Source organism: Setaria viridis, chromosome 4 (assembly GCF_005286985.2).
Source record: "Setaria viridis chromosome 4, Setaria_viridis_v4.0, whole genome shotgun sequence".
Lineage (NCBI taxonomy): Eukaryota > Viridiplantae > Streptophyta > Magnoliopsida > Poales > Poaceae > Setaria > Setaria viridis.
In genome coordinates, this window is record NC_048266.2 from 38,716,251 (window position 1) to 38,843,791 (window position 127,541).

The 127,541-nt window shown below is 44.7% G+C and overlaps 17 protein-coding genes, 1 non-coding gene and 1 pseudogene across 25 annotated transcripts; 11 read left to right on the forward strand and 8 right to left on the reverse strand.

The window, feature by feature from the left end:
* Nucleotides 1-6,280: 6,280 nt before the first annotated feature.
* On the forward strand, nt 6,281-7,693 carry LOC140222678 (uncharacterized). Its single transcript, XM_072293497.1, has one exon. The coding sequence runs from the start codon at nt 6,281-6,283 to the stop codon at nt 7,520-7,522; it is 1,242 nt and encodes a 413-aa protein (XP_072149598.1). The 3' UTR covers nt 7,523-7,693.
* A 14,166-nt stretch (nt 7,694-21,859) lies between these two features.
* On the forward strand, nt 21,860-27,158 carry LOC117853064 (mitogen-activated protein kinase 12). The gene is made up of 11 exons (XM_034735427.2): nt 21,860-22,427; nt 23,282-23,690; nt 23,842-23,969; nt 24,057-24,116; nt 24,714-24,863; nt 25,132-25,287; nt 25,410-25,547; nt 25,631-25,704; nt 26,023-26,124; nt 26,216-26,435; nt 26,662-27,158. The coding sequence occupies exons 1-11, from the start codon at nt 22,215-22,217 to the stop codon at nt 26,734-26,736; spliced, it is 1,725 nt and encodes a 574-aa protein (XP_034591318.1). The 5' UTR covers nt 21,860-22,214; the 3' UTR covers nt 26,737-27,158.
* Nucleotides 27,159-27,780: 622 nt separating this feature from the next.
* Nucleotides 27,781-31,550, reverse strand: LOC117853065 (probable isoprenylcysteine alpha-carbonyl methylesterase ICMEL1). Its single transcript, XM_034735428.2, has 11 exons — nt 31,024-31,550; nt 30,539-30,615; nt 30,327-30,396; nt 30,173-30,253; nt 29,987-30,061; nt 29,801-29,902; nt 29,348-29,488; nt 28,920-28,985; nt 28,690-28,833; nt 28,504-28,594; nt 27,781-28,323 (listed from the first exon to the last, which is right to left on the reverse strand). Exons 1-11 carry the CDS (start codon nt 31,275-31,277, stop codon nt 28,162-28,164), a joined length of 1,263 nt encoding a protein of 420 aa, XP_034591319.1. The 5' UTR covers nt 31,278-31,550; the 3' UTR covers nt 27,781-28,161.
* A 287-nt stretch (nt 31,551-31,837) lies between these two features.
* LOC117853067 (type 2 DNA topoisomerase 6 subunit B-like) lies at nt 31,838-38,326 on the forward strand. 4 transcript variants are annotated; one of them, XR_004640013.2, is made up of 13 exons: nt 31,838-32,108; nt 32,190-32,301; nt 32,412-32,495; nt 32,813-32,839; nt 33,498-33,606; nt 33,686-33,767; nt 34,588-34,608; nt 35,432-35,625; nt 36,614-36,755; nt 37,059-37,252; nt 37,391-37,514; nt 37,584-37,735; nt 37,831-37,936. XR_004640013.2 is itself a non-coding variant. In XM_034735430.2 (13 exons), exons 1-12 carry the CDS (start codon nt 31,872-31,874, stop codon nt 37,688-37,690), a joined length of 1,398 nt encoding a protein of 465 aa, XP_034591321.1. In that variant the 5' UTR covers nt 31,838-31,871; the 3' UTR covers nt 37,691-37,735; nt 37,831-37,936. The 4 variants fall into 4 exon arrangements, 2 of the variants coding, with proteins under 2 accessions (XP_034591321.1, XP_034591320.1); XM_034735430.2 differs by having other exon boundaries at nt 37,619-37,735; XR_011898097.1 differs by having other exon boundaries at nt 37,391-37,735.
* A 653-nt stretch (nt 38,327-38,979) lies between these two features.
* LOC117853756 (protein RER1A) lies at nt 38,980-42,058 on the forward strand. Its single transcript, XM_034736043.2, has 3 exons — nt 38,980-39,416; nt 40,861-41,041; nt 41,566-42,058. The coding sequence occupies exons 1-3, from the start codon at nt 39,073-39,075 to the stop codon at nt 41,611-41,613; spliced, it is 573 nt and encodes a 190-aa protein (XP_034591934.1). The 5' UTR covers nt 38,980-39,072; the 3' UTR covers nt 41,614-42,058.
* Nucleotides 42,059-42,209: 151 nt separating this feature from the next.
* LOC117853755 (peptidyl-prolyl cis-trans isomerase CYP20-1) lies at nt 42,210-44,119 on the forward strand. The gene is made up of 7 exons (XM_034736042.2): nt 42,210-42,468; nt 42,564-42,645; nt 42,948-42,995; nt 43,098-43,121; nt 43,242-43,427; nt 43,535-43,610; nt 43,765-44,119. The coding sequence occupies exons 1-7, from the start codon at nt 42,367-42,369 to the stop codon at nt 43,925-43,927; spliced, it is 681 nt and encodes a 226-aa protein (XP_034591933.1). The 5' UTR covers nt 42,210-42,366; the 3' UTR covers nt 43,928-44,119.
* Nucleotides 44,120-50,530: 6,411 nt separating this feature from the next.
* Nucleotides 50,531-51,952, forward strand: LOC117851746 (uncharacterized). 2 transcript variants are annotated; one of them, XM_034733636.2, is made up of 6 exons: nt 50,531-50,712; nt 50,865-50,912; nt 51,011-51,034; nt 51,239-51,421; nt 51,533-51,608; nt 51,758-51,952. In XM_034733636.2, the coding sequence occupies exons 1-6, from the start codon at nt 50,562-50,564 to the stop codon at nt 51,915-51,917; spliced, it is 642 nt and encodes a 213-aa protein (XP_034589527.1). In that variant the 5' UTR covers nt 50,531-50,561; the 3' UTR covers nt 51,918-51,952. The 2 variants fall into 2 exon arrangements, with proteins under 2 accessions (XP_034589527.1, XP_072149462.1); XM_072293361.1 differs by having other exon boundaries at nt 51,239-51,413; nt 51,555-51,608.
* Nucleotides 51,953-52,659: 707 nt separating this feature from the next.
* Nucleotides 52,660-55,050, forward strand: LOC117851745 (peptidyl-prolyl cis-trans isomerase CYP19-4). Of its 2 annotated transcripts, none has more exons than XM_034733634.2 (7): nt 52,660-52,882; nt 53,149-53,218; nt 53,582-53,629; nt 53,715-53,738; nt 54,166-54,348; nt 54,526-54,601; nt 54,726-55,050. In XM_034733634.2, the coding sequence occupies exons 1-7, from the start codon at nt 52,760-52,762 to the stop codon at nt 54,862-54,864; spliced, it is 663 nt and encodes a 220-aa protein (XP_034589525.1). In that variant the 5' UTR covers nt 52,660-52,759; the 3' UTR covers nt 54,865-55,050. The 2 variants fall into 2 exon arrangements, with proteins under 2 accessions (XP_034589525.1, XP_034589526.1); XM_034733635.2 differs by having other exon boundaries at nt 52,661-52,867.
* A 7,014-nt stretch (nt 55,051-62,064) lies between these two features.
* Nucleotides 62,065-62,884, forward strand: LOC117851747 (protein METHYLENE BLUE SENSITIVITY 1). Its single transcript, XM_034733637.2, has one exon. It carries the CDS (start codon nt 62,172-62,174, stop codon nt 62,502-62,504), a length of 333 nt encoding a protein of 110 aa, XP_034589528.1. The 5' UTR covers nt 62,065-62,171; the 3' UTR covers nt 62,505-62,884.
* Nucleotides 62,885-67,815: 4,931 nt separating this feature from the next.
* LOC117851744 (WAT1-related protein At3g45870) lies at nt 67,816-70,888 on the reverse strand. 2 transcript variants are annotated; one of them, XM_034733631.2, is made up of 8 exons: nt 70,493-70,888; nt 70,221-70,283; nt 70,005-70,121; nt 69,634-69,925; nt 69,309-69,464; nt 69,040-69,191; nt 68,222-68,746; nt 67,816-68,001 (listed from the first exon to the last, which is right to left on the reverse strand). In XM_034733631.2, exons 1-7 carry the CDS (start codon nt 70,783-70,785, stop codon nt 68,578-68,580), a joined length of 1,242 nt encoding a protein of 413 aa, XP_034589522.1. In that variant the 5' UTR covers nt 70,786-70,888; the 3' UTR covers nt 67,816-68,001; nt 68,222-68,577. The 2 variants fall into 2 exon arrangements, with proteins under 2 accessions (XP_034589522.1, XP_034589523.1); XM_034733632.2 differs by having other exon boundaries at nt 67,816-68,004.
* Nucleotides 70,889-78,356: 7,468 nt separating this feature from the next.
* LOC117851285 (arogenate dehydrogenase 2, chloroplastic) lies at nt 78,357-79,875 on the reverse strand. Its single transcript, XM_034733079.2, has one exon. It carries the CDS (start codon nt 79,773-79,775, stop codon nt 78,699-78,701), a length of 1,077 nt encoding a protein of 358 aa, XP_034588970.1. The 5' UTR covers nt 79,776-79,875; the 3' UTR covers nt 78,357-78,698.
* A 1,489-nt stretch (nt 79,876-81,364) lies between these two features.
* On the reverse strand, nt 81,365-85,526 carry LOC117852216 (uncharacterized zinc finger CCHC domain-containing protein At4g19190). Its single transcript, XM_034734214.2, has 6 exons — nt 85,174-85,526; nt 84,088-84,239; nt 83,548-83,667; nt 83,118-83,319; nt 82,685-82,799; nt 81,365-82,559 (listed from the first exon to the last, which is right to left on the reverse strand). The coding sequence occupies exons 1-6, from the start codon at nt 85,450-85,452 to the stop codon at nt 81,700-81,702; spliced, it is 1,728 nt and encodes a 575-aa protein (XP_034590105.1). The 5' UTR covers nt 85,453-85,526; the 3' UTR covers nt 81,365-81,699.
* LOC117852217 (arogenate dehydrogenase 2, chloroplastic) lies at nt 85,523-87,095 on the forward strand. Its single transcript, XM_034734215.2, has one exon. The coding sequence runs from the start codon at nt 85,629-85,631 to the stop codon at nt 86,928-86,930; it is 1,302 nt and encodes a 433-aa protein (XP_034590106.2). The 5' UTR covers nt 85,523-85,628; the 3' UTR covers nt 86,931-87,095.
* A 586-nt stretch (nt 87,096-87,681) lies between these two features.
* Nucleotides 87,682-90,974, forward strand: LOC117852218 (F-box protein SKIP31). Of its 2 annotated transcripts, none has more exons than XM_034734217.2 (8): nt 87,682-87,985; nt 88,088-88,416; nt 88,521-88,593; nt 88,894-89,004; nt 89,092-89,266; nt 89,345-89,469; nt 89,658-89,718; nt 90,600-90,974. In XM_034734217.2, exons 1-8 carry the CDS (start codon nt 87,791-87,793, stop codon nt 90,668-90,670), a joined length of 1,140 nt encoding a protein of 379 aa, XP_034590108.1. In that variant the 5' UTR covers nt 87,682-87,790; the 3' UTR covers nt 90,671-90,974. The 2 variants fall into 2 exon arrangements, with proteins under 2 accessions (XP_034590108.1, XP_034590107.1); XM_034734216.2 differs by having other exon boundaries at nt 87,684-87,985; nt 88,082-88,416.
* A 503-nt stretch (nt 90,975-91,477) lies between these two features.
* On the reverse strand, nt 91,478-98,411 carry LOC140222679 (protein FAR1-RELATED SEQUENCE 3-like; annotated as a pseudogene).
* A 12,873-nt stretch (nt 98,412-111,284) lies between these two features.
* On the reverse strand, nt 111,285-112,757 carry LOC117851250 (uncharacterized). The gene is made up of 4 exons (XM_034733032.2): nt 112,290-112,757; nt 112,111-112,195; nt 111,834-111,949; nt 111,285-111,740 (listed from the first exon to the last, which is right to left on the reverse strand). The coding sequence occupies exons 1-4, from the start codon at nt 112,605-112,607 to the stop codon at nt 111,516-111,518; spliced, it is 744 nt and encodes a 247-aa protein (XP_034588923.1). The 5' UTR covers nt 112,608-112,757; the 3' UTR covers nt 111,285-111,515.
* A 1,975-nt stretch (nt 112,758-114,732) lies between these two features.
* LOC117851981 (uncharacterized) lies at nt 114,733-116,026 on the reverse strand. The gene has a single exon (XM_034733899.2). The coding sequence runs from the start codon at nt 115,769-115,771 to the stop codon at nt 115,049-115,051; it is 723 nt and encodes a 240-aa protein (XP_034589790.1). The 5' UTR covers nt 115,772-116,026; the 3' UTR covers nt 114,733-115,048.
* A 1,415-nt stretch (nt 116,027-117,441) lies between these two features.
* On the forward strand, nt 117,442-119,232 carry LOC117854030 (benzyl alcohol O-benzoyltransferase). The gene is made up of 2 exons (XM_034736310.2): nt 117,442-118,037; nt 118,141-119,232. Exons 1-2 carry the CDS (start codon nt 117,582-117,584, stop codon nt 119,035-119,037), a joined length of 1,353 nt encoding a protein of 450 aa, XP_034592201.1. The 5' UTR covers nt 117,442-117,581; the 3' UTR covers nt 119,038-119,232.
* A 3,077-nt stretch (nt 119,233-122,309) lies between these two features.
* On the reverse strand, nt 122,310-122,392 carry LOC117854307 (small nucleolar RNA snoR77Y). The gene has a single exon (XR_004640237.1). It is a non-coding gene; the product is annotated as a small nucleolar RNA snoR77Y (small nucleolar RNA).
* Between the last annotated feature and the right edge of the window lie 5,149 nt (nt 122,393-127,541).

Genomic DNA, 127,541 nt, shown 5'->3' on the forward strand with positions numbered 1-127,541 from the left:
CATCCCGGTGCCGTCCCGTTCCGGCCTCCGCGCCGCTCCGTCGCTTCGAGCAATTACTGAGAGGGACAAAGGAATCACAGGGCGAAGGATTTTTCAGAGTCATGCCTCTTGATTGAGATCGATTTTCAGGGGGGGAGGGGGCAGATGGAGGTCCTGCGCCTGCTCCCGCGTGTCCTGCACCTGTGCGCCACTGCTCGACGTCCTACCCACGCGCCGTGCCTGCGAGTCCCCCGCTCGCCGCGCGCTGCCGCAGCTCACTCGCCGTGCTCCGTCGCCCCATCGCCGTCACTGCCCTACACCTCACCCTGCTACTGCTCCTCACTGCCAGTGTGAGGCGAGCAGAAGGGGAAGGGGAGGGGCAGCAGGGGAGGGGGCGGCCACCCACACCGGAGGGAAAGGAGAATGGAGGAAGGAGAGGAGGAGGAGGAAGAAGAAAGGGAGAGTAGCAGAAGAAAGACTTGCGCGTCAAAGACTTGTACGCGTGGATAAGGAGAGGGGGGCAGGAAGCTCCTTTTGTCCCGGTTGGAAATTCCAACTGGGACAAAAGATCTACCCTTTTTATCCCGATTGGTAATTCCAACTGGGATAAAAGATTAATTCCTGGTTGGAATTTCCAACCGGGATAAAAGGGGCGGACATCATTGTCAGATCTTTTCAACCGGGACTAAAGTCCCTCCCGTCGGTGTCCTTGCGGTACTTATTTTTGAACCTGGACTAAAGCCACTTTAGTCACGGGTCAAATATTAACCGGAACAAAAGGGGGTGGATGGAAGGTCAGTTCTCTAGTAGTAATCCCTATTCCTGTGTGAGGAATCAGGATGCAGCGTGCATGCATATCGTTTTGCTTATTCCGGCACTCTCTCTATATATAAATGATGGACCGTGAGATGGAAAAGTTAATAATAAGTTTTGAATTGAAATTGGGAAAGTTAAGAAAAAGTTTTTCAATTCAAGTTATTATGATGCATAACATTTGGATTGATTTATCAGTCTACACCCAACTATATCTGGCATCAATACTGAAATCAAGCCAGTTTTCTAGCAGCACTAATAAAGTGGCAGCAGCAGGTGGTGTCCATGTTAGTGCAGGACATAACATTCCCAAGACGTCTCTCCAGGCAGTTTCTAAGGCAGGCTTTGTCGCACCTTGGTAGATGAAAGCACATCGCTACATAATTGTAAATTTAAAAGTAATGGTCAAAGATCGATTGTGTCAAATCTAAAATGTTTGTAAAAAAGAAGACGGTAAGACCATGTGCACATGTGTAAATACAATACGTACATTTTTGTCCTCCATGCACAAGAGATGGTGACAAGACCGCCATGGCTACGACCATGACCGTCAAAACAGAACCTTGCTGACAGGTGCCATGATAGATGGTGTTTCTAGCTGTTGCTCTTGCGTTTGGTTGTGAGGTTGCCGGGTTATTGAAATGCAATGCTCTGTGTCCATGTTAATATAGAGGCAGGAGGCTGGAGCAAACATAGCAGTGAATTAACTCTAGCCATATTCTTTGCTACATTGTATAGATGATAGATTGGATAACTCATGTCATACTAGTAGAAATTATCTTTCAGACCATATATCATAAACTTCATTTTTAGCATTCATTTATCAAATTTATGAAATATTTACCGTTCATGTTCATATATTTTGACACTTATGTTTAGCTATCATTTATTTAGTACCTTGTAACATGACTTATGTTCATGTGCAGCGTGTGGACACAAAGGGAGATCATTCATTCGGCGAGCAGGGAAATGGAGACGGTTGTTTTAGATATTTTTGTCAAGAATGGACGGAGAAACAATAATAGACTCGCTTTTAATTATTTTGGTCTTTTATGTGCTCAATTCCCTTAGTTATATAATCAGCAGTATGGCTGAAAAATTGTAAGCATAAGCTGTGTGCACTTGCCGAGGCAAGATTTAGTTCCTTTTTCAAAAAAACATGACTTCGAATAGTGGTTGTTATTTAGCTACCAAGTTAAACTTTGAATCTAGACTAAAAAAGACCATCAGCCCAACATGCATTCTTTCTGTCCACACGAGTCCTGACCACACATATGCGATGCCATAGGTCATGGATCCCATCCACTGAAACTGAAATGCTCGGACTCTACTTTCTCTGCGCATGACCTGAAACAGCCCACTTCTCCGCACCGTGTGGGGCGGCTTACTATTTTTTGCTCGTGGAAACTAGCAGCTTCCCGTGCCTCCGTGAGAACTGTATCTGCTGATCTCCATGCCCACCTCGTGAGCACATATACGGCAGGTGCTATTATTTTTTATTTTTTAATATGTGTCCGTAATTTGTTATTTAATTTATCTAAAGATTTCTGACCTCAAAATATTAAATTAATATAGTCAACATTTTAAAATACTAAATTCAATATTTCTTCAAACTTAATTCAACAATTCCTATAAACTAATTCAACATTTAATATGAAATGAGTATATCAAAGATGTTGAAAGTGCATATCAAAATGTTGAATAAGTACATTTCAAATGTTGATTTTTTTAAAAAAAACAAAAATCAAAATATGTCCATATCAGATTTTATTTTATTGCATAAATTCCAAGTAACATTATGGTTCAAAAAATACAAAATACATTTATGTTTTGAGTGAAAAATGAAATCAAAATTTCAGATAAAAAATCCCTCATGAAGTGGATCCTCCATGACTAAGGGGGTGTTTGGATAGCAGGTGCTAAATTTTAGCACCTGTCACATCGGATGTTTGGACACTAATTAGGAGTATTAAATATAGTCTAATTACAAAACTAATTGCACAACCCCTAGGCTAAATCGCGAGACGAATCTATTAAGCCTAATTAATCCATCATTAGCGAATGGTTACTGTAGCACCACATTGTCAAATCATGGACTAATTAGGCTTAATAGATTCGTCTCGCGATTTAGCCTAGGGGTTGTGCAATTAGTTTTGTAATTAGGCTATGTTTAATACTCCTAATTAGTGTCTAAACATCCGATGTGACATGTGCTAAAATTTAGCACATGCCTCCCAAACACCCCCTAAAGCAACACCCACTGCGCCACCATCCTCAAGAACTACTGCGATGCTCTGCCAGCGAAGGATAAGATGATTGTCCAATACGCCAAAAATAATTTGTGCTAGCGGGCATGATTAGCACCCGCCGGCACAAAATTTCCTTGCGCCGGTTAGGGAGCACTGTGCTGACAGGATAAGGCGATTTGTGCCGACGGTACTTACAGGACCCGCCAACACAGTAGCCGCAGCACTGACCACAGCAGCATGCACATGCACAACACCCTATAACACATGCACTGTGTGCATGCACTGACCAGCAGCGTGCACATGCACTGTGCGCATGCACATGCACACACATGCCCTGCGGGCACATGCACTGTGTTGGCGGGCGAGCAAACACCCGGTCTTCAAGAAAATTTAAAATTATTTAAATACTTAACAAATGATTTTGAAATTGTTTCAAACTTTTATACATTCATATAAATATTATTTAGTAAATTTAAAAAATATTATTTCTTAGTTAATACAAATAATAATGAATAGTTAGTGCACTTATCACTATAGGTTGAAACATCCTATAACTCATAAGGTGTTTCAACTTATACTAGCTATTCATTCTTGGATGAATATTGATATAAAGTTGTAGATAGATTAGATATAAAATTTTCTAGTTGATAACTTTTCCATTTAAAGTTGTTTAATAGCTCAAAATATCATTATAATCTTTTTAATTTCTAAATCTTGAATTTTAAAATTTTCAAATAACTTTGGACACAAAGAAGCTATCGAGCTCTCCCGTCAGCCCAAACTCCCTTCTTATCCCTTCCCTCTCCCTCTCTCTCTCGTTATCCATCCCTATCACTTCATCTTCCACGGCCAAGCGGAGGGGGCACCGGGGCAGCACGGAGCGGCATGGCCCTCGGCTGCGCGGCCCCTCGGGAGCAAGCAGCTGGCGCAGCAGCGGCCGGGGGCAGCGGCGCATGAGCAGCAAGCGCTCGAGCGGCTGTGCAGGCGGGCTGTGCAGGCCGGGTGTGCAGGCGGCAACAGAGATGGTTCGAGGCGCACAAGGTTGTAATCGTGCTGCGTGTGGTGCTAAGTACTGAAGTTGATTTTTATCGTGTGTTTTACCTATCTCTATGTTCTTTCGCCATTTGTGAACCTGAGGCAGTGTGGCGTCTTGTACAACGAGATTATGGCGTCTTGTGAACCTGAGGCAGGGGTCATCGCAAGCTGCGCCCCATCGTCGGCCCTCTCCTGCGCCAAATCCGGGAGCGACGGGCGGGACGAGTGGCGGCGTACAGGCGACGCAGGTGGCCGGACTTTTTTTTATTATTAAAAAATTATTGTGCTACCGGGCTACATAAGCACCCACCAGCACAGTGAGCGAGCGAGCATCTGTCAGCACAGAGAGCCATAGTTGCTGGTGGGTGCTTCGCCCGCCAGTACAGAACCCATTTATCCAAGCAAAAATCATTTATGGTCTAGTAGTCATCGAGTACATCCTGCCAGTGAACCACCGAACCCGAAGGCAACACTCGAGGCTCAGGGCGTGTTCCACGTTGACATGTGGATCGTGCTCGTGCACAACGCAAGAGGTAAGAGGGAGTTTAGGGAACTCGCCAAGGGTGCAAGCTTCACCGGGTTGAAGGCCACATACATCTTAACATCTACGCCAATGCATGGGCAATAAATTACCGATAAACTAGAAAAAATCTACTTTTGCAGTTGCAGTGTGAATGGAGAAGTACAATGGGCATAGAGGTGATGGACAAGACCATGGGTCCCTCCCAGAATAATCATCTGATTCTTGACACCGTGAGATGCTCATATGATCTTCATTATCATTTGGAGGCACCTAACAAGTGTGGCCGCATATATGTGATCATGAACCTTTTAGTATAGAAATCTTCGCTCGTGTGAGCTACCAGCTATGGACAGTCAATTCAATTTGTTACCAGCAATAGATATATATGATATGATCCTTATATTCCCGCTAGATTAACATTTTACCAGTGTTGGTTATACTTGGATATTTGTTGTACCAACATGACGCGGCCAACACGGCGGTCTCCGGGACGGGGCGCGGCGGATCGGGTGGGCCTCCCGCCCGCGGCGCGCTTCTCCTTCTTGCCCTCGTCCTTCGGGAGCGTGACGAGGTGATGGTGATAGACTTTGACCGACTATTGACGCTACACATTTGAAAGTATTTTCCTGTGATTTGCAGTCTTGTTGCTACTAAACATTATATTAGTATATACATAAAAATCAAAGCAAAAGTCATATTAAAACATGATTAGAGTCGTATTAAAATATGATTAGCTACATATAGACCATATTATATAGTATGGTAATATATCGATGTAGTTTTCATGTACCCGTAGCAACGCATGGGTATATTTGCTGGTCCGAGTAAAAACTAAATGCAAAATCGAGCAGTCACAAGGAAAAAAAGCTTACAAACAAGAAAAACAAGAAAAATAAAACTGGGTCAAAAGAAAACCGGAGCGTAGAGAAAGTAGCCCACGACGTTAGGTGGAGGCTGTAGCAGCCCAGTTCCGGCAGAGACTTTTATTCTGGTTTCCATTCTCATCATCATATTGAAGGAAACTCCTCGTGCTCTTCTCCTTGGCAAGGAGATGTTTTACCACTGAACTACGCTCGCTACATTGAACTACGCCCGCTACGGCCTATATTTTATAGGGTTGCCCAATTCCATTACCAGAATGCCAGGAGCGAGCCGCGAGCTCGCCGTTTATGCATGCAACATGCTCTCATGGACATGGAGGTACTTGTTGGATTTAACCTTGTTTTAGTCGTAGGTTTAGGAAGTCAAGTTTGTGTCGGTCGATGAATTAGGAAGTTGAGTCCGTGTGCATGCTGGTTAGTATTACGTGCATGGAGTTGCACACGTAGGAAGCTAGCAAGGTTAGTTTAGCAAACGGAATTGCATTGGTCGGCGAGCTGTCGTATACGATCTCGTATAGAAGGGAAGCTACGAGTTCGCGGAGTCCGGCAGGCAATCAAGGAAATCGGAGTTTCCTAGTTGGAGTCGGACATCAGATACTTTTATGGTCGGAGTACTCGTGAGTCCAGATCGGATACAAGTCAGAGTTGTAACTTATATGTCTGGCCGGTTAGGTGCTTCGAAGTCTTTGTGTTCTTTGTTTCTTCTCGTGTTCGCGTGTGCTAGATTCCGTGAAATCCCAACAGTACTAACAAGCTTTTTATTCAAACTAGTTCGTGATACGTGCCACGACGCACGATCGATGAGCGGCGACGACGACATCGGCATGCCCGCCGGCGCTCCCATCCCGCCGTGGGCCGACCTCGAGCCCAGCCTCGTCTCCACCATCGCCGACTGCTGCGCGCTCAAGGACTACGCCTCCTGCCGCGCTGTCTGCGCCGCGTGGCGCTCCGCGCTCCCGCCACCGCTATCGCGCCCGCTCGCCGTGCTCCCGGCCGACGACGCCGCGAGCCGTCCCGTCTCGCTCGCCGCCTGCCCCCTCTACGAGCGGCGCTGGTCCAGGCTCCTGCTGCACCGGCCGGGCGGCACGGTCGGCGCCACGGCGCGCTGCCGCTGCGTCGGCGCCTCGCGCGACGGGTGGGTGGCACTCGTCGCGGGCGACGCTGCGGCGCCCGCGGGGCCCATGCTGTTCAACCCCTTCACCGGTGAGGAGATCCCGCTGGACGAGTCGCTGTACCAGCCCGCGCACGGCCAGCTGGCACCCAAGATCGTCTTCTCGCCCAACCCCACGCGCCGCGACTTCACCGCGGCGAGCCTCATCCGGTCGGACATGGTCGCCGTGCAGAGGGCGGCCGACGGCTGCTCGTACAGCGAGGACACGGGCCCGCTCCTCGACGGGGTCATCCTGGTCGACATCGCCTACGGCGACAACGGCAAGGTCTACTGCCTGGCGTGGGACGGCGAGGTGCACGTGCTCCACCTCAGCCGCCGCCACCGTGTCTGCCGCCAGATGCCACCGATGGAGGTGGGGCCGCTGCTGAAACTGCCCATCGGCGCCGACGCCTTCCCTCCGCCGTACGACGTCATCTCGGAGTACACGGACGGCAAGAACCTAGTGCTCTGCGAAGGTGGGCTGTACCAGGTATGGAGGCGGTCGAGCGGCTCCGGCTCCGTCACCGTCGACGCGCCGCCCGGGGGAGCCGCGCGGTGGATTCACATATTCGAGGGCGATGTCTTCGTCCTCAGGTACGACCCGGGGAACTGGCCGGGCAGCTGCTGGGTGGTGGCCGACGCGAAGGATCTGAGAGGGAACGCGGTGTTCATCAACATGAACGACGCGGCGGTGGTGCGCGGCGAGGGCGTGAGCGCCAACAGCATCTACTACTGGGACAGCCCGCGCGGGGGAGACGGAGACTACGAGGCGGTGGTTTACAACGTGGCAACCCGAGCCTCTGTCAGGTGGCCGGCGGTGTCGACCGGAGGCGTGTCGTGCCCCGTGTGGTACTTCTTGCCGGCGGCCGGCGTCAGCCAGCGCGTGGGTTAACAAATAATCTTTTATACTTCCAGAGTGATAAGACGCAGCTGAAACTACCACGGCCTTTTGTCCAGAACTCGCTCAAGCTGTGTTGCTAATCGTTAGCCTTGACGGGCGCAGCTTTCTTCTAACTTCTAAGTTGTCGGCGACTTCCTTCACCGCGCCGATGCCGACGTACATACGAGGAGGCAGAGCATCCACCAGAGTACGTCCAGACCATCACCGTGATGTGCATGCTAATTAACTGGAAATTAGAGGGATAGGGGCATGTTAGATTTAACTTAATCTAGCATAAGCGTGTCATTAACTTAAGGACGGAATCTTTGATTAGTCTAATTATGATCCCTAATAATAATTTAATGCAGAAATTAGGCTTGAGGTACAAATGTGCTGCCTCCGTCCTGCACAAGAGATTTCGTAAACCAAATAGGAACAGAAAAGAACACACCGAATAGATGGGAGGATCATTTTTTGGTGTGAGCCTACGTGAATGCTAGATGCATGAATACCCAACCAAAAGCGGATGAGCTAACTGGTGCTCAGATGCAGGGGCCATCTTTCAGCATATATACATGGTTAGGCTAACTAGAGATAATGTGCTAACCCTCTCAAGCTGTTTCTCTTCAAATATGATAGTTTGTTATGTATGCATACATGCTTACTGTAGAAGTTGGAGGGAAACAAGTTAGCTTGGTGTTTCTATATCATTAGTGAGGAGGAAGCAGCGTCGGTTTTGGTGGAGGAGACACTGTCGGATTTTTGGTTTCGTATTGGTCCCGAGGTTGGAGGGCGTGAGCGCCAACAGCGTCTACTACTGGGACGGCCCGCGCGGGGGAGACGGAGACTACGAGGCGGTGGTTTACAACGTGGCAACCCGAGCCTCTGTCAGGTGGCCGGCGGTGTCGACCGGAGGCGTGTCGTGGCCCGTGTGGTACTTCTTGCCGGCGGCCGGCGTCAGCCAGCGCGTGGGAGCAGAAACAGCTAGCGTGGATGCCATGTCTGGGGAGGAAGCGATTTCTCTCGAACATAATGTCCGCATCCGATCCGTTCCGAATCCGAATTTTATGGATACGGGGAAGAGTTTTTGATATAAATGAGGATATGGATAATCCGAATCCGATTGTTTGGGGATGCGGAGTAGGATATGGTTTTAGTGAAATCCGATGGATATGGATTATCCGATAATTGAACGCGGATTGTCCGAGGCTTATAATAGGATATCCGATTCTTAAGATTAAGAAGAATAAATGGTGTTTTATTATGAATCCATATTCTTTAAACTCTTAAGTACGAACTGAGAACTTGTAATAATCAACTATTTTAATCCGTGTATGCTCCGACATCGATCTGATTCCGCACCAGTTCCGGCATCCGAGAAATGCCTCCATAACAGCATCCGTGTAATTAATATCCGCTCCGCTCCGCATCCGATAAAAAATAATGGATGAGGACGTGGAAAAGACATTATCCGATCCCATCCGATCCGCTTTTGTCCCTAACGAAGACTAACCGAAGATTTTCGCCCGTGGAAGAGACAAGGCTGTGGCTCTCTGGCGCACTGGGAACTCAACTTGCTGCCTTCCCTTGCATTCCTCTTGCCTATAAATACGGCCTCCAAAGATCACAATGCTACATCAAGATTCAAGCGGCAGCGTAACTCCAACTCACAGGGACTGAGCTAGGGACAAGCATCTAGCCAGCGGCCGGCCAGCAGCCAAACCGCGATGGCGCCCTCCACCAAGACCGCCCGTCTCCTCGCGCTCCCGCAGATCACGCTGCTCGTAGTGGCCATGGCCAGCTCCGTTTGCCACGGAGCCCGCGACACTAGTTGGCCCATCGTCCATTCTGCTATTTTCTTCATACGAGTGTATGTTTAATTTGCTAATAAGTACAGTAATAACCATGGGTGCTCCCAACACCGTGTATTTCAGGGATAGATCGCCCCGGCTACCTATCCCTGCATGCACCGTCCCGGCACTATGTGGCCCCGTTATGGGCCTGGTATCCCCTGCGGCCATCGTGTTCCACCGTATCCTCATCATATACGGAGCTTGGTCAACGTTCAACGTGATTACCACATGAGTATACCCTGGTTCCAGTTGGATGATCGATCAAGCAGTCAGATACCGACGTGAACACCGGGTTATTAGACTTGCGCCACCATAACAGTGTTTCATGATTGCACGTTGAGACCACACCTGCTCATATTTCTTTCCATTGGCCTCTACTGTCTCTGTTTTCTTAGTAAAATACTTCCACAGAATAGATGTGCACCTCTTCTACCTCTTTGTTGTCCCTATCTCAACAACTTCTGCTTCCTCCTCACCATCAAGAACAACTGCATCTGTAGTGGCTATAGTCCCAGGTCCTTGAGTTTGTGTCTCACTAGATCCCTCTCCCTCAACTTGAATTTGTCCCTGTGTAGCCGGTGCCAGTGTGTCACTGACAGTGCCAACTACTTGATTTTCATCTTCACTTAGTTCAGTTGGCGCTGAAGATGATCCATGAGGTGTACTCTGACTACCACCATCACATGCCTTTCTCTTGGCTCCTGGAAAAGAATCAACAAAGAGAGCAAGCGAGTCTATGTGCTACTAATCTACTATTGCCTAGTTCACTAATCACTACCTGTACTATTTCATATTCTATTTCAGCCACATATGCACCACATCCATGAAATCTACAGGCTGTACAGAGCTACTACTAGTGCTAGTTCTAGTTTAATGCATACCTGAAATGGATCCGCTTACGCTGCCTTTGACAGAAGAGTGAGATGACGAGATTTGTGGCTTCGACGGTACTGCTGGCAGCAACCAGCCCAAGCCTAAGTGTTTTTCCGGCACTGGCGTTGTGGAGGCAGAAGGTCGGGAACGGTCGCTTCGTCCTCTTTCTCCACCGCACAGCATCCCTGATGGACGATGGCGGCACGGCGGGCGTCAGGTGGTGGCAGCTGGCGCTTGGTAGAGCGGCGACAGAGGGCCAGGGGCCGGCAGCGGTAGGGGGCAGGCCGACACGCGGCAGGGGACCAGCTGGCAGAGGCGCAGCCGTGCAGAGGTAGAGCGCAAGCGACGGTAGGGGGCAGGCCGCAGGCCGGCACGCGACGGCAGGGGGCTAGGGGCCGGCGGCGGCGTGCGATGGCAGGGGCAGGCTGGTGGCATGCGGCGGCAGGGGGCCAGGGGCCGGCGGCGGCGTGCGATGGCAGGGGCAGGCTGGCACGCGACAAGGGCCAGGGGCCAGGGGCAGGGGCAGGGGCAGGCGGTAGCGGGATGGATTGGCCAATTGGGAACGGGCGAACGGCCGAACGGGGAGTTGCCGATGCCAGATGCCAGGGAATAAGGGTTGTTTGTTGGGCCTGTTGGGCTGGATTGACCGATTGGGGTTTGGGGGATTGAGGTAGTAGGCTTACCCCTTTAAATTAGAAACGGGATGAATACGGGACCATCCCAAATTAAAATGGGATCCCGCAAATATGGGTGGGATACCCCCTCAACCATATCCCGTCCCGTTCTTGGGTACCCCTGTCCCGTTTCCTGTCCCATTACCGAACCTTACCGTACCATTTTCGCCTCCAAATATGGGAAACTGGATGGGCGGTAATGGGATTTTGTCCTTCCATTTTCATCGCTAGACGTGATCTTCGACATCGCCGGCAAGCTGGCCTCGAGCTTGGGGCTGGAGGAGCACTTGTTCGGGGACTGGTCGTGCCAGTTCTGGATCAACCGGTACAACTACACGAAGGACACGATGGGCTCCTCCGGCGTGCAGATCCACACACGGACTCAAGCTTCCTCACCATGCTCCGGGAGGATGAGCACGTGGGCAGCCTCAAGTGCTGGACCCCGCTACCGGCGAGTTCATGCCCATGGGCCCCATCGCCGGCTCCTTCCTCGTCAACATGCGTGTGCTCGGCTCCTTTCCCGACTGCCGTTTCTCGAACGCGGCAGCGCAGGGGCTTGCGCTGCCCGCCTGTGCCTCTACTCGCACGTGCTCCCTCGGTCACGGACTCACGAATTTTCTTATGATTTTGCAGAAATAAATAGTGGAATAAAAAATTTGCAAAAATAGACGTATGCCACTGGACTAATCGGCGCTAGGAACTTTGCGCTGGTTGAAACGGCGGTAAGGGGCCTTACCGTCGGGTGAAATGGCGGTAAGGCCCTTACCGCCCCCTAATTCGGCGAGCTGCCCACGGGTTCGATTGGCGCCGGTTTCAAGGAACCTTCGTCGTTTCATCCAACGGTAAGGGTGCCCCGCCAGTTCAAACGGCGGAAGCCGTTCCTTACCGCCGGATGAACCGGTGGGGCTTCCTATTATAAAATCAGCGCACCGCGCGCCCCCCAGACTCCAGACCGAGCGCGTCACCCCAGTAGAAACCGAGCAAGCGAGCCAAAGAGAGCGAGCTAGAAAGGGAGGGAGGGAGGGAGGGGAGGGGAAGGAGGTCGTCCCTTAATTTTAGGTAGTTTTTTAAATCTCGTAGTTTAATTAATATAGATAGTTTAGTGGATAGATGTAGTAGTACATAAATCTAGTAGTTAGTTTAGTGGACTGAGACTTAGAAAAATCTAGTGGATTTTAGACATAGGAAAATGTAGCTTAGTTAGTATAGTGAATTTAGCTTAGTTATTTAGTTCGCCATAAATTTAATTTTATTGATTTATGTGGATTAAATTTATACGAATATTATTTGGATTGCTAGGGTTCTATTTTGTTTAGGTATTGACAATGTAGTTGTTACAGGGGTAGTTGGAATTATTAGATTTAGTTAGAACCTTTGTTGTTGCCCCGTATATTATCTTGGTAGATGCCTATGATAAATTTAGTTCGTAAGGTTGGTTTACTCTTAAATAGTTGTTAGTGTGCATGATAGAATTAAATGATTCCACTATTTATTGAATTGAAGGTGTCATTCTAGTTAACTGATTTAAGTTATTGAGAGTAATTTGGACTGCTCGTTTCGTGTATGTTGGTAGGCATGTCGGTTAGTTTATATTTTCAAGTGTTCTATGGTTTGGGGGAGGTTAGATATGGTCCAGAAGGGGTAGATTTGAGTGAATTTCCATATTTCTACAAGTATTTACCAAGAACAAGAGAAAGGACTTGGGGGACATATGCAGGTAGCTTTGTAAGGATTTCGGTGTTGATAGAGATCAAGTGGATGTGTCTGTGAGGATTGTAGTAAAGAGAACGGCCGGACATAAACTCTTGTGAGCTGCTCCCGCTTGAAGGAACTCCGAGCTACCGGGCTTATGTAAAGGATTGCACGAGGCAGGGTTTACTGATTATATGGTATGTTCAACTGTTCACGAAGGCTGGGTCTAGTAGTCAGGTGGAAGAAGAAGTGAGAGGTGCTGAAGTTGAAGTGGAGGAAGATGTGGAGAGTAGTGAGGGGGCAAACGAAGAACTTGATAATGATGGGGAAGAAGGGGGAGATGCAAAGGATGATGTTGCAGCCCGTGAGCCAAATGGGGAGGCTGATGAGGGGGAAGAAATTGCTGAGTTAATTGAGCAGGTGGAGAGGGAAGTAGAGGTGGAGAGGGAAGTAGAGGAGGCCAATGATGCCATGGATGATGACTCGTCCGATGAGAAAGATGCTTACCCTATCCCGCGGAACTGGTCAAATTAGGACCATTCCGCCCTACAGGTCAATGTAGGGGAAAATGTCTCTTAGGAGTACAACGAGAATGAGGTATGCGTGGGTGCTTTATATCCAAGTGGGGATGAGGTGAAGGCAGCTGTGAAGAGATGGTCCACCTTATTTTTGCAGCGTTAGTTCAAGGTGGAGAAGAGCAACCTGGCGGTGTATGATGCCCGCTGTGTGAGAAATGATTGTCCGTTCAGGGTGCACGCATACAAGGGGAAGTGGAAGGATTACTAGAAGGTGACTAGAGTGGTTGAGCACCAATGCTTGCTGGCTGAACTGGAGGAACACATCGCAATCTCACTACTGATTTTTTTCTCAGTACATGTATCTTCAAATAGTGCAAAATCCTAGCTTCGAGCCCAAGTCCATTATTTGTGCCATAGAGGAGAAGTTCAAGTACAAGATTAGCTACAACAAAGCTTACCGAGCGAAGCAGAAGGTGCTGGAGATGAAGTGGGTACGTTCGAAGCATCCTATGACAACCTCCCTGTCCTGTTGCACACCATATGCCAGAGGAACCTAGGAAGCTTTTACGACGTGAAAACTTATCCGTGTGCTTAGTTTCCAGGCAATCAGGTCCTGCAGCGGTCATTCCTGGCCTTAGGTCCTTGTATTGAGGCTTTCCGACGATGTTGATTAGTCATTTGCATTGATGGCACATTTCTGACAAGAAGGTATAAAGGAATAATATTGACAGCTATTGGGTCCGACGGCAACAATCAGGTCTTGCCGCTTGCGATTGCATTTGTGGAGAAGGAGTCTAGAGATAGCTGGTATAGTTCCTAGAGAGGGTAAAGAACATGATTGTGAAGGACATGGAGGGGGTTTGTCTCGTTCATGATCGGCATAAAGGCATTCTACAACCAATCGAAGACCTACATAATGGAAGTGTGGAGCGTTTTCGGGTGGCGATATGGCCGGACTTGAAGAGTAGGTGGTGCATGAGACATATGGGTGCAAACTTTCATAGGCAATTCAAGAACAAAACCCTTATGACATTGTTCAAGCGTCTATGAAGCTAGAATCAGAAGAGGAAATTCAACATGCTGTGGAAGAAACTTGACGACCTTAAAAAAACAATGTGAAGATCTAGCCAAAAGGCCGGTCAACAGCGAGGCTGACCACCCCGTGTCTCTGGAGGATGTCAGGCTCGATGCTCCAAATGTCATGCGAAGACGGGGAAGATCCATCAACAACTTCTCAAAGTGAATTGAGCATGAGCCGAAGGAAAAGTGGACATTACTCTTTGATGAGGGAGGTGCTCGGTGGGGTATAAAGACTACAAACCTGGCTGAGGTTTACAACTGGGTCTTGCGCGGTGTTCAGGGTCTGCCCCTTGTTGATGTCCTAGAATTCTTCCTGTACCGCACCATGAAGTACTTCAAGGAAAGGTACCAATTGGTTGATAATTCAATGTGTGATAATAACAAAATATATGGTTTCAAGATAACAGAGTACATGGAGGAGGCGATTAAGAAGGCTCATTTGCATCGTGTGAATGAAGTGGGAGCCGTGGAACGCCGGTTCGAGGTTGTTTGCAGGGATAAAGCTTGAATGGGTAGGAGGCACGAGAAGCACACACAGGAGTGCATCATCAGCAATGAAGGGTGTGTTTGCTCTTGCCACAAGCCAAGTTTGCTACACAGCCCTTGCACCCATGTCATTGCTGCATGCATTGAGGTGGGGGGTCTTCAGCCTCATCGGTTTGTGTCACACTATTTCCTAAAGGAAACCATATGGCACACTTGGAGAAACAAGATTTATGGATATCGTTTACTAGGAAACTTCCTAAACAATCCTAGTAATGTCGCGTGCTACATTTCTGACCCTAATCCAGAAATGTTCCAAGAGGTCGGGCGACGTAAGAAAAGACATATCTGGAATGACATGGATCAATTTGAAGCTGATCCTGATGTCCGCCTTTGCTCCAGGTGCCATGAAGCTGGTCACACCTACAAGAACTACCCTGCAACGACATATGGAAGTGCGAGTAGCCAAGCTGATCCATCAAACGGTGACAGAATTGCTACAGTGCGTGGTCGGGGGCATTGTGCACGTAGCAACAATTACGGGCTTCTGTGATTCATGTGTTGTATGTTTGTGAAGTCGTTTTAAGTTGTGATTCATGTGCTATATGTTTCTAAACTCATTATGTCTTCACTTTGTCAAGTGGTTGTGATACATGTTTGTGTACTCGTAATTTAGGCAAACCTTCCGGAATGTGATGTAATATGTAACATAAGTTGTAGTACTATGACCATGTAAAATTTGCACATCGTGGACTACTTCATTTCCAATATCTCATTTGCAGTTTGTTTTATTTTATTTACGTTTTGAAGTCATTATTATTTCGGGCACTACTTAGTTGTTTCGTGTTGCAGGTATGGCGCAGCCAGTTCCAGAGGGGTACTAGACCTCTGAGTTGCTCGACCCTACCTTGGACAGCCTTCACAGGTCGTTCATGTCAGTCGTTCAGGGTTCGAGGCTAGGCATGTTTCGGGCACGTACCCAGCTTTTGATGATGCTGATCGACGCCTGTTGGATTTTGAGGTACGTCGTACTGAGTTAAATTTATAGGGTAAGTTGTAACATTATGTTGTTTGAACTAATTAATTTTATGCATGGTACAGGTTACGCGCTGCGGGCCTTCTCCCTCTAGACAGGTTGGTTGAGGGGGACATGGTCGATGCCGCTGCGTGGCCCGGGGAGAAGTCTACACAGTTCCACTTTGACATGTCACTGCTAGAAACTCTGCTGGACCGGTGGCGGCCGGAGATGCACACGTTCTACCTCCCAGTGGGTGAGATGGCCCCCACACCTGAGGACATCTCATTGCTACTTGGCCTCCGTTGTGCGGGGCGGGCCGTTGCCGCGGTCGACCTCCCACCTAACTAGCGTAAGGAGCTGTTGGGACAGTTTGTCGACATTCAGCGCAAAGATGGTGCCCCGTCGTACGTGACCTTCAGCTCGACACACGGGCCCACAAAGGCATGGCTCTTGCAGTGTAGTGTGAGTACTTAGTAAACTGAGTGTCCAAATCATTTTGTCTACCTATTGTTAATTTCTCAAGTAATTGTTTTTTTTGGTGCAGGCCAACTACATGAGAGACGACGCTAACGACGCCACAGTAGCGCAACACTTGGAGGTGTACCTGCTCTGGTTGTTTGGGTGGATCATGTTGTGCACGTCGCAGGGGAACTCGGTGCCTAATCTTCTATTTCCTTACGCGAGGGCCATTGCGGAGGCCCCGCTCGACGATGTTCCGCAGTACAGCTGGGGTTCAGCTGTATTGGCGGCCACCTACAGGGGTCTTTGCACGGCTGCTGCAAGGTAGCCTCGGCGAAGCCAATCTTCCTTGGCTACCCGTTGCTGCTTCAGCTGTGGTCGTACAAGCGGTTCCTGATCGAGTGGCCACGGATTGACATGTCCCCCTACCAGGAGCTGCCTTTGGACCACGACGATGTCAACAGACCCACGATAGGGTCGTTGTGGTGCTTGACGAAGGTACGGTGCTTCAACTACAATTATTCGATTCATATGATGCTCTGCAATTTTCATATGAGATTGAAATAAATACAGAATAATCAAGAAATATGTTATACTCATAGCTGCCAAATTTCAGTTGCATGTTGGATACTACATCCTACCAATAAATCTTAATGTTTAATTTTACCAACTCAATCAACATGTTATTTATGTGCAATCACCTTTATTGTGATTTTATTTGTTGTAGGGATCGTGTGTTGGGGTGCAGACGAAGAAGTCGTACTCGGACTTCGTCGGTCAGTTCGACGCTCTTGTCGACACCGACGTGAGGTGGAGACCCTACACCATTGACGAGGTGCAAGAGCGTGCCCCGCATGGCCTCTTTTCGCTGTGCCATCAGGACATGCATTGCTAAAGGACGACGAGGCCATTGGTCTATGACATCCACGTCGAGGACTACGCGGTTCACCGTGTCATGAGGCAGTTCGACCTATACCAACAGTCCCCACTTCCTGTTACGTCCGCAGTCCCGGCCGCCGTTCACAGGTACACCCCACCCTTTCATTCTCCTTCCAACAAGGATTTTTCGTTTATCTAACTCGCTGCACGATGGTTATGTTAGGGCTAGCCGTTAGGGGGGTGGTGGTGGTGGGTCTGGGTTCTAGTGGGCTCCGAGGATGGTTTAGTGGGTCGATATGTGCACGGCTGTTTTAGATGAGGTGGTGCAGGAGGACAACGCTTTCACAGTGTACCTTTGGTGGTTCTTGTCGAGGACCAGGACACAGGTCATGTACGTTTCGAGTTAGCCACCAACAGAGACCGCGCCTGTCACGCAGACGTACCCGCGCTCGAGGGACGTCAACTTCGATATCGCGGTAAGCTTCTGCATCATCTTTGTTACTCAACTTGCATCATGTGCTGTGGCTAACTTGAACCCTTTCCTCTTCCCAAAAGTATGATGTTATTGCAAAGGTAGCCACTGAGCTGACGTACGACATCGAGCACTTCTAGCACTTGACTAATCATCAGCACGAGATGCTGTACAGGAGGGCCTTGGGAGCCTGCAATAGGTTCCTGAGGGTCGTCAGCTACCGTGGCGGTCGCGGGGACATCGTGCTTCTACCACGGGCTGCCTACCCCTGTTCGTCCTCTCCACCTCCAACCCACCAGGCCGGTACGTCCTCTCAGCCACCCGTTTGTCCGCCATACCCGGGCCTCTGTACTACACCACAGGCACATGCACCAGCGGCCGGGACGTCCTTGTGCACACCGACACCACCACCGTTTTGGCATGCCCCCGCCGGTCCGTCCATTCTTCCGTAGTACATGACCTTGGTAGGTACGTGAACATTATTTTGTCATACACCATTGACGAAATGTTGTCCAATACACCTTACTAACCATTAATTTCTTAACACAGCCCCGCAGATGTACGGAGCTTACAGTGGAGCAGGGCCCTCTTCAGCTACACCAGGCATAGAGCTACGACACTACGGTGCGTGATGAATATATTTTTTCTGCTCCATTTTAAATACGCAACGAAACTAACAATACCATTTCCTTGGTTGCATAACAGGGTTCGCAGACCGGAGAGGGGCTTCGGAGGACTTCATCGAGGAGGGACAAAGGTCCAGCGTCCATGCATGGGTGGACGATATTTTCAGACCCGAGCCTGACGTGATCAGTGCCTAACAGTTGCGTGACACCCCGGAGAGTCCTACACAGGACGCGACCTAGGACCTTGCGCACTACTTGCGGCTGCAGCAGGACGTCTGCCTCGCGACGTTGCCCCACGGGAGCCCTTGACGTACGACCAGCAGCAGACCATAACAGCGCAGCGGGCAGTGAGGCATGGTCGTGGTCGCGGTGAGCCTCATTTCAAGCGAGGACGCATTTAGCGCGTAGGACCTCTTTGATCTTTTGTACGGCAGTGCATGCTATCATGTGTACGATTATATAGCGTACAATGTATAGTCATCCGCAGACTGCCGTCGTGAGTCCGGAAGTTTAATCATTTTCAATTTTTTCGTGCAATCACTATACCTCTCTCAAAAATGTCATAAAAAATTAAAGGAACAATATTCAAATTAGAGGTATAGCCTCAAATTACAAAGTTATGTATTGCAATGGAACTACATAATTGAAATAATTGATAAAAATGAAGGAAAAATAATTGATAAAAGTCAACAAAAATGAAGGAAAAATAATTGAAACAGTGCTTATAGCCGATTGAAATGGCTATAGGGTCGTCAACCCGGGGAGGAGCCTTACCGCCGTCTGAAACGGCGGAAGAGCCCCTACCGGTAAGACCCATTCCACCATTTCAGCAGGCGAGGCAGGCCCGCACGTGGCAACCGGCACCCTTCCGCCATTTCAACCGGCAAAAGGAGCTATACCACCGTTTGGTCCGACAGCCTACGTCCATTTTTTTTTCAAATTTTTGATTCTACTATTTATTTGTGCAAAATCGTAAAAAAAAATATAAAAATTAAAAAAAGCCCGGACTCACGGTCAGCGGCTCGGTCGCTTGCTCGCCATCTGTCGAGAGCTCGAAATGGGCCGAAACCCCAGCCCGCAGCAGCAGGAGAAGAAGTGTTTGGGCCCTATTCCTTCTTGGGGCGTAGATATCCCCGACTAACAGGGCCCCGGACCGGGGCCTGGTTTTAGGTGGGTCCGGACGGGTTTGCCAGATGTCGGCATGGGCCGGCGCCGCCATGGGGATACGGGACGGTGGACGGACGTGGGCCCACCACACAGGAAGCGTGGTGGGTGGCCGCGCCTGCGCCGCCAGGGGACGGGACGGTGGACGGTGACGCGGCGGGTGGGGCCCGGAGGGGGACACACCTCCGGCTTTTCTGACGACGAGGCGAGATCATTGCATGGGGCTGCTGCGGCTTGGTTTCTTTTTTCCTTCTGGCTACGGAGTACGTGACGCAAAGTTCGCAAAAGCACCCATCATTTGGTCCGCGCTGCACAGGCACAGCACGTTCCACAGTGCTCGTGCCACCGCCGCGGCAAGAACATACCCACGCAGTCAGTTGATCAGTGATTATCTTTTACAAATTATATTTTTATTAGAATAACAAATGGTCTTTTTTTCTCCCGGAGAGCGGGGTGTTTGATACGAGGTACTAAATTATAAGGGGTCACGTTCCGACGCTAATTAGGAGGAATAAACATGAGCTAATTATAAAACTAACTGCAGAACTCCTATACTAATTTGCGAGACGAATCTATTAAGCCTAATTAATCCATCAATAGCAAATGGTTACTGTAGCACTATATTGTCAAATCATGGACTAATTAGGCTTAATAAATTTGTCTCGCGAATTAGACTCCATCTGTGCAATTAGTTTTATAATTAAACTATATTTAATACTTCTAATTAGTATCAACCATCCCATATGACAAGTAATAGAGTGTATCAAATACCCCTAATTAAAGATGAAAGAGTATCATCATTAGGAAGAGGTTCCATCAGCATTCTGTAAAACAAGAAAAAATGACTTGACTCTGACTGAACTGACTGTTGCTAACTGGCGCAACATCTGTTCGGCTGAAGCCCAAGCGGCTGCAGCCTGCAGCCCCCGTTGAGTTCACATCATCATGTATTCCTGCAGCACCCCTAACTACAGACTGAGCCAATGGCTAAAATCCTGTCGCTTTAGATATTAGATAGTAATTAGAAGTATTAAATATAGTCTAATTACAAAACTAATTACTGGAGTCTAATTCGTGAGATGAATCTATTAAGTCTAATTAGTCCATGATTTGACAATGTGGTGCTACAATGACCATTTGCTAATGATGGATAATTAGGCTTAATAGATTCGTCTCGCGAATTAGCCTAGGGATTCTGCAATTAGTTTTATAATTAACTCATGTTTAGTCCTCCTAATTACCATCCGAACATCCAATGTGACAGGGCTAAATTTTAACCCCTGGTATCCAAACACCCCTAACATGAGCTATTGTGCTGGCAACAGTAGCTGTAGAGGGTGTTGGTTGGCTGCTGCAGCCACAGCCGCAGCTCAGCGGCAGCCAACACAACCGAACATTTATTTCTTGAGCTCTCCCAACCTTGATGTTTTGTAGCTGTTGGCTTTCCAGAATGGACCGCTGAATCAGCAGCCACAAGATCTGGCTTCTTATTTTTAGGCCTATTTGTTTCAGCTTCTCGGACCAGCTTTCCGACTTCTGGCAGTCAGAAGCTGGAAAGCTGAAACAAACAATCCAACTGTTGGGTTGGCTTTCGGAAAGCTAGAAAGCTAGCTTCTGAGAAAATGAACTGAAAGCTGGAAAGCTGATTGAGAAGAGCTTTTCCGAGCTTTTGACGTGCTGAGAAGATAAAAATTTATTACAAAAATTAATAGCAAAAGGTCAGAAAAAAACCAGCTTTCAGAAAGCTTTCCAACTAAAATTTCAAAAGCAGAAGTTTAAAAAAATAGAACCTTAATCTTCACCACCTTAATCTTCACCACCCAATAATGACAACCAGGCAACCAGCCTCCAATATCAGCCTCCACGGTGGCTTTCCTTTTCCAAACTATAGCATGGGTTTGCCTCTGGTATCTGACTGCTTGATCGATCATCCAACTGGAACCAGGGTATACTCCTGCGGTAATCACGTTGAACGTTGACCAAGCACCGTAGCTATCGAGTGTTGCCAACTCTACAACTTCGGTTTTCCCTGTCATGCCTGCGCACAAGTACAGTACTTGAGGCGACCGAATCAACCCCAACCTACCTCAAGTTGCAGCGGCACGCGACCTGCAAGTTGCAGGAACTGACAGTTCGATCAGGTCAAGAGCGATCGAGCTCGACCGGACACAGGAGGAAGACGCTCATCGCAGAATGTTTTCTCACACGTGCTCCAGTCTGGCTCATCCGCGTGCAAGTTGATGGATCAGTTCTTGGTCGATCGATCGGCTTGTGCGCGTGCCGCCACGGCGAGACGCGGTTGCAGCCAACGTGAGCACAGCTGTATGCAATGCAATGCAATGCAAGGGTGCTCTCGCAAGCAATGCCCATGATTTCCACCCATGAGCACCTGCAGAAGATCTAGAGCAAGTTGTGGTGCTGGTGTACTGCCACTGCTAGGATATTTTTTCTTCAATTCCTACTGCGGCACCCGGTAATGGCAGGCCGTTACAGCCTTTTCTAGCTCCGGATCTGTACTCACACTCCATCAGGATTCAGGACCAGTCCCACCACACCATAGCACCGTCTGAACACTCGGCACGTGATCAGGGTCAGGGGGATAAAAAGGAAAAAAAGAATTCGTCCATCCAATCCCGACTCCTTGCCATCAACCCCCATCGCTGTCTCCTTTCCATTCCGTTCTGCTTCCGTCAATCCAATCCCCCACCGCGTCGACGACTTGGGCGCGGCCCCCTTCCGCGGAATCAGCACGTCAGTCAGGGGACTAGGCAACCGTCCGTGAGGTGGAGCAGCGAGTGACAGCAGCGAGGAAGAAGCGGGGAAGAAGAGAGCTTGGAGGCGGGCGGGGCGGGCAGTACATAGCTAGAGGGGTCGGCGGGCAGCCAATGCCGTGGGGCGCGCAGGGCTAGGAGGATGGGCGGAGGGGGCACGATCGTCGACGGCTTCCGCCGCTTGTTCCACCGCCGCAACGGCTCCACCTCCAACTCCAACCAGTCGTCCGTAGCCGGCGAGGGGGAGGAGGGCTCGCCCGATCTCGAGGTCATCGAGGACCCGGATCTCGTCGGCCTCCGCGCCATCCGCGTGCCCAAGCGCAAGATGCCGCTGCCCGTCGAGAGCCACAGGAAGGTGAGCAGCAGACCTCTGGGCTCGCTTCACTTGCTTTTGCTTGCTTTTCTGGCTTCTCGTGATCCTTGATTCGCGGTCACGGGAAATTTCTTGCCAAGATCGGATTTTTATGCCCGTCGCTTGCTTGCCCAAATACAATTTATTGCCAAGTACCTTGTTTCTTTCCGCTTATGCATTCGGAAGCTGTGCAGGCAGAGCTTGTGTCTTTGATCTGATCCGTGCTTATCTTTTGATCGATGCAATAAGAGGTGGTCTCTGTCCAATTTCTCAACTAGATGAAATGTTCAATTCAAGCACTTCTTCTGTAACACTCTTTTGATTTCTATGCTCGTGCTCTGCTTGTCTGGTTCTCGCTTTGCATCATCAAACTTCAATTTGCTACCGGCAGTTGCTTGCATCACCCGTGCTGTAGTGATCCTGAGGAACTCCTCTCCAAGTTGTCCACTTATGTTTTTGATGATCTGACTGGGCTTCTAATGTTGACTTGATCTGCGCCTCTAGCTCCAGTTCCCTTGCCTATTGCTGTTATATAAGGACTAAATGAGAAATGGTCTTTGCCCTGCATGTGTTCCTACTGAATTTGCCTGACCATGTCTTTAGTGAATAAGTCAATTTTTAGTAGGTTCCTCATTACTCTGGTAAAAATTTCTAGTTTTAAAACCTGTTGATGCGTGTTAGCAGCTATGCCATTTGCTCTGCTGGCGCCTGGCGGATAGCTTTCAACGTTACACTACTGTTCAGTTAACCTTAGGTTGTTTCACTATGGATATTTTGTAACCAATCAGTCCTTGATGCACAATATTCCATATATCTCTTGTTAACTTCAACCTGTTCTTGGAATTTTGCTCTTGCAGAACTCAGTGGAAATGGAGTTCTTCACAGAGTATGGAGAGGCAAGCCAGTACCAGATCCAAGAAGTCATTGGTAAAGGGAGTTATGGAGTAGTTGCTGCAGCAGTAGATACCCGCACAGGTGAGCGGGTTGCAATCAAGAAGATCAATGATGTGTTTGAGCACGTTTCGGATGCCACACGCATACTGCGGGAGATCAAGCTCCTTCGGTTACTCCGTCACCCAGACATAGTTGAGATCAAGCACATCATGCTCCCTCCTTCCCGGAGGGAGTTCCAAGATATCTATGTTGTTTTTGAGCTTATGGAGTCGGATCTCCATCAAGTTATTAAGGCAAATGATGACCTCACCCCTGAGCATCACCAGTTTTTCCTGTACCAACTTCTTCGTGCTCTCAAGTACATACATGCTGGTAAGTATATGAACTAGTGCCAACCACAGGATACCTATCCCAGCTAGCAAGCACAAACAATTTGTGTATTTGTCCAATGTTATGGGCTCATCCGCTCATGGCTCTCTACTTTATTATTATGGTAACGTGCTCTTGGTCTGCATTGGTGCAGCTAACGTATTTCATCGTGATCTAAAGCCCAAGAATATATTGGCAAATTCAGACTGCAAACTGAAAATCTGCGACTTTGGACTTGCCCGTGCATCATTTAATGATGCCCCGTCAGCTATATTTTGGACGGTAAGTTGCTTGTCGTTTTTATGGAAGTATTCATGTCCCACTTTCCTTGTTTTAATGTGTGCTTTGTTCTGCTTTTGCTATTTGAAGGATTATGTGGCAACAAGATGGTACCGGGCACCTGAACTGTGTGGTTCTTTTTTCTCCAAAGTAATGTCTTCAACTCTTGAACTTATTACATGCAATCAAAATTAATGTTGTCAGAGACTCAGAGCACTATGTATGCATGTGCATCTTGAACTTTCTAATGCACGAAGTGGTCAATTATGTAGCGCATCATATTTCCTTTTTAAAGAGTATTTATTGATGTTCTAATTTTATTCTCTGAGAAGATCTCGAATCAACAGATTTTACCAATTGGAATATTTGAGCTATGCTTTAACAAGTACTCCGTCTGATCTCAAATATAAGAAGTCTAGGTAGTTCATTTTGGAACTAAATAGCTTGTCCTAAATGTCATATATTTATGGATGGAGGTAGTATAATAATACTTGACAGTTTCATCTGCCAGTCTGACAAACCTGACCCAGCACTAGCACTCCTGGAAAATTTATCCCAACCGTTGCACCTAAAACAATATTTTATTTATATGCTTATAAATAGTATCTCAAACTCACAGTTCTTGTAGTGAACTCTGCTGAAAGCTGGAGGACTAATGTTTGTTTAGACAAGATTGTGTTTCCAAATCTTTCCGCAAAATCCTTGTGTTACATCCATCCATATTCTGACATTTTATTTTTTATGCAGTACACTCCTGGAATTGATATTTGGAGTATTGGGTGCATATTTGCTGAACTTCTCACTGGAAGGCCACTGTTTCCTGGGAAGAATGTCGTACACCAATTAGATCTCATCACAGATCTTCTTGGAACTCCATCATCTGAGACCTTATCTCGGGTACAACATCTCAATTCTTGCTGTGTCATTTTTGCTCGAACCTCCTTATTTATACCATCAAAGCAGCTACTGTGCTCTCTAGCAAGACAGATAAAGGACATATGAAAATATAATCTTAATGTACCATTAAACAGAGTCCATTGCAGGCTTGCAGCCAGTGAAATATTTCTTTCAAAATCTATATATTTATTTCTTTTGTGATGTCTGCTCCTTCTAGAGATTTCACATGCTGAGAAAACATCCTTACTGTTGTATACAACCTTTGCAGATTCGAAATGAGAAGGCCAGGAGATATTTGAGCTGCATGCGGAAAAAACATGCCGTGCCATTTACTCACAAATTTCGAAACGCTGATCCTTTGGCTCTTCGTCTGCTAGAGCGCTTACTTGCGTTTGATCCTAAAGATCGGCCTACAGCAGAAGAGGTGAACTCAGAACACAGTCTCTTTTCCTTTCTTGGAACTGCTTTAATAATTTCCATAAAAAATATCACACATATTTCAGTTCAGTACAATTTTATCACTCTGATTTTTTAATCTTATTTCAGGCTCTGGCTGATCCATACTTTGCAAGCCTTGCTAATGTGGAGCGTGAGCCCTCAAGACACCCAATTTCAAAACTTGAGTTTGAATTTGAAAGAAGGAAGCTGGCAAAAGATGATGTTAGAGAGTTGATCTATCGAGAGGTAGGGAGCAATAGATTTTCCTTTTTGCATAAACAAAATTCTCACCTTGTTTGAGAATTGATTATTTTATGAACTGCAAGCAGATTTTGGAGTATCATCCACAGATGCTGGATGAGTACATGAAAGGTGGAGAACAGATTAGCTTCCTCTACCCAAGGTACAGTATTGCATTAGCTTTTCCTCCTAAGGCTTTACTACCATATCATGGGAATAGTGAAGGTCAACATCGAACAAAGTTCACTCTACACTTTGTTTTTTCCTTGGAGCCTAACACCCCCACTCCCCACCCCCTCACCCCAACAATACACACACGAAACACTAACCGTCCGTTTCAACAATATAAGAGTCAAATGTTGTTTTTATTCTGGTGCGAACAAGTTAATAAAGCACGTATCTAACCTTACTGTTCTTTATAGTATTATTTTCTTTTATCTATTAATAGGGTATGGTTATTAATACTACTATCTTACTGCAGTGGCGTTGATCGGTTCAAACGGCAGTTTGCACACCTTGAGGAGCATTACAGCAAAGGAGAAAGAGGTTCTCCACTGCAGAGAAAGCATGCTTCTCTACCAAGGTATATAGCATGGTGGTTAGGATTCAGAAGTACAGAACCTCTTGCTTTGGTCTCAGTTGTGCTAAATCCTTCTTGGCTTTGTGTATGACAGGGAAAGAGTGGTTGTATCAAAGGATGGAAATAATGAGCAACATATTGGTGACCAGGAGAGAAGTGCAGATTCTGTTGCCCGCACTACTGTGAGCCCTCCAAGGTCAGAAGATGTTGGCCAGGATGGCGTGAAATCCCCAAGCTTAAGCTCCAGGAGCTACCTGAAGAGTGCAAGCATTAGTGCCTCCAAGTGTGTCGTTGTCTCAAATAAACACCCAGAGGTAAATGCTGAACTACCTGAATTCTTCTGGTGGCAAGTAGGCAAGATGACACACTTGTGCACTGTCAATATCTTTTTTTCCGATGGATTTCACACTGTCAATATCAAGAAAGGATGCGTGAACAGAACATGTTCGATTGATTTGTTGCATGCAAGTTGTACCTTTCTTTTGTTCACTTTAGAGATTAGGTAGTGCCTCCACCACTGATGTTTGGTTTCTCTGTTAGGATGATGAAATCCCTGAGGAAATGGAAGGCGTTGTCGATGGATTGTCTGAAAAAGTCTCCAGAATGCACTCCTAGGCTCCAAAGACCGCGGCAACAGCAATCTCATTACAAGATTCTGTTAGGTAAACTGTATGCCGATGATATTGAAGACAGTCTGTGAAAGCAAAACACTGCAATGCAATTCTGGACTCTGGGCGTTACTTGAAGAGGGATCGAGGGCAATTTTCATCCTGTTTGTACCAGCATGGGCCCTGCATGGATCCCTGCGATGTAACATTAGTTAGTCCATGGAGGAAATAGAATGAACAATGAAGCATGGTGAGGTGACTCACCATGAGGACATGTTCCTTTTCCAACGGAATCTGGAGTTTTACAACGGCTCTGCCATATGAATTGTCAGCACCGTATCATTTTCTTTTCCTTTATCTGTGAATGTACATTTTGCCTTTCAAGACAACCACAAGGTCAAGAAACATGATTACAGCTTGCTGTTACAATATTTTGTCTTCATTGGACCAAACTGGTTATTGTTAGAAATCAACTAGCGAAACAAGTATGGTCACAACAACGACAGACACAGATTTATATGGAAACTTTGCAAAGACATGGATACATAAAGATAATCTTCATTGTTCAATATATATGGAGGTCTACAAATATTAGGGATTTATAATGAGTGGTTAATTCAACCCAAGCAGATTACAAGAGTAATAGAAACATAGAAAGATACAGATATACAAAGATGATCTTCATAGTTCAATATATCTGGAGGTCTACAAATGCTAGGGATTTATAATGAGTGGTTAACTCAATCCAAGTGGATTACAAGAGGAATAAAAACACAGAATGACTCTGCTAATTGTGTTACTCTCTATCGTACAACATTCAATTAGTTTATATAGACCGGAGCATGCAAGCAATCCAAACAACGAAGGGCTGAACAAAAACTCATGCATACAACCTGTAAACATGCGTACAAGCATGCTAACCACAAAATGCCTTCCCAATTTAGATTTAGACGTACAATTTTACATACAAGCATGCTACCACAAAATGCCTTCCCAATTTAGATTTAGATGTACGGTTGGTGCATGTAGAAGCCCTTAGGAATTCTGAGCATATTTCAACAGTTATTCTGGTGAAATGAGTAGAAGAATTGAGTGGCATACATGATGTTGCACGCCCACGTTAAAAGAGCTTAATAAGCTGTACATCGAGAGATACAAATACAATACAACAATGAAGAACGTCTCTGGAGATATCGTAGTAGGCACAACCATACCGAACACACGTTCTGGTCAATGTACACAGTAGGTCCCTACCATCTCAACGCGGCTAAGGCCTGGGAGTTAGGATGGAAGTCGAGTAGCTGATCAGGGAGCAAAATTTTTTTCCTGACGGCAGGACCCAATTCGCGTCAGGGTCAGGCTGCCTCCCCCTAATGTACGTGATGTTACAGATACATCTGGCTTTGGCTGCAAACATAAACCATCACCATCTTCAGAAAGGGCTTACTCTTCCAGCGAGCTTCAACATGAATTCAGGAACAAGACGCCGTGCAACAGGCACGACGAGGTGGTGGGCAGATGCGTTTGGATCTTCACTGTGTATCACACTGGCGATCTCTTCGAGCATTTTATCTCTACCACCACGAAGGGGATCCTGCCAACACAAAATTCATCATTAAAAAGTACTTTTCAGTGGCTAATATTGATGTATGATGGTCTCCTGGGTCATCCTCACACTGAACTAACCTCAAAACTTTCCATGAAATCAAACAACAATGTCACTATCATTGAACCAGAAAATAAAGCAGACTAAAAAGTGTGACACAATAACTACCTGAAGGAATAAATCAGTATGCGTCTTTCCTTCATACAAGAACAGATCTGCTTTTGCACCATGCTCTTGTAAAGCATCAACAAATGCTTGGCTGCATTTTTTTGATTGATCACCATTACATATAGAACATTTCTAAATAGTAGGTTTACCATGCACCCTGTGTTCAAATATTGTAATTTAACGCACCTTTCAGCTGATGGTATTGAATTGTCACCTGTTCCATGGAAAAGGATAATATGAGGCAACAAAGGAACTGCAGATCTAGCAGATGACGCCTTAATCATCACTTGCGGGGAGAATTTCTGGAGTGATTCTTCACCTTCCATAATACTGGAAAATATGATCGAACGGTGTCATAATACGCTAACAGGATCACAAATTTGTAAAAAAGATATTAATTAATAGTAACAGTAAACCTGAGAAAGATGGATCGATAAAGGCCACGTCTATGGAAATGATCAACCAAATTAAGGAGATTATACCTGCAGAGATCATTCCAAAAAAATCAAGGCTAATCCACCCATTTTCCCCAAAGAAAAAAACTAACACAGTTTACTGTCTGTATTGGCCTGTACAACCTAGAACCTACTGATCTAAAAAGTGCCACACAATTAAATGTTGATGTAAGTGCTAGAGAGTTCCATAGTTTACAGTCTTTCAAAACTTGATACTACACATACTATTAAAATATCTTGTTGTTTTTCATCCCACTCACTATTCAATGCTAAATCTCATCTGCTAAATCTGGAGCAATCATATAACTTCTCCATTTGGTAGGGTTGCGCAAATTTGGAGAAGTACCGACAATTATGCAAACATTCTCAGAGATATGTGAATAATTTACCCGCCAGAAATACCAAAATAAGCTTTTATTTGTGAAACACTCCAAGAGGAAGTATCTCCTTCACCACATTCTCTAATGGCCTGGTTTAAGAGGGCACACGTGGCAATATGTGCACCAGCTGATTGTCCAACAAGATAAATCCTGCATGAATGTTGTGCATAGAATACGTAAGAACAAAAGTACTTTAAATATGTCATCTTAGGACATGAATCTATACAGCGCATGTTGTTTTAGGGGTGATAAACATTTTTGGGGAAAATATAATACAATCAAATAGGCAAATCATCAACAGAAGATGAATGGGCAAACAAAGTGTGCCTTCTACCTCAACAGCACCTATCTTCAGGTTCTAAAGCATGTGAAGCGTTATCATTCATGCAAATGCGCATGCCACAACTTTTGTGACTGTAATAGCCAAGGTTGAAAATATGTAAAACAGAATAAGTTATAAACCTGTTAGGATCACCTCCATAACTTGCTATATTGTTGCAGACAAAAGAAATTCCTTGAGAAACATCTTCTACCATGTCACCAATAGTCCCTTGAGGAAAGTTTCTGCAAACAAAGCATTTGCATCCTCAGTGACTATGGTCTGAATGATCATGCTGCTTTACATACTTGGAAATACCCTCCGAGTACCTGTAATCAATGCATGCAACTATGATGCCCCTTTCTGCTAAGCGTCTGCCTAAAAGGGCCCCCCACCCTTTGTACCTGATAAACATATAATTTGATATGCAAAGTCAAGACAAAATCAAACTTTATCGTAATAGCTAGAATTTCAAAAAATGGTTGGAGCTCAAGATAGTACATACTTCTACTCACCCTATGATCCATGCTCCACCAGTCACAAATGCCACGACTGGCTTTAACCCTGTTGTACTAGTGGGTATATACAAGTCCAATCTGCAAGAAAACTTACCAAGTGATTTATGAAGCCAAAATATTAGATACATGGCAATAGAGTTAAATGAAGTACCTGTTTCTTGGCTGATCTCCATATACAACACTTCTACGAACTTGGCTAGAGAAGAAATAATAATATAGAACTGGAGTAGACCAAAAATCCATTAAGACAGCACAGTTGTATTGTATGGGTTCAATAAGCTATATCACACATGCCTTTTTGAGAATTTAAAAAGCACCTAATATGTGGGTCAATAAAACAACGGAAAAGTTAGTAACACTAACCTTGAATAAAACCTGGCATCAGCAAGAAAGTATAGCAGCAGAGGGCTAGAAACTGCCGAATCCATCTGTAGCCTATCCTGCATAAATTTAACAAGTTATTACAATAAACTGAACAAAAACCCGCAGTCTGATAAAATGCGATCTGCTCATGTGTCCATAATTTCAGTCATTTTTAGTAGCAGCAGCTATATCATGTAATATAAAGTTTTAAGGTTATGAGTAGCAAATAGCAACAAGAATGTCTAGTAACTATATCCATGGTAGTAACTATTTCTCCATTTCTTTTTCAACGAAGATTTTCTTTTTCCCGAGCGAAGACAAATTCTCCAATAAAATGATACTGAGCACGCAGGTGTAGCAGGAGACTAGGAGAGTAATCAAGCACAAGTGGAAGTGGAGTAGTACATAGTCAGTAAGCAAGTAGCACAACAAATTAAATGGCAATTAGCAGCCAGAAGCTAAATCGAAATGGAATTGATGAGTACCCGAGGTAGCGGAGGAGGATCAAGGTGAGCCTCGTGAGGAGGAAGGTCTCGGCGGCGGCGCGGCCGACATCGCGGCGGAATGAGCTGCTGCGCTGCGCGAACCGCCCGCACCCCGCCCGGCGCCGCACGCCCCCGTCGGGGAGGAGCGGCGCGTCCTCCGCCGCCGATGGTGCGGCAACGGCTGCCGGGGACGGCGGCGGAGTCTCCTCCGCCTTGCCGGTCTGGGAGGTGCGCGCAGCGAGCTCCACCTTCATCGCGGCGACGCGAGATTCCCGAGGTGGTGGCTTCTTCGTGATGCGAATATTCTGATCGGAACTTGTAAAAATCTGGGAAAGGGACGGCCTCTTCTGGCCAGGCAGCCGCTCCGCCGGCCACCGAGGCTGAACCACGCTGCGGCCTGCAGCGAGGCCTCCGTGAGCGAAGGGACGGAGGCGTAGGACAGCTCCGGTGAGGGCGTGCGGCGGTGCTCCGGCGGACGGCGGGGCAGGCGATCCTGTGACAGGGACGCTGACATGTGGGTCCGCACTCCCGCGCCCACATGTCATGGAGATATTCCCTAAGAAAAGAAACCGCAATAACTCTTTTGTTACCGTCGACCGGGTCGTTATTTGATTACCGACCCGCATGTGGCCGTCGGATTAACGACTGATGACATCTGTACGGTCCAGATCAAGCACGTCAAGCGGCGGGCGGTGTTTTTTTGACGAGGATCCTTGTACTATTCGAGTTTTTCGGTTTGCACCTCCCAGATTTGGATCGCGATTAATAATCACGATCCAAATTTCGGCCCAACTTGACCGTCCGAACAGTTTGTGCGGCCCAGATAGGAGTCTGGGGTTGCGTCTGGTATGTACTTTTGCGCAGACACCCTCGCTTTGTCTCATATTTTGGTTCACGACCATCCGGTCTCCACTCGGACGGAGTGGCGCGCCGCGACGGCGGTCTGTGAGGGCGGCGGAACTCCGGCGACCGGCTCGAGGATCCGCGACTTCCTCTTCAGAAACTGCGTCGCAGAGAGGAGCACCAACCGAGTTGGCCTCACCATGCCGTCCGCCTCCTCTCCCCATCGGAAGCTGCTCCACTCCGTAAGCTTCTCTCCCCTTCCAAACCCCTCCCAATTCCGCACCACACCTCCTCACGGTTCATCGTTTGCGCCTCCATTTCAGTTGGTATACTGGGCGGTGCAGCGCTGCCGGATGTCCGAGTCGCCGTGCCGGCTCACGGTCTCCCTCAAAGGCCCCGCCGAACCCGCCAGCCCCTCGCCGCTGCGTGTCTCCGGTAATGTAGGCTGCGGCGGCGTTCCGTCCTTAATTCCGCTTCCATCGGGAGGAGCGACGAACCCTTAAATTAGGTAATGCTTACATTCAGTGGACCGTTGGCTGTTGCAGTTTCCGACACTGGGGTGGGGAGCAAACTGGAGGAGTTCCTGGAGCTCGACGACCTGGCCCGTGAGACTCCCGTGGAAAAATGGGGTACGCGATTAATGCGGTGCACCTTCTTTTGCAAATTGCCTGAAAAATTCAATTCTGATGTTTGCTAAAGTAGTATCTCTAGTACGCAACAACACCATTAAGTTTTTTCCTCAATCCACATTTCAATTATAGCATGCTAGAGAATAGAGACTGGTGTAGGCATTTCTCTAATATGATGGTGTGATGGTATGGTGGACAAATATTCTTCACTGACATTTTCCTTTGTTATTATCTTCGTTTGGTTTGATGGAGGTAATGGAGTAGTTCTTGTTTCTGTTCATCTTCCTCTGTCTTATGCAGTTTCTATCTACTTGCAGATGGCACTCTCTTAATCACAACTACTGGTATGTTTTCTATTTCAATGTATGACATAGTTCTTTGTTCTGTTGGTGTTAATGAATATTGCTTGAAATGAAGAACTGTACTAGGAATCCATTACTTCTAGTCATTCTAAATCACTTGGTTGTATTGGCCTCTTGTTCTTAAATTGGTTGCATAGTATCTTGACAATTTGCCTGATATAAAACTGTACAACTTGATAGCAATGATAATAAACAGATAGCAGGAACCATATAAACATGGGAGTGCAGGATTGGCAAACTCTCACCATGATGCTCTGAAATATGATGTTTTCTTGCTTCACGCATTTGTTTCATATGTTGTTATTGCTTTTTTTTCCTTTCTGTTTCTTTCTCTCTTTTTACGCAATGTAGTTTTCTTTACAGTTTCTTGAATTAATCCAGAAAACTGAGAAATGAAAAGTATGTTGAAATTTTGTGCTACCTACTTATATCTATTTAGGATTTATATATTTCGGAGAACTTCTTTACACACCTTTTTTTCCCTGTTTGGTTGTACAAGTCATTACTGTAATATCCATCACTTGCATTTGTGATGGAAAGGCATAAATATATACCAGAGAAGGTTGTTTTTTGTTTCATCGATGATTTTGTGAATTCAGGATGGCCATTGATGATTTCTTGCCTATTTCCCATTCTGTAGGAATCAATGATGAAGCCATTTATCGTTATCGATTTAATCTTCAGGAAGAGTTATCAAGTGCAAGGTTCACCAAGCTGGCTACCACATACAAAAATCATGCAACATTCAGGTAAGCCATATTTTTTTACTTTGATTTCGCCATATGAATACTGTGGTTGATTAAATCCTGCATGCATTTCTTGACACAGTGGAACTGAAGTCTGCCTTTGTCTCTCAAATGAAGCTGATGCTGATGATTTTATATTATGGTTGGTTGGCTTCTTCCATAAGGTCTGTCTTGGTAAACAGAATATTTTTCTTTTGCTAATTCGCTTACCTACTTAACTTTAGACAACAGCATAGTTAAACTTTTGAATGTTAGCTACTGAAATCTGGTTTTCTATGGATTTGTATTACCTTCCATCAGGATGTGTTTGCCAATCACCTGTGTCACAATTCCGTTTCTTCTTTTTGATATAATAAGTTGCTAACGTACTTAGACTAGAAATTGCATGTTCAAAGGCTAAATAAAGTTTGATCATTATGAAATCATCTTTTAACATTTACTGAAAAGGTGGGATTAGCTTGATGTTGGTTTTCAAATTATGAGATGCTAGTTTTGCACATCTTTCATCTAGCTGAAATTAATGGTGAATCTAGAGAGTTTTAGGTTGACTTAAAAGATTGGCAATGCCATCCAGATTGTTTGATTCCATGACGGCTATAATCCCTTTAGCCTCCAGATAGATGTTATATGCAATAGTTTATAAAATCCATGTCAAATCCTGGTTAATAATTCTTCATACATATCCTTGTCCTTCTTTCCATCTAGCCAGGAACAGTATTTACATTACTGCAAACGATGAATTAGATGAATAGTTGTTCCCACTTCCCATAATGGGGGGTCAAGGAATTTTTTTTATCGTAACTTTTATTTGTCAACCTATCAGTATTAGAACATTGATAATGATCTTATGGTAGAGACATACTGAAGTTATTTGCAAAGATGGTAGAATTATTCAGTGTCAACTTGGCACAGTTAAGCATTTCTGTTTTTGGTGTTGGCTTCAAGATTGTCTGACTTGATTGTTTCTTTTTTTAACCTATGCAGATACTTGTCTTAAGAGCAGCAGTAAGTATTTCTGAACTGTTATCTTTCCTCAAGTTGTAAGCAAAGTATTTTGCACCTTTTCATTTTCAATGCTCCTTTGCAGTTTAATAGGTTCACAGTTGTCAAATGTGATCTCAAATTTTACCTGTCCTTAATGCCTTCAGTCTTTAGTCGTTGCATCTTCGACTCAAAATGCCCAGTTCCATATTTGCTGAGTGACTGTACAGTAGCATTAAACAGTGTTGTTTCATGGATGTGTATTATATTATGTTTTCCTTGTTTCAAGGGCTAAGTCAGTTGGGTTTCCAGTTTCCTTCTCGCATGTCCATTTGTTTGGCCTTTAATTGGTTGAAACAATAGTAAATTTAATGCCATCCAGATCTTCTAAAGATCAAATGCACTGGTTTGATGGAAACATACTGGTATCCAAATTCAGCCTTTGTCAGTATATGCTGCAATGACAAAACAACCGGAGTCTAGCATTCCTACATATGAAAAAAAATTGATACGTTTAGAACGCAACATATGTTTGATCTTGGCAATGCCTGCAGCTGTAGATAATTGATCAGAATGGCATTGGCCCTGAATTTACTAGTAATAATGTCTTGGAAAGAGAAAAAGAGAGAACTAATAGATTATATATGTCCCTGAGCTGATTAACTGGAACGAGAATCATAACAGGCCTAAAGCTGCTTATAATTGTCAGCAGTCAAGTCACGCTACATTTCATGTGGCTTGTTGAATGTAAATGATACATGTAATTGGAGAATCTTCCTGTATTTACCTTCCTTTATGTTGGGGCTAACAACTTAAGTTACTGTCTTTCTGTTTATTTTGCACCTAGAATTTAGCATGTGAGCTCTTTGTTGAGCAAATAGGCAGTGCTGAATCAAGAAATGTCTGTCTACCACAATATTCTGATGATGTCCATCATTCTGTTATGGCATCAAGTAGTGACCGGCTAGTTTGTGGCCTCAAAGACTATGCACTCTCCCATGGAAACACTTGTGATAATTGTGACACATGCACACTGAATAGGTAAGGGAAAAAATTCCATCATGACTCTTACATATTTGTCTCATATGTTGCTATAATTGTTTTACTGAAATTGCTAATATGTGCTCCAAGATATTTATGCTTACCTGAAGTCAACTAGAAATGGTTGTGCTAATCCTTTTTTTTTTTTTGCTTTTCTCCCTTTACTGAGCTTACTGATTTCTGTTCGTAATTGCTATTAGTCTTTCCTCCAAAATAAGTGTTGCAAATACCATAAATGATATGTATATTTCTGCTATCTTTGTATTTGCTCTTTCATCAATATTTGTTCATCATTAGAATTCATCTTTTAGCTTTATTTTTTTGAACTTGCAATTTAGAAGGCTAGATGATATTGCTGGAGTTTCTTTTACATGTTCCTTGGAATTTGTCGTTGATCCACCTTGTTCGAAGATCACTTCATTTTTCATTTTTCATTAAATACTCAATTACTATAGTTTTTGTCTTTCTTGATGTTCATTAATGTCATGCTTTCTGTGTTAGGATTCAAAATAGGAGAAAGATAATGAAGAACCACTGCTAAAACATATTTTACACTCATAATTATAGTATGTTTGCATTGACACATTTAAGGTTTAAGACATCCATATCTTTATATTTGAAGACACCGAAAGTTTTGCTTTACTGATATGGGCCTAAGAGGGTTCCTGTAGTCAACACACAACTGAATACCATGAGAAAAAATGTGTATGGTGGCCAACAGGAAACAAACCATACAATGAGTATTTGTCCTTTTTCCCTCATTGCCCAACCCCAATCTCTTTGGATCTTTCGGGCATGCATGTGCTAAGCTCCTATGTCCATACCTTGATGCTATCTGGTCTGTTTTCATTAATATTCAGCCATTGGCATGCTAATAAACACCTGTGTATCATCTAATATCTAATTATTATGGTATTATAAACCCTCAGATTGGTGTGCCACCATATTTAACATGATTAGTAAGTTTTACTTTACTTCCTTACTTCAGAGATCTTCTAAAGATTGGAACTGGAGCAGCAAACAATGTAGACAGAAGAAAAGCTAAAGGGCTACATGTTGAAGTAGTCATACTGATTGCACGCACTGCATCTGATTTAAGTTGTTGGACAGTAAATTGTTCGTCCACAAAGGTTTGCACCACAGAGCTTTCGGTTATACCTCTTTTTCCCCTGAAGAAGTATTTCTTGTACCTCATGCCCAGCAACCAAATTCAGGTTGCAGGCAGCATTTTCGCATGCCACAACAATCTGATTTTGCATTGACAATGGGTTTACTTGTTCATGTGACTTGTAACTTCTGGACATAGTATACTATCAACAAAGTAGCTCTGTTGAGATGCATTCTTTCTTGTGTTCAGTGAGATTAGAGGAGTTAAAGCAGCATGATTCAACTGAGCTGATTGTTCATCCCACTGTTGGTTGGAACAATTTCAGGTTTTGTATTTTGAAGATTTTGTACCTTGTCCCATATCACAATCCTCCTTTGATGTGTTGGTGAGCATAGACTGGCAAAGCTATGGTTTCAAGTTAAAAGGTGGTTTCATAGATGATGAAGGAAATGCTGTTCTTGAGTGGGATGACATGGCATTTGCTCGTGTTGATATTGCCATTCACACTTACCTTGAATGATATCCAGTTTCCATTCTTTGCACTGCATACGCTTTAGACATTCACAAGCTTTATTTTCGTTTTTTTTATTGAAAGCCTCAATTTATATATGGAAGGTTGGGACTTTTCCCTGGTTGTCCTTGACTTGCTCTAGCCACTGCTATGCAAGAATGCCAGGGATCTCAACAAGATAGACACCTTGTAAGGAAGGCACTCAAGTCTGCATTATCTCACTTGAAAGCAGATCATGCTGGAGATTTTCTCAGTTGTCATGGTCAGAGGGTATGTGCCTTCTGTTTTCTGTCAAGTAACATTATGCAATATGCTTTTGATTTTTCTGTTAACTAACAGCCTACAAATTCCTAACCTCAACTATGCCCTTGGAGTATTCTCTATCACAAGGACACATGAATTCCGGCTGGTTTTCAACTGGTTATGGCCTTAAACATGTGTATTGAGCTGAATCATTTGCAACTTTGGGCCTTAAATATGGGAATTGTTAGGTGTGTTCTTGTTGCTTCTATACTTATGATTACAGCTGAATGCATCATGTTCTTTATATCGTTTCAGGTTCGTGAATATGTTCCTGACCTTGCAGAATCAATTGCTGGGCTGATCTTGTCGTCCAACGATAAAGAGTTCCAAGACGAATGCATCACGCTTCTTGGGCTAGGATCAAATCAGGACGTCTCAGAAGGGTTAGTTCAATCCTCAATCTGTGAGAAGATGGTCCGTGTCATAGAGCTGAATGACACCAAGGAGAATGCAGAGGACAATGCACCATATCTGTTCGAGTGCGAGAAGCTGGATGAAGATAGTCAGCTGGACGAAGAAGATGGGGATGAAGATATGATTTTCGATTTCTAGCATTGTTTCATCAGTCTTGTAGCTGTAGTACTCCACACTCCAGTACACCGGCTGGCTACTCTAGAGGCAGTTCAAGCAGAAATTTAACAGCCGCTGCTCCTTCGTGTATACAAGATTCAGGAATTGTAATTGTGGAATTAAACGAAATGAAGTTTCAAAAAAAAAAGAATTAAGGCCCCGTTTGGGTCCAAGGAATTGGAATCTATTTAATGGAGTTGGCTAATTTATGTTGGAATGTGGCATTCCACAACTTTCCAAAGTTTAGATATAAGCCTATATTAAATTTATGGGGTGGGAGATGGAAATTGATTCTATAGATTATGGTTATTAGATGGAATTCAATTCTTATAGCACGCTCTTAGACTCGCTTCTCTATAGCATACAAGTATCTCTCCCGTATCACCAACTATAATATACAACTATATTCCACATACAATTATATTAGCTTAATTAATTTGTGTCTAAATTATGATTATTAGGATGGAATTCAATTCCAATGATCCAAACGGGGCCTAAACGAAATGTCCGTGTAGAGATGCTAGGACATATTGCGGAAGTCTCTCTTCAATGTTAGGAGTAAGTTTCTTGTTTCTGTTTTGAAGAACCACATTTTCTCGTATGTTTAACAATCACCTTATTTTTCACGGCACGTGACCAAAAGCGTAATAACCATCCTAAATGTCATACATTTAAAAATGGAAGGAGTATTATTTCAAAAAAAAAGAGGAAGGAGTAAATATCTGAAAAGGTGTTTTGTTTTGTGAAGAAGGAAAAAATTTCATAAAGTAGAAACAGTAGTAGACTATTATCTGAAGAAATGTTTTTTTTTGTGATATTACTCTTTTCTAGCACGTGAGCTCCGGAATCCACGGCATGTGTGAATCCTCTTCCAGTCTTCTTCCTCCTCTGCCCGCGATTGCCACCAGATACGAAACCTAACCAGACCGAACCCCCCGGATCCGAAGCGGCGGCGATGGAGCCCACTCCCGTCGGCGCCAGCGGCACGGTGGAGCGGTGGCGCGCGGAGGCGTCGCGGGCGTTCCAGCACCACCTGGACCGCGCGGCGCCGCACATGGCGCGGCGGTGGGCGGGCACGCTCGTCGCCGCCGCGGTGTACGCGCTGCGGGTGTACTTCGTGCAGGGCTTCTACGTCGTCACCTACGGGCTGGGCATCTACCTGCTCAACCTCTTCATCGGCTTCCTCTCCCCCATGGTCGACCCGGAGCTCGAGGCGCTCGACGCAGGGCCCGGGCTCCCCACCCGCGGCTCCGACGAGTTCAGGCCCTTCGTCCGCCGCCTCCCCGAGTTCAAGTTCTGGTGTGCGACTGTGATTCTGCCCTAGCTCATTTTGGCCTATGCTCGGCCCATTAGCCTGCCTAGCTGATTGCTTGGAACTGGGGATCCAATTTTATAAGACAGTCCAGTCGTAGATTTATGTTGCCTTTGTGTTAGATTTCGTTTGAAACAGCTATGGCTAGTTAATATCAAATCCACCAGCCAACCAGCTAGCCAATGTTTCTCACAGATTGCGCGCGCAGTACATCCGAAATGATGTCTGATGGGATAGTACTTCACTGGTAGTTCTCAGTACTATCCAATTGGAGATGCAATTTGTAGAAGGGATCACAAAGAAATGCTGATTTGTGTCAGATTTCAGTTGGACCGTTATGCTTGGTATGGACCATTAGTGCTTATTTAGATCACCGCTCACTAACCAACCAGCCAAATTTGTCTCACGGTCCATGCACTGCATGTGAAATCGTTTTTGTTTATTTATTTAATAGTACTTATTTAGCTGCTGGAAAACAAGTGTTGGCATCCCTCCGCTGCAGTGGTACTGGTACAGTTGTACTTAGTATTGTTCGAGGCTTAGAGCCATATAAATTTCATTGACTGATGTTATGTGTGCACCATGGGATAAAATAATAAATAAATAGATGGCAGGGGATATCCTAGCTAGTGCCAATGAATATTGATTCCTATGAAAATAACATAGTACGTTCTTTTTAGCACTCCATCGAATTTCTTAATAGTTACTGCTATGCAGAGTTTTTGTGATGCATTTGTCTAAGAAATACAGGCTCCATTTCCTTGTGGAACTGTTTTGTTTTTGTAAATTTATTTCTTTTGAGTAACAGTTCACCTTTTGATATTCTATTTTTATAGTGAAATGGAAAAAGTCCATTTTACTCCCATCACCTATTTACTTTGTCCACTTAAACCCCTAAGAAAAATTTAGACTCATTTTACTCCCCCGAACTATTTCATTTGGTCCAATCTACCCCTTAATTAGATTTCTCTTTTTTGTTTCTTCGCGTACAAATTGAGTTTTAATTTCAGATTTTGTCCATGGACTTATAACATGATGCTCTACGTTAGAAAAATACATTCCAATTTTTTCATGATTACTTTTGGTACAGTTTTGTAAATCAAAGATCAATTTCGTATTAAATATTTGTAACCTATGAAAATAACCATGAAAAATTATCAGTATAATTGTTTAATATAAGGCATCATTTGCTGAAAATAACCATGAAAAATATTTTGGCACTGCTCTCTGGTTCCTATCAAGCTGAATTTTGATAGCCATTTGCTTTTCCTGGGAACAATCTGCTTCTTCAGAAGTGTAGACTAAATTAGGAACATCATGTTACTAGCCTACTCAGTCAACCTTTGGTGTTTCACTAGCTAGTAAATTTCTGTCCTTTTTTGTCCCTTTTTTTTCTGTTGAAACTATGTTAACAAATTAATCTTGTTTCAGGTATGCTATCACGAAAGCCTTTTGCATTGCTTTCGTCATGACCTTCTTCTCTGTATTCGACGTTCCTGTCTTCTGGCCAATACTTCTCTGTTATTGGATCGTGCTCTTTTTCCTGACAATGAAGCGACAGATTATGCATATGATCAAGTACAAGTATGTCCCGTTCACCTTTGGAAAGCAGGTGAGACCTCTATGTTGCTGAATTGTTTTGATTAGTTTTGCTGCATGAAAGTTACACAGATCATGCTTTGTAGCACAGTAGCAGGGTTTCTCAAAGTGAATTTATGCCCAGTGGTCAGTGGTTACTCTGCTGATTGTGTCTAGGTCTAATCAATAATAACCAGTTCATGGTCCAGTGATGCATTGCTGCTTGTTAGCTTGGTGCCTTGGAAGCAATCAGAACTGAGTTAAGAGTCTTTGCGCTTCACCCCTAGTTTATTTTCTAAGTTACCGGTATCAAAATAGAGGAACTTATTAGGAGCTTGGAAATTGCAGTAATTTGATTCAGTTATCTGCTTGGTATTATACAGTACATTGACCCACCACCATTTATTTTGAGGTCAATGGTCTTACATCATGTCAATTGACAATACATGCTCCCTAGAATTGACTGAAATTCGAAATCAATGATCCGAAATTTGGTGGATTATAATTCATTATTCATCATGCGTCGCTTACTAAACTCCGCTTGCAATTCGAATGCAGAGGTATGGCGAAAAGAAAGAGCCAGCTGCCAGTGCATCTAAAGACTGAAGACTGAGGGTCTGGGACCTGGAGAGCAAATGCTTGTCTGTTATCTGTGAGGCAACTATCCTGCTGGCATGGTGGTATTTTGATTACCAGCTGCTGACAGTAAATGCACACCAAATTCGCTAGTGGAGAGAAGCGAAGCAAACTTCTGCATCGGTTGATGATTCTTGTTTTTGCATATCAGTAGTTTGTGTACAATGACTTGGGATATAGCTAGTAGATCACTTTCCAGTTACTCTATTGTACTACGCTTGTATTGGACAAGTTGTGAACCTGCTGACCCGGTGCAACGCAATGCAAGTGAAAACCAAGAGGACAGTGACTTAGGACATAGCTAGTAAGTATATCACATTTTACTTCTGTTGTACTGCACTTTTGTGGACAAGTTGTACACTTGTTGAATCGGTGCAATTTCAATTCAAGTTGAAAACAAAAGGACAAAATCCAATATGAGGACCTGGGCCACATGGTGGTGTTAATTGTGTTATGGCGACCTGCGATTACCGCGTGATCTGCTTATCCTTGCTGTAATACTGGCCAAGAGTCTATTTGTAGCTAACAGGCAGTTGCATGAGTTCATTGTGCGGTCCAGGGCGATCAGCTCCCACAGACCCTTCAAGTTTACGCACTGGCTCACCGGTCAGGCCTCCTCTTTGCAAGGACCGTGGACGCTGAAGAATTGGAACTTAAGAAGAAGTTGAGTCTCATCGGCGAGCAGAGTGATCGGCGACGAGGAGGAACCATAGGTGATCGGCGATGACGATGTCGAGTGGGTGGACGAGGAGGAGCACGGCGGCGAGGCCCGTCACCCTGTGCCTGTGGCTGGCTCTCGGCGCAGCCGCCCTGATGCTACCCCAGGTGCTCGTCTCGTCCATCCATCCATCCATCCATCCATCCATCTGCATGCATCGTCCTGAGATCCCTTCGTTGATGCATGCCTCCGCTGTCCACAGGCACATGGAGAATCAGCCGCGGAGCTGACCGAGGTCACCAACAAGGTCTTCTTCGACATGCAGATCGACGGCAAGCCTGAAGGTTTGCGCCGGCGGCTTCCTCCTCTGATCTCTTCCGTTTGTGCATGCTATGCCATCGCCATCGCCATCGCCATCCTTATGGTTGGATAATGTTCTTATATGCAACAAGAAGTTTCTTTCATCATGATCTTCCTCACCATTGCCAAAAATTGAGGTTGATAAGATTGGCCGGCTTTGGTATCTTAAGATGGCTGCCTTAGTTTGCCTCCCTAGTTGTATCATCTTTATTTGTGTATGTATGCTGGTTCCTGATACTTGATGCCCCCATCTAACTAACGTTTGAATGGTCACGGGTCGTCATAGGCCGGATTGTCATTGGACTCTTTGGGAAGACTGTTCCTAAAACAGCAGGTACTAGCAATTTAATTATGTTGTTTGGTTCAACAAATGCGGGTGTTGGTTTTCTTGTGATGACATGAGCGAAAAGGTTAACTGTCTTTTTTCTTTGTTCAGAGAACTTCAGAGCAATTTCCACAGGTATGTATGCTTCCTAACCATCATATATGTCTCAAAAGTTTAATCAATAAATATACTTGTTAAAAAAAAGGAATGGGCTTTCTTTCTGATCCATGTCCTCACAACTCTCTTGTTATACAGGAGAGAAAGGACTGGGCTCGCACGGTAAACCACTCTTCTACAAGGGGTCCACATTCCACAGGATCATTCCAGGATTCATGATCCAGGGAGGTGATTTCTTGAACGGCGACGGAACGGGCTGCGATTCCATCTATGACGGCGAGATTTTCCCTGATGAGAACTTCAAGCTCGGTCACGCTGAAGCTGGTGACTAACATAACTACGCTGCTTGAAACCTTAGTTGTAGCAAGAGATATTCACAGCGAGCAAGTCGATCAGCGATCGCTGATGCCTGATGTCCAACTGCGTTGCAGGTACTATTTCCATGGCCAATTATGGGAAAGATACAAACGGATGCCAGTTTTTCATCACCACCGTACCAGGAAACCGGTAAATCTTTTCCAGATGGTCCTCGAGAATCATTGGTCCTTCATTTTTAATCACCACAAGCATCATTATAGTTTATGCAAAAGATTTTTCCTTCTCTCCTATTTGAGATTACTGTTTGTTGCTGATCGTGTGCTTGTTGCTTCTCTGTGCAAAGGTTACCGAAGAAGTTGGACGGGATACACGTTGTGTTTGGCAAGGTGCTTAGTGGAATGGATGTTGTCCACAAGATTGAGGCTGTAGGCCAGCCGACTGGTGTCCCCAAGGCCAAAGTCGTCATAGTTGATTGTGGGGAGCTGCCCAAGTCTGATGAGCTGTAGTGATCCGATCCATCTTTGATGGAAGCATGAGTGTTAGTTTTCAGTGTGGTCTTGTTTTTTATTTGGTCAGAGCTGGTTTGTGTTTGAGTTTGAGTATAATGACTTCTGTTTATGTACTTCTTACTTGGAAAATTGGACTGATGAACAAACAAACAGCGATTGATATGATCTCTTTTCTTCTACGTTGAGAATCCTGTCTCGCATCGCGGAGGCCGCCCTGTTCATCCCAATGTGGATACCTTCCTGAGAAGTGTTTGTTTGCTTGACGTTGGTTGAACCTTCTTGCTAACTTTGATTACCATAATGATCAAATGTTGTGAATAGGTTTACTTAAGGGGCACATGCCCCTGTTATTTATGTCATCTTTCTCGATTTAAACTCCTTATTTAACATAAAATGAAAATTTGAGATGGCATGTAAGTCAAATGCGGCTAGTGTGTACGAGCTATACAAATATTATAGAATTAATACATGCTACATTGCTAAATGTGTAAGCATACTCCATATACCCCTAAATAAATGCACTTCTAGTTCTAGCAAATCTTAGACATATTATTAGAAATGACATTGTTGCCTCTAATTACTCATGCAGTTTGCAGGAGGCAGCCGCATGTGGTGCACGGTTGAGGCGAAAACGTTGAGAACCATGTCTCGCGTCGTGGAGGCCACCCTGTTCATTCCGACGTGGATTTCTCGTGAGGACTGTTTGGTTGCTTGTTTGGTTGCTCAACGGTGGTTAGGGGACGCTAGCCAAAAAGGAAGGGGAAGAGGGAGATGGCATTCCAACGCTCTTTGTATAGTTGTATGTTACTCTGATTAGTTATGAATTTTGTATATACGGTAAACTAACAGGCTTATGACACCAAATACTTTAAAAGCTTCCCTCCTTTATTAATACAAATATAGGCACATTATCGCGCTGGTTTGTTTAAAAAAACTGCCAAAATGTGGTTTAAAACTATATTACTCTTGCATTATACTAAGAAAAATCTAGAAGTAGCGGAATGCCCGCCCGTTTGGATAGCTGTTACCAAACTTCCTAGCTGCCAAAATCATTGCAAGATGCTTAAAGACACTATAAAGACATCTGAATTTACTAGCATCATCGTCACCACCACCATCAGCACGCGCCTTGCGGATCGCTCGAGCTTTATTGACTTCAACCTCAGTCACACTAACTTTTGGAATGCAGTTGTGCCACCCGAGCTCACCTCTTGGAAAGAACAGCGAGTATGAGAGAGCGTCATAGCACCCATGATAGGACCGAATGCCATGGATCGATCTATCCTTTCCTTGGAGGACAACACTATTATCGAACTGGCCCCGACGCTCGCTACCCTCAATCCAAACGGCAGCAACCTCTGATGTTAATGGCACGTTATATGTTCTCTGGTCTAGCCGTTGGTCAAGTTCTCTGGTCCAGCCGTTGGTCAAGGTTCAACTCGACATGGTAATCCTCAAGGTTGTCAACCTGACCCATACTCCTAAGATTCTCTGAGTAGGGATTAATTCCATGTAAGATATCCTTTAGCCTCTAGATGACCTCCCTACCTTCTTGGGTAGACTTCTCACGGCACTTGCGGAGCCTATGCTCAAGTGACGGATCGTCGTTGTAAAAATAAAGCTCAAGGTGTCAATGTTCGTGACCATCCTCTTTACCAAATGATCGTATGTTATGGTAGATTTGTCCATGGGCACAAAATGTGTAGATTCCACAATTTCTCATGTCGGTGGTCAAACGATCAAGTTTACAGTAAAGAGAAGTGAAAGAGAAGTGACCATTGAAATATCTGATGTTTGCACGGAAATGCCTAGCATCAGTGTCCGAGCTCGACCACAGTCTCACGAGTTCCAATGGTGTCTCGGGGGTGGAAAGATGAATCTTTCCATTACGACAACAGAATCCAGGTGGCTCGGACTCACACTTCTTTGCATTGCAGTGCTCGCAGTTATCCTTTGGCTTGAGCATGTGCGTCTCGTTACGGACATTGGCATAAACCGCATCGTATGGATCCGGTACATCAGGTTCGTTGGGATCTTCATTCGCCGTCTCAAGATCCACATCCTCATCAGCTTCCCAATCATTAGGTTCTAATCATTAGCATGAGTATGAAGTGTTAGATTTTTGAAACAAGATAAGTTGAGCGTCACTTAGATGCAGCAGGGTGTACCTTGGCCTCCAAAAAGGTGCCCCTCTTCCTCTTCCTTGTCGTCCTCAAATATGATGTTCTCATCGCAATCTAATGCAACATTGGCACATGAGTGATGAGACAAACCTATTAACACAGGTAGAATAATAGCATGAAGGAAGCACGTGCAACATTTACCATCCTCTTCCGTAGAGGCATGTGTCTCTGCTTGTCCACCGTGTGGAGGCATTGAATACACCTCGTCAACAACAGATGGTTGTGTCTGAGTACCTGAATATGAGGCCCCCACTGCAAACACCAGAAGATGCAAACTTGTTAAAGAACTTGATTTACATTTTACAGATGGTCCCTTTGTGTCCCAAAATGCTGATAAAATGGCTGGAGAAGATTGACCCTAGAAAGATGGAATATGAAGAGCAACTTTGTTTTTGGATTAACATCCACAATGCTTTGGTTATGCATGTATGTTCAATATTTTTAGCTATTACCACCTTAAAGAATGCTTGCTTTTTAGACTCAGCATGATACATAACTAACATTCGTTCTGAAATATTACAGGCTTTCATGGCCTATGGGCTACGGGAAATATGCATTGCTCAATTTTATACACAGTTTTCATTTGCATACTCTAGTTTTTCTAGAGTGCCATTTCTTATCACTACCAAAACACATAGATAATGGAGCAATGCATTGACCAGGAGGCAAGGACCATAATTGCATTGACAAGGAGGCATGAACCATAATTTTTTGCTACAGCAATAGTTTGCAAATAAACCCCAGATAGTTTGTCTTGGAAATTCATACATACTATAGTACCACACTACCATGCTTTCAAAATTTCCAAAATAAATAGAAACAATAAAGAGTCCACACTAAAGCTGACATGATTTGGGCGAGTACCTTCTAATGCAGAGAATGATTTGACTGAAAAAATCACCTGAAATGCAGAGAATGATTTGACTGAGAAAAGATAAAAAAATCACATTATACTTCAAGAGAATGGCATTTCAATGAGTTGTTGTTTCAGTTAAAAAATTGGTAAACCCTCCTGCTAAAATGTTGGCCTGCAGGGCGATTACAGAATCTGTGAGGGGCCCGTACCTTGCCAATTAGCCAACAATGTCTGAAAAGGAAAAGAAAGTAAGCTAACAAGCAAATGTGGTAGGTGTTAATATCATAGCTAAATATCCAAAATTCACTATAAGCTCATCCAGCAGTCACAAAGGTTACTGAAATCAAGATGCACCTATATGAAGAATTAAATTTGTGCCGAGATAAGACATGCAAAAACAGCCAGGAAAAGAAGTGCATGCACAACTATTGTAAGAAGAAAAGATCTGGTCATAGTTTACAAAAGATATGGTGCCAGTAAGGAAAAATGGACAGTACAAGCTTACAAAGCAAACTGACTTAAAATGTTGCAATGCAAATACCAAGTCAAGTGATCGCTCTCCATTTTTGTAAATAAGTGATAAGGACTGGGACTCCTTATCCGGACAACGCTGTCGCAGAAATTTTATCTGCAAAATTATGAAATCCTTAGAATAGTTTTGGTATGCAATGAATAATGGAGAACATGTCTTTTTCATTACAAAATGAACTGCGTACAGTCTTCTGTCCAAGAACCACAACTGACATAAAGCTTAAGCTCAAACATTTTTCCCTCCCTTTTGAATACCATATGAATGTTGTCTCATCCTGAAAAGAGAATTAAAATTATTTTCCCATGACTGAAAGGTGTATTTTTGTATAATAACATGCGTATAACATGATAAGCTGCAATTATACAATTGTAATACAAAATGACCCCTCGTAGTTCTATTGGACCAAATTGTATGGCTATCCGTTCCAAAATGGTGTCGTTTTGGGTGTAAACATGGCCACAAACATACACATCAGGCTACTACTTTTCCTAATCATATATTAGTGAAAACCTTGACAGGCACTTCTGATCACCAATATGCTAACATCATTTGTCGTGTGACAAATCTAAATAGTTGTATGGCTATTAGTGGATAATACAGTTAAATGTGACTGCTCTAGAATTGCAACTTGGAATGGTGGCAGTAACTTCAAATGCAGTTCTATGACATTTTAGCAAGTGGAACTGCTAGTCTAAGGAATATGCGGAAACTAATTGGTTCGGAATAATATATTAATTGCTACCCAACTTATTCGAACCTTATGCCAGTCTATCTGTGACAGGGCATATCAGCAGTTCCAAAGAGCACAAGGAATAAACATCTAGTTCAATAGTTCTAGCTGAATAAACTGCAGAAAAAAATATTGATCTGGGTAGGTAAAAATCAAATGTTATCATAATCGTTTAATTGTCATGAGGTACCTATAACTTCAGAATTATCGCCCCCAGGTACATAGATCATGTATTAAGAAAAAAAATAAAATCACTTAGGTTCCAATTACTTAAGTAGGCCAATATGGCCAATTCCAAGCCATATGAACTAATACCGTTGCTATAAACAACTGATGAGGAAGGCAATCATCAAAAGGTAATAAAAAGGAATTCAGTAGGCACTATGAGATCAGTTACCGATTTTAATTGGATAAGATAGCAAGTGTAGCCATAACAACATAGTTTAATCTAGAGATCCTAGAAAAACATAAGATATTGCTTAACCTTCATGCATAGAAAATAAAAGAGACTGACACTACAAATACTGTACAAATTCTTTCCCAATCTCCCATTATAAATTATTTAAACAACCAAAGGTAGCTTCACTGCATAGTTTGCTTGAGGTATCATCTCTATAGGATTGGAAAAAAATGTTCTTATCTCAGGTGTTACCAAATAAAAAGTGTTAACTAAAGAAACAAAAAGCTAGTATATAGTTTGTCATAGATGATACCTTATGTAACTAAACACTGGACAAAAATCATGACTGAAAACTGAAGAAACCTCTTATTTGAAACAGAAACTTAAAACTGGATGAACCTCAATGACCTGTAGTCTGCAGAGGGACAAGGTTCTAGCCTCTCTAGCTGCTTTCCTCCAAATTTATTATTCAATTATAAACTAACTGCAAAAAGGAGAACTGATAAGATGGGCTGATGGCAATACTTGAGAAAGAACTGATAAGATGGGTTGACAACAATACTTGAGAAAACCATATGCTGCTGTTAACTGAAATTTGTTACAGACTTACATTAACCTCAGAAAACTTTTTGGTGGAAGACTTGGAGAAGCTACAGGGTCATTGTAGTTAAAAAATAATAAGAATAAAATAAAATAAACCGACATACTTGAAAATGAACAAACCTAAACCTATAGAATGAAGACTTATAAGATAAAAGTTGACACAGACCACAGAAAAATGATAACACTGAATATATAAAAAAATATTATCAGGTGAGGATGAGCTGCTCACGTGCCCAGTGCCCCTCTGCCAACACTGAAGTATGATGATCACAGATGAATACTCATTTAAAATGAATACTACACAATTGATCTCATGGAGAACTATAACTTGGTCTCTTAGATTGTAGCAATGGTGATGCATATCAAGGTCTTTCACTACTCTTCTTCTAGCTTGATTATTCAAACCCATGCATTACAATTTAAGATGCAGCACTTCTGATTAGTCATGGCAGAATGAAAAAAAACATGCAACAGTACAAGTAGGGACAATGGCCACACCACCCAGAACACATTACAGATGGAGGGATAGCAAGTCTGAAGGAGGCTCACTGAACCAACTGACTGAAACTGAAATAAATCTAAATAGTTGTATGGCTATTAGTGGATAATACTGGTAAATGTGACTGCTCTAGAATTGCAACTTGGAATGGTGGCAGTAACTTCAAATGCAGTTCTGTGACATTTCAGCAAGTGGAATTGCTAGTCTAAAGAATATGCGGAAACTAATTGGTTCGGAATAATATATTAATTGCTACCCAACTTATTCGAACCTCATGGCAGTCTATCTGTGACAGGGCATATCAGCAATTTCAAAGAGCGCAAGGCATAAACATCTAGTTCAATAGTTCTAGCTGAATAGACTGTAGAAAAAAATATTGATCTGGGTTGGTAAAAATCGAATGTTATCATAATCGTTTAATTGTCATGAGGTACCTATAACTTTAGAATTATCACCCCAGGTATATAGATCATGTATTAAGAACAAAAAATAGAATCATGATCTGCAAGGGCGTATCCGCGTATCACTAGAATTACTCACAGATGATAGCATGAAGGCGCAGAATTTGGAGTTCCCTCTCTTGCCGCACTTCAGGAGATATGCGCCCTTCTTCAGATCAACGATGGCCTGAATAAAGCACTGAATTGAGCAGTCAGATGGCCAATCCTCCCGCGACAGCTCCGCGAACTCCAAGGACGATCCCCTATTTCTGCCTGGCCCACCGGTCAGCCAGCGCGGCAGGCCTCCTTATAAGCACCCGATCGAGGACGCTGCAGGAGGAGGGGGAACAAGAAGAACCTCGATCAGCAGGCTCGTCGGCGATCCACAATGGCGTCGAGGAGGATTAGCCCGGCGGCGCTGTGCCTGTGGCTCGCGCTCGCCGGCGTTGTTGTTCAGGCGCATACTAAACCTGACGAGAGCCTGACGAAGGTCACGGTCAAGACCTTCTTCGACATCGAGATCGACGGCAAGCCCACAGGTTCGTGCACGGTGAACACACTGTCAAAAATAAATCCGATGCTGAGACTTAGAGAGACCTTCATTTCGATTAGTGATGATGCTTCGTGCTCTGAATTCTAATCAATTTTTGGATGATCCTTGGTTGTCATATCATATCATATCATATCATAGGCCGGATCATCCTGGGGCTTTTTGGGGAGACGGTCCCTAAAACTGCAGGTACTACTCGTTCAGTTCAACAAATGTGTGTTGTTGTTTTGCTCATGACTTATGAGATGAGAGAAATGCTAACCTTTTTCTTTTCTTTTCCTGTACAGAGAATTTCCGAGCGCTTTGCACAGGTATGCTTTTCCTAATTTTTAACCATCATGGCAAATATTGAACAAATATTTTTAGGAACATTCTTGTTTTAACAAATATTGCACTCTCTTCCTCAAATATATCAAGAACCTTTAATTTTTTTTGTTCAAAAAGAATCTTTAAAAACACTGTATAAATCCGTTTGAATAGTGAACGGTAGCACCTCCACTTCTCTTGGTATGCAGGGGAGAAAGGCATTGGCAAGGCCGGGAAGCCTCTCTACTACAAGGGATCCACGTTCCACAGGATCATCCCGGAGTTCATGATCCAGGGAGGCGATTTCACCAACTTCAACGGAACCGGCGGCGAATCCATCTATGGCTCGGTGTTCCCCGACGAGAACTTCAAGCTCAACCACACTCACTCCGGTGACTAACCTTCGCCGCTTGATCGATGAACATCAACTCCCAGTTATTGTAGCCAGAAACGCTTCCACGGAGCAGGAGCTGTGTCCGATCAACTACTGCGTTGCGTTGCAGGTACTCTGTCCATGGCCAATTACGGGAAGGATTCGAACGGGTCCCAGTTCTTCATCACCACTGTGAAAGGAAGCCGGTAAAACCTCCTGTATGGCCATGAGCCCATGAGCATTAGGCACTCGGAACAATTGCAATTTCTACATGAGATTTTTTGTTTTTTGCTTCGCCTTTTTGAGATGGATTGTGTGCTGACTGATCGTGTGCCTGTTTGTTGTTCTTGCAAAGGATGCCGAAGAAGGTGGACGGGCTACACGTCGTGTTCGGCGAGGTGCTGGACGGAATGGACGTCGTCCACGAGATTGAAGCCCAAGGGCAGCCGACTGGCGAGCCCAAGGCCAAAGTCGTCATAGTTAACAGCGGACAGCTCCATGATGATGAACTGTAATTATAATGAACTGATGATCCGTGCACATACATCCCCCTTTTCTTTGACGGGACATATACGTCTTTGATGGAAGCACATTGTATTCGCTCCTATTGAGAAAATCAAACGTGATTCTTTTTCAGTGTGGTGTGTGGAATTGTTGTCAGTGACTGTTTTATTTGGTTGGTTGGAGCCAATCTCTATCGGATACAATTACTTGCTTATCTACTTTTTATGTTTACTTATTTTTCTCTTTAGAGAGCGATAAAAAATTAGTGCTTAATTAAAAAAAACTAGGGGGATTTTGTTTTAAGAAGAAAGGTGAACAACCCAGACCCCCCTCCCCCCAACTTTACCGGCGAGGAGGATTTTTTTAACCTACCTTGAAAATTTGCTTCCATCGGAAGTCGAACCCAGAATCTAAAGATGCTACTGAAGCACTGCAATCATTAGGCTAGAACCCTAAAAATTGGTGCTTAATATATAAGAAAGAATTGATCTAGTCAATTTCCATCGCCTATGTTTGAGTCATTTTCAATGTAAATTTAAGCTCATATTTCTTTTTATCAACAATGCCACCATGTTTCTTCCAGGTTACTCGAGTTTCTCTTGAAACGATGAAAATTTTGTTGAACCTGTCCTGAACCTAACAAATGAACGGAGCATACCAACTCTCATACTGACATGTGGGACCCTGTCTCGCGTCTACCCCACCTGTCAGCCAGCGCGGCGACTTCTCTCCTCCCCATATTTGGTCGTGCCCCCCGTGGACTGCAGTGCAGTGTGTGGCGAACAACCAGATCTAGTAAAATCCTGTAGACCTCATCGGCGGCGGCGACGAGGAGGAGGAGAGCAGATCGGTGATGCAGCCGAGCGGGTGGAGGAGGAGCGCGGCGGCGCGGGCGGCCTGGCGCCCCGCTACGGTGTGCCTGTGGCTCGCGCTCGCCGCCGCCGCCCTGACGCTCGCCCAGGTTCTCATCAACCTCGTCCGTCCCCTGCCCACCCGCCCATAGTTTGCACCTCTCCTTCTCCCCATCTGCGTGTTTGTTTCCGCGATCTGATCTGATTCGTACGCGTTACTGCTCTAGCTGTTCGTCGATTTGATTATCTGCGACGCTTGCGCTGGTGTCTGAATCTGTTAGATACGGATCCAACTATCCAAGTAGCTAACTGTTGTGTTTGATTTCTGATTTGTTTTTTCTGTATGGATATCGATATGGATGCGTCATGGAAAAATTTATCGGGGTTTCAGGCGAAGAAGGACCTGACGGAGGTCACCCACAAGGTCTACTTTGATATCGAGATTGACGGCAAGCCCGCAGGTTTGTGGTGGCTCCTCTCTCTTGTTCTACTGTCAGATCAGCACCCGATGCCATATCTAGGTGAAGTAACAGGACAGCTTTAGATGTCACCTTGCATAGCCATTTTGGTTCCATTACTGACTTTGCGCACCCCACACGTGGATTGATGTCATCTGGTCTACCACCAATGCTTACAGTACAAAGTGATGTGCTTCAGTTGCATGCCATTCAGAGTGATTACTGCTACTAGGATTATCAAATTTCTTTGGTCTTACTTATATTAAGGAGAAATGCCAATATGGTGTTTGTTTGTATATGAATATTACTCATCCACTTATTAACTGATTGACTCATTGGTGGTTAATTTGATCTGAACTTTAATAGGTCGGATTGTCATGGGACTTTTTGGGAAGACTGTTCCTAAAACAGCAGGTATTTTCCGCCTATTGTTCAGTGCATAGCTATTTTCTTATCTTAAGATAAACACTAATGTTCCCTACATCTACTTTTCCTACAGAGAACTTCCGAGCGCTTTGCACAGGTATGAACATTATTGTTACCTATTCCCTTTGTTTTCCAGACGATAAATCTCATGGATGTTTGGCAGACTTTAATAATACCTGCACCATGCAAACAAAATCATTTTGTCATGTGGCAGAAAATAGTTTGGTCTTATTTTCAGGTAGTTTATAACCAATTAAAATTAGGCATGCTTCTCCAAACAAGCAAGAAAACAAACAGATTTGTGTATTGCCACATTCTTATTCTTATTTTACGGGAAAAGTGAAAATGAACAATAAAATTACAACATGTGTTTGCATTCATCATATGTAAGTGTAGCATGCCATTATTTATTACAAAGCGAAAAGAGGTCCCATACTGAACTCTGAATAGTTCTACAATCTGTGAAATAGGCTCAATTCACTTGTTTGGCTATGGTTTAAGCTCTCAACTTTCTTGTTATACAGGAGAGAAGGGAACTGGCAAGAGTGGCAAACCTCTCCACTACAAGGGAAGCACATTCCACAGAATTATCCCCAGCTTCATGCTCCAAGGAGGTGACTTCACTCTTGGCGATGGAAGGGGTGGTGAATCTATCTATGGCATGAAGTTTGCTGATGAGAACTTCAAGATCAAGCACACTGGACCAGGTGATCAAATATGTGACCCTGTTGTCATTATTGACTTAGATATGATTTGTCTGAGTGGTTTTCTAGGACCTTGATTAGCTGTTTTCTTGAAAAATCCCATTTATGCCTAGGAATGTTTTAATTCAAGTATTAGCTTGTTAAATCCATTAATTATTGGTTGACTGGTTGTTGGATCAGGCCTTCTGTCCATGGCCAATGCTGGGAGAGATACAAATGGATCCCAGTTTTTCATCACCACTGTGACCACAAGCTGGTAAGTAATTTTTCACATATATTTGTTATAGTGAACTTAATGTCTCCAATTTCGACTGAACATTGTCTTAATCTGTTCAAGATGTATGCTGATTATTTCCGACCTTTCTTTTTGTGTGTGCTAGGTTGGACGGGAAGCATGTTGTGTTTGGCAAGGTGCTATCTGGAATGGATGTTGTTTACAAGGTTGAAGCTGAAGGCCGGCAGAGCGGGCAACCAAAGAGCAAGGTTATCATAGCGGACAGCGGCGAGCTGCCACTGTGATGAGATGTACTGATCTTCTGATGGAAAATAAGAGGTTGTCGCCATTTGTCGTTCTAGAATTGCTATAGTGGTCTGTTTTACCGAAATTGGCCTTTGCCAGTTTCTCTTCACTACAACGACTTGCTTATTTACCTAGTTGGAAAGTTTTAAAGATGAACTAGCGAGTGGTCTCACGCTTCAGCATCATTTCCAGTCTCGATCTCTCAGAAGGAATAATTTTCAGTGGTTTGCTTCTCTGCCGCTACGCCTTCTTCAGAAGTTATAATGTTTTCTTGCGTAGAGAATCGAATGAACTTGACTGAAATGAGTCTGGCGAAAACTCCCTGCTATCAAGAAGACTGCAATGCATTGATAATAGCATGGGCAGTTTCAATTTCTACTCTTTGTAGAGGACTGTAGGTGCTTCCAGTGTTTGGTACTCCCTCCGTTCTTTGTAGAGGGAGTATTAACGAGGGTATCCATTGCATGAGCAACATGTGAGGTGCATAACAACAACCTAGAATTATGCTAAGACTCATTTGGGATGCAGTATTTCGAAAGGGGATTCATATCCTCCTCAGTGTGGTCGATATGGAACAGTAATCAGTGATTAATTAGGGTAGAAGTCGATATGGAACAGTAATCAGTGATTAATTAGGGTAGAAGGCCGTAGCATACTGACATGCTGCACTGTTGGAACAGTTATCCTATGCATTTATCGGTCACAAAGGATGAAAGGACCCGGATCCTAGCTATATGCATCCAATTTGTTTTTCTTTTTCTTTTTTTGAAATTGTTTTTCTTTTTCCAAAGGCCGTGACTAGGCGGAGAGGCCTCTCGTGTTAACTTTAATGCAAGAGCTTCTTCACTATTTTTCCGCACACCTACTCCACCCTACCCCCATCGAGACTCTCCACCTCACCATCGCTAGCTCTCTCTTCCTCTCCTACCACACCTCACACCTTCTAGATCTGAGCTTCATCCCCTCCACTATATCCCTCTCGGTCTGGTAGCGACATCGGCACATTGCATCTCTTCCTTCCCCTCCTCCTGCACCCAACCCTTTCTAGATCTAAGCTCTACTATGCCCCTCCAGATCCGGTCATCGCCGCTAGCCGCCCTCCTGATACGACAGTGTCATTGGCACCGGCCTCTATCTCACCAGTGCTGGCTCTCTCTTCCTTCCCCTCTTCTTCTCGCACTCTACCCTTTCCAGATCTGAGCTCCCCTCCACCTTCCACTCTACCCCTCCCGATTCAGCAGCATCATCATTGTCAGCCTTTGCCTCACCAACACCTACTCTCTCCCCTTTCCCCTCCTTGCACCGCACCCCTTTTAGATTTGAGCTCCCCCTCCCCCTCAACTCTGCCCTTCCTGATCCGATGGCATCATCGCCACCAGTTCCAACACCCACATGACCACTGCTACGACATGACACCGATGGCACCCCTGGCACCGCTTCCTAATACAACCCACATCCACTGCTTGTCTGCTACCAGCGATTCGATATCCTTCCCCGTCCCATCTCCTTTAGATTTTGGCACCCACACATCCCTTTCCCCGACCCGAATCCTAACTCCTAACCCAAACAAGGCTTGTTGAAGTTGGATTCATCATAAGAGAAGACAAGGTGCTTGTTTATTTAGTTCTTCATCTTATTTCTTTTTCTTTTTTGGTTTTTATTTTGATTCTTACATTTCCTCTCCTTCTAAATCGAGTGGCCCTCTTATATATGTTTTACCTTTTTTAAAAAGGAAATCTTATCCAGGCGCCTCGTCTTCTCTAGCATGAATGACAAGCTTGTCTCTTGCTCTTGCCCCTACGATGGTTTCTAGCAGTAGAGTGGCCCGCTTGTGGCCTCCTACCTCTTCCTAGCTCCAATATCTGGCTCCATGATATCATCTTCTTCGTCTCTCAAGTCAAGCACTTTATTGGCACGACCTCGCATGTTCACATTTGCCTCTGCATGGATGGAACTCGACTCGCAACCAATGCTAGCACAAACCTCTCAATGCCATTGCTCCTGTCGATTCCATCAAGTTTATTACCTCCTACTGCCATCTCCCCGATCACCATCTCTGGTTGCAAACCCTAATGACCTTGGAGGGCTGTTCATTGGAAGTTGGTGTTGTTACTTTCTTTCATCACTTTTTTCCTTGGTTTTTCCTTTTATCTACAGCTAAAAAAAGCAAAACCGAGTAAAAACATCGTATGTTGTTCACCTTTCGGTCCGTCGGTCCGCCATCTATCGCATATCGTCCCTCCGTGGCCTCGCGACGCGGCCTCAATCATCATGTAAGCCGTTGATCCGATCGATCCCCTCTGAGACATCCCTCACCTCCTACGACGATCACGCCTCCCTCTCTGGCCCTCCAATCCAACCCTAGGTGCCCTCCCTCATCACGTTCGACACACATTCGTTGCCGCCTCGCCCCGACCACGCAATCGCCTCGACCCCACGCCGACATCGCCTCGACCCCGCGCCACCGTCTCCACTCCTCCAACACCCGGTGCCATCGTCTCCTACAACCCGGCGCCACCATCTCTGCCAACTTGCCGTAACAACCGCGACGGCAACACCGTCTATGTCGCACTACACCTCCACAAGGTGACAATCCAACCCGGCGAGTGGTGTTACACCGCAGCCCACATGAAGAGGAGGGCCCTCCTCGCCGGCCGATGGGGGTGCCCATGACTCAGTCAAGCCACACCTCCATGACCCCTTCTAACATTCAAAATGAGATCCCCGCTGCATCCTCTTTTGTTTTCTGTATTTTCCATCGAAATCCGTTGCTCATACATCATTCTAGCTCTTCGCCATGCACGACAATGGCGCCACCGACTGGTCGTCGTCGGTTTGGATGGGAGGAAGAAGATGGAGCTGCGACCTTTAGATCCAAAATCAACGGATCACATTAGATGAAGGCCATACCCTTTCGCGTGGACATAGTGCACCGTGGACCATCCACTAACACACGGTAGCATCCGGCCACCTACGATCGGTCCGCACCGACAAGTGGGCCACGCGCACATCATCGTCCTCTCCTTCTAATCTAGAATGCATAGGCGTGGAGGTGCAGCCCCTGCATCCTCGCTTCGCCTGCCGCCGCAGCCTCCCTCAGCCCCACACACGGTACTCATTCTCCGACCGCAAGCTCTTCGTTTACCATGTGCTCGAGCGTGCGGCATGAGAAGGGCCCACCCCCACGCTGGAGTTGGCGCTAGCGCCGATGCAGGAGAAGGTGGGGGAGTGGCGCCCGTGGTTGCCATGGTGGAAGGCGAGGAAGATCTCGCCGAGCGCCCTCCCCGTGATCTTGCGGTGGTGGAGGAGGAGGAGGTCCATGGCGAGCTTGCGGCCCAACGACAAGTCCCGCCGCAGCATGTCCAGCACGGCGCTTACCACCCGCCATAGCCGCCGCACCACGCCTGGCTTCGCCGCTACCACCATGCCCTGCTGCTGCGGCTGCTGCTGCTTCCCGGCAACCATTCCTTGCTTCTGCTCTTCTCTCCCTGCCTCTCTCCGCTCTGGCTTCGTCGGCGAGTACTTGAAGCTGAGCCGTTGATTTGATCCATGGCAAGCAGGGGTAAGTACCAGAAACACCCGCTCGATTTGATTTGATCCGATTCACAAGAAGCTGAGAAGACGATCATCAATGATGCCTCCGTCAGTCCATGAGAACATGACTCCATGAGTTCTAGGCAACATCTTTACCTCTTTCTTTTTCGATCAACTGATCTGGTTAGTATAATCCTAATTATACTGCCATATATATTTCTTTACAGAACACAACAAGGGGAGGAGACTAGGGAATCGGCCAATCCAATCACCTATTTGGGAATCAACCAATCAGAATCAAGGTACCGATTGAGGTTTATACTTTAGTATATAGTTAAGACATTTTGCCATTGTGTCATTGTGTTTTCTTTATTTTACAAGCACATAGCATGGTCATATCATCAAGAAAATATCCATTTAGTAGTGAGAAAAAAAGAAGAGGAAATGAATAGATGTGTTTATAGAGCACTGAGAGGAGCCAATACATATCAGTTCAAATTACCTGAACATTAATTATGATCCTTGGCAGTTACAGGTACACAAAGACGCTCGATTATCATCCTTCGCCCCTCCTCTTGTCGGCATGGATGCTTCCACTTTGATGCTTCTACGACCTACATATGCATGATGCATACAGGCATGATGTCTCCTTGTGCTGCAATTTGGTGGCCACGGATGGAAGTATCTTGCTAGGGTTCATCTTGTTCTTCAACGAGTGGACGAGGACTCTAGGAGTCCAGCTGCGGACTGCTTCTGCCGTGGAGGACGACGGCCGCCACAAAGGATGTACAGGACGGCTGAGTCGCTGAGAACTGCTTCTTCAGGGTTTGATTTAGTGAATCCTTGCAAAGGTCAGTGAGCCCTCCTTCCAATCACTGGTCTCTCATGGAATTGCTATTTAGAGACTGACTTTTAGCTGATGGTTTGATGATTACATATTCAGACTAACTCACAATGAAGCGACGGATTTCTCAGGTCCTCTAAGTATGTCTTGCATGTCCTCACAAAACTTAAGAATTTGCTGATTGAAGTTTTATCAGACACGAGGTAGTTTTTTTTTTTCCAGGAAAATTCGTGATGAGCAAGAAAGTGCCGTATTGTTTTCTCTACTGTCTTTTGTTTTGGAGGTTTACATGGCAGACCCATCAATTCAGTAGGAACAACTATATACACCATAGATCATAGCTTGCCCTATGCAGCTATTATAAATTGAAAATTCAGTACAATTTGTCCTCTTTAAATTTGAAATTTCATAATTTGCTGACAGTTCAATGCCTTCATTTTACACCATCTGAACTTAAAGCAAAGCTGGTTATGACAATCTTTAATGGTACAATATATTATTTACGCCTGGCCTTATCTGTACTTCCCACGTCTTTGGAAGGATTGGTCCTGATTTACAGATACAACATGGCTTTACATATAGTTTAAGATTATAATTTAAGGTCCAAGTTTCTTTTTGGAAAATTGATTGTGCACCTTTGCCTTTATCAATCTTGTGTGCTGAAGATCCTAATGGTGGCATGAATTAATTTCTTTTGGTTAACATTGTATGTCAGAGATAAATGGTGTTACTGTTCAAGTTAGTTTAAATAATTCATGTTGTAATCTTGAAAATTTCTACATCTCACATTGGGTGCTTTAGTTTTTATCTGCTTCTTGTTTGTCAGTCACACTGGATTGTAATATAGCTTCAATTTGCTTCTGGTAAGTCAAGGTATATCTTTCTCACTAATCAATCACTGATTCCATATAGCTAAAAGGTGAACTAATTTGGGACTTATTTGTTCATTTGAAGGGACAAACCAGCTTTTGGCCATTCAATTACCATCTGTGAGACAGTGAGAGCACCACGGTAGGCGAAAACCTTTGAGATATTAGGTGAGGCCATTCATTCATATGTGTGCTGTCTGGGTCACACTATTCCTGAAATGACCTTTGTTTCAGAAATGATCCATTTATTATATGTTTCCTATTTTGTTGTTAATTCATTTCAGAACCTGTAGGTTCCACTCTTCTGCCATTGCTTTCTGGCTGCAAGGGACGCCTTAGTGTGTGGTGTTCCTTCAACTGCACTCTCATTCAATTAGTGAGCATGCCTCGAACTGGAAGAGGCTAAGGCGTTGGGCATGATGGCTGTTCCATTGTAGTTGAGGAGGCGCAGAGCAGAGGAGATCCCATGGGAGATGCCTGACTGCCAGGCTTGGCAAACATATGGTTCGAGAGAGCATTTCAAACATTATCATTACGTAATATCATAATACACTTGTTTTTGTCCTAATAGTTATTAGTGAGCTATCATGGTACACAACAATAGTTATTTGTTCCTGTAGGAGTAGTAGAATTTATTCATGTAGTCAAGATGGTGAGCCTAATTAGCAGCAACATTTAACAAAGCAACTGCATAGCTACTGCTTGGAGCTGCTAACCCTGTCATTAGGCAAGGACCAGTACGTATGTGCTTTGCTCCCTTTGCTGCCAATGTTTTATATGTAGGGTTTTATGTAAAAGCATATGCCTTACTTTGATTTTGCATAACAGCCATTAGTTTTTGCTTGAGTACATTCCTTCTTGTCTATAGCAATTTGTCTCCTAATTGGTAGCTATGTTTTTTTTAAAGCTTTGCCAGTGGAGGTCTTTTGTCCAGAGTGGCATGGAAGTTTTTGTTTCACAATCTATATGTAGATTGGGTTGGGGCAATGAATGTCGTCTGCTCGGATAAATGCAACATAATTTTTTTCTTTTTGTTTGCAGAGGGATAACATGACAGATAAATGGCGGATAACATGACAGATAACTGGCATGTTAGCTGGACTGCACCTTGCTTAGTGTGATTATCTTATGGATTCCATCATGGATTCATTCCACAATGTCAACTACATATAGGTATAAGAATTCATGGCAAACTATTACGGTTGAGTCCTTGGAACGCCGGCTGTGATTTTTGGATCCTTCCAGCTTTAGTTATTTTTAATTCCATTTTGTGTAATCTGGATATTTTTTTTTGTCATTGTAGCAACTCGCGTGCTTGGCTGCATGTAACATGAGTACATTAGCGGGGCATCCGCGGGGGATCAATTTATGTGCTTGAATGTCATGACCAATTTAAAGGTTATAATGTGCTTGAATTGCCATTTTATGGACAATGATTTGTATTACAATATGCGTGCAAAGAAATACTTCATATGTTGGAGATTTGAGCTTAAAGAAGGGATTTGCTTCACCTGTAGAAATGTACGTGCGCAATCCTATTTAGTAACTAAGTTTTTGGATTAAATATTTTTTAATATTTATGTTTATTTTTACATTATTATTATCTTTATTCAATACTTCATATATTTAATTATAAATGTTTCTATAGCACGCACGGACACAATCCTAGTTTAATTGAAGATAAAAATGACCACGGGAAGTATCAGGCATACGAGGTAAGGCCCACACACGAAATATTTTTTGGAAAAGCACTAACGAAATATTTTATTTTAGAACGCATCTTTATCTCGTACGTACGCTAAACAATTCCCGGATACAGAGACACAACCCTGGGATTTCGGGCCCATACCATCAGGACCGCGAGTTCCAGATCCGACGGCGGATGGGGCACGGCTACCGACGCGGGGAGGAGCCGTGTGCACCCGCAGGATCCTAATAATTGGCGGCCCCGGTCCATCCCCATCCTCTCGCACATCCCCGCGAAGAACCCAAACGCAAGTAGGGTTAGGAAGGGCTCGGCGGCGGCGGCGGCCAGAGAGAATAGGGGAGCGGTTCGGCGATGACGGGCAAGGCGAAGCCTAAGAAGCACACGGCGAAGGAGATCGCCGCGAAGATCGACGCGGCGACGACGAACCGTGGCGGCGGGAAGGCGGGGCAGGCGGACCGGCTGGGGCAGGACAAGGGCGGCCACGCGAAGCTGGCCTGCCCGCTCTGCCGCACCTCGGCGCCCGACATCAAGTCGATGCAGATCCACCACGAGGCGCGCCACCCCAAGCTCCCCTTCGAGCCGGAGAAGCTCCTCAACCTCCACTCCTCCACCCCCGTCGCATCGGAGGCCACCTCCTCCAACTCCAAGCCCAAGCCCGGCATCCGCGGCAGCCTCAAGAAGTAGCGTGCTTGCTTGCTAGCTTGGGGTAATTCCCTTCAATTCCAATCATATCCACCAACCCGATCTATAATTAATCCATCGGTGGCGGCTGCCGCTGCTGGCCTGTGGTGTGCTACTAGTCTGCTGCTGCTTTTCGTTACTGCTGCTACATGTGTCATGTGAAAGACGTGTTAATTAACTATATCCGTGGCTATGGCTTCGCTGCTGTTTGTTTAAATCTCGTCGCCGGCAACTCGGCACGTTTAAGTATGTGTTGATTGGCTGTGATGCCGGCGACCTGATGGTACTGCTAATGTTGATCGGGTTCGGTGGCACAAATCTGTGGCTTGTTTATTTTCTCTTACTGGCAAGTAAAGTTCGTCAATTAATTATTGTTTTGGCAATTGTTGGGTGTTTGCTACCGTTAGGGTTTCATGAGTCAGATCTTATCTTGTCAGCTGTAAATAGTTATGTATTGTCAAGGCTAGCCACTTCTTCACTTGTTTTGCTTATTCCCTTGGACTTGAGGATAATTGCTTCTGTTTCCCAAGGGATAGTTGTTTGTATCTCTACCTTAAAAAAAACTCACCTTTAACAAGTAGCAATGTTGTGACTAACTGAAGAGCAGTTGTCCATCCGTTTGAGTGATATGCAAGTTTTGGAGTTGCAGTCAATGGTCCAAGAACATTTCTTTGTTCATATAGTGACTGAGTTCCTCCACACATGTCTTGAGTTCGTCGTTAAACAAAATTTACTATTTTGCATAGGTATTAGTTGTTTCCTAGATCCAACAACATGGATTCCTAAACAGTGTGCTGAAAGGCATTTCATGAGAGATGAGTAGCTAATGGATAGCCATGTACCTTTTGTTATTAGTATGCCATATTGAGGACTGCGCCATTGTTTGGTGTAATTTCTACTTGTCCTCCCAAGGGAACTGTTTGCTCACTAGTATAAGCAGTACCCCTTAGTCGTGATAATATGCATCATCAGATTGTCATTTGAAGTTGGACATGCTGTTTCAGCGATGTACAGATTTAAGGTCGTCCAAGTCCCAAGCTTACAATGGCCCCACAATGTAATTGAACATTTATTCATTTATTTTGGTAACTTGACTGCTTACTGTGATCATGATTACTTGTACTACACAAATTCATACCAGCAAGCATACCCTTTTGTAAAGCCGATCATTAAAAATTAAGCAATGATGCCATATTATGATAAGTATGTTTGAAGCATTGGTGTGTGAGACAGTGAGAGCACTTGGCTGGCAATTGGCATAATTTTTTTTTTGTATGGCATGAATTAGTCACCAATGCTGTTTGCTGCTACCTGCTAGGCAAGTTCTAAAAAGTGAAACACATGGACATGGTGAATCAATTTAACTATCCCTCATTAACTTTTCTTTAAATGTGGTGCCATGCACGGCACAACTAGGGATTGCCATGTGATCCTACAATCTGCATATCACTGTTGTCAATTTGATTTGTAACTGTCTATAAAATTACATAGTCGGAAGCATAGACAACATTGAGACAGGAAAAGATAGATGTACCCAATTGTTCCAAAATCTGATACATGATCTTTGGATTCAGCAACCAGTTGTTCCAAAATCTGATACATAGCCTTTCGAGTATTATTTCCATTCTCATGCTGGATTCTGTTGCCACAGAAGTGTTCACCTGTTTTGCTTATGCCCTTGGACTAGATAGGAGAATTGCCTAGTTAGTGATTTTTCTAAGAAGTAGCAGTATTGCGACTAGACTGAAAAGCAACATGATCATTTAGTACACAAAGTCCCAGTGTTCTGAAAGGCATTCATGAGAGAGGAGTAGCATACTGGAAGATTGCGTATCTTTTGTTTAAGTTTATTATTATAATTTTCTCTTCACCTTGGATGATTTTTTTTGGGGATCAGCAGTGCAATCAGTACACCTGATATTGTCACCAGACTGCCGTTTGAACTTGGATGTACTGTTTCAACTTTCAACTTTGCAATGCCTCCTCAAATTAACCGAACTTTTTATCCATTTATTTGGTACCTTGAATACTGTGACCAGGATTGACCTGTCTTGCACTGATTCATACCCGCAAACAGATGCCATTTGTAAAGCTCTTTGTTTTGAAGATGCCGATGCTGACATTTTACAACAACTCAACAAGGGATGCTTGAACCAGTTGGTGGTGTGAACTTCCATCTTTCTTTCTTTTTTTCGGGATGGCATCTGGAACTAATGCCCAAATGCCAAGCTGCAAGGCATGCAAGTTATCAGTTATGAAACTCAGTTGAATCTTTTCTTCTTCTCTGCTCCAAACGTTCCTCGTTTGTATATATAATTTGTTCAGCTGCAGTTTATGTAAGGTATCGACAACATCATATAGAAGCATATACAGTATGCTCCCTAGTGAAAATATACTTTTTATTATGTAATATTAAAATATACCTTTTAGTATGCATATCTTACACCATGCAACGGTACAGAAATTTTAGATTGCCGGAGCCATGGACAAGATTGGAAACAGAGAGGATAAAACGCAGATACAAAACGCAAGCGCGCAGAGTGCAGCAAGTTCAAAAATCGGACACTGGCCTTTGGAGTGATATTTTGATTTTCTCCTGAATGTACAGTATACGTTGGTTCCATCATCACGGTAGAACGGTATTCTTTACCATTACTAACTGTCTAACTCTAGTATGTTGCAGCTTCAGTTCACATGTCTGAAAGAACAACCATGAGCTTCAGTTACCATGCCTGAAGGAACAATCTGACGCGAAAGATAAATGCAAGTTAACAACGGCAATAGTAACACGATGCATGTCTTTTGAGTTTAGGTAGCTTCAGAAATTACAGGATATCCATTTTAGTAGAACCCCGAGCAACAGACAGTAGGAGAATCGTTTGCCCACACAAGATGTCATAAACAAGAGACTACAGGAACCTGCACACCTCAGGAAGCAAGCACAACCTCAATGCAAGTTCCATCAGTATTCAGTACTAGTACTCCAAGGTGCCCTGATTACCATACGAACTACCACTGTGCATCATGCGTACTGTTGTGTGTATGCTGACAGAATCGCGATAGCTGCTGCACACGAAAATGGACTGGGTTAGATACTTGGAAACCTGTTTCTGCATAGACATTCATTATCAGCGTGAGCAAGTAAAGAGATGCAAGTATGAGAAAATTCATGTTCATGATATACCATGATCAAATTGGGAAATACAATCAAAATCCAGTGACATACTATCAAGTGGAGCAAATCAAATTGAACTAGCACACATGAAAATCGAACTAGCACACATGAGGACTCATGATTTTGTTATCTGCTTGAGCATGAGGTCTGTGTTTAAAGGTTGTTGGGGCTTACTAAAATCACAATGTTTCAGCGGGTAGTTAAATCTGCATATCCTATATCGATCATCCCCACTAAAAGATGGCATTAGGAATGGCCATGTCTGGTACATGCCCTCTGCCCTGTTCCAAACCATCACTTCCAAGCAGGGGCGCCCACCCATGCTGTTGCAAGTGATGCTTCTACTTCTTGGGTAATTGGCCCACTTTGTCTTTAACATACAATTTTAATTTGCGAAACACTTGCTTTCTTAATGTGCAATTTTAATTTGCGAAACACTTGCTTTCTTAATGTGCACGTGTACTACAATTTGTTTCTCAATTTCTGACAGATCTTTGCTATCATTATCATATACAGTATATAAAACACACAGGTACACAAGAACACAAATGGTGTTTTAGTAGCATAAGTTTTAATATATTGCCAGATCCTTTATTGACTTAGTGTCTGATACTGCCAATGTTCATAGTTCATGCCTAATGACTGATAAGTTGTTATACAGTGAGGACATTACAGAAGAGGCTATGGAGGCCACACAAAAGAAAGTGCAAAGATATCATTACGGCAACTTGTAAAAAAAATTCCATCTTATATACATTACAGAAGAGGCTATGGTGTATTTTTTTTAGAAAAATTATGGTATGTATAAATTGCAGTTGCTAATCTTTAGAATGATGAAGCTACTTAAGCACTACCAACAAATTGGATTTCGACATGGCATATTTCACAAGGTTTAAAGTGTCACAGTTCAGTTTGATCCCTCAATTCGATCAAAAGTCAATACAAGCAAGGCTGCCAAACTGATAAACAAAGCACAATGCCAATCCAGTTTATAAAGCAAATAAGTCTGCCCTGCCTCATAACTGAAACTCGAGCTTGAATTGAGAAGAAACATACCAAAAAGCAGCCCAATGTGTTGCTCCCAAGTAGATCAGAAAAACCACAAAAGCACCTGCACACCAAAAGGTGCTTGATTATGATTCAGTAAAGGGAGTGTACATTTGTTGATGAGTTTTTTGAGAAATTATTAGAGGACAGAAAGCAGGCTTACTAGATAGCAACGCATGGAGCAGCAACAAGTGTTGGGGCAACCAGCCGGCAAAGTGGCTCATGAAGCCTGAGGTGATACCTAGAGCCTTTGCTGGATAGCACGGTTACACCCTGTTGTGCCTCTGCTTCCCCTTCCTCTGCACTGACAGGGCTGTACAAATGGATGTAGAGCTCGTCATCATCTATTTCTACATCGCGGGATGTTCCTTCGGTCAAGCAACCCATGGCGCACACGACCCCATTCCCCAAGCAAGAGAAGAACTGGCCGGACATCACCGGCGAGTCTCCTGCCATGACGAAAGTAAGAGGGACCTCGACGATGGCCAGCGTCCGATCAGTGCCCTTCTTCGTCACGGCGATGTCGTAGGCGGTGAGGTCTTTGGAGTCTTTGCTCCTGGACCTGCCGAGGAAGAGGCGGCCGTAGGGAACGGCCTCGCCGACGAACGGCAGGCTCCTCTCGCGATCCACGAAGTGCCACTCCTCCGCGGACGCGTCGAACGCCACCGTGCCGGCGACCGGACATCCCGCCGCCGCCGAGAGCAGGATGTGGCGGCCGGACACGGCGTAGGACTCGATCCTCGCGGTTCACGGCGCGTGCTGGAGCCGGGCCAGCTTCTCCTCGCCGGGGAGTGCGGGGAACAACGGCGGAGGCGGCAGGGTGCGCTAGGAGTACGTGCATGAATCTCAGGCCATTTTACACGTGTACCTTTTTTGGTCTCAGGCCATGAATCTCAGCCATCCGATCTCAATCCGACGAGGATATCATTGTCTTCATCTGTTCGACGGTTCCATCATGACAAGAAAAGTTAGCATGGCGGGAGTACGTGCGTAGAAACAAAGAGGTAGGGAGCGAGGGCGAGAGCAGGTTGGATTCCATCGTCGCGTAAGAACACTACTGATCTTGGCAGAAGTACTGATCATAGCCGGCCGGAAGCAAAGACAACAATGGAATTAGAGAAGATAAACACATATACAACAAGGCACAATACGAGTACTATAATAACCAATTGTTACAAAATCTGATATCAGATCTTTGGAGTGCTGACTCTGCCACAGAAGAACAGTTGTCTTGCTCTAGTGTATTGTAGCTTCAACTTCCAGGCCTAAAAGAATATTCTGCTAGCGCATAAGATAAATTCAAGTTAGCAAAATCTGTGCAATACGAATGGCTCATGATACATGTTTTTGAATGTTGACATACAGATATGATATACGCAAAGCTAACTTATTTAGATGATAGAAATGGATATATGCCATGCAATCTTGATGACTTGACATTCCTAAACTCATAAGTCATAAGACACTGACAAACAGGTCAAGCCCTCAATGTAAGTACCTTTCATTGGAGAGGTTTTGATGGCCCTGTAAAGAAAATTATAGAAGCTGGAGGATTACTGCAAATTCCTGACCAAAGGTATCTTCTACAAATGCTTGGTGCAGAATGCCGACTGGGATGCAGAAGGTCCAGCTTATGTTCAGGATATGATTTCTTTCAGTATCCTGCAAGTCTTCCTGAGGATGGAACTTAATTCAAATGCTTTAAATGGTAATAACATGCTTCTTAAAGCATGGTATCTTGAAGAGGACGACTCTAGGCAAGAACTGTATTAAACTAACAACACGTGTGAAATAAATTTGATGCTGCTGTCCTAGGAACAAACAATTAAGCCAACCCATCTACCCCTCTGGGGTCTAGGGATCAATGGAGCCACTGAAGGAACCTCCTTCTGCCTTGGCGGTTGGTGGGTCCTCCACAAGAAGAGGTCGCAAATAACTGGCTGTCAGGACTCTTTGAGCTTCATTGTAACGAGCCCAAGTAACCAGGTAAAGACCAGCAATGATGAAGAGTCCCCCGGCAACACTGAAAGGAGTTGAAATGCAGATGTAAACAAAGTCAGAAATTACAAGTTGGTTGATGATCTCACAAGGAGATAAGCAATATTAACCACTGCTATATGTCATCATTCATCAAACACAACAACTAATATCATTTAGCTTGAAAGAGTATTAGAGTATGCTAACTGATGAGCAGTTGGCAATTTGATAAACTCAGTGGAACCACCAATTTAAAGGATCCAAAATCAGAGAAATCAACATAACACAATGTTGAAACAGTGACTTGGCATAGTTATAGGGTTGAGAGTTGGATCAAACCTTCCGACATAAATTGGGGTTCCAAGAAAAATAGTTGAAAGCAAGGTAGAACATGCTGGTTGGAGTGGATTGTACAGGGCAACTAGAGAGGGTCCTAGAATTTTGTTTGCCCAAGTCATGATCGCATAGTTCACACAAGATGCAATAATTCCCTGGTGGTACAAGCAAAAAATGTGGTTAGATAACCAGGGAGATTTCTAAATCTCAGGTTCTCAGCATTATCATACAAGTCATGAAGTCTAAGTCTGAAGTCCAGTTTATATACTTACAGCATATAAGACAGCTATGACCTCAGTTGTTGTCAGTGCCCACTCGTGGAGCCCATTGGTAGCAAATGCCCCAGTCAATACCATAAACAAGGTGGCAAAAGAATAGGAGTAAGCAGTCAAGGATAAGCTTGCAGGATATTTTATCAGCACCGGAGCCTGGAGTTGTCACAAGAGAAAAAGACACAGATTTATACAGTCATGATCATAAACATAGACATTCCTATCCTTTCACATGTTCTTCGTCAATAACAAAAAGAAAAGAATGCTACAGTAATACTTAACCCATTATCATGGTTGAGTATTAGAGCTCCAAAGTTTGTGTTACCTGAATGACTAGATAAGCACCCATCAGGAAGCAATTTCCAATAAGGCACACGACCCCAAGATGCCATGTCTCCACACCATATCGGAGCATGGCTGTGGTCAACCACTGAGCAGAATAGGCATTGCTACTCCGTGTGCCGGCCAGAGCATTTCCATCTGCTGCGATGGTGCTTACCATCCCAATCAAAGACGGGCCTCTGTAGATGGCCATAAGGACCGCACCAGACACGCACACGGCTGTGCCAAGAACTTTGACAAATCCGTCTTTCGTGAAGATGTTGATCACCTCAACACTGGAAATATGCAGAATTTGCTTAGAATTCAGTTGACATTTGAGACTGTGTCCATGTCAGAAGATGCTTCGGTGATTACCCGACAATTGCGGCCAAGAGAAACGTGAACACCGGTATCGCCGGCTGGAAAGCCGCGGCGTAGGAGGCGTTGGTGAAGCTGAGGCCAAGGAGGAAGAGGAGCTGGTTCCCAAAGATCCTGCAGGAAGGTAGCAGGAAGAGAACCACATTTTCCCGTGTTTAGTGATGGGAAACAAGAAAAGAACTCAAGATATTGTTCCACGGGCGGATAAATTACCCTGTGAAGCCCAGGAGAGCAAACAACGCGAGGAGCTGACGGGTCACCGGGCGCCGCACGTTTCTGCAAGAACGGATAGCGACATTACGGGAAGAAACATTTCAACTCGAATTGACTCTCCTTCTAATTCGCTTTGCGGATGAATCCCCTAGGATGAGTAAGTAAGAGATAGTAAGAGAAGAAACAAAAGATTTTGCTTTTTTGGGTTGTTGGGGGCAGGGGAAATTGAAGGAACTCGGTAGGTAGGTGAGGGCGAGGGGATTGGGGAGCACCTCTCTCGGAGGAAGGCGATGGGGGCGAGGAGCGCGAGCGCGACGAGGTCGCGGTAGACGCAGAAGACGATCTGGTTCATGCCGACGTTGAGGACGGACTTGGTGAGGACGTGGTAGCCGCCGTAGGAGACCTGGACGAAGGCCATCCCGGCGTGCGCCTGCCACGCCTCGTTGCGCGCCCACATCAGGCGGCCGCTCCCGCTGACGGCCCACACCGACGAGGACCACCGCTGCAGCAGCGTCGGCTTGCCCTCCCCGGCGGCGTCGTCCTCCGCCTCCGCCCCGCGCCCCATCCTCCTCCGCCGCCGACCGTTTCCCTCGTCTCCCGCGGGCAGGAGGAAGAGGAAGGGTAGTTGCTGCACTGCACTGTAGTTTTAGCTTGGCGTGCCGGCGTGTGCGTGCTTGCGTGGCAGCCGGCAGGTTTATAGCGGAAAAGTCACCCCGGTGGGGCCGTCAGCTCTCAGCGGGTCCCACGGCCGCTTCACTTTCACTCACTCGCTCGGGAGGAAAGGAATAGGCCATGGTTTCGTTCTTATCCAAGAAGATCGGCCCGACATCTGGGACCAACAAACATCAGGGACGGGCGCGGACATCTGAGCTGACAGCTCCCGTTTCTGGTATGTCTTCTCCTCTCCTCCGTCTGGTGTTGCTCAAGTTCAGATCACGAACCAGCTGCATCTCATTTTACCTCACGTGCAAGCTCCCTCACCAAGTGAAAATTAGAGGAGGCTACAATTATTTTATTTAATCGTGTCCGTCAGGTTTCGAACTTGAGATCTCTAACTTTGATACAACCGAGGCTGTAGATAGGTTGCAGAGAGACAAGCCACAGTCCAACTAAACACACCCTAAGTTACATGCACCAATAAGTTCAACCCAAAACCTTAAGCTGATAAAGAAAGGTGGGCAATTCACTCATACTCCAGTAACAATCACATCATCCGCGAGGCTGCAGATGGGTTGCATGGAGACAAGCCACGAACGTACCACCGAGGCTTTTGACTCCTTTTTCTTTGGCTGCTGATCATAAACACCCATCCACTGCCCACTGCTGTGGTTGGCACCAACGGTGTCGATCTGGTCCATGTTCCTCACGTGTTCATTGCTTCTTACGGTTGCTACCGACCACAACACAACACCATCCCCGTCATCACCTCCAAGCAGCCGCCGTTCACTAGTACTCACACGGCTAACTTTGCAATAAGATCAATTCTTTGAAATATGAAGCCTTCTCATCGAACTTCGTTTCACGATATCAACGCTTAGCGTGCACATAGACACAGGGCTACTTAATTCGTAATAATTAAAGAGTAAGCTGTACAAGCTCATATACAGTATTTTGCATGCTAGAGCCACTTATACAGCAGAGACACGTAACACATTAAACAGAGTATTGCAGCCATCAGCGGCAGCAAGAACGTAGCCGTAGCATTACTGATAACTAAATACCTCTCGAACCTGCAAAAAAGACATATTTAAGATCATCATATTAATTAATTTCAGTTATAATCTAAGAACAATTATTTTATCGAAATATCTCAACCCATGACCATTTATCTCCAAAAATAGCACGTAGCTCATTCTGTAATATATGCAGTATGTCTGGCAATTCAGAGGTGATGATCCTGACGATCTCCCGCCGCTGAATTTTGACACCCTGATCCTTGAACTACATTGGAAATCAGTACGTGTGATTAGTAAAATTATTTATTATAAATATTATGCAGTAGAAGAAGAAACTAACCTGGATGTTCACCTCATAAGGAAGATGCAATAGCCAAAAAAGTTAAATAAGTTCCGCAACACCTCTCGCCATCAATAGACGAGGATCGGTACCACCTTCAACTTCTTCAGTATCATCTTTTCCCACATCAAACTTGTGCTTAAACATGCCACTAAGCAATGTGTTTGGCCTAATCAAATCTTTCCATCTCTTTATATAGTGATACAGGGGTTCAGCCACTATCGCTTTATCCCTATTTGTTAGATTTGAAGTAAACTCCATATGTATATCACCGATCATGTGACTCTTATTGATATCATCCATTAGTGAGCAATGAGTGCACAGATAGTCACCTGGTACTAAATAGTCACAATCTAGCAACTCTAACAGGGCCTTTAAATCACTGGGTAGAGTTAAACCCTTGAACATATCTGCAATGATAGCTCTAATGGACCTACGGTTGGACCTAGCTTTTACATTATCATATTCCAATAGCTTTAGCTTCCATGAAAGTTTAACAGTCGTACCCGAAGACATATATCAGATTCAGAAATGTTACTGAAGCAATGCTCATTTCTATGCAATCCAACCATTTCTTTAAGAAGAGACCTGATTAGAATCTTGTATCTTTCATTAGGGTAGCTAGCCATTGTGCCTAGAGGGACAGATCCAAGAAGTCTTCCTGAAAACATAGGTACATTCCTCTTCTTGAAGTCTGACAGACAAGAGCTGAAGCCATGCCAAGTGGACAAATCCATCAAGTCATCTAGCACAAAATGAATAGCTGACCCTTTGAATAGAGCTGTATGCAATATGCCCAAATTCTGAAATTTGGTTGCAATGAGCACATTGGCTTCTAACAGTTCAACAGTTTTTGAAGTCTGCATAGTTAAAAAAAATACTTTATATCAGCCTTCATTCTTAATAAGACAAGTCATAAATAACAATATGAGACCATAATTCTTGCAAGCCATTTCATATGTCAACTATACAACAAATTTGAAGTACTTCCAACACTAAGCCCTTTGAAAATTTTGAAAGGTCTACTGATGCAGTTTTCTAAACAAAGGCATGATCAGCCTAGTATTAGCATCAACACCTTCACTTACTGTTACCAAAACACCAATAGTGAAAACTAGCATCTTGAATTAAAAAAAATATGTAGTAGCAAAAATAGTAAAGTGCATATGATGCCATGTGGATATTACCTTAACTTGATCCAATCCTCGTGTAGTCTTATCCATTGCCATAAAACAAATATGTTGAACAAGCTGCACATGTGTTATATGTTAAGGCTAATTATTACTGCATACACATTTCATAAGTTTAACTGTAACAACATTAATGAACCTTACAAATGGGATGTGGCTATTTATCTATCTCTTGACTCGAAAAAGGACTTTAGCACTACACAAATTAAATTAATCACATCACTATTCACTATAAGTCCTGTTTTCATCATAGGATGGTTCTGAAAGGAACTATTTCAAAATTACCGGGAGCATTTGAAATGGAAACTAATTTTGAAATGGAACATTTGAAATCAATTATTGAGGTAAGAAATACAAGAAGTTTATGCACTGGTTTGGAAATTTATTAAATGTTCTTACCACATGGCAGATATAACAAAGCTAGCAATATATCACTTTTAGTATTGGTTTTCATTTTTTTATTAATCATGTTATTAGAAAGATTAAAAAAATACTTTTTATCTATTTAAAAGATGTACATAATGGAGGCATACATAGTTACAGACCCCCAAGCACGATTGTCCTTAATTCTCTTAAATGCATAAACAGTAGAATGAAATCTAAGATTGTCATGGTCAGGGTCATCAAGGACAATCTGTACGGAGCACATTCGATTTTATACATTAGCAATGTTCTTAATGCATGCAGTATTTGAGAATAAAATAGTCATACTGGACAATAAATTACCTCAGTAAGGGTTGATTTAATGATTCTGCAATTCTCTGAATCCACAAAATTATCTGAGAAAGAAAGTAGCGGGTTTTTGGCAGAGGTCGTTGCTGTTCCAAAACTATAAACTGCACGAACACTATGCTATATTAGTATCTACAAGTAACAGTAATCTATTGGCAAATATAACTCTGGTTTATTTAATTATCTCACCTGGATGAATGAGAAATTCAACTCTTGGGCCTCTCCAGGATTTCAACCACAATTGCAGAATCTCCTTGTCATTGTCAAACTGTAATAATTTTGTAAAATATTAGAAGAAATACACAAAATATATTATGATTAAGAAACTATCATACCTCCGTCAAAAGGGTACTTCTAGCTTCCAATAGAAGGCTACTGCTGCTAGGGAAGACACAGTCATCTTTTTTCTTTTGTCACTAGGTCCACAATGCTATCAAACAACTTATTTTCTCTATTGCAATAGTGACAAAAGAAAATAGTAAGAAGAGTAACATGATGCTTGGTAAAATTAACATAATAGCTTGTGATCTGGGTTGAACCTAGAAGTAAGATTTTCAGATCGCCCAATTATGATTTTTCTAGGAGACTCATCGTCTTTCCTTCCCTGAAAGCCGCATGTAACAAATCATTGTTCTTCGTTGCCATCCTTCTACGAACTTTGTGTTTTTTAGCAGGTTCATGCAAGGGATCATTGTTCTTCCTCTTTGTCATGCTAACCAAAACACAAGAGTATCAGGTACCTATAATACAAAAAAATATTAACAAATGAGGAAAAAAAGTTCAATTACACCTTCAGTGTCCTCCAGGTTTAAGGAATGGAAAGCCATGCATTCTATCACAAACAGACATTATATTGCCTTTTTTATGTAGGTACAATGAGAGGATCACTAGATTAGTCTTCTAAAACTGAGACCCGAGAACTTGCTACAGAAGTACAGAGTGGTTCTGGTAGGGATCCCAAAGTACAGCATGTACCATGTATGTCCACCTAGACAATGCATACTCTAAAATCTAAATGCAACACTAACCTAAATGCACCACACATGATATATCAAAGGTGAATTCGCTCTACAAAACAATAGTGGGACATGAAGAATAGCTAATATTCAACGCATTCTGATTTCTAAACTTCTCTTGCCATACAAAAATGTCTAATCTCATTCTTAACCAAGAACTGAAGTGTTTACGAATGCTGACTACAGCCACAACCTAAAATCAGAATCTTACCAGGCCGGGGAGCATCACGATTATCGATTTACCACAAGCTAACCACTGTCGTAATACTAAAAGGCTATATGTTGAGATCTAGTGGATCGTCGGCTACCAACATCGCCTGGTTTTCATGGCGCCGCCAATCGGCAAGCACAGAAATTGGCGAGAGAACCGGAGTAGTAGCAGGAAAAGAATGAGTACCTCCAAGGGCTCAGGAATCCGCCGGCGGACTTGCCTACTCACTCGACGTCAACGTATGGATCGGAGCGGAGAGAGCAAGCGAGGCGGCAGTACGGCGGCACAGGGCGGAGCTAGCAAAGTTGAGGCGGGCAGGAGCCGAGCCGGCGAGAGAAGAGACCTATACCAATAATTACAAGCGGACTTTCTTCTTGATTTTTTTTGGTTTTGGGCCATTTTTGCGGGACCCTTTTCCTAATAGGCCCAAAATGCATGTAAAAAAATTGCGTCCATCTTTTGCCTCACATTGTTTTGGGCCTCTAATAAACCTTCTTTCTTCTGCCTCACCTTCATCTTATGCTCTGACATTATTGTAGCTTAGAAGAAACATTATACGGTGCTCCCTCCCCCTCTTCTTTTTCTGACCCCCCAACACGTCGAGCTACAGGTTCGAGTTCGACCATCCGCCCGTGCAAAGGACAGTTGACACCACAAGAGGGCATGGTTGATGTACATGGAAGCCATGAACAGAGCAATTTGGCGCCTGACCCAGTCCCTCACAGTTTCAGGTCCCCCCGTCACATTACAGGATGTCCGAACAAAAGCTCATGGCGAATCTGCTTTCAGAAACCTGTCCTTTCTTCTCGTTGACGTTTTTTTGCCAACACGTGAACCCACACGATCGTGCGCGCGCGCGCGCGGAGGGGCTCGCGCAGCACCTCGGCACAGGCTGGTATGAACCGGTTACAGGGACCGATCTGACCAGTTGTCGTGCAGGCTGACGGTAGATCGCCGAACGCTGATTCGGGATGGATCCCATCAGGGCAGGCACACGTAAAGTTATTCTAGGATCGGCAAATCATCTAGAACATCCTCAGATGTCGTCGAAACGAAGGAAGAACAACAAGATGGGGTTGGAAAAACTAGAGCATTAAGAAAAAGTAAAAGATGCAAAATAGTAGATTGATATGTTTTTTTTCGATTGGATCTAACTCAATCGGCCATGGTCTTTCATATTTATAGGGAGGGGAGGTCTTGTCCCTGAAAGAGTCAAACCGTAACAAATCTCGTGTTAAAATTTAACTCCAACTCGGTTTACTCAGTCCAAAACCGGTCTGGTCAGATTAGGCAATCGGTCTGACCTGTCTGCCTAGGTACAAAGTTTCCCAAAGCCATAACTCTCCCGTCTGAACTCTAAATCGGATGTTCCGTATATGCATTTTGATCATCTCGATAAGAGCTACGCAATGGTGAAGTCCAATTTGCATTTTGGAACTTTTCTCAAACCGGTCTGACCGGTTGGGAGACCGGTCTAAACAGATCTTACCATATCTACCTAAACCTGCTAATTTTGGGCTCCAACACTTTTTTTTTAAATAAGCGAAACCTGGCCTTTCACAAACCCAAAGAACACCCCAGTGTCCATGGAAAGACTGCAGATCTTACCTACTACACCACACTGTTGAAAGTTGAAACGTGCGCATGTTACACTACTGGTAGAAAATAATAGCCATCAGTTGCAACATCTTGCAATGAAGAAGCAGGTGCTTAGTTCAGTCGATGTCAGCTTGATTGCTCCGGACCCATCACACACAGCGTGCCCTGGCGTTCAGTGCGTACCGTGAACCATTAGAACTTGCTGCGAGCAGACCTGTCAACACCCGGAGAGGCGAGCGCAAAAGGAAATGGAAATTTTGGACGGATGGGCGACAGGGACCGGACCCTTTTTTATCTGAATTCTGGGTAACGTGTGGTAGGTGTGTGTTTTACCCATCGTTCCATCACGTGTGTTGCAGACGCAATTGTACTCGTTCAATTCCTGTGAGCCTTTCGTCGCTGGGTTAGAAGAAAAGACAGTCAGGACACGGATCTGCTTTTACTTGCTTGCTTGCTTGGGGTGAGAGAAGGACTGGAGGAGCTCACCTGAACCTGATACACTGTGCCTACCACAGTTTTGTGCTTGTGGCAGAAGTGGCTTGTTCTGTCATTTTTGCACCCCCCCCCCAATTTGGAAAGCATGAACCTGGCAGGAATCTCATAGATGTTTCTTGCAGGAATTAGCACAATTCTGCAGGAATTTCTACTGCATAAACGGGGTCTTCTGCTGCCTCTTCTGGCTTATGGCTTCAAATAGAAAACAAAGACCTGTTCGATCCTTTCTTTGCAGCCGTGCTTGCACGTTTGCCTACTTGCCTAGCCCACATACCATCCTTGTCTTTGCCGTTGCCGATATGTTTTGCTGGCAGTAGATCCAAGCAAGGCCAACAGCCGCCAGGACCAGCGCATGCCATTGCAGCGTCTTCTCTTTTTATACAAGGAAGGAAGCGCAATGAAAAATGCCATTGCAACAACTTGAACCATTTGTCTATTTGAGGGTAACTAACAAACTGCGCCATTCAGATGCAAAGAATTCAGGTAACAAGGACCTGACCCAGATCAATACCAGAAGCTGTTTTCCATGGTGTGCAATCAACGCACACGGGTTTGAGATTCCTTTGCGATTAGTGCTCCTAATACCGCTGTCAAGAAAGCAGCTTACCAACCGAGTGCTGTCAACAACAGCACTGATGAATTGGCACAACAGTGGCTACCTAACACCTAAACCTCGTCGTCGCAAAGGGGGGTTCCCTTGCGGGAGGTCGCTCTCGCAACCAACGCACTGCGAACTTTGGGACGACAGGTAATCCAAAAGTCTGAAAGGCATCTGATTTGTGACTAAAACTTGCTCCTGATACAAGATCCTCAGCGACGCAGACACACACAAGCTAATTGGGATTGTTTCTGAATTTTCTTCATCCTGATATAGTGATGATATCACAAGCTCACAGCGGCAAGATTGCTCCTTTATTCACTTTTTTCATCATCATATCACAAATTTCACAATGTCAATCTACCACATTTCCAAGATAAGATAAGATTATTTTTTCCCCATCCACCCAAAGAGGGGATCACTTGGAATGTAGCAGAATTGACAAGGACTATGGTGTTCTTCTTCCAGAGAGGGAGAGAGGAAGAACCCCTCTCAAATCTCAATTGGGGAGAATACAGATACAGACTGATACAATGCAAATGTATAGCTCGACGATCATGAGACGAGCAGCAAGCACCGACGCACTGAATTACTACCTTAGCTCAGACAAATTCTCCATGGTTACTTGCGGACGTTGGTGGTGTTTGGGGCCGGCGCCGTGCCCTCGAAGAGCTGCTTCCGGAGCACGTCGTGCAGGCCGTCGAAGAGCTTCTTCTTGACGGAGTCCATGGCCCATTCGAGGCGGTTGAGCAGCTCGGTGGAGTTCTTGTTGTACATGAAGAGGCCATTGTAGAGGTCGAAGCTGTCGCTGCAGGTGTTGTCGACGAGCCGGAGCAGCGTCTCGTAGCCCTTGGTGTTGATGGGCGTGGAGCGGAGCTCGAGCATGGCGAGCATCCGGCCGACGGAGTGGGTGAGGAACTGGGTCTCGGCGGCGTGCGCGTCGTGCTCGGCGCAGGACATTTCGACCATCCGGCATCCCTCGCGCTCGAAGATGTTGAGGAAGGCCTCGGCGCGGGCGCGGCGGGCGGGGCAGTCGCCGACGCGGACCTTGTCGAAGACGAAGGGGAGGCCGTCCCAGCCGTCGCGCGCGGACTCCGGGCCGAACATGGGGTGGGTGCAGATGACGTCGAAGTCGGGGGGGAGGGAGCTGAGGAGGAGGTTCTTGGGGAACTCCTTGACGGAGAGCACGTCGACGAAGAGGGTGTTGCGGCGGAGGCGGTGGACGGGGAGCGAGCGGAGGACGGCCTCGGCGGAGAGGATGGAGGTGGCGAGGAGCACCACGTCCGGGTGGCACTCGCAGAGGTCGTGCGGGTCGGTGAAGAAGGAGGCGCCCAGCGTGGCGGCGAGCGCCGAGTGATCGGTCCGGGAGTGGGCGAGCAGCGTGTGGCCCTGCCGCGCGAAGGTGCGCGCCAGGAACTGCCCGAAGTTGCCGAACCCGACGATGGCGATCTTGAGCCGCTGCCGCTCCTCCAGCAGCCCCGCCGCGCGGGACTCGTAGTCGAACGGCTGGGCGGCGTCCAGCGCCCGGATGCGCTGGGGGCGCGACCGGAGGGGCGCCGCCCGGGGGTGCCCGCGCCACCGGCGGGAGGGGGCGAGGTGGGTGGCGCCGCCGGCGGCCGCGGCCGGCGCCGGCGGGTGGCGGCGGAGGGGATGGGTCGGTTGGTGGAGGCGGAGGGGGGAGGTGGAAGACGACAGCATCTTCTTGGCTGGGGTTGGGCTTCAGCTCCGCTGCAGCTGCCTTCCGCTGCTCTCAGGTTTGGCTCTGGGGACGGGGGAGAATGCTAGTGAGTCACATCAATCGAGCAATTAGTAGGTGACAGCATCTATAACACTAAAAGACTTGGTCCTGTTTAGTTCCCATCAAAATCCTAACTTTCGCACTATGCAAAAAGAAGATCCCCATCACATCAAACTTGCGGTACATGCATGGAATACTGAATGTAGACGCAATCAAAAACTAATCGCACAGTTTTATTGTACTTTGCGAGACGAATCTTTTGAGCTAATTAGTCAATATTTAGACAATAATTCACAAATACAAACAAAACGCTACAGTGTTGGTACACTAATTTTGATTGATTCGAGTCTACTTTGCCAGAGTTTAAGTAGCAGCAAAATAAAATTAGGCTCTGGTTCCCACCCCTAATTAGTCGCGTACTAATTAGAATTAGCAGTATTAAAGATATTTAATAAGACCATTGCACATGTAGAGGCTAATTCGCGAGACGAATTTATTAATCCTAATTAGTCTATAATTTGACAATGTGCTGTTACAGTAACCATTTGCTAATGATGAATTAATTAAGCTTAATAGATTCATCTCGCGAATTAGCCTCCATCTGTGTAATTAGTTTTATAATTAACTCATATTTAGTCCTCCTAATTAGCCTCCGAAGATTTAATATGGCACAGACTAAACTTTAGCTTAAGAAACCAAACAGAGAATGATGAACAACTACAAATACAAATACACCGTACACTGGTAAATTTCGAGGAAAAAAAGGGGTTATGGACTAAAAGGGGTTACGAACAACTACAAATGCTGGGAATAAATTTTTGGTAGGTAAAGCAGGAATGTAGGATAACCAGGTAAAGAAGTTTGTGTGATTGTGTCTACCGTCCTAAGCTGGCATTCATGTCTACCACAGTATGACAACCCATGTTGTGGAGTGGAGACAATTTCGTGTAAAAAAAAAAGGAGTTGAGATGAATTTGTGTCGATCAACGCTTTCCAGTACTACACGTTTCCCACGTTCCCAAGCATTCATGCTTGCTTCACTGCTTTCGTAACAATTTCGTGTCAGTCGCGATATGCTTGCCTCACTGTACTACCAGAACCTGATGCAAGCAAAATAACACACGAAAATTAGATTTTCTACATAGCATTTGGGGCCAGTCGCATTCAGCGGCGGATCTAGAAAAAAAATGTTAGGAGGAGCTATTCCTTTCATCTTCTACCTCTAGCCTCTCCTTTCAAACTTTAATAGCTGTAAATTTGTATTCCTTTCATCTTCTACCTCTAGCCTCTCCTTTCAAACTTTAATAGCTGTCTTCTACCTCTAGCCTCTCCTTTCAAACTTCAATAGCTGTAAATTTGTAAGAGGGCTTACGAGGAGCTCCATAGCTCTAGTAGGAGGGGCTCTAGCCCCATCCACCCTGGTGCTAGATCCGCCCTGGTCACATTAGAAAAGTTGGTAATGCCACTGAGAGAGTAGGTAAACTATACCAGGTTCTCAAAGGGCTTTCTGAAGTCCTGGCGTTTGGGAAACATTCACGCAAAGAAGACATTTGGGGGAAAAAAACATTATAAGTGAATTCCACAGAGCACCAGGAGGCAGCTGACGTACAAAATTAAACAACAACCAACATTCCGGAACCCCTAGGACATGCTACAGCAACACAATCGTTAAGGAACAACTACTGTTCTCCCAGCATGATGAAATTTTGTTATACAGTGTACATTACTGTCACATCAGAGGGCCCTAGGCGGTCACCAAACACCAGACTCAGTGGATCCTGATGATCTTCATTCAGAAAGGGGCCAGGTAACCCTTAATGCCGTTACATCCAAGGTGATCCCCAGATATACACCGTGGAAAGGGCAGTTTGCATATGGTGCAGATCATTTTCTCCTATGATGGTGTCGATGTTTATTGTGCCGATCAGAGTCTGAGTAATCAGAAACACTAGAATCAGAGTAGCGCCCCTTCTCCCGAGATCTCCTTGAATGTCTATTGCTTTCATAACGGCTCCATTCAGTATAGTCTCGCTTACCGTTTGATCTCTTTGAATGCCTATCGGTATGATGTGGGCTCAAATCAGTGTTGTGCTGCTTCTCCATCACTCTCCTCGGGCGCCTATTGGCATCAGCAGAACTCGACTCACTGTCATATCTCTTTTCCCTCGATCTCCTTGAGTGTCGATGTCTTCGACCAGAACTCGAGTCGCTGTAATACTGTTTCTCCTTATGTTGTAGAGAATGCCTGTGACTCTCAGAACTCGATGAATAACTGTAGAGGCGCTTCTCCCTTGAACGCCTTGAATGCCTCTTGCTTTCTGTGTCTCCTTTACCCTTATAGAAGGACGATGGTAACTCCTCTCTTTTCTCCTTCCTGTGTTCTCGCTTCAGATACCTCCTTGTATCATCACAAACCTCAACTTCTGAATCAGAAGAAGACTCTGACCGGTGTTTCTTCTTATGCTTATGCTTTGACTTATGCTCGCCTTTTCTAGCATCCACCACAGAATCAGAATGTGATGAATCAGAACAATGTTTTTTCTTTCTCTTGCTTCTCGATGTTTTGCTTCTCTTCTCATCTTCAGAGTCCGATGATAAATGGTAACTGCTTTCACGTCTACTGGATTCCTCATGAATAGCAGATGCAACCTGCTTATGCTTGCTTTTTTTCTTGGAACGTTTCGTGGATTTGCTACCAGAAAAGTTGGAAATGAGAGCTGGAATATCACAATCACCCAGAAAACCTGAAAGACAAGAAGCCGGGATGGGCAGCAAAAATATTAAACCACAGAAGTTATCAACCACCAATGAGGGGGGTTTGCAAACGTGGATGTTGTTCATGTTTCAGAGTTCAGGCTACTGGTTATACCTCCATATTCATCAAAGATGTCTTCTGCCACAATCTGCTGATTAGGATCATCTGGGTCGAATCCACCACGAGGGGGGCTCATGCCTGGCTTTTGCTTAAGTTCCCACTTCAAAGGCTATCAAAGAATTCTTTGCATTAAAATTGATATTTAAACCTATCTCAAGCAGTTTAGAATATCCAGGTATGTGCCCTATTCCACCTAGCTACATGGTTTCAAGAATAACAATGGAAGAAACAAACAATACTGCATTTATTTTAAAAAAAACTCAATTTTTTATCAATGGAATAATATGCAGTGATGGGGAGCAGGGAAAAGGTCAAACGGGCTAAAAAACTGAGATATACAGACTTCCATATTCTAGGTAAGACTTGTTATTTCTATTATTAAAGTTGCGGTAGAATATATATTTCAAAGAGAAAAAAAAAATCTAACCTCACTTGAATCAGTCTGCGCCATTATAGTTGTAAGTGGATCATCCCTTTTCAATCGGCTCTCCTCATTAGGCATGATCACATCCTTCAAGGGGCATTCCCGGTCACCACTTTGGTGACCATAGTTTCCACACCTTAAACATCTTACATTACGAACTTCAACTCCAAATGGTTTAATCCTTACAGGAGCACCTGTTTCCAACCTGAGAATAAGAGGGAACGTGTACTAAATGTTAAGAAAACGCTTAGTGATCTAAATACAGCAAACTGCTACACTATTCGGAATTTTGGATAAGTGAAATGGAGAAAACAAAAAGATAACAGAAAAACAAAAAGAATGAAATGAAAAAGGTGGACGACTGTTTTGTTTGGTTACTCAATTTTCAAAAGAATGAACTAAAAGTAATCAGTAAACAAGGAGTGTGATGTACCTTGGAGCATTTTTTAGAACCTCAAATTCTTGTTCCGTTGGCAATGGCCGACCAAAAACATCTTTCGGCCTATTTTTCTTATCTGCGCCTGGTTGAGTCTTTTCAGGTCCCTTATCAGGCCTAGAATAAATATAATGAACTGATGATGAAGGCATTCTGGAGATACTAATACAGAAAAAGAAATTGTGCACCCACTGCTGAAAGCTCCCACACAATGTGGGTGTGGGAAGGGAATGGACCCCCAAAAAAATTCAAAATCTACTTATTAGGTCTGCATGCTAAACAGAACCCAAGCCTTTATTAGAACTCTGACAGTTGAAGTAAAATGGAAGGTACTCCCTCCGTCCCAAATTACTATTCATCTTAGTTTTTCTAAATACATAGGAAAAACTATGTATCTAGATATAGTATATATCTAGGTACATAGTAAAAGCAATGTATCTAGAAAAGCCAAAACGAATAGTAATTTGGGACAGAGGGAGTACTTACCAAACAACAAGAACAACGACGCGTGGAAGCAAAAGAATACATATCACTTACATTGACGAGGTACTTGCTGCTGCAGCACCTTGACCCATGTCACCTGGATCTGACTTCTTCTTCTCATCTTCAATTTCAGCAGCTTTTGCACTCTCTGCATTGTAGCCAGGTGGGCGCACGTACATAAAACTCACAGCTTTCATTACCTCCATCTGAACTTACAAAACAAATTGAATACTGATGACACCAATTCTTCATGAGTGGTAACAGTAGGATGAACATCCAAGCATAAAGATAGTTGTTTTATTGCAGCTTTTTTTTAGGAATAATTTATTGCAGCTTAAAAACCACAAAAGAATTCTTAAACCTCTTGAAACCAAGAATAGCTAGTAGGTTCAACATTATTAGTTAGAGTGTCACATTCCAAGCTTGCAGAAAGCTTTCCCCATTTATTGGTTAACTTACTGAATTTATTCTTTGGCAACGCCTTTTGTAAACCTAAGTTGTACAGTAAATGACCTGTGCTGCCTTGTCATGTACATGTACTTTAGGTCACCCCAACAGACTAATGAATCTGTAGGACACTAATCCTACAATACCATACACTTAGTGCTGATGTTAATGGGTAAATGGACTTTGTGTACATGGAGGATTAGCAGCCCGAGATAGATAAAGTTTCTATAAGGTTGGCTCGGTCAGAAATGTCCGTTCTTTTGAGGAGCGCACAGTGACTATACAAAAAAAAAATATAAGACAACATCCAGCCATCCGCATTATGTTTCTCTTTTTAAGTCTGTAACAGTTCAGATTTGGTTCATAGAAATTGGGATTGGAAATAATATCAGCAATGTGTCACTGCAAAGTTCTAAACACAGACTTGCATCAGGGATTGAAGCTATTTATCTAGTAAGGCTTCACCGAGGCAATTATTGGATAAGATTTTAGCATCGTAGTACAATTACCAGCACAACAAGTGCAACCTAACCCATGTTGCTATTTCACCTACAGCACTTATGCAAAATTTCAAATGGCTAAAACATACAGCACGGTTAGTATCCCATATGATAATTTAGGATTCAGAGAAGCATCTGCTTAAGCTAATGGCTACAGGCAGTAGAATCAAGGGACCAATAGCAGAGGTATTACCTTCTCCTTGTCCTTCTTGGAGAAGAGCGCGGTCTGCCGGAAGAACTCCTGCTCCTGCGCGAACTCCCGCTGCACCTCCTCCTGGCGGCGCGCGCGGTTGGCGTGGACCTGCTCGGCGATCCACTTGCGGCGCTGGTTCGGGTACGAGAGCGGGTGCCACGGCTTCTGGTTCAGGTACGAGTGGCTCCACGCCGTCCCCGCCTTCTCCTTCAGCTCCACCTCCCCCGCCGCCATCTTCCGCCCAATCCCCCCGCCGCTCCCCGTCACCTCCTCCTCCATCGCCCTCGCCGGCCTCCGCCTCTCCCGATCGCCGCCGGTCGGACGAATCCGTCTCCTCCCAACTCGCCAAATTACCGAAAAGCCCCTGACCCCGTCACCCGTGAACTGGATCAAATATTATTACGGGCCAGGCCATCGTAGCCCAGTTCGAAATTGAGCGGTATTGCTTTCATGAAATGGGCCGAGTTAATAAACTGGGCCAGCCCATTAATACAGGTGACCTAGGTCACTCTCACTCGCGCAGGCGTCGGCTCGTCTGCCTTTTTCTTCTCGAGAGAAAAATAATAAGATCGCCGCCGTTTCGTCTCGTCGCCCACCCAGAGGAGTCAATGGCGGCGTCTTCCTCCGTCCGCCTCCACCACCAGCCATCCCCCTCCCTCCGACTGCCCGCCCCCACCAACCATCAGTTCCTCGCGGCGAGATGCCGCTGGCGCGGGCATCCCGGCGGCGCGGCGGCTCCTCCCCTCCGCCTCCGCGCCACGGGCGCCGCGCAGCCGTTTGACAGCAGCGAGTCGCCGCCCCGCGCGGTTGAGCTCGAGAAAAGGGAGGATCAGCAGCAGCAGCAGCCGCGCCTCAAGATCGCCGTGGTTGGGTTCGGCAACTACGGCCAGTTCCTGGCGCGCACGCTGGTGGCGCAGGGCCACACCGTCCTGGCCCACTCCCGCTCCGACTACTCCGCCGTCGCCGCGGCCCTCGGCGCGCGCTTCTTCCCCGACCCGCACGATCTCTGCGAGTGCCACCCGGACGTGGTGCTCCTCGCCACCTCCATCCTCTCCGCCGAGGCCGTCCTCCGCTCGCTCCCCGTCCACCGCCTCCGCCGCAACACCCTCTTCGTCGACGTGCTCTCCGTCAAGGAGTTCCCCAAGAACCTCCTCCTCAGCTCCCTCCCCCCCGACTTCGATGTCATCTGCACCCACCCCATGTTCGGCCCGGAGTCCGCGCGCGACGGCTGGGACGGCCTCCCCTTCGTCTTCGACAAGGTCCGCGTCGGCGATTGCCCCGCCCGCCGCGCCCGCGCCGAGGCCTTCCTCAACATCTTCGAGCGCGAGGGATGCCGGATGGTCGAAATGTCCTGCGCCGAGCACGACGCGCACGCCGCCGAGACCCAGTTCCTCACCCACACCGTCGGCCGGATGCTCGCCATGCTCGAGCTCCGCTCCACGCCCATCAACACCAAGGGCTACGAGACGCTGCTCCGGCTCGTCGACAACACCTGCAGTGACAGCTTCGACCTCTACAATGGCCTCTTCATGTACAACAAGAACTCCACCGAGCTGCTCAACCGCCTCGAATGGGCCATGGACTCCGTCAAGAAGAGGCTCTTCGACGGCCTCCACGACGTGCTCCGGAGGCAGCTGTTCGACTTCGAGGGCTCGCCGGCGGATCCCGCCGAGCTGCTGGTGGTCGGTGGCGATCTGTACACCGACGGCGACGAAGGTGACGCGGACGCCGTCGACGGCGGATCGAGAGGGGAATAATTGATCGATCGCGCCGGTCTTGCATAGTGGTTCTTGCTGTCCCCAGCTTGCATGTTGGATCTTATCCTGCTGGCAGACAATGCGGAGATGATCGAATCATCGAACGCGGCATTCTTGTTCTTGCTGGATCCAAAATCGTCGTCGAAATGAAATCTTTTGTCTTTACGCCGTTTTCAGTGAAATAATTGTGACATGGTTTCTGAAGCAAACAGCTAACAACAAATTATCGCACATGGAATAGTTCATTTCATTTCAGACCTTTTGAAATACAGCACTCGTGACGAGCTCACAAAACGAAAAAAAAATCCTACATGTACACGAGCTCACAAACGAATTCAAAACAAGGAACACGTGTCCCCAGGAGAACCACGTGCATCTGGTTGGCTCATGTGCCCGACCCGACAACATCACAGATTGCAGGCTTGCAGCACCTCGCCGGCCACGCCGCAGTTTTCTGCACCGATGAACTTGTTTTTTTTTTCCAGTCTCCAAGCATGCTGAATTTTGCGGCTGGCATTCTGATTTCTGACAAGCACACGCAGTGGTCGCCAGCGAGGCGCGGACACCATGTCTACGTGTCCACCAATGCAAAGAACACCAGGGAAGAAATGACTCTGGCCCAACTGAAATTAACGACGGGCCCCGGAAACCACTATGACGTCCGTCCCAATCTAATGCCAATACGCAGAGGGTCCCAGAGATTCTGACGCCACGGGCCGGGCTTGAGATTCGGCCCACCTTCCCGCGTTCTGGTGGCTCACGCGTCCGGCGTCCTCCAACCGCACCGATATCTTCCTCTGCTAGGGTAAGGGAAGAGCGGCGATCCGTCGGCGGCGGCTAGGTGGAGGCGGTGGAGGAGCATGGCCGACGTGCAGGGCGACGAGGCGGGCCTGGAGGACGACCCTCCCCCCGAGGAAGGGCTTGTGGATCCGGATGAGGGAGTTGAAGCTGATGTCGGCGGCGGAGGCGACGAGGATGAGGAGGACGTCGACGGCCTCGCCAGCTTCCTCGAGTCGGAGATACTGTCCGGATCCAGCGCGGAGGATCCTATTGATGTGAGTGCTTTCTGTCTCTCCTCCCCCTTGATTGTTGCGCGCGAATCGAATCTGTTCATGGGAGTTGGGTTCATAAGAACGAATTGTTCGCCGCAGAAGCAGCAGCAGGAGGAAGGTGATGCGGTGAAGAATAAGCGGAAGCAGGAGTCGGGATCGGACGGAGATGGTGGTAACGGCAGTGGCAGCGGCAGCGGCAGCAGCAGCGATGGGGAGCAGAACAAGAGGGCGAGGAGGGAGGAGAAGAGAAGGCAGGCCAAAGGGAAATTCGTGGCGGTGGCGCCTCAGATCGACACGGGCATGTTCAGCAGTATCCCCCCGGAGCTGTTCCTGCAGATCTTCAAGTTCCTCTCCTCCGAGGACCTCATCTCCTGCGCGCTAGTTTGCCGCTTCATGAACGCTGCTGCATCCGACGAGACCCTCTGGCGCCGCCTGTAAGTTCGCTGATGAAGAGGCTGTGCCTATCGATTTAATTCTATAATTGATGCAATTCAACTCAATGCTTACATATCATGTGCCTTTCTTCTTCTTTTTTCAGGTATTGCATGAGGTGGGGACTGGCCTCCAATGCCAAATTCAGGGAGCGCGCTTGGAAGAACCTCTACATACAGGTAATTTCATCTGTTCATCGTTGCTACTTCTAATTCAATGTAGTCAGGGACATCAAAGATGACATTTTTATTTAGTTTTAGCGCACCCAGACGATTTGGGCACTAGATGCATGCTGTTAATGTGAACCAATGATTTGGGCACTAGGTGCATGCTGTTGAAGTGCAAAGATTGTTTCTTTTCAAGCCATACCCACAGAACAAAAATTATTCCTTTCCAATTTCGTTGCTTAACATTTTTGTTTGATGCTCCAGTTGTAGTGATTAACTCTTGCTAATGTTTTTTTTCGTTCTTAATCCCAGCGAGATAGAGAGGATATGGTTGAATTTGTGAGGAATACACCTACAGAGTTCAGGGAGTACTATATTCAGATGCAGGCGGCAAAAAGGAGTCAAGCTCCCCTTCCTTCAGAAGTAACTACTAAATTCAGGCTGCTGTTTAATCTTTTCTCACATGTCTTATGTTGACGGAGCTTAACTGTTCCACGTATGAATTTGCAGGTCAACGACGACAAGGTTATCCTTGATAAAACAGTAGCTGATCAGGTGTCTACTTGGAAAAGCAGCAGAGGGCTTACTGATGAATCAGTCAAGGGGCACTCTTGTTCTGGAAATACATGCTCTTACACCCAGATTGGTGATGCTTACATTTGTGAGAAGACTGGTCGTGTCCATGGTAATATATATTTCCTCTCGCTATCTATACACAAATAATTTGCACAGTCCTGAAATATTTGGTTTATACTGTTTTCAGTTTGTGATGATGCTTGCCGTGAATTCGTCTTGGACCAGTCTAGTGGGCTGCTTCTTTGTACGATATCTGGGCACTGCTTTGAGAGGTGGCTGTGTCCTGATGATGAATGGGACACTGATGATACTGTAAGTCCCATACAAAATGTGTTGCTTTCCTTTATCCATTTATGTACATGACATGGGAAATATCATCCATTGCCTGCATTATGCGATCCATTATTTTTCACCAGTTCAACTAACTTATTAGCAAATGCTACTGAACTTCTTTCTGGTTTTGTCCTCATTAAGAAGATTTGCTTATTTGGAATTTTCAGGATCAGCAACAAGGTGGTGTAGCTGATGAACCAGAGCCGTTCATGGGATCTGGACGATTCGGTAAGTCATTTTTTCTTGTTTGAAACTGAGAAAGACATAATATTGGTTTTTATCCTAGCATCATAGGCCTATTAGAAATTATGATGAATGAGCGGATCCATCGCCATCTCACTCCTCATGTTCTTGTTTGCTTAGGAATGGTGGGTTGATCCATTAGCACTTCATTCGTCATAAGCACATAATTAGTATAGGATGGAATCATCCCACCAAAAATCAGTTTCAACTCATGATGGACCACCCCATTTAGTATGGGTGCATCTATCAACCAAACAGCCCAAAGTAGTCCTTTTACACCTTATGCAGTATATAGTGTCTATTCAATATTCATATTAAGATGCTGACAGGTTAAAATTTGAAATTCCTTATTTCTGAAATGTTGCATAGTGAAAGTGAGGATAGTAGTGTGGGTTACTGGGCCTTGGTCCTGTTTTCTTGAAAGCAACTGCCTTGCACTGTAACCTTCTACATACTTATTATTGTTGTACTCCCTTCGTCCCAGAATATAGCTACGTTTAGACTTTTTCAAAGTCAAATCTTCTCAACTTTGACTGCGAATAGAGAAATAATCATAGAGACTAATAACATAAAAATAATGTTAGTTGATTTATCATGAAACCAACTATTATAATATGTAACCTTTTCTATTTGAAATAAATTATTTTTAGAGATATTGTTGGTCAAAGTTAAAAAGATTTGACTTTTGAAAAAGCTAAACGTAGCTATATTTTGGGACGGAGGGAGTAATTTTCTTTTTTGTGAGCATTGATTTCTTGTAATGGAACTGTATAGAAGGCTGTGTATTGAATTTTTTTTTGCAGTAAAGTGGCCTATTTCATTACACTGACTTACTGACCATGATCATGCTTTGATGTTATGAACAGCCCGGGCGATTATGTTGGGTTACAACTGCAGTGATGAGAAGGAACTCGAGCATGCCCTGCGTTTCTGTTGATATGCCTTTTGTTTCTGTCGGAATGCCCTCCCCTCTTAGGTACTACATGAGGTCAGAGACTTCTACTTGTGAAGAGGAAATAAGCAGAATGCAGCCCTGTGCTGTGCGTTATCATGTTTACCCTCCAGAATGTATCTAAGAATGGAACTCCTGCGCTAGTACCAGTACTTGAGCTAGATTGCTGATCTGTTTTGATCAGCTGAGGGAGCTGTAATGTTGTTGTATAGTTTCCCTTTCCTAAGCTATCGAGATGTATGTCTGTAATAAAATAATGGTTGCAGTAATGAGCCTTTTATTTGTATGATATTGGTATATCGGCATATGCGTGAAGCATACTGGTGCTTCATGAGTTTAACTTCTCACTGGTGATGTGGGAGGGCATGACTTGCTGAAAAATAGCTAAAATGTAGTACATCAAGCACGAATGGCTTCATTTTCCATGACAAAAACCTACGTCTTTCCGTCTCTGTTTGTTTATGTATTGCTGCTAGATGCACGGAGAAGACAAGACCAATCACGTACCGTTCTGAAATTTGTGGTACAAGCAGATCAATTGAGATTCCCGGTGTAATTTTCCCCCGACTAATTTAAACGTAGGAATTGCAAACCGGAGACGCCGAATAATTTGAAAGTGACGGTCACAGCAGAAAGAGCAGCTCACAAAGGTGATTTCTGGAGCTCAATTTTCAATGTGCACAAAATGAGTATAGTTCCGGATGGTTGTTTACAACATCAGACGGCCTATCTAGCAGACTAGCCCTGTTAAGTGTTAATCCTCCCATTCTGGTACAAGGACTCACTGCAGAGCTACTTCTTTGATGGTGCCTGCTTCGCCTGAATCTTGGGCAGAGGCATTCTGAGCTGAAGCATATTCTGGTGCTCGAAACGATTCTCCAGCTCACTCATTTGCTGATTTTTGGCGGACACAACTTCAGCAAATGCCTTCTAAAGCGCAACCATGGCAGCCTTTTACACATCGGGGAACACGGCACCTCTCATTGCGGATGTCAAACCAGTCTGACAAAGATCATTGTACCAAGCAGCTTGAAGCTGAGCGGAGCTAACGCCGGGCTCCAATGGCCGATTTACCGTAATGCTACCCTCTGAATTCATGGTCCATCGCTTCAATATGTACTCCTCCAATAGATACCGAACCCCATCCATGAAGAAGATCCTAAGCACATGCCTACACAACACCCCAGCATACTCAAGCATGCAACATGTGCATTTCGCTTGCTGGTCTGACCGGTTGAAGGTCACCGTATAGCTCCGGCCATTGTCTTCCTCTCTCCACACAACAAACTTGAAGACTATTCCTTCCTCAAATTTATCGGCGTTATAGCCCAGTGATTCGATGAACTCCTCCTGAAGCACCTCGAAAACGGCTCTTGGTAGACGTTTGCGGCCTGCCTTTCCATTACAGAAGGAGTCTTCAAGTTAGGCTTCAGGTATAGTGTCCCAAAGTCAGCTTCAGCCTCCTCCTTAGAGCGCAATGCCATCTCTTGCTCAAACCTGGAGATGAAGGCAAGCAATGTGATCTTTGTGTTGAAATGTGCCTTGAAGAAGGTTCTCGGATTGTTGTGACTTGAAGAGCTCAAGGAAGAAGAACCCCTTTTGATACACCCAAGCCCATTACTGCCTGGAATCATACAGTGACTGAAGCCAAGCATTCTCCCGGAGACTGTACTTGTCAAGAACATAATTGTGATGACCCGATAAGCTAGTGGGCTGAGTAATAGACTAGATGGGCCTACATGCCGTCACTAGGTAGAGAAAGCCCATGTACTGTTCGGCCTTTGAGGCAGACTATGTAAGCACTACAGTCACTCATGAACGGGTATCGAAGAACAACGTAACTAAAATCCCTAAACCTATCATGTTCATCTTCGTCCTCCCCAAGCCGCCGCTACTGCCGGCGTCGCGATTCTGTCCAAGGCTCACCGGTACGCCACCAGCGTAGTCAAGGACTGTGACGCTTCGTATCAGAGCAGTCGATCTGGCACCTTCCCAAATACCTACCACCTCAAATCGCCGCCAAATTCGCCCGCCGCCACACCAAGCACACCACCACCACCACCACCGCCACCGCCACCACAACCTCAACCACAAGGGAAGAAGCCCCGCTCACCAACGCTAACCTAGTGGATGATGACAGCCGAGGAAAAGCTCGACCTCCTGATCACGGAAGTGAAGAACCTCCAACTGGATCAAGTGAAGCTCCTCACCAAGGTTGACGCCATCAACACCTGGAGCATCACTGCGGAAAAGGGGAGCGGGCCAGCAGCCACAGCTTCGACAAGAGTCACTAGGGTGCCGATCCTGGTACATCCACACCCGATCCCATCCTGATCAAGGGTGCGTACCATAATCCCAAAAACATGAACCTGAATTTTGATTTCCCCTATCCGAATGATAGGAAGTATGGATTTCATGCTAGTCAAAATGCACCGAGAGAATTCAAACTACCCATAATAGATTTTTCTATATTTGAGGGAGAGCATCCTAAAGTTTGGAGAGAGAAGTGTCAAAAAATATTTTGCTATGTATGGTGTCCCTGTCCATCTGTGGGTTCCTTTTGCCACCATAAACTTCACAATGCAGCTCTTTAGCTCCTAACCTATGAAGCTCAACACACAGTTGATAGCTGGCCTGAATTATGCATTGCTGTAGAGCAAAAGTTTGGGAGAGATCTCTACCACAATTATATGAGTGATCTTCTATCTATTAGGCAAATTAGAGATGTGTCAGAATACTCTGAGAGATTTGAACAGGCTAAACATAGAGTGTTGGTCCATAATAGAGAGATTGGAGAAATGTTTTTTTTCAAAAAATCATAGATGGCCTTAAATGCAGCATTAGCAATGCCATAACACTGCATAAACCAAGAACAGCTGATGCCACTTTGTCATTGGCTCTAATGCAGGAGGAATTACTGGAAGCATCCAGTAAACATTTCTCCAACAGATCTCGAGAATACAGCAAGAGCACTATCAAGACCTCAAGTCCATACACTGCTGGAAATTCATCTTCTCCAGGGGTGCTTGGGCTTGTTCCTGGAAATGATAAGGCACAAGGGGATAAACGCAACAAAAGCTATGAACTATATGAAGCTCTCAGGGCAAAGAGACGAGCTAGTGGTTTATGCATGAAGTGCGGGGAACCATAAAGCCCACAACACAGATGTCTGAAGCAGGTGGGTCTTCATCTGGTAGAAGAACTCATGGAGCTACTTCAACATCAAAATGCTGACAGTGATCATGGCAGCGACAACAGCAGCCAAGATAGTGAGGAAGAACTTCTCACAATATCCATGTGTGCAGTCAATGGGACCTAAGGTGAGAAGACCATACGACTACAAGATCTCATTCAGAATCAAGAAATACTCATCCTAGTGGATTCTGGCAGCTCAGGGACATTCATCAATGGTGATCTAGTTCAAAGGCTAAAGTTGCATACAAAGGCTGTAGATAGAGTACATGTCACAATAGCTGGAGGGTCCAAGTTGTCATCAGACACTATAGCATATTAAGTAAGCTGGTGGACTTAGGGACAGACCTGTGTGACAGATGCTGGAGTATTACCACTGGGGGCATATGACATGATACTGGGCATGGACTGGTTGGAAGACCACATCCCCATGATACTGGGCATATGACAGATGCTGGAGTATTACCACTGGGGGCATATGACATGATACTGGGCATGGACTGGTTGGAAGACCACATCCCCATGTGGGTACACTGGAAGAGAAAAAGGCTCAGATTCACTCATAATGGCAGGAGAATCACACTAAAAGGGGTGAAAGATTGCTTAACACACTACAAGAAAGTAACTATTAAGAAGCTGAAAGGGTTACTCAGGAAAGGAGCAATTTCTCAAGTGGTCCACTTATCTCTAGAAATTTAAGACAACAACTCAACTGTTCTAGATGCAGTACAATAAGTATTGAGCAAGAACGAAGACCTCTTCAAAGAACCATAACAGCTTCCACCACAAAGGTCCTTTGATCACACAATTCCGCTATTACAAGGTGTTAAACTAGTGACATCAAGCCATACAGATATTCACTATCACAGAAGGATGAAATAGAGAGATAGATCAAAGAAATGCTTCAACATGGGATCATTTAGCCCATCACAAGTCCCTTCGCATCACTGGTCCTCTTAGTGAAGAAGAAGGACAGAACATGGAGATTTTGTATGGATTCCAGACATTTGAATGCTATTGCAGTGAAGAACAAGTCTCCACTATCCATTGTAGATAAGCTGCTGGATGAACTTCATGGAGCATAATGGTTCACAAAGTTAGATCTCAGGTCGGGATATCACCAGATAAGGGTCCTACCAACATATGAGATTGAAACAACATTCAAGACACACAATGGTCACTGGCAATTCAAAGTCATGCCTTTCTGGATTACCAATGCACCAGCAATGTTCCAGGTCATCATGAATACTATATTTTCTGAACAACTACGGAAATTTGTATGGTGTTTGTAGATGACATACTAATCTACAACAAAAACTTAGAAGAGCATCAACAACACTTGGAAGTGGTGTTTGATATATTGAGGGACAACAAGCTGTATATTAAGAAGTCCAAATGTACATTTGCACAACAACAGCTTGAGTACTTGGGGCATATAATTGGGGCTGATGGTGTTCAAATAGACCCCACAAAGATCCAAGCAGTACAAAATTGGCCTTCACCAATTGATCAGAAGCAACTTCGAGGATTTCTTGGTCTATCAAGCTATTACAAGAAATTTATCAAGAACTATGGCCTCATCAGCAGGCTACTAATAGATCTGTTAAAGAAGAATACCCCATATATATGGACACCGAAGTTACATGCCAGCTTTGACACACTGAAGAAAGCATTAGTGGAAGCTCCTGTGTTAGCATTACCCAACTTCAAAAAGCAGCTTGTCTTAGAAACAGATGCTTCTGATAAAGGAATCGGTGTTGTCCTGATGCAAGACAATCACCCAATAGCCTATCTTAGTAAGGCATTGGGTAGAAAGCGCAAGCAATGTCAGCTTATGAAAAGGAGTGTTTGGCATTATTGATGGCAGTAAACAAGTGGAAATCATACCTTCAACACCAAGAGTTCACAATTGCCACAAATCACAAAAGTTTAGTCCATCTTGGGGAGCAAAAACTGCAACAAGGGCTATAGCAAAAGGCATTCATCAAGTTGCTAGACCTTCAGTACAAGATTGTGTATAAGAAAGGCAAGGAAAATAAAGCAGCATATGCTTTATCCCAGCAATAAATGACCTCAGAGCAGAAGTTGTTGGCTATCCCTACCTCTACACCAAAATGGCCGGAAATAGTAGTGGAGGGCTATCAACAAGAACCTCAAAGTAAAGCACTACTAACTGAGCTTAGATTAACAGGAACAAATGACAAAGGGTTTTCTCTCACCGATGGAGTCATCAGATATAAGAATAAAGTATGGCTAGGCAATCATACAGCAACACATAATGCAGTGTTACAAGCCTTCCATTCAAGTGGACCGGGAGGCCACAGTGGCATCACCGCAACTTATCACAAGGTGAAGGGCCTATTTGCCTGGCTTGGAATGAAGCAAGGCATCAAGGATTATGTATCAAAGTGCCAAGTATGTCAACAACCCAAAAGCAAGCATTTCAAATTACCTAGTTTATTACAACCATTACCTGTACCTTCACAAGCCCGGCATACCATCAGCATGGATTTCATAGAAGGTCTTCCTAAATCCCAAAAATATGACACCATATTAGTTGTCATTGACAAGTTTACCAGGTATGGCCATTTCCTACCTCTGTCACACCCATTCACAGCACATACTGTAGCTCAGGCATTCTTCAGTAATGTGTACAAATTACATGGTCTACCTATAGTCATCATATCTGATAAAGATATGATTTTCTCAAGCGCATTATGGCAAGAATTGTTTAAACTCACTGAAACAACACTCAATATGAGCTCTAGTTACCACCCACAAACTGATGGGCAAACTGAATGCCTTAATTAATCCCTGGAAACGTACTTGAGGTGTTTGACTCGTGCTTGCCCTACCAAGTGGTCATCTTGGATCAGTCTAGCTGAGTTCTGGTACAGCACAAACTATCACCCTGCTCATAATAAGACACCATTTGAAGTATTATATGGGCACCTACCTCGACACTTTGGAATTGCACATGAAAGCAAATGTACTATGCCAAATCTGGAATAGTGGCTCACTGAAAGAGCTAATATGGGAAAACTAATTCAACAAAATCTGCTAAGAGCATAGGCCAGAATGAAGGCTCAAGCTGATAAGCATCGTCAAGAAAGAGAGTTTAATGTAGGTGACTGGGTGTACTTGAAATTTCAACCTTATGCTCAGCTCTAGACGTTCAAGTCGGAAATTAAGCTACAAGATCTTTGGTCCATATCTCATCATCCAGAAAATTTTACAAGTGGCATATAAATTGCAATTGTCAGCATCTAGTCAAATACACCCAGTGGTGCATGTCTCCCAGCTAAAGAGGGCATTGCCTCCAACTATTGAGGTAAGTTCTGACCATGATCTCTAATGCATTTATGAGAATATTACTCCTATGCCAGATACAATCCTTGACAGTTGTGTGCGCAAAGTGGGCAATACTGCTATACCATATGCATTCATATCTTGGAAAGAGTTACCTACTGCCTAGATAACATGGGAAAACCTTCACTATCTTCATCAGAAGTATCCAGCACTAGCAGCTTGAGGACAAGCTGTTGCTCATGGAGGGGGGCATGTGACGACCCGATAAGCCAGTGGACTGAGTAATAGACTAGATGGGCCTACGTGCCATCACTAGGTAGAGAAAGCCGATGTACTATTCAACCTTTGAGGCAGACTATGTAAGCGCTACAGGCACTCGTGAACGCATATCGAAGAACAACGTAACTAAAATACCTAAATCTATCATGTTCATCTTCTTCCTCCCTAAGCCACCGCCGCCACCTGCGTCGCGATTCCGTCCAAGGCTCACCGGTACGCCACTAGTGTAGTCAAGGACCGTGACTTATTCAGGTTCTCGGATTGTTGTGACTACAGCTCAGGGAAGAAGAACCCCTTCTGATACACCCAAGCCCATTGCTTCCTGGAATCATACAGTGACTGAAGCCAAGCATTCTCCCGAAGACTGTACTTATCAAGAACATACCCCCACCGGGCCTCAAACTCCTCAACTGTGTCAGCGCCGCAGACACATTCCTTGAGATCAGCTTTCAGACTGGCATGCTTAGCATATAGCTCAGACAACCTCAACTTGCACCGGCATGGCCTAGTCCTAGTCCATCACCAGCAGGCCGGGGTGGCGGCAACTGTCGCCATCCATCACTGCGAGCCATGTGTTGAGTAGCCAGAGGTGGGTGATCTTGTTCTCGTCCATGAGCAGGCAGCAACCGAAGGTGACCCCCTGCAGGTGGTGATTCACACCCCAGAACACCATGAGCGGTGGCATGTACCTTGTCCTCCGATACGTGGTGTCAAGTGCCACAGCGTCGTCGAAGCTGTCGTACGCCGCGCGCGCCCTAGCATCGGCCCAGAACACCGCGGAGATGCGGTTGCCGCTGTCGACCTGCAACACGTGGAAGAACCCGAGGCTCTCAACCTGCCGCATCCATAGATGCTCAAGTACGCCCTGCACCTCATCGAATTCATCGGAAGGTTCCACTCCAGCAACCTCTCCATTGGGTATTCCGTCGACTGCTCTGGTGGGCATCCTGTTGAATGCGTTGGTACTCCCCCTCAAAGGGAACAAATCGCAGAAGGGGATAGATTGCAGAGCATGAAAGATTTGGATTTGGTTGTTCCCTAGCCAACAAAACAAGAAACCAATCCTAGGCCTGATGGATCTGAAGTTCTGAACCCTCTAGGGCGGCAGAGGAGGAGAATTGAGCTGACATGCTTCAGTGGAAGGTGGCTTCGAGATCGGCGGCGCAGTTAGGAGAATAGGGCAGTCGGGTAGTCGTAAGGTGACGAATCGGCTGCAGGCCGTGGCGAGGCACTAGACAAGGGTGAGGTGAAATTGTTTTTTTTTGTGGGGGGAGGGGGGTGGAATAGGAGGAAGCCACTTTGCAGTGGAAGAGAAAATGAATTGAATTTCTACCTTTGTTACTGCTTTGCAAAATTAAAATCCGCCCACTAAATTTGTTGGAAATATAGAATCTCGGCAACTCTAATTTTATAAAGAAAAATGTTATTTGGATGTGACCAAGTCAAGAATTTTTTTGCAAAAAAAAGTCAAAGGCTTTTTTTTGGACAATGAGTTATGAACAATATCTAAGTAGGAATTTTCAGAATAGCGTATCTCAGGATAACTGGGATATTTTTAGTGGTGAATATGATCCTTAGATGAGTGGTATAATTTTTAGATAAAGATATTGTTAGGTCCATGGCTATAATTACACATTATTAAAGTAGAATACTAAACCGGGAAGCAAAAGGATATAACAATCGGGACTACGACTAGTCTCGAGAAATTAGCTTTCTAAATATTGTTGACAACTGCATATTCAACTATATATGCATAGAGGAACTAGAGGCATCTTGACCTTATATATTTAGCAATATGTATGGATAGATGTGCAATTTACTATTCAATCATACTAGAAAGGGATGTCAACATTTTTAAAGACTTCACACTCATAGCATTCATTGTATTATACGAGAGCAGTGAATAGAGATACACATACAACTTAGAGGTACATCTAGTGTCGGACTACGTGTATTCTTTTAGGTGGCCTGTCTAAGTGTCTGTAGTACATATGTTGTAGTCGTTCTCATTACGCGATTAAGGTAACAAAAAAAAACTCTCTTAATTTGTTCATACAAGTGTTCATAAATATAAGGAAATATCTAGCGAATGGTATCAATATGAAATGTTTGTTTTGCCAAGACTTGAGCATTTATTGATATACTAGTATCTTGTAATATTAGCAAGACCTATGTCATAAAATCCTTAAAGCAAAGATGTATGCTTTTGTCGTGATTCGCATAGTTATAACTTTTGGCGGTATATTGTAAGTAACGGTACTTAGAATGACGCCATCGTAGGATCCTTAATTAGGTCGTGTAACACATACAAGACTTTACATTTCACATAATCCGATGTCCTATTTAATAGAGATAACGCCTCTATCATAGGATCCTATTGTTGGGATATGAGGTAGGCTACACTAGCGCAAATCAAAATTTCTACCGCGTATAACCAGGAAGAACTGCTGTATAAGGATCACGGGATTACCACTCGACGCACTACTGGTACGGAAGATGTAGATATGCGTCGGTGCAGTGAAGACGATCACGTAGTCGTACGTAGTCGATCACGTCCAGCAGCTCCTCAGCAGCTCGTCCACGTGCAGCAAGATCGCCTCCGGTGTCGCGGCTCGTCGTCGGCTCGTCGTGGCTCGTCGGCGGCTCGTCGATGGCTCGTCCAAGTGCTGCAGGCGCAACACCTCCAAGGTATCCACACGTGCAGGGAGGAAGCGTCGCAAGCCGGATTGCTAGATCCGCGAGTTGCAACAGGCGAGGGCGTGGGAGGCGCGGCAGGTGTGTTTCGCCAAAAAGGTGTAAACCCTAGGGCGCCCCCACCCCTCTATTTATAGAGGTTCCTGATGGGCCTCTGGATCCGAGGCCCATTAGTACTCCTAAACCTAATCCAACTCGGATCAGATCCGAATTGGGCTTCCAGCCCCTTAAGTGTGTGACCCTATGGGTTCGGATACGTATAGACATGGCCCGAGTACTCCTACTCGGCCCAATAGTCGGTAGCGGCCTCTAGCAAGACGTGCCAACTCCTATACGCACACGAAGATCATATCAGACGAACCATCACAACATAATATACATGTTATTCCCTTTGCCTCACGATATTTGGTCTAGCTTCAAGCCAACCGCTCTTTCTCAATCCTGTGATTCGGAATCCCTTTGTAGGTTAACTCTTAACCGTACGTAGCATGGCCATGCATTTTCGGATCCGATCACTCGAGGGGCCCAGAGATATCACTCTCAATCAGAGAGGGGCAAATCCCATCTTGATTGACCATGTCTCATAGCATGCTTCTTGACAAACCCGAAAGCTACCTTTATAACTACCCTGTTACGGCGTAGCGTTTGATAGCCCCTAAGTAGGTCGATCCACATCTAGAATACATGCGACAATCTCAGGTCTAAGGACAAAGCGTATATGTTGTTTAAAGAGAGAACTACTTCTCGTGTTGGGTCAGTCCTAACACATGTCTCCACATGTGTCCACATTATTAGTTCAACATCTCCATGTCCATGACTTGTGAAACATAGTCATCAACTAATACATGTGATAGTCTAATATTCATGTGTGTCCTCACATGAACTCCGACTAGGGACAACTTTAGAATAACCATACAAGTAAAGAGTTTCACATACAATTCACATAATTGCAAATCAATTCAAGTAGCCTTTAATGGATATTCAATGAACACAATATACAAATCATGGATACAAATGGAATATCATCATCTCTATGATTGCCTCTAGGGCATACCTCCAACACCTATGCATGACGTACGGAACGTTACAAGTAGCCATCATCTTATTTAATGGCGATGACGCTATCATAATAGCTATATCTTTCCTTGCTCCCTAAGGTTATTAGCACATGCAATTTACTTTTGTGTTTCTCTTATTAGGTTTTATGTGTGACTGTTGTGAGGCCTCCTGTTCTTCAGAGTTGGTGTAATGCAATCCATTGCACATTATTAGCTCACTATTTCATTTTTGAAGGATAAGTTTAAGACATCTTTACTTTGTATATGATGCAAATCGATCTTATTCTTCCACAGATTTTGTTAGACATTCTTTCATTTGTTTTCAATAAGGGAAGTTTTTATCAATTCAAGTTACTCAATACATCGAGTTGATACAGAGATCTTGAAGCCATTGGGTTGAAGGAGGCAAGGAACTAGCTACCCAGTATGTTGTTTCAGTAGTTCTTTATGTCTGCTCGTGCTTGTTTTGTTATGTGTAGTGTGGGCGTGCATCTCAGTGGATAATGGTTGGTCCCAATCATGTATCAGATTACCTGACATTCTCACTTTCTCAGCTCTGTGTAGATCAGTTCTGGACTTCTGTGCACTGCGAGTTCAGAACAACCGGGACCAACCAGCAATATAACCATCTCAGATCACCTGAGCAGCAAATGTATACGAAACTCTCCCTGAAAACACCTCCAAAACACCAATAGGAAACTGCATAGTCCGATCACCTGTCTGCCTTTTTAAACAGTACATACTCATCTCCTACGCCGATGGTTCTTAGGTCTCTTCTTCAGGAGCAGATCGGAAGGTAGCTTAGCAAGATGTCACTCATCAGGTACTCACGTAGAGTACCAAAGAAAATTGTTCTCCCACAAAAACAACACATCAACTCAGAACAAACTTAGAGAGATACCACAAGAAGAAATCAATCTTCAGAATGCATTCATTATTAGGGAAACGCTTCCATTCTCCACTGGAAAGAAAATTTAGTAGATCTTACATAGAGCTCACACTAGAGCTAGCCAGCTAGGCGACTAGCTCATAGAAATACATTAACACAAACTCACAGACGCCATGAATCCACGCAAATTCCTTTCTAACAGGGGAAGGAATCACTGCTCGTAGAGAGACGAAGTCGATAGCTAGCTAAAGTCCTTGAGATAGATCTCTGCCCTCCTCAAGGCACCCTCTTTTTGCCGGGACAAGCAAGAACCCACCGCCCGAGGCCGCGTCACGGGCCCTCGACGAGGCGGCGGCCGTCGATGCCGCTCGACGACGACGGCTTCTCGCCGCTCACATCGCCGTTGAACTGGTCGGACGGCCCGGACGGAGGGACGGGCGGCCTCTGATCGGCCTCCTCCAAGAACGGCTGCGCGGGTGAGCTGATCATCTCCGGCACCGGAGTGGCAGTGATGAACAGGCCGGCGGCTGCCTCCGCCTGGCCATGGTTCACGTGATCCTGGGCTCCCAGAACCAGGAAGGCCAGGCCGGCGACGAGGACGAGCTAGACAAGCGAGGCCATGCGAGCACGCCGCGAGCAAGCTCTTCAGCCGCGGTAGACGAAGAGAGGACGAAAAACCCCAAGCTAGCAGGCAGTGATGTGAAGAACTGATAGATGCGCGCAGGCAAGCCGGGGCTTCCAGTGAGCCCTTTCATGGCATTTACTCCGCTTCTTGGATGCTTGTTGCACCAGCATCTCTTTCTCCGATCCAGAGAGAGTGACGAGAGATCGAAGGCTCAGCTCCATCGCCACCGCACAGCTATCTAGCTCCATGGTCAAAAAGGTTCAGGAGCGGACGAAACGGTTGGAAGAGCCATTGATGATTACTGACGCCATGCAAAGCCATCAAATTTAAGCGCTCTCGATCAATGGTCGGCACCTGAAATCATCCAAGTATTGATTGCGGCAGTGAGGGGGTTGGATGTTGGATGTGCAATGAGATGTGTAGACATGTAGTGAGGAGGTGATCTTGGCTTCTTTGCTTGGACAAGCATAAGAGGGTTTCATCATCAGCGAGGGGGCAAAGGGGGCATGGATGAGTGTATGTTGGATTATTCATTCATGGAGGGTCGAGGAGATAGCTGTTGAAGCAGTGGAGATTACTGGCACTAGCATTCAATTGCAACAAACTTGTCATGGCAGTTACTTCGAGATTTCCAAGACTTTGGTTCCCTTAGCCTGGTCAATTTTCTCCTCTTTTCAAAATATAAGCTAGGCTCCATTTGACATGGGTATGGCCTTGAAAAACTAACTTTGACCCCAGCAATAATAAATACATAACACTAAGATATGACAGTTTAATTTGTACACATGCAATCTATAGCTCATAATAATATACATATAGCGTTCAAGACAATTTGTTCCTCTTCTTTTTCAGTCATGATTGTTACTGGGAAGTACTTTAACTTCAAACATAAACTAAATGACAATCTTTAATTTTTATATAAAAAATCCACATAATCCAGACTACTTGCAGATCAAAGATTGAGAAGTATGAATAATCTTGAAATGCATGTGCATCTTAAAAAGGGACACAGCACTCCTGCATGAAATAGTCTGCAGATATTTGAAAGAAAAAATGACATGCTCCTCAAAGGTATATATTCTGTTTTTTTATATAACAAAATAAAAATAAAACCAAAAGAAATGGCCCATAGATAGCTGGCTAGCATTTTGAATTCCAGACAGGACAATCAAAGACGGTTTGCTTGGTTGTAGTGGTCAGTGTAGTGCAAACAAGATGATGTCAAAACTAAGAGGTACTTCTCCTCTATGAATTCTAATGCATGCCTCTGTTTTCAAGAATACAAAACTCTCAAGATGATGTAGATGGAGATCATGCGATCCACGATCGATGCATCGTGCCTCATAAAGCATAGTGCGTGCGAGCAAGTTTATAAAACTGATGGATAAGATAGCCCACAGTGAGGTAAGCTGCTGCACACATCGATCTTTTCAGGTGTGATCAAGCCAAATATCTGAATCCTCAAAGTTGAAAAGGTTTATTATCAGATTCATAAGTCATGAACCCCAAATTTGTGCCACGTTACCCAATGACATCGATATGATCCAATGATAAAGCACTGCTACTACTCCCTTCATTTCGTTTACCAATGATTGTATTTGTAAAATAAATGTGCGAAACAGATATAATGATATGAAATTAAAGTATGCCACAGGAAAATTCTATACTGGTAACATCATAAAATATGATTAATTTTAACATTTCGTGTATATGTTAGTGGTCAAAGTTTTCCCTATTAATATAAGCCAAGCAGAGATCCTGCCCATTTTAAAAGCTTCAAAAAAAAATAAAAGCTCGAGTGCAGCCATTTTAAAACTAAATGACATATTTTAGGATGAATAGTTTTTTTAAATTTGAGAGTTTTTAAAGTCTTGTCATTCCAAAACAAAATCTATCTAAATATTGAGAGAATATTTGATAGCATGAACTTGATGAACTACTCTGGCTTATTACCTGCTAGTTCAGCATGCACACAGAGATGTGCAGCAGCAAAAAAAAGTAGCTTTACATCGAGACAGAGCAAGCTAGCTACTTTGTTGCCACACTAAGCCTGTATTATATTGCTTAATGCAAGCTAGTGGTGATTACTTCACACACTTGCGAAAACAATAATATATCGCTGCTTAGCCGCATGCCGCATTTGGATAAGAGCTCTGTCAAGCACTAGCTGCTGCTGGTCAGGTTTTGGAAACCACGAGGTTATCTTTGTTGTAAAGGAGATGCATTGCGGCATTAGGGTTGAGATGCTGAGTCATACAGATGCTCTATTGTTTTTGTCGGTTTGACCTGAGGTCGCCACTCGCCTACGTACAGCTGGAGAGCGATGGTGAAAACTGAAAACGTGTCGTTGCTGATTATTGGAGTTAACGGTAAAACACGTTTTCACCCATTAACTCCAATCAGCAACGACATTTTAAAAGTATTTTATTAGACACATCTACTGAGTCACGTAATCACTATATTGTAGCCTTCTAAAAATTCATAATAATTTATTAGGCTAAAAATGGTGCAATTGCATCCATTTACGATAAAATTACTTGGTTTATTATTAGGTATGTAGTTGACCATCATTACCATGATAGTAATGCATACAGTTGTCATCAGGACATGGAGCACTGGTTTGTCTAGCAACGCATACAAAAAGGATATATGTATGGGAATGATATGTGGCAAGTGGCATCATTAATTATTCGGTTGGCATACAACGTGTCTAGCAAACCTTGGAGCATTTCATGCAGCCGCTAAAGAAAAAGCATAAGTGCCTCACACAAGCTATACACCAAAACAAATGGCACTAAAACCTTTATTATCACTCCGTACCTCCTCAAATTTTCATGAAATTAGGATGGCCATCCCAATATTTTATCATTAGCTTAGTACATGACACACTATATAACTTTCCAACACTAAAGTTACTTCTTTTCCTTTTTTACATCGCACAACACACAGTTAATGGACATTATATTCCTATCATCAGTCAAAAAAACATTAAACAACAAACGAGATGCGGTAAAGATAACCAATAACAACTCCCACATGCCTGAATTCGGAAATATCTTTGTCACTACCTATTGCTGGTCAATTCTTAGAAACAAATAACTAGGTTTCCTTTCTCAAAAGGAGATGCACTAACATGAACGCAGTTGCTACCTAGGACGGTGTGATTTGTTTGGAGACTGGGACCAAACGATCACTGGTGTGTAGTGGTGTGTACTGCCTCCCTGCCTGTCTTGATATTTTATCATCGCCTAGTACAACTCCTACCGCATGCTTTGCTTTGGCCCTCACAGAACATAGATGTCTTTGCGGCGTGGTACGGATCATCACTGGACAGCTCGTTGTTTAGGAGATTGATACGATCTTTGATGCAAATCTATTTTTTCCGATTACAGTGACCTTGAAGTTTTCTTTTTATAATCTTGCTGTATCACTTTCATGTGTGGTACCTCTTTTAAAAAGTCGGTACTTCCTTCGTTCCAAAATAACTATAATTCTGACTATACATGTGGACAAACACTTATTTAGGTGCATAAAACCGTTTTGGACGGATGACGACCGGAGGCATGTAACAATCTCATTCCACCTGTCCCATGAAAGAATGCCTCCAGCCGTTTTGGACGGATGACGGCCGGAGGCATGTAACAATCTCATTCCACCTGTCTTATGAAAGAATGGAACAAAGTCTCGTGCTTTACTCAACGAAATTAGCACTATCTTGTGTAGTTGTTCAAAAAGGAATGCAACAAAAGTAAGTGGGAAAACAAACCTATCTCTTTTCTTTTGCCTGGCTTACAACAAGATTGCTGTGCAGACATCAGCAACTTACTTTGGAGAACATGCAGGTTGCTAAAACATGGAGGCAGATGCCACTAAGGAGTAAGGACGAAGGCATAACATAACGTGGCATAAATCAGGAAATAGCTCTTTTACGGTACACAATACTAACTTATACTACTATTCGAAAAGGACTCGTATGTAAGGATCCGACGGTTGAGATTAATTGTATACTACTAAAACCTTAAGCTGTAATATATGTAGTATGCATGAGTAGTATGGGTAGTATAGAGGTATGATTGAAAATATATAAAATAGCATTGTTGGGAGATCGATGGGCGCCGCGGCGTGCGGGCAGTGGCGGCAGCCAAGCGTTGTCAGATCAACGGGCGTGCGGGCGGTGGCGGCGGCCGAGTGGGAAAATGTTGTGCGGAAAAAAAAATCCCAGAATAATATATGTTGTGCTAATTACAATTTTACCCTACCAAAAAATAGCCTATACTCTATACTACCACCTGGTAGCATTGTGCACCGTAAAAGAATTCTCAGGAAAAGGCATGCTGACCTGTAAATTGTTCCAGGTGTTTTCATGTTTGAAATTACACAGATTTGGTGTTTATTGCAACGAAGGATACACAAAGATGGATCAGATTTCGTACAAATATATACAAGCGGATCTATTTCAACTACGCCAGTAAGTGGAGAAACCGACTCTTATGGACTTACTGACCCTCTTCAAGTCCATATCACTGTGGCAGGAATACTTTAAACAAGGTCAGGTTATAGTACATATCCTCAAGTTTACAGCATCCAGTAACAACTTTCAATGGCTACAGCCGACAGACCCGTGCAGCTCCACCGTACCGGTGACAATGTTTAGTACAAGTCTTTCACACAAGAGTGGCAAAATGAAGCATGACAGCATGCATCAAGTTTCACTGGTGATAAATCTAAAAGAAGTAAACAAAAACTCCACTAGCCTCCATCGCATGTCATATGCCGTTCAAGTTTCAACAAACACATAGAATAATCCTCAAGAAAACACCAAATAAGCTTCAGATACTCGGGGTACAAATTTAAGATACAGATGAAGGTATGTAGCAACCAGCAGATCATTTCAATTTGGAGGACTGTTATGGCCAATGCTGGGGCTATGACCTGGAGTGGTAGAATCGGTCTGAGTAGCAGGCGCCTGCAGAACACTCCTTCCGGTGCATGATGAACGCACGCTGATGATAGGTGCCCTCACTTGCAGCTTCCTTGCATGAGTTGGTGCAGAGAGCTGCACGAAGAAGATAGTACTGAGAAGCAACATGAACAGAGCAATGCTTTTCACTGAAATGGCCATGGTGTTTACAAGGAAAAAGATGGTGGTAGCTAGTTTGGAGTGGGAAGAGGATGAGAACCCGGTTCACAAGTTACTCAGAGATAACACGGCTCACCGCTTGAGCCAGCTCCCTTCTTTATATATGCAGATGGTATCACTAATTTAGTTCCAAAGGCGTACTTTTAAAGGAGTTGAGTAATGGGAGGACCACAGCAATCGCCAGCCCATTGTTTAGCATTTGGATGTCTCAGTATTTTTTTTTACAAATCCTATGCCAAAGGAAACACCTCTGCCTAATCCAGTTTTATTCTAAGAAACATCTGAGATTGACCTGCCTGAATATATACCATGTACTGTGAGATTTATAATATAAAAGAAATACCATGGGAACATGCCTCAAGAATGAGTGGACCCAGTGACAGCCTGACAGGTATGCTTTCATGTAAATTCATTATTCTCACAAGCATTATTATTTTGTAGATTTCTCCACCATCAATTAATCAACCATACTGCTTTACCCTAAATTACCGAGAATTACCGAGGACTGGAGACGCAGTTTTGGACAATCTGCTTATCTTGAGAACCAGTTATTATACTAAAACATCTGCTCGACACACTAGTTGATCCACTTGTATAAAGTTAGGAGTAACACTCTGACGAGGATATCACTTATTCGGATACAACTACATTAGCAACTATTGATTCAAAGGTGAAATAAATTTTTGTCATGATTTTATTTGACACATTTGATGAATTGATGTTGCACCATAATGTGTGTTTATTGTCATTTTTAGAAATACATACATGGATAAAAAAGAGTGTTAAACACCCATGGAAGGTATGGAGGACCAAAGAAGTGGATTGGGGACCAAGTCTAAGAATTTCCAGCGTCCCCCACCAGGCCACAACGTCACTTTTGGCTCAAGAAAAGAAAGAGATCAAATTCAACATATTTTGAAGTTGGATTCGGACTACAGGACAGAAGCAACTTCTAACGGCCACCACAACTTCATCTGGGCTCCGTTTTGAGCGTTCAAGTACTTGATGAAAACCTTATCAAGTCTAATTTCATATGGATCAAAACTCATATCCATATCTGCTCCGACGCAACCGTAATCGTCGATTCACTACAGAGATCTTTTCTGTCCACGGTGCTGCGTCACCTGATTTTGACCCGATGGGCCGTGTATCAAGTAGGGCCCAATAGGAGCGCGTCCTAGGGTTGTGGGACGACCCCCACCACGTCCTGGTCGTCCTCTACCCTCTCATATACTACCATAGCCGCCACAAACAGATTATGTTTTTATTTAAGATGTAAGTTTAACCATTGCTACTTCCCTCTCATATACTACCATAGCCGCCACAAACAGATTATGTTTTTATTTAGATGTAAGTTTAGCCATTGCTACTTCCTTATAGACGCGTGTGTCGACTAGACCATCCGCTCTACTTGATTCAGAACCCAAACTTTGTGATTTCAGATTGATTTTTATCTCCATATTGACAATTGAGTTGCTTGTTCTACTTATTCTCGCTTGTTCCTTGATTGCTTGCAGAAATGATCCTAGTGGTTTGGTTGATCGTGCTCCACAAGATCGCGGCGATCATTGGAGGTGGTGTATCGGTTGGTAAGGCGCAGCATCCTTGGTTGTAGTCGGGCCGTGAACGTCGTCTCCATCCCCAAATCGAGTTATCCATCTTCTCTCATCGAAAGATCGGGATTCAACCCCACGGGTTCACATCACACTCCATGGTCCACATTTTTGCTGTGAGAAGTTAGCAAGTGCTAAATATATCACGGAAGCCTCATTTAAGTATGCAAGTTGCAAACTAGAAATATAAAGTGCAACACTTTCGTGTAGTGTAGATATACTTGTACTAAAATTAGCAAATAACACTCTACCGTCCACATTTTGGCAGCACAAAGTTAAGAAGGAACATATCATGGAAGCCTCATTAAGCACGCAAGTTGCAAACTCGAAATATCTAATACAATAATTTTAATGTTCCAATCAACTTCACGCGACCATGACCTATCAGAACTTATCAGACGATTCGGTGGAGGAAGCAACTCCAGCTTCTAATTTTGTTGCTCCTCACTGCATATAGAAAAGAGTCTGTAACAGCTAATGTTCAAAGCAGAAAAATTATATGTAAGGCATTGAGCCACCAAATATTGTTCCATCTCTGTGGGGTCCTATTTTTCTAGGATTCCTGGAACTTTGATTTGATTTGGAAAAAGGCACTTTGAAGTCTTTTTTTGTTTTGGAACATTGCCTCCTATTGGTTGGCTGGAACCAATGTACAAATTAGCGGGCTAGGGATTTAATATAGAGCTGTGCTCAACCGCTATAGCGCCGCTATAGCAAGCTAATTAGTACAATACAACGCTGTTGTAGCGGCAGCTACCATCAACCGCTATAGCACGATTCTAGCCCGCTATTTTGTACATAGGTTGGAACTCATCAACATAATTTATTTGAGGTCCCATCATCCTTTGTGGCACAATACAACTAATCTACGTTTATTCCTGTCCTTTAATTCAATCACCCCAAAAGAAAAAAAAGTGTTGTGAACTTGACCAAAGCTCACGAAGCACAAAGTTTTCATCATTCTGCCACGACAGTCTAGTTCCTAAGTGATTTTACTTTTTGAGGGAAAGGTAAATGCTAAATACGCAGTCATGTTGGAGTTGGACAAAGCGTACCAACAAGAGTCTTCAAGCGCATATTGGTGCATCCAACTAGAAATTATTGAATGGTCATAAAAGTTGTAAATAAGTACTTGAGATCAGAAGCATACCTCGAAAGCAAGCATTCGGCACCCATATATAATAGATATGAGTGGAAACTTGGTCAGAAAGAAGTTGCAGAACTGAAGCATCAGCTGGAATAGTAGTTTCTCATCAAACTGTTATTAAAAATATTATTACCGAATAAACAAATAGAGGCTCCTTCTTAATCTTATTTACTGTAAGAACATCTACACAGCTGTACTTCATAATGTTGTCTTGAGTAAATACAGGCGCGAATTTATCACTTAATAAGTGAAATGGTTAGCATGTACCATAAGATTCTGTGTGTTCATCCTCAAGCTAGCTGCTGCACAAGAAACCTCATGTACTACAATCAGGCAAGGTATCACTATACCACTGCCATATTGACAAGGTTCAACTAGGGCATGTGCTTAAATTACTACCTACTCCATACCAGAGGGATGATGTACGAGCATTTCTATATCCCCAAATTAATAGGAATGGGAAATACATGATGCTTGCCTAATGATTTGTAAATTAAAGCAATAAGAATGAGAAGATATAGACATGTTAATCGCTTAAAATCTGTTTATAAAACAGATCAGAAGCTACACATATATATGAAGTAGTGAAGCCCTCTTCAAAAGCACTCGTACTAAAAACGAAAATACGAAATTGTGGCAACACTATTAATCAGTTCATCGCAGAAAATGGCAGGTATTGATTGCATATACATCAAGTTACATACACATGATGATACCATCTCATTATCCTACTATGTAGATTGGTTGTGCCTCACTGCAACTGTCGACCCATACATGGGAAATATTTACCTCCCCATTCCCTAATTATTTGACTCTGCAAACATAACCTGAGGTGTTGCTCAGCAACAGAACAGACCTATCGCTTATATACAAAGACACTTCTTTCAGGTATGGCTCCCTCCTTTGGTGTTACTGAGCCTGGAAAGTAGGTAGAGGCAACCTGAGGAGAGGAAGATTGATGCAGCGAAGCAAAGGAGGTCAGTACAGGATGTAATGGTCACTCTCCAGCTCTTCTCAAAGATGCCAACCAGTAGACTCATGACAATGACATGGCCCAGCTTTGTCTTAAGATCATTCACCGACTGGATTACCAGCCACTTGGGTCGTTCCTACAGACAGAACCAGAGATGTCAAGAAACTGAAACCGACAGTGATGCTTTGCTAGCTGAGAACCGCTGAGAGGGATGTGAATGTGAACCAACCGGAAGACTGAACAAGCCAAACAAGTTGGAGCCATAAGACATGTCCATTTCACTGATGAACAGCTCATACAAGCCCGTCCCGAATACAAACATGACCGTTCCAATGAGAAACATGTCTGCAGGTGAAAGAGCCAAAGAGGTAATGCACAATGGTAAGCCATCACTAACGATTTGAACAATTAGAGACGATATCATAGTTGAATTGTACTTAAGTGGCACGAATTTGAATATTGAACGGTTGATTTGGAACAAGCATGAGGAGAGTCTGTTTGGTTACCAATGGCTTCAAGCAACATTAGGATGAGCATTCCACCGCCGTGCAGGTAGTACTCGACGAAGGCGTCCATCACATAAACGCATCCCTGCAGAATCCCATGCTCCAGTCACAAATTGGGAGGAAATAAAGCCCTGAATCTTTGGTGAACCAATCAATGAAACGAGTGAGCGAGCGAGCACCTTGAGGAAGCAGGGGACGCAGCCGGCGAGCAAGCCGCCGATGCCGAGGAAGGTCATGAAGCGGCAGGCGCAGATGACCTTCTCGATCCGATCCTCCAGCCCCGCCCCGAACTTCGTCTCGGTGGGCAGCCCCACCGGGCGGAAGAGCACCTCGCGCATGCCGCCGCGGCGGTGCTCCTCCGAATGAACCGCGCCCGCCGCCGCCGCTGCCGCGTGGGAACGCTTGGGCGACACCGCCTCTGACCGCACGCGCGACCTCGGCCTCCACGCCCACCCGGCGCACCCCGCCGCCACGCAAGTGAGAGGCCTGAGCTTCATTGCCGCCGCAAGATGATTCAAACCGCTTCCTCCACCAGTAACTTAAGTCGCCGCTTTGCTCCCGCACCCTGCTCCGCTCCCCGCCGCACGCGGCCGGGGGATGGTTAAGTAGCCGGCGCACCGAGCAGCCCCCGCTCGACTGACCGCACCCGTGTCGCGCTTCCCCTCGGCCCGCGGATGGCGACGAAGATAATTCCTCGGCGGATGGCGATGATTGACGCGTGCCGGCCATTCCTTTCGGGAACCACCAGGGCCACACACGAACGCCCGCGGAACAGGACGGCCCGTGCGTCGGACGGTGGGAGTCGTGTGAAGGAAGTCTGACTGATTGATTGGTTGACTGGGCTTGCCATCTTGCCCAAGTTGACGGTTTTTCAGAAACAGGGTTGGATTTCCTTACCTTACATCCACCCCTTAAAAAGGTGCCTCCGGTGAAAAGTTCAGAACAGGAGCATCCGCTGCCGACCGCCTTTGCCGCTAGCGGAGCCTTCTCCGTCTCCCGCGACGAAGATAAGATTGGACAAATTTTACCGAGAATCCAGAACCGAACCGAACCTACCGGAACCGAGTCGAACTAACCGATAACTAAAATTTCGGTTACCTGTTCGGTTCTTTAACGGTTAAATCGGTTCCATACCTCGGTTAACCTAGATAACCAAAGTACTGAGAATAACCCTAGCCAGTAGCCAACGCCCACGCCCGCTTGCCCGTCTGCCCGCCCGCCACCGGCCCGGCCTCTGCCCGCGCCCGTACCGCTCCAACTCCCCTGCGCGCCCCCTCCGCGCTTGGCCTCCACCTCCACCTCCCCCACGTGCCACGCGCCCGCGCCCGACGCTCGTCCCGCTCCGCCGGCGCCACTCCCCCATATTATGTACTGTTCGGTTTTTCGGTTATAACCGGGACCGAACTGAAAGTACCGAAACCGAAACCGAAACCGAATTTACTCAGTTCTCATTTCTGAAAAGAACCGATCGGCTCCTATTTTCTAGGAACCGAAGTTATGTAGAAACCGAGAAACCGATCCGATCGGTTCGGTTAGAACCGAATGCCCAGGCCTAAATGAAGAAGAACTCAAGGTGAAATTCATAGCCGGAACCCAATCGACTTAAAGATCTTCGAAGTCCACCAGTAGCGCACTAGAAGCATGGTGTTTTTCCGTTGAATGTGCCGAGCAGTCCTCATAATCATCGGGCTCGATTGCCGGTTGCCTCACCAGCAACACCCAGTCAACAAGCGACAATCCCGCAAAGGTAACTGAACAACACCAGCTCGAACACATGAGAGCAAACCTCACAAAGCAGTCATAGATGACAACGAGATCATCTGAACCACTTCAAAGGGATAAAATTCTAGTATAACCAGAACCACCTGAAGGATCAAAGCACATCCAAAACTTCACATATCCATTGTTGTATTCTAGTTTACAAATCCAGCACTGTTGTTGGCATCATGGGCAACGATGGCACCAAGAAAATCAAAGTGGAACCGAACAACAACGCAGAAAATAAAACCGATGACTTACCCGTCGAGGTTAAAACCCCCGCAGATATCACCATCGAGCACCGTTTGCACCTCAGACACCACCAGAACTCGCTCACCACGAACAAAGGCAATAGTAGAGAAGCTCCAGAAGGGACAAAAGCTTACCAACGAGATCTTTACCGTCAAAAAATCCAACCCTAATCTAACTAGAACTACTCTATTTCTCTATTAGAAGGGGATATGTATATCACCCACCGAATCCACCGTTCCCAAGCACATCAGTGCCAAAAACGCCACCGACGGTGAGGAAAAACAGCGAATCTGCCGGGGAGCCAAGAAATCGCCTCTCTCGACCGTTCCCGGGGAACGGACGCTTCGAGAGGAAGGGTTGCCCAAGTTGACGTGGTAGATTGTTCTTTCGCCGCGAGCCGTTGGGCTTTCGTTCTCGAATGTTCGAAGAAGGCCGGCCCAGCCCAACGGCAGAAAGGAGAGGCCCGAGTTCGCTCCAACAGGAACGCAGAACAGAGAGAGCTTGATGCTGCCAGCAGAGTCATTGGCCGCCGTGGCAAAATTTGTGCAGTGTGCCAGTGTCCTATCGTAGATCAAACTTCGACTCCCCAGTATTGGATTATGACAGCGGCAGTCACGAAATTACGGCATTTTGGAGCTCGTTCCTGATTTACTGAGATTTGGAATCCACCCATTACAGTTCAGTAATTCACAACTCAACCTCACTGAACTGCACCTAATTCAACAGTAAATGGAAAGAAGGAAAAAAAAAAGAATGAATTACAGATTACAAATGAGTGTGTGTTCCTGGCTTCCTGTACTTGGGGATTATATGTACCAGCATTATTCGCCTGTACAAGTATGGCGCATTGACGTATGTATCTGCCAATTGTTGCTGTGGAATGAACGAACGAATGAATGGCACAATGGAGAGAGCAGTCGACTTGGAGCTACGGCGACTTGGATCGGCAGTCGATGGGCATGGCGGTGCCGTTGCCGGGGTAGTTGAAGAGGAAGCGGCAGGAGATGCGCGTCCAGAACTGGAGCGAGGCGAAGATGCCCACCTTCCAAGTCGTGCGCGCCTTGCCGAAGAGGTCGAGCGGCACGATGCCGGCCTTGAGCGCGCCGTCCATGTACTGCATCCCTTCGGGGCTGAGCTGCCGCCCCCCCGAGATGATCTGGTACCGCAGCGGCACGGCGCTCCGGCGCGCCACGGCGAAGGTCCCGGCGCGCAGCAACGCGACGTCGGCGCCGTGGAAGCCGACGGCGAGGTTGACGCCGGAGAAGGTGGCGTCGGTCTTGGAGTTGGTGTTCTCGGCTTGGATGGTGAGCGCCAGCTGCAGGTCGAGGATGGTCCCCGACTGGCCGTACTCGAGGCGCTCCAGCCGCGCGTCGGAGACCAGCAGGTACGGCATCTTGGGCTTGTACAGCAGGTAGACTGCGAACACGGTGGCGCCGGCGACGATGACGCCGATGGCCAGCAGCGTGCACAGGATCACCAGCGCCCACACCAGCCGGGAGCTCTCGCGCCGCTCCGGCTCCCGGATCTGCTGCACCCGCCGCTTCTTGCGCTCGTGCTGCTGCTCGTGGCCGTGAGACGCCTCCACCTCGCCGGCGCCGGCGCCGCTGGGAGCAGCGGCCTGGTGGTGGTGGGGTCCCGCCTCTCTGTCCATGGTTCCTCCTCCCTCCCTATCGGCTGTCCGTGCCGGCGGGGACGGAATCGGAGGGAGGGATTAATACATTAGTGGAGGAGTGGCATTGGGGCAAAGCAGAGGAGGGAATGAGGGAAGCATGGTGTTAAGGTTGGGGACGGGGAGGGTTTGGTATCTCTCGCCTCATTCCTTGCTCTCTCCCCCAGCTTCTCCTCCTTTTCGGTTGGAGCTAGTTTGGTAATCTGCAAGCTCAAGGTGCCTCCTTGCTTGCCTGCTGCTGCTTCTGCTTGCTTTTACAATCTCATCATCCAGTCTAGTGTGGCAGTATTTAAATTCTAAATCCACATCACATCCGGGCCCTTTTCGGTGTCGGAAAGTAAAGAATGGCATGGGCTGGCATTTTGCATTTGCAAAGCCCAGCTAGCTACTGCCATAGTGTCATCTGACTGAGCCTGTTGCATTATTTTTTTTTTTTGAAACATTGAGCCTGTTGCATTGTAAGACTTTCACATTTTTTTTAAAAAAAAGGCAGTGTAAAAATTAGCTACAGTCTTAACTGTATCGTGCCACTGTCATCACATGGAAAGGAAAGGAGAAGAAAAAGAAAACTGAAACGGTGTGCGTGGAAAAGGAAAAGGCAGCGGCAAAGGCGACGGGCAGGTACATCGATAGCTCCACTTTGATCGCAGCATTCGTGTGGGACCATGACCCCACCATGCATGCATCCAGTATTACAAGCGCTGAAAAAATTACGAGGTCAGGTTCGGGTCGAAAAGGAAGCATGAGGTCAAATCAAACGGTCAGCTTGTTCGTCGTGGACCTTCCACTCCCAGCCCGTGAGCTGGCACCAGTTCGAAACTGAATGACGCTGGATCACCGACGGCTTGTGACGAGGGCGGCGGCGGGACAGTACTGCGCGGTGGCTGGCTGTTCTCCTCTCGGCCGCCGCCGTTGGTCATCGGGCATAACTCGGGCCGGCAGCGGCGAGTTGAAAGGACGGCGGCCATTGATGGGCTGCCTTGCACTACACCGCTCAGATCGAAGATGTGCCTGCCGAAGTTCGGCGACAGTTGATGTCCCAATCTAACCAGTCGCATTGCATGTGCTGCCTACCCACAAAGGAACGATAAGATCATGGATTCATTCATGGTTGCATTGCATGATCATCAATTGGTCCGGCCGGCCGTGCTCGATTAGAGCCAGTCCCATCGACGTCGTGTGCCGGCCCGCCTTCCCGTACTTGTGAAACAACGGTCGCCGGCTAATAATTCGGCGTGGACACCCAAGTTGTAAAATGGCAGACCTCACATGTACCCTAGTCAAAGACGGGCGAAATGCACACAAGTCAGTGCACGTGGAGTTGATTCCCCCCACTCATGCGCGGGAGAAGCATTCTTTCTACCCCTGGAATTAATTCTTCCTGCGACGTAAGGTGAAAATTCACTCTGGTTTATTTTGCAAAGGGTATTTTCAAAAAAAATTGCAAAAGGGGAAATGTCTTCGGTCCCTGATGACACTTATGACTTTGTGTCATTGCGTGTGCGCGCGCCAAATCCACTTGTGACTTGTCTCTCCCAAACGCACTGGGCGGATTGGGCGCTGCCTACGTGGACTTGGATGTCCATGCAAGTGCATGCATTTGCATGTGCCACGGTGGCTGGCACCAACTAACCCCAGCTGGCCAGCTTCCTTTCCCGGGCGCAAGCTATAAAACCAACCCAAACACAACCGATCAACCCGCAACACTTCTCGCCGCGCCACCACAACCAACACAGAGCTCGCGCTTGTACGCACGGACGAGCTCGCACCCAATCAACGTAACCGCGCGCTGATGGCATCGTCGTCGCTGCCGGCGTTCACGGTGCGCCGGGCCGGGGAGCCGGTGCTGGTGGTGCCGGCGGAGCCGACGCCGCGGGAGACGAAGCCGCTGTCGGACATCGACGACGCCGAGGGCATGCGGTTCTACAGCTCGGGGATCCACCTGTACCGCGCCGACCAGGCCAGGGCGGGGCAGGACCCCGCCAGGGTCGTCCGGGAGGCGCTGGCCAGGGCGCTCGTCCCGTACTACCCGCTCGCCGGCCGCCTCCGCGAGGAGGAAGGGAGGAAGCTCGTAGTCGACTGCGCTGCGCAGGGCGTCATGTTCGCCGAGGCCGACGCCGACCTCACCGCCGACGACTTCGGCGACGTCAATAGCCCGCCGTTCCCGTGCTTCGAGCGGTTCATCCTCGAGAGCACCACCATCGCCGGCGTCGAGCCCGTCGTCGACCGGCCCCTGTTGTACGTTCAGGTACTAACAAGTAACGGCGGTGTCTTGCCGGCTTGCCGTACAGATGGTGTCACGCATTCACGCTTACTGATATGAACTAAGCACAGCAACTAATGACGTGCAGGTGACGAGGCTCAAGTGTGGCGGCTTCATCTTCGGGCGGCGGATCTGCCACTGCCTGGTGGACGCGCCGGGAGCGATGCAGTTCGAGAAGGCCGTCTGCGAGTTCGCGCGGGGCGCCGACGCGCCGTCGCTGGCGCCGGCGTGGGGCAGGGAGACGTTCATGGCGCGGCAGGCCCCGCGGCCGTCGTACCCGCACGTCGAGTACCGCGAGCCGGCGGGCGGGCCGGATAGGATGATGTCGACGCCCCCCGGCGACATGGCGCGCGTCCCCTTCTTCTTCGGGCCGCGGGAGATCGCGGGGCTGCGCCAGCGCGCGGCACCGGGCATCCGCGGGAGCTGTTCCCGGTTCGAGCTCGTCGCCGCCGGCATCTGGCGCAGCCGCACGGCGGCGCTCGGGTACGCGCCGGACGAGGAGGTGCGCCTGTCCTTCATCGTGAACGCGCGCGGCCGCGCCGGCATCCCGCTCCCGGAGGGCTTCTACGGGAACGCGTTCGCCTACTCCGTGGCGGCGACCACCGCCGGCGAGCTCTGCGGGAGGGACCTCGGGTACGCGCTGGAGCTGGTGAAGAAGGCCAAGTCGGCGGTGACGTACGACTACCTGCTGTCGGTGGCGGACCTGATGGTGCTCACGGGGCGGCCGCTGTTCGTGCTGTCGCGGACGTACATTGTGTCCGACGTCAGCCACGCCGGGTTCAAGAGCGTCGACTTCGGGTGGGGGGAGGCCGTCTACGGCGGGCCGGCCAAGGGCGGCGAAGGGCCGTTTCCCGGCGTGACCAACTACTTCTCGCGGGCCAAGAACGGCAAGGGGGAGGAGTGCACGGTGGTGCCCGTCTGCCTGCCCAAGGACGCCATGGAGAAGTTCCAGCTCGAGGTCCAAGGACTCACCGCCGAGCTCTAGCTATGTTTCGCGCCTTCCGGTGTGTGCAGCCTTCGCACAAGCACAACTAGTTAATCGTGACACATGCAGCGTATGAATGCATTGTTCATCCCGAAATATACAAGGCATGGTGTTGTTCTAAAAGTCAAAGTTTTTAAGGGTACCTGGGTACATTTGGTAGTACGAAGCATTTTAGATGGATCTGTCTATTTGTCACCCGAGTGTTTCCAGAGCTGCCAGCACCCGGGTGTTTTTTACCCTTAAAACACACGATTCTGAGGCAGGAAAAAATAGGGTGTTTTAGGCTGGTCTGGCACCCGATTTTCTAAACCATCAGATTAACATCTGACGGTACTGCGCATTTCAGGTGAGAACATCAGATTAATATCTCTGCTGATTGCACGAACAGAAGGACACCACCAATAGTTAGACAACTCTGCTGCACACCGATTGCACGCTACTACTTCTGTACCCCAAAAAACCCAAACAACATAAACAGCGACAGCTTTTAGGGGACAAATCGATCCCCAAATCAAACCCTAGTATAGTATGATCCCCAAATCATTAGTACGAGGCAAGTCAAACCTAACCATGTCACAAATCGAAGCAAAACAATTTAAAAAAAATACTTGTCAAGAGCACGAACTATGGTCATGAACATGTTCTACATTAGTAGCTGACCAAACTAGAACAAGACATTCCAGAACACCTTCTTGGATACTGAGATAAGTCATATTATCCCTGATCATCTGAACATCATGCCTAACAAAGGCCTTCTAACAAAAACGGCATTTCTGCAGTCAATAAGAAAAAGAAAATTGAACACAATATAGAACAAGCATCTAGCAGGACAAACAAAAGATGAAACTGTAAGAATTAATTCAAACAAAAGGTAAAGAATAACCTTAAAGAACAAACTCACAAGAAGATAACTCAGCTCAAAAAATAATGCAAAAATGTCCAAAATAAACAGGTGCACATATTTTTTCTATAGTTAGTAAAATAACAAATATTTTAGGCAAGTGTGCAACCCCTCAAATTCAAATCCAACCTACAGATTTTTCTCTATAGTTAGTAAGATAACAAATATTTTGGGCAAGTGTACAACCCCTCAAATGCAAAACCAACCTACAGATTTTTTCTACAGTTAGTAAAATTACAAATATTTTTAGGTAAGTGTGCAACCCCTCAAATGCAAACAGATATTTACATAACAAAGTTATACATTTTACAGTAATTAAAGCATTGTAAACGAATGCATTTTGTACTATAAATGATGTAGCACACATATTATAGATGATATGGTATGTGATATTTAAATAAATTGGGTTATCATTCAGAACATGAACGATTTAGTGATAACTACCTTCATAGTTGCATATATTTTATCATAATTATGGGTCATGTTCTTAGTGGAAAATATCAAGATACATAGATAAGGAAAATACTTTATGTACAGAAATCATAACAATTTTTCTATGAGAAAAATAACCATTTGAATCAGTAATGATAGTACCTTGGAGATCACAGCCATCTTGCAGTCACGGTACCTGGAAAATTGAACAAATAATGCAGATTTAGAATTTAGAAAGAAAGAACAAGAAATGGCGCTGAAAAATAAGGGGAAAACTATATATCATGTTGCTAGAACTAACTGTTTTAGTAGAGAAAATCTATAGGTGATGAACATGAATAAACATGGAAGTCAATGAGAAAAAGGCATGGCAAATTGTGCAGTTCATGGCAAGAATCGAAACAAACAAGATGATCCAATGAAGAAACTGAGTTTGCAGGGTTGTCAAAATAAAATGAATATTCAGTTCAACATACGAAAGAAGAGAAATGAATCGAGACCATACCTCGAGTTCTCCGACCTCTGCATTTTCTCCTCTCTGGCTTCTACCAACAGCAGAAATATCAAATGTAGAAATAAGAAAGTGGAGAAGCAATTAAGATAACAGAGGGAAGAGGAGGTAGAAATACAGATGGAGGCAGTAAAGTAGCCCGTCAATAGAGGAGGTGGAGATGTTCATCCGATTTCACACCAGGAAATACGCTGGAAGATACAAGAAATGGGTCAGAAACTAGGCCTAATTAACTAAGATATGTATCGATGATGGACCTCCAATTGAAATTGAAACAAAATAAATGAAACCAATGTCATAAGATATGCCCAAATTGAACTCTTAACATTAAAGGCACATGTTGAAAAGAATATTATGTACCAGACAAATCAAGCTAAAAAAGCAATGGGAAAATAGGACCCATGACTAGATGAAGTGATGATGAGATATGCTAACAGAGAACTCACGTGAACTAAGGCAGGAGGGCATAAATAGGGAAAAAAAAGCCAAACTTGGCTGCCAAGAAGAAGGACGACACAGCTCTAGAATTGAAAAGCAGATCGGCTCAGCGACAAAGAAAAGCATCTTAATCCTAGTCATGTGGATATCTACATACATGAACACAAATTACATATGTATGCAATACAAATGACAATGAGGATGTCCATGTAAATTTAGCACACTTGAACTATATATGAATTCTACCTACTTTAGATAATGCATTTAGACACAAATAATGCTAAAAAATGGATGCAGGGAACAAATCAAAGCAAAGAGTTGCCAGATGATGAGATGAACATATATGAACTGAATTGTATGTGCAATATGCCATTTTCATAATTACCTATCCAGCATAGAAAGTGGAAATACCTAACCAGATTTTCTATGGTCAGTTAAATTGAAAATGAGCGGGCTCCTAGCGAACCCCAGCACATGCAAAGGATTATGTAAAAAAATTATAGAAAATACCAGATTTGGTAGATGTTTTCTATGGTCAGTCAAATTGCAAATTTAGTGGCCTCATGACGAACCCTCCATATGCAAAGAAACATGAAAATCAAAGAGAGAAAATACCAAATTGCAAATGTCAAATGTTCAAATTATTTTTATGGCCTGTCAAATGGCAGATAGTTTGCGTGATGAATGAAACCCCTCAGATGCAAATGACAAATATGCATATGAAAATACATAGTGAACTGTTACATGTATATTATATATGAATTATAATGAAATTATCACTGTAATTATGATTAATCTAAATTGTAACTATAGAAAATAATAGTGTAGCGTAGTCAAAAATATGGATAATCTAAGATAACAGAACTATACAAGTATATCCAAATAAAATATGATGACTTGAACTATATAGTAGAACTATCACTAGAAGTAGGATTACCTAAGATGACATATACATGGTAAATGTACAAGATGTATCTAATGTGAGTAATGATTAAACCTTGGGAAATCATACAATTGGCATCACAAGTAAATCTGACAGTAATTCCAAATGTATGGCTAATCTTCATAAGCTTTTGCTGAAGTGTTCATGTCAACAATGGTAATGAATTAAGTCTAAACTTGCATAAATGCTTAAACATATATAAAAGACCAAGGGAACTCTAACACAATGAGATTTCAAGAAAAATTATTAAAAGATTAAACTTGTAATGGAAAGATACATCCTCTGATACACGAAAGATACATAGAAGCTATTCGATTTAACTACAAAGGACAAACTAAAAGATATCATGGATTTATATGCATAGACGTCTACTTCAATCACACGGCAGTAAATACGATGCATATGATTTACCAGATAAGATTTTTAAGAATGTACCTTAAACCCGATAGACTGTTCGTGCCAAGAAAAATCTATATGAAAAAGGTCATAGGGAGAAAAAAAGATTTGTTAGTTAAGAATTAAGATTTTATTTTATAAGGTATAATGAAATAAACTGATGTAGCACTTAATATGAAAATTTTCTATATTGCATTAGAGAACGAAAAGGAAGATTAAATGATTTGTACTAAGAGATGTAGGAGGAGGGTAAAATCGCATGACCTAAACGTAACTATGATTCCATAGCCTAAAATTGCAAGCCACACAAAATTATCGATTAAATTGACATCATACAAAGCCAGCCAAACTCATAGTGGAGATCTAGAAGGGGAATAAGATGAAACATAAAATTGCCAAGCATAATCAATGAAACAATGACCTAAAATGGAATTAGAAATTAAACACATTAAATTATAATGTGGGAATACCATATTGACATCAACAAATTCATTGTAAAAATAATTCATCTGGACTGTGTTGGAGCCTAAATGTATATAATAGTGAGTTATGATTAGGGGGAGTTATAGATCAGACTAGGTTGCAAAATACTACCAATTCAAGAACTATTAAAAAAATATAAAATGATAAACACAAAGAAGCAGTGTAGGAATACAGGTTGCAAAATACTACCAATTCAAGAACTATTAAAAATATATAAAGTGCTAAACACATAGAAGCAGTGGAGGAATACAGCACTAGCTCATAACATACAGGAGGAACATAATATGTAAGCCCGAATACACCACAAAAAACCATGTACTACTTGCTACCCCTATCAGCATACGATGCATTTCTCGCTTCAAAAACTCTGAGATAAGCAAGTGATACACTAGCAAATAGGTTTAGGTAAATTCTATAGATGCTGAGCCAAAATATGAAAAATAAATCGAAATAGCTGTTTGGTACTAAAGATTTTCAAAGTTTTCGGTGTACGGTGAGATGTCGTACATGATAGATGTAAATTCAGCAAAAAAAATTCTACGGATTATAAAAACTCAAAGTTTTGGGGAATATTACAAACCCACAAAAGATAAAGGTGGACATAAAAAATAAAGTATTAACTTGTGTTCATGTGAAAAATTAGCTAAATTAAGTGGAGTATAAATAAGAAACTGAAGCACCTAACCATATACATACTACAGTTCCAATACATAAGAAACCTGAGAAACAAACTTAGGATTTTAACTTACAAATGGCACCAATTTTGGACACGCTAATTTGGTCAGCATTAGAACCTACAACCAGTGATGCATTTTACTTACCTAAACAAGTAAAGCAAAATTTACATCTTATATCCAACTATGTATTACCTAAATTAGTAGTTCGATACTGACCAATCAGGTAGGTGGACTTGGTTCACTAGATATATCTTTCCAACAACTTAATTAGCTAATGAATCAACTAACCATCACTCCAAAGTAAAGAGTAAGTCATAAGAAGTAATAAAAAAATGAAGCATCTATCTGTGATGAGGAACATGGGATATTGTTTTATTGATGCGTTGGTTCTATGAGAACTCCTATATGTGTCCATACTTCAGAAGGAAGATCAAACTCTAGTTTCCAACTACTTGGAAACACATCTTCAGGGGGACTGTTGTTCACAGATGAGAATGAAACAAGAATGAAATGGTTGGAAGAGAAGAAAAAAATCAGCATATTTCTTATGAAACAAAACAAAATATCAAACCCTAATCCGACAAATCAAATTGTGAACCAAGCAGATCTAGTCATATAGAACTGAGAACAAGCAAATCAAAACCTAAACAAAAAAAATTAGTTATTTAGCTACTCCTCCAAAATGCCATAGAACAACATTCCAGTGAACCCCTAAAATCCCCTACCAAAATGTTCTGTGACCCTACTATACAGATATCCAATCACAACTTCAGCCACATTTCAAACAAAAATATGAGGAAAAGAGTAAATCAAAAGGCTAGACACACGAATGATGCAAAAATCTTCAGGATTCCACCTACTGTAACATCGCTCCTTAGGAAAATCCTATGCAAAAAAATCAGATCTACCAGGGCTGATAAGGGAGGACAAACGATTCGGTGGCAAATCAACTAAGAATACACAGATTGAGTGGAGGAATCGATGAACCCTAAGAGCGCCTTGCTTCTTCACTCTAGCGACAACGACGAGGAAAATGAAGAAAGAAGCTCCAGAGTCCAGACAGAAGCCATCGAATAGTCTGTCCCGAACTGTCAGCAGCAAAAAGAATACGAAGAGCCATGGAGACAGAGCAGATAACAGAGCATCACACGGACATAGATGACAGACAGAAACGATCGGATGGATAGAAATACAAGTGCCGAGGATGGAAGAAATACTTGAGTGACCTTTAGATTTTTCCTTTTAGATTCTTAGTGAAATCACTAGAATCGCTGCCAAATGCCACTTCAAGAGAAACGGTTCGAAGAGAATCACTTGGAACCGATTCTCCTTTTTGAGCTATGCTAGAGAAAAAGCAATAAATTGGTCTTGCCCAATTTCAGTTCGCATTTTAAAGAATCTACCAGCCAGCCAAAGGGTGTTGCAAAGTGATTATGTTTCATTATAGAAGTGTCCAGAGACAATCTGTATCCAAAATATTTCTATGAGAATTTGAAACCTTAGCTACCAAACACACTCTAAGTTTGGCTAAGTTTACAGAGGACGAAAGAGAAAGACCACATGTCGGATTCTACTTTTTTTATAAAAAGAAAAGGAAAGGAAAAAGGGACTAGAATATTATATATCCTATAAATTAAGATGTTGTCCCTGCTGATGGATTGGAGATCGGAGGCAGTGGTGGGTGTCAGCTCGATGCGAGATCGATGGGTAGTGGGGTGCACTTCAGTTCATGCGTTCTGGGTCTCCGGCATGCGCGCTCATCGATTAGTTCCATGTGTTGCTCTCTGTTTTTCTACCGTGGAGGTCGGGTGCATCGATCGACCTGCGGGACATGTGATTATATATCCTGCGTTTTTTTTTAGTAGCATTTTGTTTGGATGAAGAGTCCTAGATTCATGTAATGCAGGCAAGTAGTTTGGCCGCTAAGCATTTTTCTTTTATGATTTCAACGACCTGTCATTAAAATTTCTGTCAGAGAGAGTATGATCAAGCTCCTGCACGTCATGAGCAATGCATCAATCTGATGATAGGGAGGTTGGGTCTAGGTGTTTAATTAGTGAGATGATAATGGATTACATATGGTGGCATGATGAGTGTGTAGGCCTTTTTTACAGCTAGTCATTACCATTAGTTGTATTTATGTAGGGAGGCATTTTCTGATCTTCTTATCATCATGACTCTAGTTTCAACTGCTCTTAAGTCATACAGTTGAAAGAGAAAAGAAAGAGAATATAAAGAGTAGGCTCATTGGGGAATAGGGACAATGCGAAGCGCGCGACCGCATGTATAGGGATTGGGAACTTACCCTCCCTCTATCACATCCAACCCCTGACGCGCCACTACCCATCGAGCAGGACAACCACCACGCTGGTGAACCCCGTGACACCAACGAGGCCAACAACTGTGTGCTTCACCACGGCGCTCAGAGCCATCTTTCCTCTCTCTTTTTTCTTTCTTTTTTCTTTTTTATTTTTGCGGTGCTACGCTCTTTGCTTTTTTTACTCCTTGATCTTGTTTGCTACTTAGGCTGGCACTTGGGGTGCTTAACTCTCCGGGCAAGGGGGTTTTTATAATGTCTTTGCACTCCACTTGTCCACTCCACCCATCCACCAAGTGGGGTGGTGCCAAAAAGCAAGGCACATCATTCTTTATTAGTTGGGTGAGATAATGCGATAACCTAAGGCGCTGATTGGTGGTAGGGGTAGGGGGCTCCCCTGCGAACTAGTGGAGCCCTCTTGATTTTTTGCGCTATGGAGAGTTGGAGATAGAAGTTGGAGGTGGCTGTAGGTTGAAGAAGAGTAGTAGTTCGTGAAATTGGGCCAGCCAGCATCTATTGGGCCAGCAAGGGGTATGCAATTTTCTATTGGGCTTCATTTCTCATCCACATAGTCACAGAACTAGCCTAATTACCAAGCCCAACAACCTTACCTCTTATAATGTTCACCTCCCTTACAAAAATTTCCTAGATCCGCCCCTGCCCTAAGAGATATCGATTCCTTAGTATTCCCCCTGGATCCCATAAAAGATATTGTCATATTCCTTTTTGCCTAAGAGCAACTCTAAAGACACATCCATCAGTAGACCCTCTTTTTTATTTATTTAAAAAAATGGCCAAAAAATTTGTAGAAAAAATGTCTTTTCTGTGAGGAAAAAACATCCAAAGTCATAAATGTCTGGGAATAAAAAACCTCGTTAGCCTGGCTTGTTTCAAAATTTGCAAGTTACTTTCGCTTTCTTCTATCTCCTCCGTCCCTAGATTCTCTTCTTTCCTGTCTCTCCCATCACGGCGCCGGTTAATTTGTAAGCCTATGGCAGGCCAGACACCAGTCCCAGTGATCCGTGACTTATATTCCATTTATTAAAAATAATTGGAAGGATTAAGAGAGAATTGGATCAAAGAATTGAAAGGAGAAAAAATTCGTCCAGCGGAATTCGAGAAAGGAGGGATCATGAAAGTCCAAGACCCTAGAAAGGCTTTAGTTTTCCTCCATCACTAAGAGCTTCAGCAAGCCTTCTAGCTCATTGAGGTACACAAGTTGCTACCATCACATTCAATGCGTGCATGCGTTCCTCCTTTCCCTTCTCTCATCTCTGGTGCCATCTCACTTATTTAAGTTGTCCAAAATCGTGAAAATAGAAAGAGGGAGTAGAGGTCAAAAGGCAGGCAACAAAGCAATCTCTGGATGCATTATGAGAAAAGTGGAAGCATGTGGAAAAGCATAT

What these genes read in the sequence shown, in the direction of transcription:
- LOC140222678 (XM_072293497.1), top strand. Translation starts at nt 6,281, where the DNA reads ATGAGCGGCGACGACGACATCGGCATGCCCGCCGGCGCTCCCATCCCG.
- LOC117853064 (XM_034735427.2), top strand. Translation starts at nt 22,215, where the DNA reads ATGGGCGGAGGGGGCACGATCGTCGACGGCTTCCGCCGCTTGTTCCAC. An exon ending in ATCGGCCTACAGCAGAAGAG is followed by an intron (nt 25,288 to 25,409) that starts GTGAACTCAGAA and finishes ATCTTATTTCAG; the next exon opens with GCTCTGGCTGATCCATACTT. An exon ending in GAGAGTTGATCTATCGAGAG is followed by an intron (nt 25,548 to 25,630) that starts GTAGGGAGCAAT and finishes AACTGCAAGCAG; the next exon opens with ATTTTGGAGTATCATCCACA.
- LOC117853065 (XM_034735428.2), bottom strand. Translation starts at nt 31,277, where the DNA reads ATGAAGGTGGAGCTCGCTGCGCGCACCTCCCAGACCGGCAAGGCGGAG. An exon ending in GATGCCAGGTTTTATTCAAG is followed by an intron (nt 30,397 to 30,538) that starts GTTAGTGTTACT and finishes GGTCTACTCCAG; the next exon opens with TTCTATATTATTATTTCTTC. An exon ending in GGTGGAGCATGGATCATAGG is followed by an intron (nt 30,062 to 30,172) that starts GTGAGTAGAAGT and finishes TATGTTTATCAG; the next exon opens with GTACAAAGGGTGGGGGGCCC.
- LOC117853067 (XM_034735429.2), top strand. Translation starts at nt 31,872, where the DNA reads ATGTACTTTTGCGCAGACACCCTCGCTTTGTCTCATATTTTGGTTCAC. An exon ending in CTCGCCGCTGCGTGTCTCCG is followed by an intron (nt 32,302 to 32,411) that starts GTAATGTAGGCT and finishes TGGCTGTTGCAG; the next exon opens with TTTCCGACACTGGGGTGGGG. An exon ending in ATTCACACTTACCTTGAATG is followed by an intron (nt 37,253 to 37,390) that starts ATATCCAGTTTC and finishes TGCTCTAGCCAC; the next exon opens with TGCTATGCAAGAATGCCAGG.
- LOC117853756 (XM_034736043.2), top strand. Translation starts at nt 39,073, where the DNA reads ATGGAGCCCACTCCCGTCGGCGCCAGCGGCACGGTGGAGCGGTGGCGC. An exon ending in CTCCCCGAGTTCAAGTTCTG is followed by an intron (nt 39,417 to 40,860) that starts GTGTGCGACTGT and finishes ATCTTGTTTCAG; the next exon opens with GTATGCTATCACGAAAGCCT. An exon ending in CGTTCACCTTTGGAAAGCAG is followed by an intron (nt 41,042 to 41,565) that starts GTGAGACCTCTA and finishes ATTCGAATGCAG; the next exon opens with AGGTATGGCGAAAAGAAAGA.
- LOC117853755 (XM_034736042.2), top strand. Translation starts at nt 42,367, where the DNA reads ATGACGATGTCGAGTGGGTGGACGAGGAGGAGCACGGCGGCGAGGCCC. An exon ending in CCGCCCTGATGCTACCCCAG is followed by an intron (nt 42,469 to 42,563) that starts GTGCTCGTCTCG and finishes CGCTGTCCACAG; the next exon opens with GCACATGGAGAATCAGCCGC. An exon ending in GATCGACGGCAAGCCTGAAG is followed by an intron (nt 42,646 to 42,947) that starts GTTTGCGCCGGC and finishes GGGTCGTCATAG; the next exon opens with GCCGGATTGTCATTGGACTC.
- LOC117851746 (XM_034733636.2), top strand. Translation starts at nt 50,562, where the DNA reads ATGGCGTCGAGGAGGATTAGCCCGGCGGCGCTGTGCCTGTGGCTCGCG. An exon ending in GCTCAACCACACTCACTCCG is followed by an intron (nt 51,422 to 51,532) that starts GTGACTAACCTT and finishes GTTGCGTTGCAG; the next exon opens with GTACTCTGTCCATGGCCAAT. An exon ending in ACCACTGTGAAAGGAAGCCG is followed by an intron (nt 51,609 to 51,757) that starts GTAAAACCTCCT and finishes GTTCTTGCAAAG; the next exon opens with GATGCCGAAGAAGGTGGACG.
- LOC117851745 (XM_034733634.2), top strand. Translation starts at nt 52,760, where the DNA reads ATGCAGCCGAGCGGGTGGAGGAGGAGCGCGGCGGCGCGGGCGGCCTGG. An exon ending in CTTCCGAGCGCTTTGCACAG is followed by an intron (nt 53,739 to 54,165) that starts GTATGAACATTA and finishes CTTGTTATACAG; the next exon opens with GAGAGAAGGGAACTGGCAAG. An exon ending in ACCACTGTGACCACAAGCTG is followed by an intron (nt 54,602 to 54,725) that starts GTAAGTAATTTT and finishes TGTGTGTGCTAG; the next exon opens with GTTGGACGGGAAGCATGTTG.
- LOC117851747 (XM_034733637.2), top strand. Translation starts at nt 62,172, where the DNA reads ATGACGGGCAAGGCGAAGCCTAAGAAGCACACGGCGAAGGAGATCGCC.
- LOC117851744 (XM_034733631.2), bottom strand. Translation starts at nt 70,785, where the DNA reads ATGGGGCGCGGGGCGGAGGCGGAGGACGACGCCGCCGGGGAGGGCAAG. An exon ending in GCTCTCCTGGGCTTCACAGG is followed by an intron (nt 70,122 to 70,220) that starts GTAATTTATCCG and finishes ACCTTCCTGCAG; the next exon opens with GATCTTTGGGAACCAGCTCC. An exon ending in CTCTTGGCCGCAATTGTCGG is followed by an intron (nt 69,926 to 70,004) that starts GTAATCACCGAA and finishes GCATATTTCCAG; the next exon opens with TGTTGAGGTGATCAACATCT.
- LOC117851285 (XM_034733079.2), bottom strand. Translation starts at nt 79,775, where the DNA reads ATGCTGTCGTCTTCCACCTCCCCCCTCCGCCTCCACCAACCGACCCAT.
- LOC117852216 (XM_034734214.2), bottom strand. Translation starts at nt 85,452, where the DNA reads ATGGAGGAGGAGGTGACGGGGAGCGGCGGGGGGATTGGGCGGAAGATG. An exon ending in CCAAGAAGGACAAGGAGAAG is followed by an intron (nt 84,240 to 85,173) that starts GTAATACCTCTG and finishes TTGTAAGTTCAG; the next exon opens with ATGGAGGTAATGAAAGCTGT. An exon ending in GCAGCAAGTACCTCGTCAAT is followed by an intron (nt 83,668 to 84,087) that starts GTAAGTGATATG and finishes TATTTATTCTAG; the next exon opens with GCCTGATAAGGGACCTGAAA.
- LOC117852217 (XM_034734215.2), top strand. Translation starts at nt 85,629, where the DNA reads ATGGGCCGAGTTAATAAACTGGGCCAGCCCATTAATACAGGTGACCTA.
- LOC117852218 (XM_034734216.2), top strand. Translation starts at nt 87,791, where the DNA reads ATGGCCGACGTGCAGGGCGACGAGGCGGGCCTGGAGGACGACCCTCCC. An exon ending in AATGGGACACTGATGATACT is followed by an intron (nt 89,470 to 89,657) that starts GTAAGTCCCATA and finishes TGGAATTTTCAG; the next exon opens with GATCAGCAACAAGGTGGTGT. An exon ending in CATGGGATCTGGACGATTCG is followed by an intron (nt 89,719 to 90,599) that starts GTAAGTCATTTT and finishes TGTTATGAACAG; the next exon opens with CCCGGGCGATTATGTTGGGT.
- LOC117851250 (XM_034733032.2), bottom strand. Translation starts at nt 112,607, where the DNA reads ATGAAGCTCAGGCCTCTCACTTGCGTGGCGGCGGGGTGCGCCGGGTGG. An exon ending in GCGTCCCCTGCTTCCTCAAG is followed by an intron (nt 112,196 to 112,289) that starts GTGCTCGCTCGC and finishes GGGATTCTGCAG; the next exon opens with GGATGCGTTTATGTGATGGA. An exon ending in TTGGCTTGTTCAGTCTTCCG is followed by an intron (nt 111,741 to 111,833) that starts GTTGGTTCACAT and finishes TTCTGTCTGTAG; the next exon opens with GAACGACCCAAGTGGCTGGT.
- LOC117851981 (XM_034733899.2), bottom strand. Translation starts at nt 115,771, where the DNA reads ATGGACAGAGAGGCGGGACCCCACCACCACCAGGCCGCTGCTCCCAGC.
- LOC117854030 (XM_034736310.2), top strand. Translation starts at nt 117,582, where the DNA reads ATGGCATCGTCGTCGCTGCCGGCGTTCACGGTGCGCCGGGCCGGGGAG. An exon ending in GGCCCCTGTTGTACGTTCAG is followed by an intron (nt 118,038 to 118,140) that starts GTACTAACAAGT and finishes AATGACGTGCAG; the next exon opens with GTGACGAGGCTCAAGTGTGG.